The sequence below is a fragment of the Monodelphis domestica genome, chromosome 3, assembly GCF_027887165.1.
Source record: "Monodelphis domestica isolate mMonDom1 chromosome 3, mMonDom1.pri, whole genome shotgun sequence".
In the NCBI taxonomy this organism is placed as follows: Eukaryota; Metazoa; Chordata; class Mammalia; order Didelphimorphia; family Didelphidae; genus Monodelphis; species Monodelphis domestica.
This window is the reverse complement of record NC_077229.1, coordinates 299,504,977-299,649,155: the sequence shown is the minus strand read 5'-3', so window position 1 is coordinate 299,649,155 and position 144,179 is coordinate 299,504,977. Positions and strand designations below refer to the sequence as shown.

At 35.5% G+C, this 144,179-nt stretch overlaps 1 protein-coding gene and 1 long non-coding RNA gene across 6 annotated transcripts; one reads left to right on the top strand and one right to left on the bottom strand.

The window, feature by feature from the left end:
- Positions 1-25,812: 25,812 nt before the first annotated feature.
- LOC130458404 (uncharacterized) lies at positions 25,813-54,353 on the bottom strand. The gene is made up of 2 exons (XR_008917714.1): positions 54,224-54,353; positions 25,813-48,076 (listed from the first exon to the last, which is right to left on the bottom strand). It is a non-coding gene; the product is annotated as an uncharacterized LOC130458404 (long non-coding RNA).
- RB1CC1 (RB1 inducible coiled-coil 1) lies at positions 52,473-140,104 on the top strand. Of its 5 annotated transcripts, XM_056823912.1 has the most exons (26): positions 52,473-58,994; positions 62,253-62,410; positions 73,265-73,323; positions 74,028-74,151; positions 75,364-75,493; positions 77,500-77,626; positions 78,086-78,256; positions 81,094-81,296; positions 82,343-82,772; positions 94,717-94,887; positions 97,891-98,075; positions 99,047-99,233; positions 99,319-99,400; positions 100,586-100,647; positions 101,375-101,478; positions 101,977-102,103; positions 102,734-104,634; positions 112,503-112,668; positions 117,558-117,666; positions 117,786-118,026; positions 120,882-120,936; positions 121,882-121,929; positions 125,783-125,841; positions 134,441-134,577; positions 137,907-137,977; positions 138,655-140,104. In XM_056823912.1, exons 5-26 carry the CDS (start codon positions 75,423-75,425, stop codon positions 138,730-138,732), a joined length of 4,785 nt encoding a protein of 1,594 aa, XP_056679890.1. In that variant the 5' UTR covers positions 52,473-58,994; positions 62,253-62,410; positions 73,265-73,323; positions 74,028-74,151; positions 75,364-75,422; the 3' UTR covers positions 138,733-140,104. The 5 variants fall into 5 exon arrangements, with proteins under 5 accessions (XP_056679890.1, XP_056679889.1, XP_056679888.1 ...); XM_056823911.1 differs by lacking the exon at positions 62,253-62,410; XM_056823910.1 differs by lacking the exon at positions 73,265-73,323.
- Positions 140,105-144,179: the final 4,075 nt, after the last annotated feature.

Sequence of the window (144,179 nt, the reverse complement as noted above, 5' to 3'; positions counted from 1 at the left end):
TGGGGAGCTGTCAGCTGGACTCGGGAAACAAGGCCAACCAAAGATTCAAGGATCAGCTAAAGTCCAACTTGAAGTGAGCTGGCATTACACCAAGGCAACTAGAACTCGCTGCCTCTGACAGAAGCAGCTGGCGAACCCACATTCACCATGCCGCCGCCACCTTTGAAGATGAGCGATGTCGACGTCTTGCCGCTGCGTGTGAATGCCGACACCAGGCCACAACCGCACCTCCCGTAACAACTGGCGTCCCATGCCCCATGTGCCACAAACTGTGCGCCTCAGCCTTTGGACTCCAAAGCCACATGAGGGTACACCGTAGATGAAACTGCACAAAGACAATTGTCATTCTAGGTCACCGAGAGACTACCACTATTTTATTCAATCTGAAATAGCTAAATCTGAAACTTCCCTCAGGGTGAACTCTCATGGGAACTGGGACAAACTTGGGGGCTCCAGCTTTCAAGCTGATTAAACTTGGGGGCCTTTAGATCTCCCCTGGCTACAAACTTGGAGTTTTCAGATTTCAGGTTCACATGTGTGAAATCCAAAGAGGATGAAATGGCCTAGGTACTTTCTAGACTAGCACCTTCTCTCTGATGATTATCTCACTGATTCTGCATATATATTGTTTGAACACAGTTATTTTCATATGACCTCTCTCTGATCTAATGATTGAGAGTTCCTTAAGAGCAGGGATTATCTTTTTGACCTTCTCCGTATCCCCAGTGCTTAACACAGTGCCTGGCACATAGTATATACTTGATAAATGTTTTTTGACTGTCACCTCTCCTTACTCACTCTACACAAGAAACTGCAGAATTCTTGGAAGTATATTAAACCCTTAGCGGAAGACAAAGCTTTTCTATGTATGACCTTGGTAAACTAAATCATTTTCCTAGTGTGGTGCTGCTATTGTGAAAAATAATATATCTACTGATTTAGGTTTTATTTATAGACTACAATAGAGAATTTTTCTTTGTGATTTTTTGAAGCATGAAGTACACATGACAAGAAACAAACTGTAAATCAAATCAACTTATCGCTTGAGAAGTCCCCAAATCTTATATTACCTAAAATAAGTATCACTTTCAGCTGCACTGTTGTAGCTCCAGGAACAAAAGAGTACATACAGTATATAATCTACTAACATTTAAAGCTGAAAAAGAAGTAGGAAACCAAATCAAATAAGATATGTAAACCTCAGGATTTCTCGGACTTGTGAGTGTTGGGGGTTTCCCCCATTGGGGAGTCTTCTACTTGAAGGGATTCCCTAGCGGATGGTGAGAATTCTGCTTGGATGTGGGGGCTCCTTGCCTTGGGAGTGTCCCTGCTCCACCCTGCTTGGGACTGCTTTGGGACAGAGAGCTCCTTGAGAACAATGAAAGGTGCTTTGACTCATGCTTGTGGAGGGGATGGGAAGTTCTTTGAGTCGTGACTGTTTTGGAGTTGATGCAATGGGATACTAGGTGCCTTTGGAGGTGGGGCAACTTGTGGACTACTTGGACCTAGGGGGGTGGTGACTTGTTCAGAGTTTTTTTCTGGTGAGCTTTGTCGACACAGCAGCATTTTTTTCCTGACATACTAGGGGGATTGAAGCTGCTCAGCTGTGGGTTCAAGATGGGCAGTCCTTTGGAAACATCTGCGGTGATTGGTGGATGTGGGGACTTGGGGGAGGTGACAGAGAAGATTTTGCCCTTAAAAATAAGAGCTCAGGGAAGAGCTGGGAAGTGATTCTGAAACATTCAGATTGGAGAGACTCATTCTGAGGAGACTGATTCTGAAACATTCAGATGGAGGAGGGAGCTGGTGAAAGCAGCTGAGATGCTGCTGGCCTGGTGTCATTAGAAATCCTTACTTACACAGATCTTATGGTGAGTTATAAAAAACTGACTGATTTCTCTTTTAAGACTCAGGTCTAGGCCATATTGGCTTTGAGGCCCTTCATACTTATTACTTTTTTACTCTCTCTCTCTTTCTTTGATTACTCATTGTATTGTTAATTAAAAATCTCTATAAAACCCAATTGACTTGGGTATTTGAATAATTGGGAATATTTCCCTGGCGACCACTTTATATTTGATTTTAAACCCAAGACACTGTAGTGAAACATATTTCTGCAGTCAAATTTACTCACCCTCCCTTATATCTATCACAATGTATATCTTCCACTATTTTAATCACTACAGTTTAAGACCTCAACCATTTTAAATCTCACAGATAGCATATGTTTGGGGAGCCTTCCAGGCTGAAGTTACAGAAAACTAAAGATATAGGTACCAAAAAAAAAAAAAGATTGCCTCCAAATATCTGGATGTTTGGTATCAAAAAAACAAATTATGAGTGTTTAGCTAAATTATTTAATTTTCATCCAGACCTGTTGACATGGGCATTGTACCCCCAGAAACTCAGGCAAACTATTATGGACAGAGAGATGCACCTCCAGGCTACACCTCGATCCTATCAGGCTACATCTCAAGATATCTGTTTGTTAAGGAACCTTTATGCCTCCAGGCAGACCCCAGTCAGATGACCACCTCACCCCACCAAATGCCCAAGTGACTAGCACTCTAGGTCAAGTCCACACCATGATATAGCATCTGTTGTAGAGTATAAAATCCCCAGAACTGATGTCATCTGGGGGACAGCTTTTCCATCCATGCCGTCCGAATGGGGAACAGCCTTTCCATTCATGCTGTCCCCCCAGGGAACTGCTCCCCACCTTGCTGTCCCACCTTGCTATCCTCCTGGCCATTCTCAACATTACTTTCTAAATTAATAAATTCCTCTTTTTGATTTTAAGCTAAGTTTTGGAGTCTTGCATTCTTGCAAAAGGTATCCTTCCCAAACCCCAGGGGTACACATCTGTACCCCCATAACACTGTGGCATTGTCTAAACATAGTCATAGAATCATTTTAAAAAGCTATAGATGGAGCCATGAATCCAGAATGATTTTTTGTTAACACAGATGTACTTGGCTTAGTAGGCTGGCATGGAGGCATTATTTTTTAAACATGCTTGCCCTTTTAGTTATGTTTTTAAAATATTTGTTGGAAGGTATACTAGACATTTTATTCTATCTCTGGTTATTTTTAATGAGTTAATATCATGCAGGTTAATTTTTTTAAAAAAACATGGAAGGATCTATATAAAATTGTGGACTGAAACAAGCAGAACTAAGAGAATAGTATATATAGTAACAGAAATATTGTTTAAAGAAAACATGTGTATGTTCACCTCCAGATGAAGAACTGTCAAACTGAAATAAATAAGACATTGTTTTATATATATATTTATCTTTTAGTCCAATGATGTCTTCTCTAATGTGGGGAGGAGAGGGGATCAGGGAGCTACCTGGGAATTTTAAAGTAGCAAGCAAATAAATGAATAAATAAATTTAAAATAAATTATTAGAGATGATTAGAATGTACTTTTTAAAAAATTAAAACCCTTACCCTTCCATCTTAAATCATTACTAAGTACTGTAAGAATGGAGATTTCAATCCTAGACTTCAATCCCCAGAAGTCCTTGGTATTTCCCAGAATTTCCTATAATCTCACCTGAGTCTCCACCTGGGCAAGATCACAATTAGTATTTAAACTAGCAATAACGCCTCCCTTGCCCTCTTTTTTTGCTCTTCTATGCTCTGCTCTCCCATTGCAATGATTTAGTAAGTAAGCTAAGCGCTGGTATTCTGAATTGGCTAATCAACCATGGGCACGTGTTTTCTTATTTTGTATTTTCTTTATTCCTTGATTTATAATAATCCTTAATAAACCTCAATAAAAAATAGAATTTTATTACTAGAGACTAATTTAATTTTTACAGTATTGGTTCCAAGACAAAATAATAGTAAGGCCTTGGCAATTGGAGTTAAGTGACTTGGCCAGGATTACAAAGCTAGGAAGTTTCTAAGGCTAGATTTGAATCCAGTACCTCCCTTCTCTAGTCCTGGCATTCTATCTACTGAGCCTTCTAGCTGCTTCTGACTAATAGCTTTTAAACTAAATGTTTTTACTTTGTGCTTTTGAGGTTTTCATTTACCTCTATAAAAGCAGTCATCCAAATAAAATATTTTCCCATGAAACTGCACAATATAAAAAGTAAATTTCTAATTGCTATTCTTCCAAAGTTATTTCATAAAGGGCAGTTAGGTGGTTCAGTAGATAAGAGTGCCAGAACTGAAGTTGAGAGGACCTGTGTTAAAATCTGGCCTCAAACACTTCCTAGCTGTGTGACCCTGGGCAAGTCACTTAATCCCCATTGCCTAGCCCTTACTACTCTTCTGTCTTGGAACAGATGTACAGATTGATTTTAAGACAGAAGCAAGATTTAAGTTTTTCTTAAAGTTCTTTCATAGGAAATCCTAAGAGAAACATATTTTATTTTTGTATATTTATTTATATCTTTTTTTTCACATATTCATTTCCAAATACATCCCTTTCTTCTCCCAAATAGATCTCACCCTACTTTGGCTCTCTGGATGATGAATGGAGCTGGAGACAATAGACAGACATAATCTTTTCAGGACCAATAGCAGGACTGATAAGATTCAGGTTCAAAAAATAGAAGGGGAAAGAGAAGGGAGGTTGATGGGGGAACTTTCTCTTGAACCAAAGCTTGAACATATCTTCTCCAATGCAACTTTCACGTTTTTTGAACCAGGATGGCTTATGATTAAGCATGAAAGCTCAAAGAACACCCTGATCCTTTCCTGGGAGCTCATGGAACAACTGGTAAGTCATTGACTGTCTTATGTTACCAGTACTTTATTACACTATGAAATTTAAGAGTTGAAAGAGCAGGCATAGTAGCAGTGAATAAAGCCTAGCGTCCAGAAGACCCAATTTTATGACCCTGACAAGCCATTTAAGTCATAAAATTATAAAGAGTGAAATAAGAAGAACCAAAAGAACTTTATGTATAGCAAAAGAAATATTGTTTGAAGCATGACTTGATTATATCCATCTCCAAAGAAAGATGTGATAAACAGAAATAAGCAAGACATAGTTTTATATATACATGTATCTTTTTGTCAGATGATTTTTCTAGTGCTAGGAGGGGGAGGAGAAATATAACAATTAAAGAAGATTTTTAAGACTTCAGTCTCCTTTTCCTGAACTGAAAATAGAGATAATAGCAGCACCTAACTTAGAGGATTATTGTGGGGTTCAACTGAGATAATACAGTTGGCAAACTTAAAAGGTCATTTGATTTGGCAATTAACAGGTTATTTTAATTTATTTTTTAGTTGAATTGGACTCTTCATGACTCCATTTACAGTTTTCTTGGCAAAGGTAATGAAGCAATTTGCCATTTCCTTCTCCAGCTCATTTTACAGATGGGGAACTAAGGCAAACATGGTTAAGTGACTTGCCCAGGGTCACACAGTTAGTGTCTGAGATCAAATTTGAACCCAGGAAGATGAGCCTTCCTGACTCCAAGCCCTATCCACTGAGCCAACGAGGTGTCCTCAGAGATCAGAATTGATGTGAGCTATATTATAGACAAAGAATCTACGATTTAACAATTGATTGTATATTAGGAGTAAGAAAAGTAAAAGTAGATGAGGTTAATGCCATTCTTCAATTTGTCCTGTATATATCTTCTTTATATAAAGTTGTTTGTACATTAAATCTAATTGGACTGCACTCTTTGAGAGTAAGGACATGGTGTTTTGCCTTTCCTTGTATCCCTAGGACTTAGCACACTGTCTGGCAGATAGAAAGAACTTAATAAATGCTTTTTGACTGATTCAGCTTTAATATGAACCCCAGTTTCCTTATCTTCAATTCTCAATAGAGAAGCAGCATAGCATATTGGATTCTCCAATCTATCCTCCATTCAGCAATTAAATTGATTTTCCTAAAGCAAAAGGACCATCATTTTACCCCCTATTCCCCCTTTCTCTCCTCCCACTCCCTTTCCTCCCTCTCCCATCCCCCATTGATGGCAGAAACTATTTTGTTGGTTTTTTTGTTGTTGCTGCTGCTGTTATCTTTTTAATTAAGAGCCTAATGGGTAAGAATAGTCTTTCTCTGCATGTTTATATCCTGTAGTTAGACAACCTGGTCCTAGTACCCACTAGTTTACCACTGGGGATGAACTTCATAACTATTACTCACTCAGACCTTTAAGAACACTCTTTGAAAGGAAGACATGATTCTTTTAGGGAAATGGTCTGAGAAACAGGCTTAAAAGTTTTCCAAAGTAAAAGTAAACAGTATTTGTTGGCATGGGCATTGTACCCCCCCCAAACTATAGAAATGTTTCAGGCAAATTATAAGCAGGAAAATTCCTTTGCTCCCTTCTGTCCTTGTGACTCCTAACCCAAAACATCTGATAACTCCTATAAAACCCTGAGAGGATTATCCTCCTTGGATCATCTTTAGATTTGAGATGGACAGAGAGACATATCTCCTTGATATCATCAAGTTGTATATAATCAAGTCAGACCACCATCTGCCCTCTAAACTATGAAGGTCACCCCCTGTGTCTTCAGGCCGACCTCCCCCCTGCCCATGCCTCAGTGCATACCACTCTAGAGTCTTGTCTTCACAGCTTTTCCATCCATGCTGTTCCCCTAGGAGGCAGTGTTCCACCTATGCTGTCCTCCTGGTCAGATTCAACATTACCTCTCTAAATTAATAAATTTCTCTTTTTATTTTTAAGCTAAGTTTCAGAGTCTTCTACAAAAGGTGCCCTTCCCGAACCCCAGGGGTTCATCTCAAGCCCCCCCACCACATTTGTGACTATTGTTTAGTCTTTCAGGTGAACTAGGAATCCTTTACTTTTCTGGCTGTTTCCTGGGGTTTGCAAAAGATTAAAGAGGAAAATAATTTACTTAGCTGGATTTCAAGCAATTTTAGCAGTTAGAATTTGTTACAACTTTATTTCTAGTCTGCCTCTTAAGGTAAAGTCATTTAATATATTTTATATTATGTAGCCACTTATTTGATCAAATAGCAAGAAAACAAGTTCTGACAAGTCTCTTAGGATAGATTTGTCTTAAATTCATCTTCCTCATAGATTATTCTGCCTGTATTGATGTAGACAAATATCTTTGGAAGAAACTATTTTGAGAGCATTTGAGTCTTAGCAGATCAAACACATTATTTTCCTGAGCTAGAAATATTCATAGGTTTTAATTAACTTCTTCACCCAGAAAATATTTTATTTGGATTCCAGAATACAATGGACTTTCTCCACTGATTTGGGGCTGCTTACTTTCTGTGGGTAGAGTGCCCTCTGGTGAAAATTTAGTAATATATTAATATCCATGTAGTATTTTGTATGATGAAAATGTAAAGGTTTTCTTATAGATAACAGAATTTGAAATTGGAAGTTAATTTAAGATTTAATATAGCCCAGGACTAAGATTAGAGCAGAATATCCAGGACTTGGCCTAAGAGCATCAAAATTTAGAAGTGATAACTACCATAATTTCAGACCCTCAACTACATAGAAACAATAGACCTTGAGCACATACTTAGCAAGAATAATTAGTTAAAGGAGCAGTTAGGTGACTCAGTGGATTGAGAGCCAGGCCCAGAGAAAGGAGGTCCTAGATTCAAAACTGACCTCAGACCCTTCCTGGCTGTGTGACCCTGGGCAAATTACTAAACCCCCATTGCCTGGCCCTCACTGCTTTTCTACTTTGGAACCAATACAAAGTATTGATTCTAAGACAGAAGATAAGAGTTTAAAAAAAGAAAAAGAAGAATTTGGTAATATAGGATATTTTTGGTGAGGTCTTCCTTTTTATCCTCAGTGAAATCCTCATTGGCCTAGCTTAGTTTTGCTATGGGTAGCTTCCACTTCCTCTGCAGCTGGCACCTGTCTGTAGGTCTGTATCACCACTATCTTTGCCATTCCTCACCTTTATTTGAACTGAAGGAATAATTAATGTCTCTGTGCTAGGAAAAACAAAAAAACACAGTAAGTTGTAGTTCTGACCCAATCCAATCCCTGCACTGGCCATTTCTGAAGTAGATCATTCTGGCAGCAGGAGATGGAAGTTTCCATGGGTTGGTTCAATTGGAATTTTATAAGGGGATCCTCCAGGCCTTCGTTCTAGGGACACCAGCAGCAGGAGATGAAAGGTCCTGGGTTGAAGTCAGAGGAGAGTCTAGTTCCTTGCAGATTCTAAGATGAAGTAGTCAGTGACCTTTAAAGTTCCCTTTGGGCAGTTCTTTCTTTGCGAGAAAGAAATGCCCATTTTATTTGAAAGAGAAAATTGTCACTAAGGCAGATCAGAAAAGTATTAGTTGCTCTGTATTTGGCAAAGGGAATTTGAACAGGTGCCATTACGTTGAATTGTCCTGCCATAGCTATAAGAATGCTTCCAGTAATATTGTCTGATAAGAAATTGTAAAGTGGACAGTTTTAGAGGAATTAAGATCTCTGTGACAGGATCAAGATTTTGACCATTTCTGCAACAGCATTTAGTTTTTCCTAAAAGACAATAAAGCCATGCTTTGGACCCGATTTTCTAGTCAAAGGATACTTCAAAGGATACAAAATATCCCACACTTGTGGAGTGGAAGCATATCTGAAGACCACACAAGTCAGCACACTCTAACAAACAGATGCTTTTCCATACACAGGCAAAGAGGGCTGTGCTCCTGTATCCTGTATCCTTGCTGCATATCCTTAGTATGTTAGGGCTAAATACCTTCTTTTCTTAACTGTTCAATGACCCAGTTCCTCATTTCTAAATCAAACCTGAATAAAAAGACACTGATGTCAGGCCTTGTACTACCAACCTTTATGACATCATGAAGGGCAAAGTGAGGAGAATGAGGAGAACAATATTACAAAGAAAATGGAAAACTTGAAAAGATTTTAGAACTCTGATCAATGCAATAACACACAAGTAAGAGGACCTGGGCCCCTGATGCTATATTGTAACCTTGACTAAGTTATCTATCTTCCCTTGGCCTTGCTGTTCTCATTTGAAGGGTTTGAATTAGATGGTCAGTGAGATCCCCCTGTAGTCCTCTCTTTCTTCCTCTAAGAAAAGCAGCTCTTATAACAAAGATTATTTTAAAAGAAATGAGGGGGGGAAATTAGCAAAACTGATCAATACATTGAAAAAATCATATATAGGCCTCTATACCTGTGAACCCTGACTTCTGAAACAAGCTGGGGAAGGTATCTTCTCATAGCCCTTTTTTAGACTAAACTTGCTTTTAAAATATAATTTCACAACATTCAGTTTTGATTGAATTGTGGTAGTTTTTCATTTATGTCATTGAATATATTATTTTCCTGATTGTTTACTTCCCTTTGAATCACCTCGAAGAATATTCCTACCGGTAGGATCTCTGAATCAGAGTTCTCATTGCAAAATTACAAATTGCTTTCCAAAATAATTGTATTGAATCACAGCTCCACCATTAATCTAGTGTTCCATCTTCCCACAACCCTTCCAACATTTACTATTTTCATCTTTTGTCATCTTTGCCAGTTTGCTGGAAGAAAGACAAAATCTCAGCCTATTCTAATTTTCATTTCTGTTATTGATGATTTTTAGCTTTTTTAAAATAGGGTAATTAGTTTACAATTGTTGGAATTCTTCTTTTGGTAACCAATTGTTGATACCTTGTGACCAAACAGAAATTTTTTAAGGTCTCTTCAAAATCGAACATTCTATAGGAAGGAACCTAGCACAGAGGGACCTTTTGGAATATTAAAAGCAGGGACAGGAGTAACAGTTGGAAGGAGCAAGGTGGCTTGTGGGAAATAGAACTTTGCTCCTTCCAACTGTCACTCGTGTCCCTGCTTCCTACATTCCAAAAGGTCCCTCTGTGCCAGGTTCCTTCCTACAATTCTTTGATTCATCTCTACAATTCCTCAAACACAACCTCAAATTTCTAGCCTCTATGATTTTTTTTTAGCATATGTCTCTGCCTCTAATCCCCTCCCCAACTGTTTGTCTAAATCTAGTCTATCCATTTAGACATCTGAAATTTCACTTCCTTCAAGAATTATTTCTGATATTCTCTATCTAGAAGTTCTCTGTTATGGCCCTATGCTATATGAGAACATTGGGACTAATATACTCTTGGTAGAGCTGTGAACTGATATTATCATTTGGGAGGAGAATTTGGAACCATGCCCAAAGAGCTAAAACCCAACAAAGACAGGAGAAAAGGACCTTCTTGTACAAAGATATTTTTAGCAGTTCTTTTTGTGATAGCAAAGAACTAGAAATAAGCAGATGCCTTCAGTTGGGGAATGGCTGAACAAGTTGTAGTATATGAATTATAATGGAATACTAATTGTGCCATAAGAAAAGATAAATAGGTTGATCACAAAAAAAAAAAAAACCCAAACTGGAAAGATTTCTAGGAAGTGATATAAAATAAAGTGAGCAGAGCCAGGAAAACATTGTACATAATAATGGCAAAAATACACATGATCAACTGTGAATGACTTCATTTTCAGCAAGGTAAAGATCCAAGACTACTCATTACAAAAAAAGGCTATCTACTACTATAGAAGAAATGGATGAGGACTGAATATAGAATGAAGCGTACCATTTTTCACTTCATTTCCTTCATTAGCTTTTTTTCTTATAAGTGATATATATCTTTCACAACATGAAGAAGATGGAAATGTATATTTGACAATAGTACATGTATAACCTATATCATATTAACTGTTGTCCTGAAGAAAGTGGGAAGGAGACAACCTGGATCACAAAAAAGTTAGAAAATGATTATTTCAAATCGAACCTATGTGTAATCTGAAAAAAAATATAATAAAAAATTTTAAAGAATGCACAGTATAAGAGGGAGGATGGAACATATGTACCAATATCTAATATACCTCTATGGACTTATGATGTCATAGATTCAGGTATGAGATCCCTGGTAAAAGGATAGCTAAAGTTAGAAATAAGGGTGCTGACTGAGGAAGGATATTTATTAATGAAAGCTATAGTGGTATAATGCAAAGTATGCTGGATTTGGAGCTAGAGGATCTGAGTTTGAATTCTAATTTTGCCCCTTACTATTTTTGTGACTCTTGTGCAAGTCATTTACTGTCTCTAGGTCCCAGTTTCTATATTTCAAAAATGAAGCAGTTGAACCATATGACATTTATGTCCCCTTTCATCTATAAATCTATGATCCTATGGATAAAATAGCTGAATTCGGAGGAAACAATATTTATATGTTTAAGTAAATTTAAAAAATATATAAAGCTTTACAAATATTATCCAATTTTATGCTCCCAGTAATCCTAGGAGGTATGTATTACTATTTCTCCATTTTGTAGATGAAGAAACTGAGACTAAGATAAGTGACTTGGTAATAAGTGCTTAAGACTAGATTTGAATTGAGATCTTTCTGACTCATATCCAGTGCTTTATCTGTTTCCTAGTTGCCTACTAATGGTAGCTGAGGTGGTTTCGAAAAGGTCTGATATAACTTTGAGTTTAGCTCTGAAAGGAACTGGGGATTCTAAGATGCAATATATATAAAGATATATGGGTGTTTGGGTGTGTATACACATATGGAATATATATAAAATAAATATGTAAATACTCAATAGTTTTATAATAGAAGGAAGCAGCAGATAGAGGCCAAAGCCAAGGAGATGGGTGATGGTAGGCTGTGTAAGGAACAGCAAGGAGGCTAGTATATCTGGACTGCAGAGTTAATAAAGGTTGAATGGTAAGTTGGATCCAGGTTGTGAAGGGCCTTCAATGCCAGCCAGAGAAGTTTACTGGAGGGAAGAGACATGCCATGGCTGTGCTATATAGGAAGATGGAGTTGAGAGAGAATGGAGATATGGAGAGAATTAAATTGTTATTGTAAATATCTGGGTGAGAGATAACAAAGGTCTAGACTAGGATGGTGGTTCTGTGCAGGGAGAAAAGGGGATGTGGAGGTAGAGTTTATAAGATTTGGAAGGAGGAAGGAAAGAGTGGAAGATGCCCAGAAGGTTGCAAAGCTGAGTGATTTGGAAGGATGATGCCATCCTCAGAAATAGGCCTATGTGGAGGCAGTTGGGTAGTTCAGCAGATTGAGAGCCAGGTGTAGAGATGGGAGATCCTGGGTTTAAATCTGGTCTCAGATACTTCCTAGCTGTGTGACCCTGGGCAAGTCACTTAACTCCCATTGTCCAGCCCTTACCACTCTTCTGCATTAGAAACAATACACAGCATTGATTCTAAGATAGAAGGTAAGGGTTTTAAAAAAAATAGGTCATTGAGGAAGATTTGGGGGCTTGGGGTAAGAAAAGATGAGTTATCCTTCTGCCCAAAGCTGTTGTAAAGAAACACTTTTAAAAACCTATTAAAGGATTATACAAATAATATTAAATGTGCTTTCAAAATATATAATTTTGTTTATTAACTTGACAGTCAGGAAACCTTAGCTGTGATCATTTGAAAAGCAATCTTGATACATTCTAGTTATTTCTATGCCAGGCAGAAAATTTGTTGAAAAAACAAGATCTTGTTCAAATTAGTTATTTAGTACCAAAAAACCACATTAAAGTGATGACAGAAAAATTTGTTGTTTTGTCGGATGTCTCTATTTGTGTTCTGTTAATCACATTCATGCAAATTAGTTTATTAAGATGCTATTTATGTATTCTAAAGGGAAAAAAATTCTTAACCTATCTCCAGACATATACAATAAGTCTCAGGGATATGTAAAAATTAGTGGGACAATATGCACAGTACCTGATCTCCTCATGCGAATGATTCTGAGTAATTATAGCGATATTTTAAGTATATTCATAATGCTTATGATAATGGTAACAAATTGACAAATACATGAAGTTTAATATCTATTAGCTTAATTGACTGAGATATTTCTACTAAAATATGCCTGAATCATTTGGGGACATTTGTTGAAATTTTCTGTTAATTAAAGAATGCACATATTAGAATACAACTTAATAAAAATATGAATAGACTTGAATAAAATATGAGCCCTGAAAATCCATCATTTTCATTTGTAAATAAGGAAACATAGCTTATTTACATATTTTATAAAATATTATTGCATATACATAAAATATACTACTCTAGATGTAGTAATATAATTAAATGTATTATATATATTGAACTCCTATCTGTGTACAAGGCATAGTTTGCTAGTTATGTGTGACATTTTCCCACTAGTAAGGGTCATTTCTTCATTCCATCTCTCTCTCTCTCTCTCTTTCTCTCCCTCTCACACACACATACGCACACACACACAGCTACTTGATCAATCTAAAAACTTTTCTAAATTTCCTACTATGTTCCAGACACTACGCTAGGCATTGAGGATACAAGAAAGAATCAATAGTAACTTTCCTCAAGAAGCTAATATTCCACAGGGGTACACAACAGGTGTATATATATAAGCATATAAGAGTATATAAAATATATGCCAAACAAATTCAAACTGATTGGGGATGGAGGTTCAAACAGCTGAGTGGTGAAGATGGGTGGGTAACAACAGTTAAAAGGAAGGTTCAAATATGGGTGCAGTCATGCAAGTAGAAGAGAAGGCCTATCTCTAGAATCGGGGTCCACATTCCTGTGTGATTGGAGGGAAGGCCCCCAGAAAGTTCTCCAAAAGAAACAGGACCCTGGTGATCTGTGTTCTGGAGGTATTTAGATAGAGTGGTTGTCAAAGGAAGGAATCACCAGATGAATAGCATACCTTTTTTCTCCATCTTGATATCCTTCTTAGAGTAAATCCCTTTTCAACCCAGGAGAATTCCATTCTTATGTGAAGTGATTAATGGAGATTAAAAACAAGAAAGTCCCTTTAAGTTCAGGTTTAAGTTTAATATTTTAACTGAAAATAATATCAATTCAAATAAAAACATGCAAAATAACTTAAATCTTGGAATCCCACTGATGATAGTTGTTAAAATAATTTTACTGAAATTGTACTATAAATTGCCCATGAATCTGACTGACTTTACAATTATTTTTTTCCTTTTTTTTAAATTTATTCAACTAATTAGTTAATTTAGAATATTTGTCCATGGTTACATGATTCATGTTCTTTCCCTCCCCCCTCCTGGGGACAATGAGCAATTCAACTAAAAAAAAAATTATTGATGGGGGCAATTGGGTGGTTCAGTGGATTGAGAGCCAGGCCTCAAGAGATGGGAGGTCTTGGGTTCAAATGTGACCTCAGACATTTCCTAGCTGTGTGACCCTGGACAAGTCACTTGACCCCCATTGCCTAGCCCTTAGTCTGCCTTAGAACCAATACACAGTATTGATTCTAAGATAGAAGGTAAGGGTTTAAAAATAATTTAAATATCTTTATAAATGTTCTCCTCCTCCTACAGCACACAAAAAAATCTTTTCTTATTTCAGAGAAAAAACACTTAAGCAAAACAAACCAACCCAGTCTATTTCAGTTCCTCATCTCTCCAACTAAAAGGAGGACAATATCTTTCTCCAGCCAAATTATAGTTACACAGGCTTTCATTTCCTTCCTATTCCTTTTTGTTCTTTCTGTTTGAATTGCTCTAATCACCTGTATTCTCAAATTTTACTTACTTTAAATCTGTATAAGTTTATACATTCTCCCCATTTTTCTTCAAATTACTCATTTGATATATTTTATGGCTCATTATGTTCAAATGTCCAAATTTGTTCAGCTATTCCCCTAATCAACTAATGCCCACTTTTCGCAATCATTGCTACCACAAAAAGTGTTGTTATAAATATTTTGTTATCTAAGGTAACTAACTTTTTGTCTGATTTGTTTGGGCTATATGAATAGGAGTGAGATTAACATAATTTTTAATTAATAAATATTTATAAAAGAAATATTTTTAAAAGATGAATGATTTACTTTTAATCATTCTATAATATACTAATCATTTTTGGATAACAAAACCACCAGTCCTTTGGGAGAGGTCCTCATCATCTCATTCCTGGACTATTATAATAATATTTTGGCTGCTTTCCCTGTTGTCCTCTGCTGTTCCTGGAACAAGACATTCCATCTCCCAACTCTACATTTTTAGGGATTGTCTCTCATGCCTTGAATGCTACCCTTATTATAAGCTTTTCTGGCTTCACTACTTTCATTCAAATCTTAGAAAAAATCCCACTTTCTTTAGAGAAGAATCTATTTCCATGCCTCTTAATGCTTATGCTTTCCTTCTGAGATTACCTCCACTTTACACTGGATTTATCTTGTTTGTACATAGTTGTTTGAATGTTATCTCTCCCATTAGAAGATAAGCTACTTAAAAGTAGGGGCTATTTTTGTCTTTCTTTGTATTCTACAAATCTCTGGCCCTATTTGGAGTTTTTCTTTTTAGGGCTTTTTTTTTTTTAAACCCTTACCTTCTGTCTTGGAGTCAATACTGTGTACTGGCTCCAAGGCAGAAGAGTGGTAAGGGCTAGGCAATGGGGGTCAAGTGGCTTGCAACAGGGTCACACAGCTGGTAAGTGTTTGAGGCCAGATTTGAACCTAGGACCTCCCATCTCTAGGCTTGGCTCTCAATTCACTGAGCTACCCAGCTGCCCCCATATTATTCATTTTTGTAAGTGAATAATCTTATAAAACCAAAACCCCAAAACATATAGTCTCAATTTAGAGTTTTCTTGGCAAAGACACTAGTCTCTTTGACTCCAAGAGGGCTAGCACTCTATCCACTGTGCCACCTAGCTGTCCCACAAAATTAAACATGTATCCAACACTTAGTGTAAACACATAAAAGCTAGTTCAGGTTTCCCATCAGAGTATTACTGAAACCTCAAAGGAAATTTTTTAAAAATCTGTACAAAAGAAAAATAGCCATTGCAGACTTGAAATAATATTCTAAAATAGTAATTATTAAAACTGGTTAAAGAATAGAAAAGTTGATTAATAGGGGAGATGAGACAAGCAAGCAAGAATAAAAATAATCAAAATGATTGCTTAATAAAAGCAAAATAATTTACTTAGAGAAGGACTTTTTTTCCTTTAGGAAAGAAGGATTTATTAAATAAAAATTTAAAAAGAACATGTAGGAAAACCAGAAAATAAGTTAGTCAAAAAATAAAATAATGGATTTGGAAAGGACCTTAGAGGCCCTCTAAACATCTCCTTGTTTTATAGATGAGGGAACTGAGGTTCCTAAAGATTAAATGACTTGTTCAAGATCACACCATTTAATAAATGTCTAATAACAGGTTTTGAACTCGGGTTTACCTGACTGCAAATCCAAGTACCTTGTCTACTCTACTACCTTGCCTCTCCAGCATGTTTAGACCAACAAATATACCATATGCCATAATGGTAAGTTCCAAATGGATATATTGCTTAGAAATTAAAATATATGTATATATTCTTTAAATTGTGAATTTCAAAACTATTCAACCCTATTCAGACCATTCTTTAGAAGATGGGATTTAGCTATTTCCTGATCAATAACAATAGAGATACTTGGAATAACAGAATCAGGTCTTGGAAACTACAATCTCCACCCTACTCAAGGTAACAAGATCAGGAAGGGCTGCAGCAAAACTCGATTTAATTATTTGAGCATATGGCCTTCAACAGACATGTGCAAAAAGGACAGACCTCTGGGCGGTCCTGGGTTAAGCTAGAGCCACAATTGACACATGTGAGAGACAGGAAGTGAGGTAGAGGACAGCTCAGGAGTTCTGGAGACTTCCTGTGTGGAGGAAAAAAGGTGGTTGGAGCCTGGTGCTTGGGGTGGAGGAGCCTACAGACTGTTTCTCCATTTTGGTCCCATGAGTAATAGGGACTGATCTCTTTTCTTTGCCTCGGCTATCCAGGGACTTGGGCCTTTGGCTCAGCCTAAGCAGAGTGGGTATTTAAGCCCTATTTCCTTCTCTCCCCTTTCCTCTCTCTCTCTCTGTCTCTGTCTCTCTGTCTCTCTCTGTCTCTCTCTCTCTCTCTCCCTCTAATACTTTTCTTCGTCCTGTTTGTAATTAAAACACCATGAAAAGGTTGACCGCTGACTTGAGTTTTCATTTAGGAATTACATAGCTGAATTCTTTGGCGACCTTAAATTAATATATATCAGTCTTTTAAAGTGATTTCCATATCACAAAAAGAAATACCGAGGTACTAAATACTAAAGTTGGCAAAAGATCATTACTATATATTGTTGCTGACTAAATAGGTACCAAATAAAATATGTTTGTTGCATTTGCAGTTCCAGTTTGGGAAGGACTCAAACTCTTTCAGTTTTGAGATTTTTAAAAATTCACATTTTATTCCATTCAAATATATTTATTAACTGCTTACTATATATGGAAGATTCTGTTCTAGGTGCTAGGAAGAAAACAAAATAAAAATACTCCCTTACATCAGGAAGCATCCATCTACTTAGAAGGGAGAAGCAATATATTTGAAGCTTTGACGCTTCCACTTCCCCACAAGGCAATGGTAAAGGAGAATAGATTGTAGCCCCGGGACAAAGAGGCTATCACTGGTACAAAGACAAAAAGGCTGGAGATGGCACTCTGTATATATGGAAGAGCTAAGAGGGTTCATTAAAAAGTAGTAATATGAAATACGATTGAAAATGTAGGTGGGGATAAGACTGTGAAAGGTTTAAATGCCAGACTAAGGAATTTGTATTTTCGGCTACAAGAAATAGGGAGTCTTTCAAGATTTGTGTTAGAGTTGATGCTGACATTATCAGATCTGTGTTTTATAATGTCAATCTGTTTGTGTGTGAGGGGAATCTTCTATATTTCAGAATATGCAATAGTCTGGAGCAAAGGGTTTTTATTCCCCATTTACTTAAATATATTTTTGGTTACATCATTAAATGTCACTTTTCCAAGTTGATATAGTAATAGTTTCTGTGCCAAGTACCCAACTAAAACTAAAAACATACTATTTCTTGGTATGCTCGCATGCATATTACATAGGCAAAAAAATACCTTATTTGTAAATTTGAGAAATCTATTTTTCACTCAGATAATTATTTTCTAATTAATTAATTCTATTATTCTCCATAAAAGGTTCTACCTTTTTGTTATTTCTGTAATATAAACAAATCTCACTAGTTCTCTTGTGGCCCCAAAGAAAGAAATCTATTTTTTCCCTAAATAAGTCCTTTTCATATTCTGATTATTCTTTACCTGATGGAAGCTTTTCAGAATGGAGAGTATAAAGAACCTTGTGAAGAATATAATGGGATTTGCTACAGTCAAAGCCTTAAGTCCTTTTTATAGTGAGCATCTCCGCCGGGATGAAAAAGTATTCAATATAAATAGGCATGATGAGGAATATTTAGCAACTAGAGCACAATGAAACTTGTCTTAAAAAGAACCACATACCAATTTATGATTTACCAAATTCGTGCATTGTTTTCCTTGTTATTCATTGCTACCTTTATTCATTAACTTTTGGAGGAAACATAGAACCCAAAGGACTAAGGCAGGTGTTAGTGTAGATTAGAGAACTTTCAGTACAGTATGTCTAGCTTTCTTCAATCGGTCAATAAGCATTTATTGAGTTCTTGGAATGTTCCAAGCATTGTGCTGAGCACTGATAATATGAAGAAAAGCTAGAGATATTCCCCTACTCTCCACTAGCTAATATTTTAATCAGGTAGACTATATATGTGAATAACTGTATATAAGAAACATACAGTATAAATGGCAGGTCTTTGTCTTTTGTACTCAAAGAGAACCAAAATGACAATCTTCTTATTCATTTTTTTAGATCATCTCAACATCATCGATACATTTCCATGCCCTCTGTCTATATAAAATTCTTCTAACTACCCTAATAATGATAAAATTCTTAGGAGTTCCATGTATTATCCTTCCATATAGGAATGTAAATGGCTCATCCTTATTGAATTCCTTATGATTTCTCTTTCATGTTTAACTTTTTATGCTTCTGTTGAGTCATGTATTTGAGTTACATTTTCTATTCATCTCTGGTCTTTTTATTTGGAATTCTTAATAGTATTATTCTATTTCATTAAATATCCATTTTCCCCTGAAGGGTTATGTTATTTTAGTGGGTAGATTATCGTGGGTTATTATAATCTTGTCTCCTTTGCCTTCCAGAATATCACATTCCAAGCTCTCTGATGCTTTTATATAGAAGTTGCTAAATCTTTGCTTCTTCCCAGTTACTTGTAATATTTTTACCTTGACATAGGAGCTCTAGAATTTAGCTATGATATTCTAGAGTATTTTCATTTTGGTATCTCTTTTAGGAGATGATTATTGTGTAAAAATTCTCAAGAAGCAATATTTCATTTTTAAAAATTCACTTATTAATTGCCCACTCAAGAAATCTATACCCTTTTCACAATCCAAACTGATACCAAAGAACAAACAGGTGGGCAAGAGCCCAGGGACAGCAGAGAGCTGGGCCAAATGAGAACAGGTGGGCAAGAGAACTGGGCCATAATCTTCAGTCAGAAGAGGGAGCAAAAGAGGCAGAGAACTCTGGTGCTCATCTTATATACCTCTTGTGGCTTTAGGCTGGGTCTTTCAACACATCTTTGATTGGAAAAGTCACTGAGAAAGTGGGCTCAGAGATGTCAGTCCTGTTCTCCTTACTTCATAACAGGGTGAGGTGGGTCTTAAAGATGCTGGTGAACACTTTTCCTCCCCACCATGTGGCTGGGTCAAAAAGGCTGCCTAACATGTGAAATAGAAGTAAACTATGGAAATCTATTACTTTTTGAAACAGAGAAATGTAAACTGAGGGGACTGTTTCTTATTGAAATGACTGCTATTCTCTGGCTTGTGACTAGAGAGGGCTGCTAAAGGAACCTGAGGCTGCTTATTTATAATGGAGGTAGGAATGAGAAATGCTGAGGGATGTCACACAGGGATACTGGTACACAAGGGACTGCTCTGGGGTTTGCTCTGGGGTTCTGCCTATAGATCTCTATTGATGGCTGATGGATCAATCTATTTCCTAACCTCCTTCCTCCCTTAACCAACCCTCTCCTTTTTTAAAATTTAATTTAATTTAACTTTTTTGACCTTTTATTCCCTTTTATTACAAATTACAATATTAAAATTGCTTAAGCTGCTCCTTGATGTATCTCACTTTTTTTTAAAACATTATCTTATTTGGTCATTTTCATACATTATTCATTGGAAACAGATCATTTTCTTCCCCCCCCCCCCCCAACCCCTTCCCTAGCAGATGCACAATTTGTCTGGGTATCACATGTGTTCTTGCTCTGAACCCATTTCCTTGTTGTTGGTATTTGCATTAAGGTGCTCATTTAGCGTCTCTCCTCAATCATGTCCCCTCAACCTCTGTAGTCAAGCAGTTGCTTTTCCTCGGTGTTTTTACTCCCTCAGTTTGTCCTCATGCTTGAGGATAGTTTTTTTTTTTCTCATATATCGCTGCAGATTGTTTAGGGACATTGTAAAGCCATTACTGGAGAAGTCCATTATGTTCTCTTGTACCACAACCCTCTCCTTTTTGCTTCCCTCACCTCCCAATCTTCTTGAAGCCTTTTGCTTCTTCCCTCCCTCCTGAGTGAACTATATACTAGTTTTCTTTCTCAGGTAAAGGGTTTATTGTGATAACAGGATGGGAAACTGAGGTAAGAGGGATGAGGATATCCCTAAACTACGGGGATAATTTTAGGAAGGTTTGAGGAAGTATTCCAGTCACAAACTGTGACTCTAAGACAGTTAGGGAGATGGAGGACAACAGCCCTTTAAATCTTCTTTCTTCATCACAAATTCAGCCTGGCTGGTCTCCTTTCTCAGCTTCAACCCCAGAGAAAAACAAAGTTCAAAGTCTCTCCATTTCTCCTAGCCAGCTCAACTCTCAAATAGACCACCAACTCAAAAGTCGTTTGTTTTTTTTTTTTCTTATTAGCTTCAACTACCCAGAGTCAGAGAGACAGACAAAGCCCAAAAGCCAAGTTGCTCTAAACCCCCAACTGCCACTCCTGGGAACATTCCGTTGGACTCTTTCTTCTCTTGATTGACAACTAGAGCTAGGTCTCCAGCCTTGCATCTTCAGCCTGGGTTCCTGCATCTTGGCTTATAAGTTCTCTCTCTCCCCATGCCTCTATTACAATCCCCCCTTTTATTAGGAAAAAGTGCGACTTGCATTTTTTTCCTTTCTACTTACCTTATTAATAATAATAATCCTATCTATCTTAACTGTTTGTTATCTGAGATATACTCATACCCCCCCTCCCATAACAAAATCCTAAACTCATCTTAGCTGTTCTGTCTATCTAAATACTAAGCCAAGAATGGATCATAGGAAAATGGTTTAGGTAGTGGAATTACATGACACAGTTTCACATCATAAAACAAGTAACAATTTCCAAATCATTTCAACAATGTCACTAACATATTAAACATGCAAATATTCTAATTCCTAATGTCTATAAATTCACTAAGTAAAATTTCCCATCACTAACAAATGCTAACCTACAATTATGATATAATCTAACTTCTTTACTACAGAACTTCTATGTCTCTACTTCCTAAGCCTTAAACCAACTCACTAAGCTATTACTATTGTTAGTAGTTAGATTGTTAAAAACCTTACTCTAAAGTTAGCTTGTTAGTTAATTCAGTAAATACATGTGTACATACACATTTATATACATACATCCTTGTAGATTTCTGTGCAAACTCATGCAGAAAAGAAAATCTTTTTCTGTTTGAATTTCCTACAGAAAAATTTGTCAGTGTGTTCATTTGTTGTTATGTAACTATGCACGTTGTATACTTACCCAATGCATAGAATATCTTACTTTGCTATGTAGGATGTGCATACATAAATATGTGATGTTCACATTTATGATGTTTTCTTACACATCCTCACAATCCAGAGTTCCAAAAAACAAACTCCAAAGTCCTTTCATGTCCATTCATGTTGCTTGTAGAAATTCTCTTCCTTTCCACTCTGGTCCTTCGTCTGATCTGCATGCCATTCACCATTGTCCAGACTTGATTGAAGACTCGTGTTCTTCAAATCACCATCCACCGGCACAATCAGGAACCTGGAAACACGAACAATGCATGTGAGATTTATATGTGTGTGCAAGTAAGAGTGAAAAGTTACTTTTGCATGGAAGTGAGTTGAAATCTTCGTGCATGCAGAATTTATCAATCTTCATGCATGAGGGTAAGCTTTTTGCATTTGTATCTCTTCATGCTTGCAAGTTAGGTCAACTTGTGTTTTTCTTCTTGCATGGGTGTATGCATTAGTTTTCATTTTTCTTTTTTCTTCATCAAAGAGGTCTATCATATGGTTACTGTATGTAGTTTTTGAATGGTTATTGTATGTATTACTTGGAGATAGTTCTTTTTGTTTTGTTACTATTTCAGGCAGAAACTATTTTATATTTAACATTGAGGCTTAGTTTCTTTGTGGCTGCTACTCTTTCAAAGGCAAGGTTTTCCTTTTGTATTCTGTGTTAATGGCTGCATATGTTCAGAGACTGTACTATATACTTCAGCTTTAAAGGTGCTTTTCTATACTTTAATCAATTCATCTTGTTCAGGGCTCTCTTTACTGAATCTAGTGGCAAGTATTCTCCAGTGCTTTCCTTTGTTCTCAGTAGGCTTACATTCACCAGGCTTCTTATTGCTTTCTTCTTAGGCTATTCGTATTGCAGTTCAAGACTAGGACTCTTTTCTCAGATGTCATCAGTAAATGTATCATCACTGAAGACATGATCACATTGTTTTGTCTAGTGAGATACCTTAAACTATGAAATAATATCTTCCTGATATACCCTCTCTCCCTTCCTTCCCCCAGTATAGACTGTTTCAGGATGAAGGTTGAGAGATCTGGATAACCTTTTTTTTTTCCTCAGTTCTCAACTATATCTTGCCGTTAAAGTCATTTTACCACAGATTCAACCAATGTGAATCCATGCTTCTCCAGCATTCTAAATGTTTGTGTCTGTCCTAGTTATGAGTTGGAACTTTGCTACAAGTTTAGGAGTGTTCTTGCTGTTGAATTACTGGTTCTTCTCTTGCTAGAATAACTTATTCTTTATGCTACTCCAAGACTATTCTTTATTCACATAAGGTTTAGTGTAGAATGTTACCCTATGGAACTCCAACTAATCTAGGTTTCACTGTTACAGCTTGAATGGTACTTGTCATATGTTTGAAGTTAGAGACTAGAAGTGAAACTGTGTATCTATGTCCCCTCCTCCATTTCTCAACATGTTCATTGATATGTCCTTCCCATTCAGAATCTATATCAGCATAAGCCATGTAATTCAACTTATCTACAAAATCATTTTCATTGTCAACCCCTAAACTTGCATAAATTTTTTCCAATGGTATACAACTTGTTCTGTGCCCAAAGAATAATTCCTCATCATTGTATTGGCATGAGTTTGTTTGCACTGGTTCCAGGTATTCTATCTTTTCACTTGTGTCTCACACATCCCCTTCTTCATCTACCTCTTCATAAAGCTTATAACATTGATAAGACATTTGTTCTACATCAATTCAGGCATTATTATTACACCCTCTGGTATCCCTTCAGATTCAGTGTCTGAATCTGAGTCACTAAATGCAATCACTATGCTATTTGGATCTTGCTCAATGCCATGTGAACTCTTGTCAGATGTTGGTAACTCTGTCTTTGTGTTTTGATCTAAAGCCTATGTCACCAGCTTCTGTGTTTCTCAAATCAGTTTCATGTAGGTTGTCAGTACTAAGCTTTAGATTTATTTCTTGAATCGGTAAACTTGAGAGTATGGGGTTATGCAGATCTTCTTTACTGTTAATCACAGATCCTACTCTAACACTAGTCTGAGGTTTATGTTTATCTTCTTTCCCACTTGACTGTGTAGAGATAGGAATCTTTCCCTCTAAAGTATTTTGTTCTGGGAATAAAGTTTGTACTTCTTTATTTCCCCCTGCACCATCAGTAATAGGATGTGTGTCTTCATGTTGCCCTCCACAACAACATGTATCTGTTTCTGGTTTAGTAGCCAAGGTGTTCATAACTAATGGCTCATTGACTATGCCTTTGCTACCCTCTTCTAGGTGCATATGTAATCCAGTTAATTCTTCTTGATTTGATTCATTCACATTGAAGTCTACATTAGAGGTTGTATTCTCAACTACAATGGAACATGAACCTAAACCATGGCAGTTGCCTTGGCCAGATACCTCTTTGCCATTTAGAACACTGGCACTAACTGAATCCTTGGTTGTTACTATGCCTGCCATTCCATCCCCAGATTCAAATTTAACTCATATGTCTCCTCCACTACTTTGAATATGATAATTATTTTGTCCAAAAGTAATGTCAGCCCCATTATCAATTAGTTTTTTTCTTATCTATAACACACATTGCTGGATGGTGTAAATCTTTAAATCTCTCAGACTTGTGAATGTTAAAAATTTCCCCATTGGGGAATTCTTATTTGGAACAAATTCCCTACTGAGAAACATTCCCTATTTTGATGTGAGAACTTGCCAGGATCAGAAATGGGAGGACCTCTACTCCAACCGTACTTAAGACTGCTTTAGGGGAGAAAACTCCTTGCTAAACAATGAAAGTACTTGGACCCATGCTTATAATAAGGCAAGGAGTTCTTTGAGCCAGGCCTGTTTTTTAGAATTGATACATTGGGATGCTAGGTACCTAAAAGGCTCGGGCAAGTTTTCTCTTGATGAGATTAGTTGACTCAGCTGTGTTTTCTCTCATTCAGACTTACTGAGGATCTTGGTCAACTTAGCAGGAATTTAGATGGGCAGTCCTTTGGAAAGCGTCTACAATGATTGGTAGATGTAGGGACTTAGGGGAGGTGACATGGGAGAAAAACCCCTATTTAAGAAAAAGCAGAATCTCTTGAGGGGAAATCCTTTTGGAGAAATTCCTTTTGGAGGATCTCTGATGAGGACTGCTTGGGAAGAATCTCTTGAGAGAGGCTCTGGAGAAGGGAAGCTCTTGGAGGACAATCTCTAAGGAGGTCTCGCTGGAGCTCCTAGGGGACTCTGTCCCTCTGGAGGCTCTGAAGAGAGGCTCTTTGGAATAGTCTCTGGCTGGAAGGCTCTCTGGTGAAGTCAGCTGAGATGGAGCTGGCCTGGTGTCACTAGAATCCTTGTTTAGGCAGACCTTGTGGTGAGTGTTAAAAAGACTGACTGATCTCTCTCTCTTAAGACTCAGGTCTAGGCCATGTTGGCTTAAGGCCCTTCATACTTATTTCCTTTTTCTCTCTTTTCTTTAATTCCACATTTGTATTAATTAAAATATCTATAAAACCTAGTTGACTTGGGTATTTGAATAATTGGGAATATTTCCCTGGCGACCACCTTATATTTGATTTAAAACCAAGACACTGTAGTGAAACATATTTTCTGCGGTCAAATTTACTCACCCTCTCTTATATCTATCACAATTTATATCTTCCACCATTTTAACTCACTACAGTTTAAGACATCAACCATTTTAAATCTAACAATGGAAGGTACTAGCTTCTGGATTCAAACCAGATGTATTTACAAAGGGTACCTCTGCCATAAAGCTATTTACAGAATTAACTAAGTTTGGTGGGACTTCATCTGTGAATGTTCCTATAGCCTTGATATCTTTATCAACAGTAACCTTTAGGGAATTGAAATTATAGGTCTTTGTATTAGTCAGAAACTTTCTTGAGTTCTTGTGACTCTTTCCTTCTTTTTCTATTGCATAAATTCAATCCCATTATCCACTCTACACTGGAAAAAGTTTTCTAGGAATTTTTTTATTTCCTTTACAGACTTTTCCTGTGTGGTTACTATATAGGTCTTATCAAATTCTCTCATCTCATTTGTAATTTGAGATGTTATTTAATTAATTTCTTCATTTGATGAATTCTACTTTTTGTTCTTCTGTTTGGTATATTTTTGTGCCTCTTACAAAGCTGTCGACTCTCTTTTCATAAATTTCTTGCATCATTCTCCTTTCTCTTTCTAATTTTTCATCTATCTCTCTGATTTGATTTAAAAAAAATTTTTTTTTGCTCTTCCACAAATTTTTTTTTGTCCTGATCAATGTAATATTTTTTCCTTTGAGGTTTTTCATTAAGCTGCTTTGTTTTATTTTCTTTTAGGTTTATGACAAGTTTCAGGTTTTTTAAGCTACTGTTTTCAGAGTTCTGAGGATCTATAAGTTTTCAGTTCTTCAAAGGGAGTATGACCTAAGGAAAGGTGTGGTCACTGCTCTCTTGTCCTATTTTCTGGTTTGTGAATGACCATTAGCATATTTTTCTGCCCTGGAACTATAACCTGAGTGGTCCCTCTTCCCTTGCTACTAATCAACTTGGGATCGTAACCCAGAATGGCATATGGCCAATGCAAGAGTCTTAAACTCAGTGCCAGAATTTCCTATAATTTCCTTCTAACCAGTTATCTTACTCCTTTACCGCCTGTGGGTTGAGAACCCTAGCAGTAGCTAACTCTCCTGCTGCTCACATCTCCAAGGCTTGCTGCTAGGTTTCTAGGCATGGCTGCACTGTACTCCATTCTAACCCCAGTGAGGGAGACCTTTCTTGCCAATCTTCTAAGTTGTCTCAGGAAGAAAAATTGTTTCAGTCTAACTTTTTGTTGACTCTGCCACTCCAGAATTAATTTTGTTTTGAAATCTTTTGGAGGGGAATTTGGGAGAGCTCTAATGGGTCCTGTTTTTATGTCACCATCTTAATTGCCAAATCCAATGATTTTTTCCCAATCTTCATTCTCTTCAACCTCTCTGTAGTCTGTGATGCTCTTGATCAGTTGCTTCTCCCTGGTACTCACTTCTCCCTAGATTTTCAGGGCATCTCTTTCCTCTTCTCCTATCTCTCTGACCTTTTCTGAGTTTCCTTTGCTAATTTCTCATCCAGATCACAGTATCTTACCTTAAATGTCCAGCAAGGTTATATTCTGAAACTTTTTCTCTTCTCCCTCTATGCTACTTTACTTGATATCATAGACTGCCTTGGATTCAATTACTCTGCCTCCTGGTTTCCCTGGCTTTCCCAAGGAAAATCTCTTCCCATAGGAATCCTTCTCTAAACCTTCTTAATTCTAATGCCTTTCCTCTACTAAGTATTATTTGTCCTGTGTTTAGATTTTATATATTTGTTTGCATTTTTCCTCCCCCATTAGATTGTTAGTTCTTTGAAGACAGTAAATGTCTTCTGTTTCTTTTTGTATTCCCAGCCCTTAGCACAGTACCTGACATATGGTATAGGCACTTAATAAATGTTTATTGATTGAGTGACTTTTTCCCCATGCCCTTCCCTACCTAGAGTATTATTATAGAGGGCAACACCATGCTTATTAAATGCTTTTTTGTACATTCATTTATTAGTTTTAACTCCGTGAACCTCTTGAGGCATAGAAGAATAATGCCGAGGTGCCATTGTCTTCATAGTTCACTCAATTATTATCAGAGAATATGCTATTCTCTGGTTCAGCACTATCAGTTTTAATTGGCTGTTTTGGTTTTTTAATACTTTCTCATCTTATGATATTCTTTTCTAAAAGTGCTAAGGGAGAATTTTATTTTATGTATTCAGGAAATTATAAATAGTACAAATAATTTTATAACAATTTTGTGATGCCCTGTGAAATTACTTGGCACAGTCAAGCCCAGGGCTAAAAGTCTGGTACTTAATAAACTTTTCAGACATAATAAAACTGTTATCAAAATCCCTAACATGTTAAGAATAGTGAGAGAATCTGACTCATAGTGACTCCTAGTGTTATTTTTAAAGAATGCTATTTTCATTTCTCAAAACTTGGACAGAACAGATCTATTTTCAAATTGACCTTTACAATTGGTCTAGAGCATAGGGTAGTTCAGGTAGAATCTCCTGGTAATACTGGTTAAGAGTTCTCAGTGGCACAGGATATCCTGCTGAAATTGTTAGTTTATGATGAAGAAAGCCCTTTGAGATATGTAAAGATTGATAGAAACTACATCACTTTGAGAGACAAGTGGATTTCATTCCTTTAAGCACTTACCATCAAGATTCAATTGAATAATTAAATGATTTTTAAAAAGTATTATTAGTGAACTTTCTTCACTTTAACTTTTTGTGATAGATTGACAAGTCATTCATATGCTTTTTTATGATCCAAAATTTTTTAGTTAATTAATTTAGAATATTTTCCATGGTTAAATAATTCATGTTCTTTCCCTTACCTTCCTCCCACCCCCATCTCATAGCCAATGAGCAATTCCATTGGGCTTTACATGTTTACATTTCATATGCTCTTAAAAAGCAAAATATCAAAGAGTCAAATTTAATGGCTAGAGAGCTAGAAACAGTGAGACCTGGGTTCCAATTTTACCTTAGACATTTATTGGCTACTGATGAAGCATCACTTACTGTTTTAGTACCCTTGACAACTTTCTAAAATTATTAAGAAAAATGGTTAGTCTACATTGGCTAAGAAAATTTCCTCCCTGTAGTTCTCCTACATTTGGGAAATCCCAAATCTTGGACATTATAAAAATTAATTAATTGCTTATATTTCTACAATGCTGTATGGCTGGTAAAATGCTTTCTATTTCATAATTCTAAGGGAACAATGTAAATATTATCTTCATTTTCACAGATTAAAGAACTGAAGCCCAGTGATTTGCCTAAGATCATGCAAGAAGCAACTTATTAGTCTGATTCTTAGGTTCAGTACACACAATAAATATATGGTTTATTTTATTTTTTTAAAAACCCTTACCTTCTGCCACAGAATCAATACTGTGTATTGGTTTCAAAGCAGAAGAGCAGTAAGGGCTGGGCAGTGGGGGTTAAGTGACTTGCCCAGAGTCACATAGCCAGGAAGTGTCTGAGGTCAAATTTGAACCCAGGACCTCCCATCTCTAGGCATGGTTCTCAATCCACTGAGCCACCCAGGTGCCCCCCCTCAGTAAATATATGTTGAATTGATCAGTTAAGGGAAAGAGAATGCCAATAAACACTGAAAAGAAAAAAAAAATTGGTAGGGTAATAATAAAAATACCTAAATCCAAGTCAGTAGTAATATACTGTGAACCAATTTTTAAGAAAATATATTTATTAAAATATCAACTATTATTTCAAAACCATATGAAAAGTAGAAGGTAAAAGAATTCAAAGCTTATCAGTAGCCAAATTAGTTACCAGTTAACGTAAAATGTGCTATATCAGGACTTAACATTTGTGATTCATGAGAAAATGGTGACATAAGAATTAATATCTATTGATGTTGACATCCTACCATAGAAGACAATTTTTAAAAATTGGTAATGTCATGTAATAAGGAATAAACCTGAGCAAAACTCATTTTATACTTTAGGATATTTGATTCTAGACATCTTAGTATCAACACAAATATATGTTTAAAAAATTATAGAGGGTATTGTACCCCCGAGAATCTATATTTAAATCTTTATTTTGCCCAGTAGGGAAAGCTAGCTTACATAGTCGATAGAGTACTGAAGTCAGAAAGACTTATCTTCTTGATTTTAAAGGGGGCCTCAGACACTTAGGAGTTGTATGATCCTGGGCAAGTCAAAAAACCTTTTTTGCCTAAGTTCCTCACCTGTAAAACAAGCTAAAGAGAAATAACAAACCATTTAAGTATCTCTGCCAAGAAAATATTAAATGGGGTCACAAAGAATTGTACACAACTGAAAGATTAAACAATAAAAACCTTGCCAATGTGGGAATAGAATCTAGTAATATGGTTATCTAGCCTTAAGGATTCCTTTCTTAACAGTGATTAGTTTTAATTGGTGCTTTATGATCCAGAAACAGGGAATGGTGACAGGAAGGCTCTGGTGACACCAAACAATCTACCTAGATTGCTCAACTAATGCCTGAATTTATATAAATTATAAACATCAACATACCAAAAAAAAAAAAGATGCACACTCTTTAAGAAGGATCATGATATAATGGAAATCTACCTAAAAATGGCCCTTCCTTTGTACCAGAGAAGTCTGAATTTTCTTTTTTGTGGGATGTCTACAGTACCTTATTGTAAAATTTGGGTTGAGTATTTGGTCATAGGCTCATAACTTTGAGGTCAATGTAAACATTTTTAGCCTTTATATGGCATCTGTTGGCTTTTATATTCTTTTCACAAACTAACTTTTACTTATTTTAACTTTCAAAAAGAAATTGTGTGATATTTATAGTATTAAAAGATTAAGTATGTTGATATTATACAATGCCATACATATATTTTCTGCATTTTGGTGTTTCTAAATTTTTTCTGTATCTTCTGCTGCCCTTAAATGTTTCAACTGCATTTCCCACAAAACTACCCAGAAAATTCTCATTTAATTTTTTCTGAGATGTGAAAGGGATACCTGTACAGGAAAAAAGAAAGTCCCCACTCTCAAGGAACTTATATTCTAATGGAAGAAAATGCAAAAAGAAGCAGAAAGGTAGGAGGCTGAGATGTCCAGAATGTTCTAGGTAGAGCCAGAAGAGGAGCGAATGGGGAGGAATATAACTAGCCCACATCCTTTCTTAAAATAAATGTTCTAGGGGAACTTAACAATCAGGTAGGGGTCACAGGTCTAGAGGCATCTTCCAGGGTGAGAAGGTTGATCTTCAGCATTGTAGGGATGTTTTCTCACACTTTTCTTCTAAGGATGCAATAAAAACAATAAGAAATATGGAAGAAATTACCTTTTAGATCTATAGACAGGGGGAAAGTTCAAAATTAAATAAGCAATAGAAAGAATTGTGAAAGATAAAATAAATTTGATTATAGGCACAAGTAAATACAACATGGTAAAAATTAGAAGGGAAACAACAATTGGGGAAAAATCTTTATATCCAAGTTTTCTCTGATCAGTCTTATATACAAGATAGATTGATAGATATGGATTTATCTTATAAATTTGAATCATTTTATCTATCTATTGTCAATGTGGAATCTAGAAGTCCCCAGACTTGTAGCTTGGAATGATGTGGTGATTCCCCAGTTTTATTTAGCTCAGAGGTGAAAGCCTCAGGGTTGAGCCTATTCCTGTGAGAATCCACAATCCACTTCAGATGGGGGCTAAGCTGAAGCTGAAGTTGAGTGACTCTTTGGTGCAGTAGGCAGCATGTCAGTCTTGCAAGCTGAAGGTCCTCAGTTTGGTCCTTGGAAGTGTGGAAAGGAAACTAAAACAAGTTCTGGACTTTCTGCTACTATGTTGGAACAAACAACAGTGGGAATATTAGAGAGAGAAGAAATTGACAAGGCTGACAGTTGGCGGGGGAAGGGGCAACTGGGAGTGGCAGTTGGTCTTGTGACTAGCACTTCCTTCATGGCATTGGAAGGAAGAGGGGTTTTGGCTTCCCAGGCTCTGGAGTGAAGTGCCTCTATTTTCTTCAGCCCAAAGATAAAGGCCCAACCAGCTCTGAAGTTCAGAACTTTTCTTGTTGCTTACTGTCTACTGCTAATATTTTGAAATTGGAAGATTAGCACAGATATAGCGTAGACAGGAATAAGAGAAAACCTCCACCAGCCTATGAGGCCTGGTCTCAGCTCCAAAGCTGAGAAAGACTGAGACCGTATCTAGAGAAATCCCCCTTCCCTCTTCCCTGATACCTCTCCAATCAGAACTAGTTATTAAAATTTATCTTATTTGAATATCACAGTCAGATAAGTGGACTATCTTTTCAGGGGCATAGAGGGAGCTGAACCTCAGGACAGTCATCCAACTACAAACGGTCCTTATCTGACCCCTGCTGAGTGACCAAAGTGTGGGGAAAGGCTTGTCCATCAGGAGGGTCCATGTTTACCTGCTCTAGGGCATCTTTGGCATCAATCCATAGAGAAGACATCTCCGCAGCCTATCATAAGGGGCCCATTTCTCGGACACCCCCATTTGTTCAAAAATAACCTCTCAACAGGGGGCATCTCTCTCCTTTTGCCTCATCAGCAGCCATATTCCCTCTCTCCCTTCAATTCCTCCATTCCCTGCTACAAACTTTCCATATTGTAGCAAGTAAAATTAGTTTTACTGCTAGAAGTATTATATTTTATGAGGTTTATTAAAGATTAAGAGATTAAGAAAATACAAGAAAGTATGTGCCTAGGAGGGCCAAAAGGCCCATTCAATTTCACTTACATCATGAGAGATGTGTCTGCTTGGAAGTGGAAGTAGGAAGAGAACCCAGTAGGCTTTTACAGCCAGTTAAATAGAAATTTTTGATCCCACCCAGGTGAAAATCTCAGTGAGATTAGAGGGCATCTTGGGAACTAGAGCAAGGACTTCTGGGGATTGAAGTCCAGGGTTCAAATCTCCATTTTTACATTTCTCCATATGATCCTCGTTGGGGAAAAAAAAAATTTCCCTAAAAGGATCATGAAAACATAATCAACCTAAAGATTACAATAATTTGAGGAAAAGAGAAGAAAAAAAATAATTGCTAGACACATTGGCAAAAAGCCAGTTAGGGGGCAGTCCCCTTTGGCATGAAAGTATAGATACAAATAAATGTTCAATCAACCACACCCAAAGTTCATTTTGATCTTCTTGTGCAGCTTGTGGTCTAGAGGCATCTTTGTGTTGTCTTCTCCAAGCGGTTCAGTTTCTGGATTCGGAGAGGTAGCATCTTTCTTTACCTAAAATTCTTCTTAAAAGGAAATTTAAACTTTGCAATTTAAAATAATAATATTTTTTTACATTTCCCCGTTAAAAGGGTGATTGAAAAATACAGGATCACTTAGGGATGCATAGCTGAGTTATGAGGTATATGAATCAATTGGCAAGAGAAATTAAAAAGACATCAGAAAAATCCAAATAAAAAAATTACTGGATGAAAATATAGACTATCAAAGTCTTATGTGTAAAAATTCTAAGTCAAGGAAAAACAAATCTATAACAGATCCTTGAATCAGGGCCCAATAAAATTATCTAAGCAATGATGCATTTACCCCATCAGTATACAGGACTACAGAAAGTTTGCACACTATGAAAGACAGAAAAGGGACCAGATTATTGGAGCCAAGTAGGAGCCAAGTTTGGGGATACTCATCTGTAAGTATTTTCAGTAAGTGTGGACACAAGGAAGGTCTATGTCTTAACAAATGTTAAACATAGCAACCTGTAGTCTTCACACTAGGTTCAAGACCTTTGTATTGGCTTAGAAGTGCATCAATCTGTCCTGGATTGGTTTATCTTTGACCCTATGTAATGGCTCTTTTGTGTATATCTTGTCCTGGAATCAGACAGAATTATTAAGCAAAGTCCCATAATTTTTTTAAAACAATTAGTGGCATCATTTTTATAGTCTCAAATTTTGGGGGCATGCATTAGCAAATGTATTTTAAACATATTACTGCAAAATCAAAAAAGTTAAAAGAAAGGCTTAATACTGGTGGCATGTGCTTCAAAAAGGAGAGAAAAAGGAGAGAAAAATGCAAAACCTGAAATAGTATATTGCACATGCAAGAAAAATATAATAAAGTTTTAAAATTCAAAAATATAGCTTATAATCATTGACACACTGTGTCAGCTAAGAAAATATAGAATACCAGGCTTTCTCACCAAAAACGAGATCCATTTCCTCTTCATATCTGGCCATGATGCACTGTGAGTGCAAGCAAATGAATTGAACAAGGTAACATTTTTCATTTTTAAAGAACAGTAGTACAAATATGTAGGAATCAGTATCCCCCAAATTCCCAATAGCCCAATTAATTACAATAGCAAACAAACATAGTATCATATTTCACATAATTTGCTGTATGGCATTTTTTTTTAAAGCCTATGAACTGATGGATATTTGTCACAATTTTTACAAATGTAGCAAATCTTTCAACCTTGGTATTTAAACAAGGTAAAACTCATTTTGGGTTTAGAACATCATCAAGAAATCTAGAGATCATTCTAGTGGAAGTTAAGTAGTGAGCTGAAGAGTATAAATGAGAGGTGCTCCTTTTTTTGGAGGCTTCTGGGGGTACAAATGCCCTGGGATTAATTGCCCAACTTCCATTCACATGTTTAGAAATGTGGGAAGGTTAGGGGTTATAATTGTATTTTACTTCAGCTACTAGAATGGGCCTTAACTCGTTTTAGGGGCAGGCAAAAATGACCAGAGATTAAGAAAAATTCTAAAAATCATGTCTTAAAAACCCTTAAAATCAATTGAGATATTTAGCACATTAAATTTTCCAAAGGTTGTTATAGCAATTTTTCTGATGGAGTTCATCTATCCTCTATGTGACAATTTACAAAGTCAAAAATAGAAAAGCTGTTTTTTTGTATGTGTTTACTCAATGTTTGTTCATTCAGTATGGTTATAGGGAAAAAGGAACAGAATTTAACAGTAGTTAAAACTCAGTACATTAAAATGATTCAGTATAACACAATAGTATGGAATGCAGTAATATATGAACTTAAAATCACAAAGTTAAACCATAAACAAAGCAATCAGTAAAATACAATAGAGTACAGAGATTTTTATAAAACATTGGAGTCTGAAATGCCTTAAAAATATAACCTCCAGTCTCTTTAAAGTTCCTTCGTTTTTTATCCATTTCGATGCCTATTGTCAGAAGGCAGAAGATTGGTATGGGCTAGGCAATAGGGTTTAAGCAACCTGCTCAGGGCCATACCGCCAGCAAGTGTCTGAGGCCAAATTCCAACCCAGGACCTCCCATCTCTAGGCCTGGCTCTCAGTCCACTGAGCCACCCAGCTGCCCTCCCATAGTGAGTTTTTGGAATATCAACAAATGGCAAAGAGTTGCAGGGAGATGAATTTCTCTCCTGAATCTCAAGTGAGATAAATAAAAGGACCAGTGCACTCAAAAGATATTCTTTGAAAAATGCCATGCTTGTAATCAACTTCCTGTTTGGAAAAGTCTCTTCCTTCTTTCCCTTTCTTTCTCCCCTCCTGTGATTTCCCTGCCCCCAGTCCAAGGGAGGCTAATCATAGCCTAAGAGAAAATTACCTCCCAGTCTTTACCAGCTGATAGAAATGAGTCCGGGGGAAATTGGGTCTGCTACCAGCAGCCTAGGTGATAAGCCATCTGGGTCAGAGGCCAGAGGTGCGGGAATCAGCTGGGCCAGGTGAGCGAGAGAAAGACCAGGAGCAGGAGCCGCCCAGGGTCTGTGTCGCAGAAACAGGCAGGCAGCAGCAGGGAGGGAGGGGAAGTAATAGCCAGGAGCAGGAGCAATTAGAATCAAACAGGTCCAGATTACAGGCAACAGTAGCGAGCCGAGCCGGTGGGAAGGCCGGAACTGATCAAGATTGTTTTCTAAAAAAGCATCTTGGAGAAACGTGGCTTAAAAAACAAACTAGGCACTAGCTATTAAAGGCTGATCTGAAGATTGAGGGTATTTCGTTTTCCCGAAGTGGTTACGCCAAACTGTAGCAGTTAAAAATTTGTTTTCTCTGCTAGAAGTATTATATTTTATGAGATTTATTAAAGATTAAGAGATTAAGAAAATACAAATAAGAAAGCACGTGCCTAAGAGGGCTGAAAGGCCCATTCAATTTCACTTACATCATGAGAGACACATCTGCTTGGAAGCAGAAGTAGGAAGAGAACCCAGTAGGCTTTTACAGCCAGTTAAATAGAATTTTTTTTTTTTAGTTTTTAAAATATTATTTTATTTGGTCATTTTCATACATTGTTCATTGGAAACAGATAATTTTCTTTTCCTCCTCCCCAACCCCCCCCCCCCCCCCACCGCTTCCCTTAGCCAACGTGTGATTCGTCTGGGTTAAATAGAAATTTTTGATCCCATCCCGGTGAAAATCTCAGTGAGATTAGAGGGCATCTTGGGAACTAGAGCAACGACTTCTGGGGATTGAAATCTGGGGTTCAAATCTCCATTTTTACAGTATCTCCTATTTTTTCAGTCCCCCCCATCTTTCCCTATAAATATTATAGTTTTTGGCGAGCTAGCTGGGAGGAGTTTTTTTACTGTCCTGGTAACAAACTTTACCAGATAAGGATTCAAGAAGAATGTCATCCACATAGTGCACGATTTTGGTTTCTTTAAATTGGATGTTTTTTTGGAATTTCAGAAATTGTTTTAGATGGGCTTGGAATGACTGCATGGGACTTTTTTTTACGAAGTTATTTACTGCTCTTAAATTTTGAATCAGTCTCCATTGAACTTTTTCTTCAGAGTCACATTTCGTTTTCTTTATGGGTTTTATTGGTGTATTATATTCTGAAATTGTTGGGATTAAAATTTTCTGATCCAACAAACTTTGGATAATTGGGTTTATTCCATCTATGGCTTTTTTTTACTTAGTTTGTATTGTGGTATCCTTGGTGGTGTCCCTTCTTTAACTTCTACTTTTACTGGTGTTGCTGACTTTAGAATCCCTACATCTGTAGAATGTGTAGCCCAATGTCCTTCTGGTATATCATTTGGTATTTCAAATATTGTACCTTCATTCTGAACTTGTTCATCATCCACTTTCCCCATGAATAGCAATGGATGTTTTAATATGAATTATGCTGCTATCTGGTTGCAGGCTTGTTTGATCTCTTAGTGGCAATATTGGTATTCCACCTTCAACCTCACCTGTATATTCTTGCTTAACTACATTGTTAGTTTTAGGTATGTCATGTTGTGTGTTAATATATTTGCCACTTTGTTTCTCCTCAGTCAGTTGCTTAATCATTTGTTTTAGTTGCATCATCTCCTCCCTCATGGCTAAAATCATCACGGCCATTTCATTGTCTTTTGCTTTTTTCACATCAATTAGATGCACACCTTTTTTAGGGCATAGTATAATTGGACTAAGAAGAATAACACTCCAGCATATGTGGGAATAAATGAAATCAAGTGATTTACATTTATATTCAGCCATTGAAAACTTTCATAGATCTTAAGCAAAAAATATATATAATCTGGAATCTTGACAAAAAAATAAGTTGTAAAACATATAAAAGAAATGTCCAATCCAGCCTAGATAACACGTGGCAAGTAATAGTTTCTTTGCCATCTTATATCTTGAAAAGCCTTTTGCAACAGTAGAAATGTTTTTAAGTCTGGCCCTTTAAGAGTTGCCTCCTCCCTTCAGAAGGAGTGGTTTCTTTTGGCTGTGGTGTTACTAGGCAGATTAGTTGCACTCAACACTGCTCTCAAAATAGCTGCTTTCCACAGTCATACAGGCTTTTGAAATGTATGTAGGCCCAATTTCTCTGAAACTGCTCTGACACCTCCAACTGCCTTCTTTTTCCCAAATTCCTGACAAAATAGGTTGGAAAACCTAGCTGGCTCTGCCAAAAACTGTAATATTTATATGGAAAGATGAGTGGATATGAAGAACAGAGGATATGGAAGGTTTGTAGCAAGAATTGGAGGAATTGAAGGGAGAGAGGGAACATGGCTGCCAGTGAGGCAAAAGGAGAGAGATGTCCCCTGCTGAAAGCATCTCGTCAAGTGTGTCTTGTGCAGTTGACTGATATCATCTGTGCTATTTGTCTGCTTCTTTTCCTGGTCCTGTGTCACATGGCATGATGTGCTTTGTGGGTCTCCAGATGTTTCCACTATCTGTAGAAATACAAACAAACCCTCGACCCAATGTTATCATCCTGTTGGGGTCCCCTATAGTCTTTATCTCCTGGTAACATTCAACAAAATCCAGGGCTACTATACAGTGTAATCCTTATCATTACATTCAAAATGTTATTGCATTTTGGCCTATAGCCCTTCTGGGATGGAGAAGTGATTGATGGTTAGGAGTACCATTACATCCCCTTTACATTTAAAAACTTAAATGCAATTTCCAGCTAAATTGGTTTTAAAATAAGTCTAATTCTAATAAAGATATACTTTTTTTTTTTGCAAATATAAAATGAACCATTTAAGACAATTATCATACATACATTTTGGATAATATAAACAATTTGTGTTGTAATTGAACAGTATCCAATGTGTTGTTATAACATTTCCAATTGTACAATTTGTTTTTTGATCAAATTTGGGTAATATGAAACAATTCCAATAAAATAATTGCAAGTTACATATTGTACAAATACCATTTGAATTCTTCAGGTACATGATAAGCATTGATCTTACAACAAATACCCATATACTTTCTTTATATTTAAAGGTCTGGCAACTTCTTACAGTCCTGGCTGAACATGGGTAAAATATTATATTAATATACCTGTCTTATAGGACTATGAGACTGATCACATTAATTCAGGATGACTAGTGAGTTAAGGTTATTTTTATCATTGGTCTTACATAAATTTTTAAAATTTAACTTAATTTTGCTATGTGATTTAGATTTCATTTTTTTAATTTGTTATTTTGCTATACTCATTGCTATTTTTGTTGTTTTGGTTTAGTTTATAATTTATTTTTAACATCACACACTCTTATTTTATTTTTTTAAACAAAAAGGGGATATGTAGCATACTAGGCATATTAACATCTTGGAAAGTATGATTGACATTGATATTGATATTGTATCTTATGTGTTCATATGCCAGACTCATGGCCATGTTACTTATTGATTATTGTATTGCCAAATCTTCAGTCCAAAGGACAAAAGTATTCCTGAGTAGGACATTATCAGCCACAGAGTCCTAGCTCATGCCTTGTTAGGCCACATTCCTTTCCAAGTCCCATGTTGGACTAGTCTCCTCCTCTTTAATTTCATGATTGTCAATTGAACTAATGTTAAAGTCTATGCCATGCCACATGTTCATTAGTTACCTCCCACTCCTCATTCATAAACTCTCCAATAAAAGTTGGAGGGCACATGTGGAGCTCTCTCTAACTTCTGTCTGGGGAGCACGGCGACATGTAGCCCATATTTTAACTTGCTGTCTCTGAGTCTTTATTCCTTTGTTTCTCCCTCTATCTCTATTATCTCTTCATCCATTTTCCTTCAGTTTCCTTTCTCCTTCTCAGGTCACCACCCATGAGTAAATTGTATAGGAACTGCAGGCAACTCCTACAAATGTTATGGGGGTGCAGATGTGTACCCCTGGGTGAGTTCAGGAAGGATACCTTTTGCAAGAATGCAAGACTCCAAAACTTAGCTTAAAACCAAAAAGAGGAATTTATTAATTTAGAAAGTAATGTTGAGAATGGCCAGGAGGATAGCAAGGTGGAACAGCAAGATGGGGAGCAGTTCCTTAGGAGGACAGCATGAATGGAAAGGCTGTTCCCCCAGACAACATCAGTTCTGGGGATTTATACTTTTTACAATAGAGAGTGTTGGTCACTCAGGCATGAGGTGGGATGATCATACTGGGGTCTGCCTGGGGACATAAAGATTCCTTAGTTTTAGGGAACAAACAGATGTCTGATAGGTTCAAGGTGTGGCCTGGATGTGCTTCTCTCTATCCCTTAATCTTAATCTAGATCTTAAATCTAGAGGATGATCAAAGGAAGATAGTCATCTCAGTACCCTAGAGGGGTCATTGGGTGTTTTTAGGCTCAGAGTCATGAGGATGTAAGAGAGCAAGGGAGTTTCCCTGATAATAGTTTGCCTGGGTTTCTGGGGGTACAGTGCCCATGTCACATATACCAATAATAATGTAATAGAGAACAATGATTTTGAAAGGATTTAGAACTTTAAATAAATCTGATGGAAATTTATTAACTGAGACACAAAAATAAAAGTCTCCAAGCCAAAAAGAAATTGGCTTTATTGTGAGGCCAGCCCTCCCTCAATAAGCCTGACTTGGGTTGGCAACTGAAGGCCTTCCATAATTGGTCATTTTTGTCACAGCTCAATCATACAAAACCCAAACCTCAAAATATAATGATGTGAAAGATAGTATGCTTTAATCTGTGGGACTCCAACAGTTCTTTCTTTGGACACATTTATTTCACAATAATTTATTGCTTTGCATTAGTATTGCTCTGAATTAAAATGCAGGCACTGAAACACTGACAAAGAGGAAAGGTGAAAATACTCTGTATCATTTTGCAACTAAAAAAAAGTATTCCAATACCCTTTTGGGTGGGCCTGCTATTGACAGTATTGTTATTGTAAATGAATCAGGATTATTTATTGGGGGAAAATGTATTAAGTGTAGAGAATTTATAATGGATATTTGTATTTTTGTATTTTTAAATTGTTATATAGCTAAAACTTGTTAAGATGTGTATGCAAAAAGATTTAAGGGAGGAATAAAACCACACACCTAAAAAAAAACAACTTAAAAGAATGCTTTAAAAAGCCAGGACATGTATTTATATATTGTCTTCATGTAGTGTCTCTTCCTGTAAAGCCTAAATTTGTCCTAAATTTTTGGGGACTTTGGGCATGCTGGAAGTTGCCTAGACTTTTCTGTTTGGTCTGAAGAGTTGCTAGTGAGGCTCCCCACAGATGGGTGGAGTTGATGGTGGGATGAGTAAGAAAAGGAGTGCCCTAAAGTGACTTGTCAAGGGAAATTATTACCTTCACCCTATCCCAGGACTTTATAAGCCTTGAAATAAAGGGAGAGGGCCTAAAGGAAGTAGGTTAAAGCTTCAGGACCTTTTTTCCATTCTCAAATTGGAAAAAAAATTTAAATTTTTGGTCCTGTATGGAAACTCCAATGCCCAAAACAATACACCTTATCTGTATGGAGATGTTGGGTATGGAGAGATTGTCTTGCTTATGGGCAAACAGGTAGTATGTGTCTGAAGCAGATCTTGAATTAGGTCTTCTGAAGTCCATTCCATTTTGTTAACTATCTCTCATAATACTCTTTCTTTCTTGAGTTTAATCATTATCTGGAAAAAACACTCACTGTAATGACTATCTGTGTAAATAATGTAAACAATGCTTCATTCATTTTCTGATTCCATCAGCCTGGCCCAGCTGCCTGAAAACTGCCACACCCAAACTTTATTTAGTGGCTGAGTCAAGATTTAATCAGGTCAGTTTGCTTGGTTGTCAACATGACACCCTAGTTATTTATTTTCACATCTGTTTAACCAGTTTACTCTCAATAGTCAATAAATATTTATTAATTACATGCTATGTGCCAGACACTGTGCTAAGCACTGGGGATGCAAAAAGAGGCAAGTCAGAACTTGTCCTTAGAGTTCATAATATAATGGGAAAGACAACAAGCAAACAAAATACAGACAAAAGCTGTTGTTGGCACAATTAGGTGGTGCAGTGGATAGAATGTTGCATATAGAGTCCAGAAGACTCATCTTTCTGGTTCAAGTCTGGCATCAGACACTTAGCTATGTGACCTGAGGCAAGTCACTTAACCCTGTTTTCCTCCCTTTCCTCATCTGTAAAATGAGCTAGAGAAAGAAATGGCAAACCACTTCAGTATCTTTGCCAAGAAAACCCCATATGGGTTCACTAGGAGTCCAGACACAACAGAAAAAAGATTAGTATGAAGTATACAGAATAAAGTATATGATATAATTAAAAGGGAGAAGGCGGCACTAGAAAATGCTCTGAGCTGAGAGAAGGAGAGTTTCAAAAATAGCCTGAGGTCATCAACATAGGGTAGTGGAGCAAATTTCAGGAAGTGAAGTATTAGAAGCCTGGAAAGATAGAAGGGGGCCGAGTTATAAAGGACTTTGAATGCCAAACAGAGCATTTTTTATATGATTCTGGAGGCAATAGTCACTGCTTCTCAGTGCTTAGTACATAGTAGATGCTTAATACAAATCCGTGAATGAGTGTTGTAACACTACTGTGAATGCTGCTCTTCCTGAAGAGCTCCCAAACCCAGACAAACTAGACCTGTGGAAAGAAAGAGATCTGGGTTCTATAACTGACTGCCATTCATCTTGGGCATAATCTCTAAACCCACCTTACATAGGATGCCATTAAAATCCAGGTCTCTTGACTCCTAGACTGTTATTTCTACCACGCCATTAGTAATACCTAATTTTAAATTATTTTTTCTTAATTAAAGACAAGTTAGGTCTGTGAGAAGTTTAACTTAGTGAATATTTTTAAATAATTTTTTTTTATCACATTAGAGTATAGCTGTAAATTCTAACTCTTAACTATTTCTTTGTAGATAGCTTAAAAAAAAACAAACAAAACCCTTCCCTTCCATCTTTTGTAAGGGCTAGGCAATTGGGGTTAAGTGACTTGCCCAGGGTCACAGAGCTGGGAAGTGTATGAGGCCAGATTTGAACCAAAGACTCCCATCTTTTGGCTTGGCTCTCACTCCACTGGGTCACCCAGCTGCCCCTGTAAAGATGGCTTTTAAGGTATTAATAACTAAATAAATATAGTTTGCAATTTGAAGCATTTGCTGTCAGCCTCACACTGAAGTCCTTTTAAATGGTTTCTTTTAAAGTATTCCTTAATATCTTATATTTTAATTTATTTTTCAAACCCTTACCTTCCATCTTAGAATCAATACTATATATTGGTTCCAAGGCAGAAGACTACTAAGGGCCAAGCAATGTGGGTTAAGTGACTTGCCCAGGGTGAGACAGCTTAGGAGGTGTCTGAGGTCACATTTGAACCCAGGACCTCCTTTCTCTAGGCCTGGACCTTAATACACTAAGTCATCGAGCTGCCACTCCCCTAAATTTTTATTGGCATTAAACTTGCTTGGCATGGTACAATGGCTACATCAATGTATTTAGAGCCAAGGAACTCAGGTGCAAATTCTATCATTGCCATTGTGTTACTATAAGCAAATCATTTAAACTCTTTTGGCCTTAATTTCCTTTAAATTAATAAGGTTGTTGTTTATTCAGTCATTTCATTCAGTAATTACTATATAAATGTTAGTTATTAAAATGGTAATAATCATTATTATGATGATTTTCTATCTCCCAGGGTTGTTGAGGTTAAAATGAGATATTTGTAAGTGCTTTGCAAAAGGTGTTATATAAATGCTGCTATTGTTATTATACTACTCTTGCTATCAGTGTGACCATTAACAAATCATTTAATTTTTTTTTCATTTAATCTCTTTAGGCCTCAGTTTCCTCTGTAAATGAGTGGAGATTCCCCTTAACATACTTCTGAATTCTCTTCCAGCTTTAAATTTGTGATCCCATGATCTTATGATTTTGTTCTAGTCCTATCTTCCACTCACTAGCTGTGCATTCTTGATTGTTGTTCAGTTGTTTCTTACTCTTCATGACCCCATTCCAGGTTTTCTTGGCACAGTTACAGCACTGGTTTGCCCTTTTTCTTCTCCAGCTCCTTTTACAGATGAGGCAAAGAGGATTAAGTGCTTTGCCCAGGGTCATATGAACGGTAAGTGCCTGAGGTAAGATCTGCATTCAGATTTTCCTGATTCCAGACCAGGCACTCTGAGGAGGTTGGAACTTTCAACTCTAAATTTTTGACCCAATGAGAAGCCTTCTTCATACAGTTCAAAGATTACTTTATGTAATCATACTTAAATGGTCAGAGACTCTGGGCAAATTAGAATTTGATTTTACCTTGATTCTATCTAGTTCTCTAATTTCCTAATATTTTAATAGATAAAACTGAACTCATAGGGTTTAACAAAGAAAGCTGCTGAGCATTTTTTCTTTGACCTGACTGCTTTTTAAGTAGGCACAATCATTCAGTCAACAGTGGTTTATGGATGTCTTTAGTACTATGTATGACAGAGACAGTATATAATAGGTCTTTAATAAATGTCCAATGAATCAATTAATGATTGCTATAAAATTGCTACCAGAGACAGGTATGCTCTGAAAAGTTTGCTTTCAGAAATTATTCTCAGTTTGCCCGAGACACTATTAGGAGGAATTGCCAGACCTTAAGAATATTTCAAGGTGATTTACAAAGTAGTGTTATCAGATTCAACTGCCTTCTGAGTGTCATTGGTTTCTGACATTTATTAAAACTGTTTTCTTTGGTCTGTGAAAATTATTGCCTTTGAATATGCCTTAGAATTTAAGGTAAAACTGCCCAAGTTGTCCATGCTGTGTTATAACAGGTATGAAAGTGACTCTAGGAACTGGTTTGAAGTTCTAGTGATACTTGTTTCCCCATCTGCAAAATGAATATTTGAATACCTGCTCTATTGATATCACTGGGTTGTGAGGCAAGCACTTGGTCAACTTAAAAAGGTTATATAAACAAATTATGCTTCTGCTAAAATGTACTTCTATTAAAAAATACAAAAATATTATCTCCATTTTAGGGTTGACAGGAATCGAGGACATATTATTCAATTTATGCTACTTACCTACATCAATTTCTGAAATAAAAGTTTAAACTTTTCTTCTTTAGTGCTATAAGTGTAATTCATTATTTTATGGAATATAATAAACTTGTTTGTGACTGACACTTATTTAGTATTTCACAAAGATTGGAAAATGAGTAAAAAGTCAAAAGAGTTAATACTAAACACTTCATTGTACTTGTGGGATGAAAATGTTGAATGAAAAATTTATTTTGTTGTAATTTCACTTCTTTGGAAGACTCATAACTTTATAACTTATACCACACATTTGATTACTTGATTTATGTTGTTTCATTCAAACTGTCCCTTAATAATTAATTGTTATATCTTATGAATACTCTAGCAACTTCCTCAGAAAGCATACTTTTAACATAGTCCTTCTGGAGTCCCTAGTCCTTTCTCTCAGGATCTGACCTTTATTTGATCCCCTTTCACTAAGAAGACTGTCATCTCTCCTGCTGTGTATCTATCCTTATCTCTTACACATTTCTCTTCAGAGGAAGATGTATTCTTGCATTTATTAAATCAACCATTCCAAACATATATCTGAGGAAACTAGCTCCCAAACTAATCTTAAAGTAGAGCTGACAGGGATATTATAGAAGTAATACAGTCCAACTTTTGTAGACTAGTTCCTAAGTGAGGAAACTAAGAGTCAGGGGTAAATACCCTTGTTGAAGGTTTCTGAAAAGATATAATGAGCACAAATTACATATTGTTTTAATACATACACATATGAGTAGATAATAAAAATCCTTGCACAGGCATTCTTCTATAATTAAATAATTATTTAAAACTGATAAAAATATATAATTAAAATACTTAATCTTCATTCTGGATACACTTTTCTCCTCATGACCTTCCATTTTAAAAGTAGCTTATCTCTGCCCTGTCAATTAAAGTTCACACCACCCTCTACTAATTGTTTGACTTTGGGCAAGTTACTCTGGATGGATTTTCCTTCCTTTTTCTATAAAATGAGAGGTTCATACCGGGTAAACTCTAAGCTATGTTAGGAGAATAACCTTGGGATGTACATCTCAGAGTAGGGTCCAAGGCCATATAAAAGTTCCTCTGGCTTTCTCTCTAGGGATTCTAAATATGAAAGCTAATTCAGATTCTATTGGGAAGGAAGAATAAATTTCCAATGCATAAAGAACCCCCAAGGAGGAGAAAGGTCTTCCTTATACATGTATGGATATACATATATATTCTATAGCAAGCAGGATCAATTTGTTTATAGTCCTTAATTTAAGGAAGGATATTGCTTCAATTATAAACTTCTAAGAAGCAAATACATCTTTATATTAAGGGTATAAGAAACCAGAATCAGGACATTATAAAATGACAGCATAGAGGGATGGACCAAAGTTCTGATCATTATCATTTTTTTTAAACCTTAACTTTCTGTCTTATCAGTACTGTGTATTGGTTTCAAACAGAAGACCAGGGTCACAGATTTAGGAAGTGTCTGAAGATAGTGTCTGAACCCAAGACCTCCTGTCTCCAGGCCTGGCTCTCAATCCACTGAACTGATGTCCCAACACAGTTTTAGGGTTTTTGTTTTGTTTTTTTGTATTTTTCCCAGTTTCAAACAGAAACAATTTTTAACATTCACTTTCTGACTTTCCTCTTCCCCCTTCCCAAGGTAACAAGCAATGTAAGTTTTTTTTTTTTAATCCTTACTTTTGGTCTTAGAATCAACACTGTGTATTGTTTCCATGGGAGAAGAGTGGTAAAGGCTAGGCAATGGGGATTAAAGTGACTTGCCCAGGGTCACATAGCTGGGAAGTGTCTGAGGCCAGATTTGAACCTAGGACCTCCTGTCTCTAGTCCTGGCTCTCAATCCACTGAGCCATCCAGCTCCTCCAAGTAATGTAAGTGATACCTCTGCTTTGGATCCTTGCATTGTTGAAAAGTTTTTTTACAATGGATCCTACAATATTGATGTTACACTGTAAAAGTTTTCCTGGTTCTGCTTTCTTCACTTTGCATCATTTCTGAAATTCTGAAAAGTTTTCTGAAATTGTCTCATTTGTTCTTATGGCACCATGGGATTCCATTATAATCATATACCACAACTTGTTCAGTCATTCCCCAATTGATGGATGTCCCATTTCCAATTCTTTGCCTCAACAGAGTCCTTACAAATATTTTTGTACCAGTAGGTCCTTTTCTCCTAACTTTGATTTCTTTGGGATTGTGAAGATTAAATTTAACTCTCCCCTGATTGTAACAATGAAGGTACTTAGTCCTTCCTTGATTGTAAAGATTAAAATTGTAACTCATGTCTATTTTTAGATTTTAATATCCATAAGTATAAACACTCTACTTAAAAGTTAAGTATGGAGACCTGCCCATTTAGATCTAATCACCAAAAGTGCAAATATCCCACTTACTCATGAAGTGGGAGGTCTGTGACCCAAGTGTACCATAGTGGGTAACAAATCAGAATCAACTAACTGCCTTCTGGGCAGTCTTAGAGCAGAGCCTCAATTGTGATTGATAGACCTGGAATTAGGGGAAGTGACACAAGAAAAAAGACAAGGTCCTAAACTCAGTTCTTCTGGGAATTCTACTTGGAACTCTCACAGGGAGTGGAACCTGCTATGACAGATAATTTTTGGAAGTGTAGACTAGAGAAAATCTTCATGCTTTCTAGCTGAGGCTGGTGAAGTGGGGCAGAAGGATCTGCTGACTGGACTGACATGTGGTGAGTGATAACTGCTGGATTTTTCTGAAGAGACTTCCCCAGGTCTTGGCTACAAGGGCTGAGGTCTATCTGGTTGAAGATAAATTAGTGTTCTGTGTCAACCTGGAATCTAGAGGTCCCCAAACTTGTAGCTTGGAAAGATATGGTGATTCCCCAGTTTTTATGTAGCTCCGAGGTGAAAGCCTCAGGTTTGAGCCTGTTCATGTGAGAATCCACAATTCACTTCAGTTCAAGCCAAAGTCTAGTGACTCTTCTAGTCTCCAGAAGCCTCTCTAGGACTGGCTCTCAATCCACTGAGCTACCTATGTGCCCCCTCACTTCTTTTTTAAGATGTTATGTAGACTGTAGGGAAAACTGAAGGTCCTAGATTCAAATATGGCCTCTGACACTTCCTATCTGTGTGACCCAGGGCAAGCCACTTAACCCCTAATTGTCTAGCCCTTACTGCTCTTCTGCCTTTGGAATCAATATACAGTGTCAATGTGGAAACCTAGACATCCCCAGTTTATTTAGTTGAGAGGTAGAAACCCCAGGTTTTGACCTTGTCACAGGAGAGGCTTCCTCTTGAGGGAAGGTTCCACTTCACCAGACAATAGACATCCTCTTCAGGTGGGAGGTAGACCCCACCCAAAGTCAAATAACTTTTGTCTCCAGAAGCCTTTCCCAGTATATCACACCCTCCTTCCAAGGAGGATTGAACTAGACCTTCAGCCCAGACTGAGACTGATGTGCTACCTACTGCGCCAAAGTGGATGTCTATTTACAGAATTGAAAAAGAATGAAAATCTAATCACCAAAAGTGCAACTATCCCACTTACTCATGAAGTGGGAGGTGTGTGACCCAAGTGTACCATAGTGGGTAACAAATCAGAATCAACTAACTGTGTTCTGGGAAGTCCTAGAGCAGAACCTCAATTGTGATTGGTAGACCTAGAATTAGGGGAAGTGACACAAGAAAAAAGACAAGGGCCTAAAACTCAGTTCTTTTGGGAATTCAGAATGAAAATTAAAAAAGCAGAATGAAAAAATAACAACAATGCACAATAACTGATAATAGATGAAACAGAACACTGTAGACTCAGAAGAGTTGAAAATATGCATCTCCTACACTCTACTGCAGAGTGTATGGAGAAAAGGTTTGAGGATAGTAAAGGGAACTGGATCTAGGAGAGGACAGCAGATGTTTAGGGTTGGCCCAGAGAGAGGAGAGGGGGTTTGAAGATTTCCCCCTTCTGCCTTCCCTCCTTAGCTATGGCTCCTCCCAGATTTGCTCTCCTTCCTCTTGTCTTCTCTCCACTACTAGAGACCAAAGAATTTCTTAAGATGTCTCTCCTTGAAGCTGTTCATTCATACTTGATTCAAAGCCTGGGGAAAAGATAACTACTTTAATGTCAATTAACTCAATCAGGGTAATGTAGAGAATAACTAGCAGGGAAAGAATGGGAAAGAAAGGTGGGAAAAGGGGGTCCCCTATCTATCTAAAACCCTTTCCCCTCCCTCCTCGAGTTTGGGGGAAACTCAGGCTTTGGCAGGCTGAACCCCCCCTGAGAGAAAGTCAGGTTGAATGACCTTGGGTTTGGCCCCTTAGCTACAGTTCAGACCCAGGGCAGCAGGAGCTGAGCTAAAGTCTGACAGATTCAAAATGCCTTTTCTCAGGTTTCTCTTCACTGAGTCTCAATTGGGAAGATTTCCAGTCACAAGCAGGAAAAAGTGGGTAACCCTCAGGAGAAAGTCTAATTCAACCTTCTCTCTCCAGCTTCTCCAAAATGAGAGACCAACTGCTCATCACAGGGAACTTTCTGCTCCTTAAGATTCCAACCTCCTGGGGCCCCACCCCACTGAGGTGATCAGATCCACACACTTTTCAGCCTGCCAGCCTCTGTCACATCTCCATTTCCAAGTGGTGCCACCTTGGCTCATGTGTTACCTTCTATGTCTATTCTATGTTACTTATTGTTCTCATCTAACTCCCCCCCCCCCAAATATTAAATCTTATCCTAATCTGTCTATTGCAGTGCCTATCCTCCATGTTTAGAATGCTTTCCTTCCTCATCTACATGTTCATTCCATCTTCAACAGGAAATTTTCTTGAACCTATCTGGCCTCTTGAGCCTTCGCCTTTCAGCTTACCCTCCTTCTGCTCATGTATATTGTGTATAGATTTTATCATCTATCCTGTGGAACCTGTACTGATTACTGTATTTAGACTAAATTTAGCTGTCTTAATGGACACTACATTTTTTTTTAAACCCTTACCTTCTGTCTTGGAGTAAGGGCGAGGCAATGGGGGTCAAGTGACTTGCCCAGGGTCACACAGCTGGGAAGTGTCTGAGGTCAGATTTGAACCCAGGACCTCCCATCTCTAGGCCTGGCTCTCAATCCACTGAGCTACCCAGCTGCCCCCTGGACATTACATTTTAGGAAGAACCCTAAGCTGAAGAATGTCCAGAAGAGGGTGCTTAGGATGTTTAAGGACCTCATATTCTATACGAGGATGGAATGAAAGAACTGGTGATATTTATCATGGAGAATGATTTTTTTCTGCCTCAGTGCAGAACTAGAAACAATAGGCATTGTGAAAAGACTTTCTAACAATTAGAACTATCCAAAAGTAGTAGTATGTGCTACTTCAGGAGACAGACATTTACTCTCACTAGATCTCTTAAAAAAAGCACTTGCCCTCCATCTTGTAGAGATATTTATTTGGTTTCTTGTTGGACTAGATGGCCACTGATGCCCCTGTCAACTCTGAGATGCTGTGGCTTCATTTATGAGCTATCATTTTTAATACATTTTATGTAGAAATAAACATGATGGGAAGAATTATTCAGGAAAAATTTTGCTCTTGCTACAAAGTATCAATGCCACTGTGAAAATATCAACTTTGGGGGGGGGGCAGCTGGGTAGCTCAGTGGATTGAGAGCCAGGCCTAGAGATGGGAGGTCCTAGGTTCAAATCTGACCTCAGACACTTCCCAGCTGTGTGACCCTGGGCAAGTCACTTGACCCCCATTGCCTAGCCCTTACCACTCTTCTGCCGCTCCAAGACAGAAGGTAAGGGTTAAAAAAAAAAAGAAAATATCAACTTTGGCTAAAAAATCAATTTCAATTAATTACTTTCAATCATTTAAGTGGATTTATTGAAAACTACATTGCTTAGCATTTTTTCCAGGGCAGGTAATTGTTTCCATAAAAGACAAATGAATTTCTGTTAGAAAATGATAAAAAACATATTTACCCATCCAGACTAACAATTTAAAAAATAAAAACCTTGACTTAAATTTTAAAAAATTCAGCCTCTTCAGTGATTATTCCCTGGCAGGTAGCTCATGGATGATGATTTGTGGTGCCTATGACCAAGTGAAAAATCAAAGCACAGCAGACTGGATTAATATTGGAGATTACCCATCAGAATAAGCATTATGAAAGCATTTATATAAATGCTGTGGCTTCCTATTGCTTCCAGGAACAAATGAAAATATTTTATTTGGCATATTTTATTCTAGTCTTTCATAACCTAGCCCCATCCTCCCTTCCCAGTCTTTACACTCTATTCCCTCAAAGATACTCTTCAGTCCAATGATCCTGGCCTCCTAGCCATTATTCCATGAATAAGATACTCCATATCTCATGGCTCTGGGAATTTTCTCTGTCTCACATATCTGAAACTTTCCCTCTTCTGCTCTACTACTGACTTCCCTGGCTTCCTCCTTATATATAGCATGTTTTGCTTGTATTTGTTTGCATGCTGTCTGCCTAATGAGACTTCAATCTCCTGTCTTTGTAATCTTTTGAACCTCAGCACTTAGGACAGTGCCTAGCACATAGTAGGCACTTGAAAAATGTTACCTAAAAACATGAATGCTTTGTTGTTAAATTTCACCATGTTAAGGGCAAAAATGACTGGGACCCAGAGTTCTAAGGACAGATTAAGGAGTTGATCAAAATGGGGCATAAGGTTACAGTAGAATATCACTGAGGCCTAGAAGGGGAAAAATTGTTTTGCACTGCCACAAATATAAGTGGATTAAAAAGAATGACTAGTACCAGAAATCAAGCTAGCTTGGTATACTGAAAAGAATTCTGAATTTGGAGTCCAGAGACTTAGGTTTAATGCTAAACTATTATCTAAATTGGGATTTGAACTCTTATTTCTAAGGAATATCTCCAATTTATCTTGTGACAAATCTTAAATCACCTATCAGTAGTAGTAATCTTTTTGACCCCATTTCCTCATCTCTGAAAACTACCTCAATAGTTTGTGTGATAAGGTAATATATGTATTATGTAAAGCCTAAAGTGCTTAATTGAAGTAAGCTGTCATTATTATGATTAGCTACCATTGAACATAAAAGCAGTAACTAATAAAGGCCACCATAAAATAACAACTGCTAAGTCTGAAGGTAGTGCTTTAAAACTAAAACTACCAGGGTACAGAAGGAAGTTTTACATGATCTGATATTAAACAGACTCTTAGATATAAAGGAATAAAATACCATTTCCTAATGTGGAAAAGTGTTAGATAAAGGAATGGGCATTTGTATAGTACTTAGTATGTGCCAGGCACAACAACCTTGAGAGGTAGGTGCTATTATCTCCATTTTACAAGTAAGAAGAAAACAGGTTAAATAAATTGTCTAGTTACTATTAACTTAGCTAATGTATGAGGCAGTACCTCAATTCTCTATCTACTGTACCACAAACTATTACATATTAGTGAGAAAAGTGTGAAATAGGGTTTATTACTATTGGTACTGATGGTTTACCAGACACTACCAGTATTTTGTTCAATAATCTAAAATTATATCTACAGGTTGAATATTTTTCAGGACTTGGCTTATTCTCACTTAATTTATGAATCACCTTTCTTAAGTCTATCAAGTTATCTGGATAGGTATTAAAGATGTTTTTCTTTAAAAATCATATATATGTTAACTCTATATTAATTAGTTATGATATGCCCTAAGTATATTAGTTCTAAATGTTATGTAGGGCATTTAAAAGAGGACAAACTTCTTGCTTTTGTGACTTTATAATTTAATTATAAGAATTCTTTAATAGCTACCCATAATTATGCTACTATAAAATTAATTTTTGAACCTGACAATTCTTCATGAGTAAATATCTATTTTTTAAAAATTGTAGTCCTCCCCTCCCCCTTTTCAAGTAATTGTAACCTAGGTAACAGAGTGTTAAAAATATCAAACTTAAAACATGTATATTTGTTCTGTCTTTAGTTTTGGCATTTACAAAATTAATCCTACCTGCTCTGTTCAGATGTAGTCTTCTGTTTTTCAAGGGGGGGAAACTGAATTAGGAACTATTTAACAATAAACTGGGGGTTTGAATTCATTGGCTACTATGACTCTAGGAAATGAACACATAATTGTCTTAAGACATTTTAAAACCTCATTTCTTTTACATGTCTCCCCTATATTTCTCCTTCAACTATTTAGAAAGCCATCTCATATAATAAGTATGCAAAAAAATGTGTAGGGGTAATCTGCAAAATTCCACTCAGTTCTTCTACCTCTGCAAAGGAGTGGGAAGGAGGTATCTTTTCTTATTTCTTTGAAGCCATACTTTTGTTTACTTTTGATTGTTTTATGGTACTTTTCATTTATATTGATATAATTGCTGTTTATGTTGTTTTCTTGGCTTTGCTTAATTTTAACATCAATCCATTGGATTGTGGAGGGTTCCAGTGGCAGGATAATGCATTTATATTTGATCCTCTAGGCCAGTGATGGCAAACCTTTTGTTTTATTTTTTAATTTTTTTTGGCAAATCCTAAATTTGTGCCATGTCCCACCCCTCCACTAAGGGGGAGGGTGGTGCATGTGCCTACAGAAAGAACTCTTCATCCCAAAGGTTCTCTGACATGGGTGAGGTCCAGCCTCACTCTCCACTCCAGGATTTACTGAAGGGTGGTGAACGATCAGTCCAAAAAATAACAAATCGAAGACAGCTTAATCATTACAGCCACGGGATTGCTTTGCATCTGATAGCTGCTCTGCCATCCCCAGGCTTGCTGTTTATTTTTATACCCATTTTCTTGGCACACAGATACATTACCCAATACACATGTCCAAAGAGATAACTGGACAAGTGATACATTAACTTTTAACAAATCACTTGATTAACATTCGATATTCTTATATTGTGATTACAGACAGCATACAAAATAAATGATTTCCTCACAAGTGGCTTAACTTTCTCATTACCCTGTGAGAAGTTTTGAGCTTACAATCAAAGAAAATTACTTATTGCTTTTAATAAAATGGAATAATTAATCAGAAGTTCTTAAAAGACAATTCAACAATCATACCATTGAGGTTGAGGGGTACTGGGAACACAATTCAAATTTAATATTAGATTGGTCATTTCTCAGGGTTTACTAGAGTTTCCCACTGGTGAGTTACTGGTTTGTGAAGTCGAGTCACTGAGGCATATTGAAGCTTGATGTACCTGTACGTTTTATATGGGCCTTTATAATTGATTTGTGTGCTGGCTTCATGAGAATAAGTTTCTGTGAGTGGGAACATTTTGAGCTTGGCCTGTAGCTGTAGTTTCACTGAGGATTATGTACCTAAGTAAAAGTTAACCCATGATAGTCTTTTGGTGTTGGATTTGAGGGTCTGACCTTTTGGTGATGTTTTAGAGAATTAGGGTACAGGTATTTTGCTCTTGCATTATTCCTTTTGAGACTAGGGGGAATAATAATCATGTCAATTCCATAGATAAGGGGCATTGATGAGAGGTCATGTAAGGGGGACTGAGTGGGAAATCATATCTTGCGAAGGGCCACTCTGTGGCCTCCTTAGCTACTGTGTGACTCTGTTAAGGCGTCGTGGCCTGATGGCTCCCAGCAGTTCTGCCATCACTGTTCTAGGCAAATATGAGTCACCTCTATGAAGGTTTCTGAACAAGCAGGGTCATGGTCGAGAAAGTAAAAAAAAAGTAAATAAAGTCTGAAATAGAGTGGCTTTAAGTGGGTAAAATGAGACAAATATAAGGGATATTGAATGCAGATTCAACAAGACCTGACAACCATAATGAATGAAATTCTCTGGAGGCTGTATTTTTAGTTTTAAAATACTATTATTATACTATTATTAATTGGTTGCTCAAGAAAATCTAACTAGTCAATGGACTCCCTCACGGTCTGAATAAATGCCACAGAACTCAAGTGGGGCAGAAAAAGAGAAAGAGCTGCCAGGCAGCTAGGTTAGGCCAGAGTAGAGGCTCAAGTGAAAGCAACTAAGCAGATATGCTTGGTGAGAAGAGAGACATCTAGGAAGGTAGGAAGGAGATCGTGGTGAGCCAAAAACACTGACTTCCTGTCATGAAAGTATCCCTCTTTATATGTATAAAATCTCCCTTCTGATATCATCACTCAGTCCCTTCCTAGGCCATTTCTAGTTGGAGAATAGTCCCTCAGATCTAAATCACAGTAAGAGACAGGTCTTCAGGACCCTTCCTAACATGGTAGCTGCCTAGCTGAAGTCATTACCATAGAGTTCTTGTTTACAAATCTTCACTGGTCTTCACTCTGCCTGTAAAAGACCTAGATAAAATAAGGGAAAACCCAATTCAGTTTCATAGCCTGGGGGACTGTTTGAGCTCTAAAATTCTTTTGGGGGGGGAGGTGGAGGGACAAAAGGGGAATAATTTCTCAAAATATCACAATTCAATTTTATTTTCCAAAACTAAGTGGATAAGGGAAGAAGGAATCATTGACCGAGGTATAAGGGCTACTAGGTAATATGGACAGAGTGTGCCAGGCCTGGAGCTGGAGTTCAAATCTAACCTCAAGACACTTGCTAGTTGTATGACCCTAGGCAACTTAGCTGCAACTGCCTAGTCCTTTCAGCTCTTATGTCCTGGAACCAATAGTTAACATTGGTTCAAAGACAGTAAGTAAAACTTAAAGTTTGGGCTGCTATGGTACCTTTGATAGAAAAAAGGACGTCTGAAAGAGGAAGCAGACTTAACTACTTTCCATTTTTTTATGTTTAGATTTGTTACTCATTCAAAACATCTATTCAGTTTTCTTTTTCCTCTTTGTGATCTGCCCCAAAATTCCATACTCATTCCTCCAAATTGTACTGAACTTGGCCTATGGGAGAATATAGTCCAGCAGCCTTTAGTTTTATTTAAGTCAACAAAAGATCAGACAATCTCAAGGCAGCTGAAAAAGTTCCCAGGTTCTATTAACTATTAAAATGTTTAGAGAGATAAAGAACATGTTGTATGAACTTAATGTGGAAAAAAGAGTAACAATACACATTGTTTTTATACTTGGTGAAAACTACTAATACTTTTCCTACTACTTGGTGAAAACATCAAGAAAGGATACATCTGGTATCCCAGTGTAGTGTTAGATCTTTGGGAGGTATAGTCAGCTGAATAAGTATTTTTGGCTGTTGTGACGCTGGAAAAATGTTGCTTCTCATTTAACCAGATTATTTAACACTTTTAATGAGCTTTGAAAATTGCCATTTGTAAGTTATCATTAATCACAGCTATATGTTGCATATTCTACAACAACAAAGAATGGTAGTTGGAAGCTCTGAAATTATTAGCATAATGATTTCATTAATGCTATAAAACATCCTCTAAATGGCACATGACTATATTTAACAGCTTGAAATAGTTGTGAATCTTAAAATAGTGACAACATACCTTTTCTTTCGTGGTAAAATGTAAGGATTTTTTTTTTTGAAGGCACATGATCTATGCTGTTTAAGGATTAGAAATGGGATTACTAAGAAAACTGGGATTGAATGCACACATTTAAGAAAAGTTCATACCCATTATTGCAATTATGAATTGTTTTTGAGCTTCTTGGATTCTCTGTTCTGGGTTTGAAAAGGCAAATCTGGTACAAGCATTGTATTGCAATGGTTATTTGGTTTACATGAAGATTAATTATCATTAAATACTATTTAGATTCTAGTAGCTAAACTTATTTTCTTTAAAAACTACTCTTTACACATGCTTAATATTTACTGATAATGATACACAAAGGTAGAGTATTAGCAAAATTTCAAGTTTATAAAAATTTCTCAGCATTCAGTTTTAATTGTTTTGCTATTGTTTGGAAGTACAATATTGTTACAAGCCACTTTCAGGAAAACTTTAGTATGGGGTGGTTAACTGGGTCATAATAATTGCAACATATATTTTAGAGTTTGAACATTGCACATATTACTTGAACCTATTTTATAGATGTGCAAATGGAAACTGAGGAGTCAGATGACTTAGCCATGAGTAAATAATTAAAAAGTATTAAAGATAAGATTTGAGCCCAAGTCTTCTTTACTACAAGTCCAATGTTCTATCTCTTAAAGGAAAACTGCCTGCCTCTCACTGCTGAATGGGCTAAATTCAGTTCCACTGAATAAATGTTACTCCATAAATTTTTTTGCTTGTCATTACAATTTCTACCCAAACAAAACTCAGTCCGTCATCTATTAAAAAAATCTTTTTCTTCACTTTCTTTTTCTTCTGTTTCTGTCAAAGCCTTTTTAATTCTTCATTCATTAATCTTAATTTCCTGGCACAACCTTTTTGTAATCTTTTCAATCTTTTCAGCTGTGCTCTTTAGAAATTTTTGAGAACACCTCAAGCATTTAGAGGGCATTGTGGAAAGAGTACTGAATCTCAAGTGAGACAGTTCAAATCTCTGCTTGACATGTGTGACTCTTGGCAAATCACTTAATCTCCCTAAACAAGGGGAATAATAGCACCTACTTTAGAGGGTTGTTGCTTTACCCAAAACAAACTAACTAAATAAATATAGTTAGCAAGTGCTGTCTATTTTATATAGCCTTATTTATTCACTAGATTCAATCAGTTTGAACATTCTCCCATTTATGTCCTTAGATTTTTTTACTTTTGTCCCCCAAACCCTCTTCCATGTGACTTGATGAGGATTTGAACAAAATCTTAATTAACCAAAATCTTAATTTACTGGGCTTCTCCCTCTTCCAAATATGATTTCTGCAAAATTAAATGCTAAAATTGCCCTTCCTAATAATGTACATTTACCTTTCATCCAATGTCCTTTCAAGACACTTGTTTTCTTTTTGAGTATCCCTATTCTGCAAAGTAAGCAAATCTGGATTATTTTCAACGCTTTATCACTGTAATTATAGGTATAAGAAAATCTCAAATTTGAGGCAGATCTTATCCAGTTTCTATATACCTTCCAGGGAGAATATAATCACCAATTTCCAAATGCCTTGAGATGAAGATTATGTACAAAAGATTTTATGAATCATATTTGGTGAGGTTTCATAAGTTGACACTAGTAAGAGTTGGAGACCAGCTTTTTAATCTATCAATTTATCAGTTAATAGTAGCAGTTTTAAGTAGTTGTACTGGCTCCGAAAAAGTGTAAAAAGCTTAAAAAACACAAAGCCAAAAAAATAGCTAGCTCAAATATCTTACTTTTTTTTTTTAATCCTTACCTTGATTGATCCCAAGACAGAAGAACTGTAAAGGCTAGGCAAATGGAATTATGTGAATTGCCCTGGGTCACACAGCTAGGAAGTGTTTGAAGCCAGATTTAAATTCAGGACCTCCTCTCTCCAGGCTTGACTCATCTTGCTACCCTGAAAAATCTTACTTTAAAAGCTGACCTACTCAAAAGTACTCAAAGTTTTGAACTCCAACTTGGACAATCTTAACACCCCAGTAGGAAATAAGATGTAGCTTATGGAAGCATAAATATGTCTTCTTTCCCTTAATAATCCTGGTTACATTAAATACTGTTTTCTACACATTTATCAAATCTATATGCCCTGTAATTTAATACAATGGCTGCTAGATCAGAGAATCACAAACTTAAATATAGTAGAACCCTACCATCTTAACAGCTGACAAAATTGTGTGGCAAAGTTAAGAGATTGGGTACTAAATGGCAAGAACTTGGATTTGAATTTAGGCCAACTGACTTCAAATACAGTCCCCCTCCCCCCCTCCCCCCCATATTAATACCTATATTCTTTTATGAGCTCACCAAACCTGACTGGGGTCTCTGAAAATTGACTCCCTTTGTTGCCAAGTGAAAGTCTCCTCCTACCCTCTTTCAAAAAGCCTTCTTCATTTAGTGCTTCGCATAATAACATTTAATAAATGAACTCATTTGCAACTGCAAATGAATTTGGCCAAATCTGACTACTTCCCAAGTTTGGTGAAATAGCCTACATTTGGTGAAATAAAATAACTTTATAATGCCAAACAGATTCGCCAATTTGTTCATTTAAAGCATTGAGAACACACTCTTTCACTCTGTCTTGGTAAAGAATTGATCTCCTTTACTTCTAAATCTCAGATAGGGCCATACCTAAATAGCAGTTTTCTCCTTCCCTCTCTTCCTCAGGACTGGGGCCTTCCTCTCCCCCCGGGTGACTATGATTAGAGGTTTTCCAGTCTAAAAGGTCTCAGTCCCGGGGTCATGGAGATCAGGGAAATGGGCTGCAGGCTTGCAGAGAGGCCTAGCGCTCTGAAGTCAGGAGAGTGAAGGGCGAGTCGGGCGGCGGAAATCCAGGAACTAGGATCTCTCCCTCACCTAGGGCTGATCCCAAAGCGGGAGGGAAAAGGCCCAGTCGACTGTCCTCATCGTGAAGGTCAAATGCACCTGGTAGAAGAACGACCCTGCCATAGGCGTGGCTCAGGCCCGAGCCGCGAGTCCCAATGGCAGCGCCCAGGAGGTGGGGGTAGGTTGGAAACCAGCCACGGCCCGAGGTCCTACGGCGGCCGAGAGGCGGAGTCACTTAGTTTTGCGTCAGCTCCGTCGGTTTCCGACCATGCGCGGTGACACCTCTAACCTCTCTGGGTTTCCGATGTCCGTCTCTATGGTATTACACACTACCCCCTCCCCCCGTAGCCCGATCAGCCCTTTCCCAGCTTGCACCGCGGCGGAAGAGACAGAATCGACAATAACAAACCGAACCCCGGTGGTGTCGGCGACTAGGGCCCAGCAGTGTCCCCGACCCGCGGAGTCGCCTCAGCCGCGGGGCTCAACCGTGTTGTCTCTTAGTCCCACTTGTTACTGACAAAGAACTAAGGAGCCTGGCAGCGCACCGAGAGCCTTGCTCAGTGGCCTGAACCTCTCCCCGCCCGGAGCCCGGCGGGGCCGGGGGGGAGCCGCCGCTCGTGTCGGTTAGCAGTGCCGAATGGGCGGTTTGGAGCCGCCGCCGAGAGAGTAGGCGGCGGCGGAAGATGGTTCCGGGGGCCGCCGGGGCTGCCCGCGGAGGAGGAGGCGCTGCCGCCGGGTAAGAGGGTGCCTCTGCTGCTGAACGCCTTCCTCTCAGCGGGGCAGCTGCCGCCGCCGCCGCCGAGGCTGCGCGTCCCTGAATCAGAGCACGCCCGGGGGAGGGTCGAGCACTGGGGCCCAAGGGTACCGGCCTTGGAGCCCCACCTCCTCGTGGGGGTCAGGATCTGTGGGGTAAGGGGTGGGAGTGCTGCTTGGACCCCCTTCTGGCTGATGGGCTTGGGAGCACCCCTGACCGAGCGCCGGCCACCCTGGAGACAAAAGCGTCCAAGTCTTGGATCTTGGGAGGAGCCGGGGTTGTCTGTTGCCATATGGGGCAGAGCTGACATTGGGTTTCTTTAAAGCTTCCTGGGCTTTATGTTTCCTGACTCTGCTGCCCTGTAGGAGGCAGGCAAAGTTGTGAGGAAAACACAAATCAATGACAGGGGAGACCCTTCCCTGTAGAAGACCTCCCTCCCCCCTGGAAGGGGGAACTAAAGGAATGGTTTTTTTCATCTTGTAGGAAATGCAAAGTCTATCAGGTCTAGGCTGAATGAAGCCCTGCTTGGGTTGTTGGGAGAGACAGGCCCTGTCTTTGTCCCCTTGGAGTGAGAGGGTCAGTATAAAGTTACTTCTGGGAATGACTCAGCCACTATGCACAATTTCCACCTGCCCCCACTAATAATTTTTTTAAGGGATGGTTGGAGTGAGTTTGGGGAGTTCTACAACTCAATTGATGAGTACAAACCATTAAACATGAGAAATGACAGGCCTGACAGGGTTTTTGGGTGCCTATGCAATGTTTGTAGTTTGCAATTTCGTAATCTGTTATTTCCCATCATGACCCTTATAAGTGTAGTTATATCATATGAAGTCGGCTAGGCCTACTTATCAGAGCAGTAATGTGCCTACCCTTGATAGTCATGCTGCCCCTTGATAATTTTGCTAGTTGGAATGGTTTCCCAACTGGATCCTCTAGTGTACAGGTTTCATATTGAAAAAATGGCTGGCTGTCAATAAGTGCTTGCTCCTGTCTCCTCTTTTTTTAGGTTTTCACCTGTAGCTGACCTTCACATTGTTTTCATAAGTAGCTATAGAAGCCTGATTAATAATGAGATTTTGAAAGTTTTTTAAATGTGATTTACCCTCAGCAACTTAGAAATTGTTAAATAGGGATGTTGATGCACCAATACAATTAATAAACCATTGCCTAAGGTTTAGAGATTGTTTTTTTTCACAAATTGTAATGGAATAAACATGTATAAGCAAGTTCTCTTTGTGCCATTCCTATTCTATATTCCTATTCTGGTTTTTAATGGATTTTTTTGCTTTTGTGTATAATGGTTTAGCAATATAGATACTCAATAAATTCTTGGTTAGTTGATTGCATTAAACATTTTGTACTTGTATTTTAGAGATGTTTGAGACAGTGTTTGGAGTATTGACTTGAAGACTCCATTTTTGGTAGTTTTGGCTAATAATACATTTTAAAATCTATGATAGAATTCATTATGTTTGACCCTCCAACTGTATACTGGTAGCATGTTTAAGCAATATTTTTTTAAAAGGTAGAATGAAGAAAGCCATGAACTACTTTCTGAGTTTTCAAGGGGGGGGATTATTTAAGGCCTTTGCTTACAAGAGGCCGGAACAACATTTTGAACTTTTGAATCTGACTTTCCAAAAGGGCAAGGAAAACAAAACCTTTTTTCCTGAATCCCTGCTCCATGTATGCAAAAGAGCTGGATAAGGATATTGAGTCCCAACCCCAGCCATTACCAAGTGCAAATCACTTAACCTCTTTGGCCCTCAGTTTCCTCATCTATAAAATGAGATGGCTCTTATGGTTCTTAGAAATCTAGCCATAAAGGTTTAGTTCTCTGATCCTACGAACTTGAAACTGTTTTAAAGTAATGCTTTCTTCTTCAGTCCTTTCAGTAATGTCTGACTCTTCTTGATCCCATTTGGGATTTTCTTGGCTGAGGTACAGGAGTGTTTTGCCATTTCCTTCTCCAGCCCATTTTACCAAAGAGGAAACTGAGGCAAGCAGGATTAAGGGGCTTGCATAGTGTCACAGCTAGTAAACGTCTGAGGCCAAATTCGAACTCATGTCTACCTGGCCCTGGCCCTCTATCCACAATGCCCCTTTGCACACATTTGCTACAGGCATATACTAATACTAAAAACTAGCTTTTATATAGGGCTTTAAGGTTTGAAAACACTTTTTAAATTAACTCATTCTCTCCTTTTAACAACCTTAGAAGCTAGGTGCTATTTCCCTCACTTAACAGATAGGGAAACCCTGGGCAAGTCACTTAAATAAGAGCTAATAAGTGTATGAGGCATGAATTTTAATTTTTAGATTGTAATTTTTTAAAAAAGTTTTTAAGTGAGGAGTAAAAAAGTGTTGCGCATCCCCAATTAGAAGTTTTGTTGGTTTATTGCAACAAAATTACTAATGTGAAAATAAATTGGTGAATAAATATATTAAAAGCTTACTCCATTCTAGGCACTTTACTAAATGCTAAGTAGATTGATAAAAGCAGTCCCTACTTCAAGGAAGTTTGGGCATTTAGCATTGGGGGGGGGGGGGCGGGAATTGGGAGATGGGAGACAATAAGACAAAGGCTTCCTCTAAAGTGGGATTTGAGCTCTGAAGAAAGTTAGGAAAACCAAGCCAAAGGAGTACTTTAGGCATAGGGTACAAATGAAATGCCCAGAGATAGCATATCTGGGAGAGTCAATGTAGATGGATAATAGAATTCATGGAGAGGAGTGGGGAGTAGAGTGTAAGAAGACTTCAAAGGAAAGAATGGTCCATTTTGTGAAAATTTTATAAAAATTATCATTGAGGTAATAGGGAACAATTAAGTGCTAACATTTTACAATAATCACATTTGGCAGCAGAATGAGGGATTGGATTGAGGTGAAGAGACTTGAGACAGGGAGACTGATTCATCTGAAGGCTCTTTTTAGTCCAGCTGTGAAAGTTGGCCTGGGCTAGGGTGATAGCTATATGAGTTGAGAGTATAGGAGACCTTGATTGTTTTTGTTTTCCTATGTGATTTTTTTTTTTTTAGAATATTTTTCCAGGGTTACATGACTTTCCCCTCTTCTCCAGAAACTGACAAGCAATTCCACTGGGTTATACATATATCATTGTTCAAAACCTATTTCCATGTTACTTATATTTGTAGTATAGTGATCTTTTAACATCAAAACCTTAATTATATGGAACTAAGTAATTGATCATGTTTTTCTTCTGCATTTGTTCCCACAGTTCTTTCTCTGGATGTGGATAGTGTTCTTTCTCAAAAGTTCCTCTGGACTGGGGGACCTTGATTCTGTGAAAGTAGAAATAACTGACAGTATTGGGTGAATGAGATGTGCCTTGGAGAATGGTGATGCCCTGGGTAGTAATAGGAAAGTTAAAAAGAGGTATGAGTTTTTTTGGGGGGGGATTCTGTTTTAGATTTGGAGATGTTTTACAAATTCTATTGATTCAGAACTGGAGGTTAGGTGAAAGATGTGATCAAGATATTCTAGATATACTTTTTATAAAAATATATACTTTTGACTTGTACTGAAGGGATTGCAGACTTGAACCATCAGTATTAAAGATTTGCTATGTGGAAGGCAGTTTTAAGATTTTCAGAGTTAAGACTAGCTCCCTGCCATTAAATAGCTTATAGTCTAGTAGAGGAATCAACATAATAAACCTGTTACACTACTAGGAATGATAAGAGAAGCCCCCACTTTGAAGGAACTGACAAGTTTAGTTGGAGAGAAAAGAAATACATAAAGGCTTCAATTAACCAAGAATGGTGTTGTCTAAAATACAAAAGGAGCTCATTATCTATTGGAGGAGACAACAAATATATACAAACAAAATCTGTACAGGATAAATAGGAAGAGAGTAGGCACTAAATTAAGGGGTTGGGAAATACTTTCTGTAAAAGATGGGATTTCAGGTGAGACATAAAAGAAGGCAGGGAAAACCAGTAGATAGTTTGGCCAGAGAAAATGCCTAGCAGGGAGATTAATTGTTTAGTCTTTCCAATCCTGCATTACTCTTTCTGACCTCATTTGAGGTTTTCTTGGCAAAGATACTGGAGTGAGTGGGTCACCATTTCCTCTCCAGCTCATTTTACAGATGAGAAAACTGAGGCAAATAGGGTTATGTGACTTGCTGTGGGTCACACAGCCAGTAAATTCTGAGGTCTGATTTGCACTCTCATGAGTCTTCCTGACTCCAGGTCTGGCATATTAACCATCACTGTGCCACCTACCTTGCCTAGCAAAGAGGTCACTGTAGCTCTATTGACAAATACTTGATAAGGGAGTAAGGTGTGAGAAGACTAGAAATGTAGGAGAGGGCTAGGTTATGAAAAGTTTTGGATTTTTTTATATGTGGGATAGAGGGCCATTTCCTGAAAATTTTGATTAATAACCTCACATGACCAAAATTTGTTTTGACTAGGTTTGTTTCCTTAGGAAAGTATTTTAAGTTGGTTCAGCTCTTATGACACTAAAAGAAGTATGGGATTATAGGATTTATGATCTAAGAAGAATGCAAGATCAAAGTATGTAAATTATTTTTCTGTCACTGTGATATAATTTTGCCTTTAAGAAACCTTATTAGAATCCTAATCATTGGGGGCAACTGGAGAGCCAGACTTCCTAAGCTGGAAGTCCTGAGTTCAAATATGGTCTCAGACAATTCCTAGCTATGAGATCCTGGGCAAGTTGCTTAACCCCAATTGCCTAGCCCTTATCTCTCTTCTGCCTTGGATCCCATATGTATGAATTCTAAGTCAGAAGGTTAGGTTAAAAAAAGAAAGAATCCTAATGATCAGGTTTTCTGTTGAGGCCTGAAACTAATACTTGAGCAAAGTAATAAAACCTTCATAGTTTTTGTGATGTGGTAAAAATATACATATTTGGCAGCAATTGCCTAACCATAAATTCAGAAAGGAGATTCTCATGTATAAAGAATGCTAACCTAAAGATTTTACATTTGGTCCTAGAGGCAATAGGAAACCACTGGAGTTTAATGAGTAGAGTGGTGCCCTGATTGGACCTGCTCTCTAGGAAAATCAGTTTAGTGGCTTGACTAGAGTACGGATTAAAGTGAGAAGAAACATGAGGGAGGCAGATAACACCTGCAAACATTTGAAACAGAATGTGAGGTAATGACGGCTTGCACTAGTGATAGCACAGTGTCAGGAGAATATGATGCTACAGGCATTGGCAACAACTTGGATATAGGAGGTGGGGTGAGAGATGGTGAAGATTTGAGCCTCACACTGATTCTAAGGGATGGGGAGGATGTTGCCTTTTACAGCTATAGGGAAGGCAGGAGAGGGAAAGAGTTTTTTTTTTGGGGGGGGGGTGGGAATGATCAGTTTTGGATATGTGGAGTTTAATATATCTACTGAATATCCAGTTTCAGATATCTGAAAGGTAGTTGGAGATGGGATAGTGGAAGTCAGGGCAGGGCCTTGAGTTATGATATAAGGGGTGAACAGAATTTTTATTGAGAAGGTTTGGAAGGACATTGTGGATGAAGGGAATACAATTTTTAAAGCCTCATAAGGCTCCTGTGGGCAAAACAGTGCAAGTGAGATAAAGGCAAATTTAAAATATCTGTCATTTAGGAGGCATATTTACAGATTAGTAAGTAATCTAGCCTACTTAGAGCATCAAGTATGTATTGTTGGAAAGGTAGATTGGGGTCCTGTTGCAAGAAGGCCTTGAATATTTGGTTGAGCTCTTATATTTCATCCATTGTTCACTCTGAATCTTTCTGTATTAGGAAGTGAGTAGTATGTTACATACATATGCCAAAATTTCAGTTATTCCCCTGTTGATGGGTACCTTCCTATTCCTTTCTACATTTGTTTGCATTTTTTCCCCCTTAATTTTCCTTTGGTGATCAGGAAATCATTATGCTCTGGACTCTTCCCTTCCACTGTCTTTGCTCTAAAATCCCTTTCTCTCTACCCCCCCCCCCCCTTCCCTGCTGATACCGATGTATTTCTGTATTAAATCTTCATTAGAAAAAACCAAAAACTTAATTTTCTTAGTAACAACTCTTAAGACAGAAGGGCCAAGGGCAAGGCAGTTAAGTGACTTGCCCAGAGTCACACAGTGTTTGAGGCCACATTTTATTCCAGGTCCTCCTGACTCCAAGGCTAAGGCTCTATCAATTGTGCTCTATCAACTGTGCTACCTAGTTATCCCAAATGCTTTGCTTTTTTGTCTGTGTTTGCTTGTGTCTGCTCTTTTATTTGGTTCAAAGTATAGTGTGGTCCATCAGATGCTTCCTCTGACTCTTCTCTACAAGTATATTCTTTATGTCAGCCCTGAATGACTCTTCTTAAGAATGATACTAGAGTTTGCCATTTTCTTGCAAACCGTTCAAGTGACTTGACAAGTCAAGGGTGGATTTGAATTCAGGTCTTCTTGACTCCAGGCCCAACAACACTCTATCCACTGAACAACCTAGCTGTCTCCAAGGCAGACAGAGGTTATATGATTTACCCAGTCCTGTCAGTCATGTCAGACTTGCCTAGCTAGTAAGTGTCTAACACTGTATTTGAACTCAGTTCTGTCTGGTTCCTGGTCCAGAACTCTGACCCTTATGTTCCTTGACCATTCCTTGTTTTGAAGATATATTGCATGTATCTTCATGACAAACTCTTCTGTTTTTCTTATTTTATTTCTACAATGCCTGTTGAAGACACTACACAGAGAAGGATTGCAGGGTCTGGGATCATTTAAATAGTTTCTGACAGTTCATTAGTCAGCAAAACACATTTCTAATTGGTGGGTATCCAATAAGGAAGTAGACTAATATTTTCTAGCTCCACTGCAATTACTTCAATAGTGATGATGGTGGGGAGTCATGAGCAATGCCTGGCCATCTGATTTAAAAAAACACCAAAAACTTATCTTCCATCTTGGAAGGTTCCAAGATAGTGTGATGTAAGGACAAGGCAATTGGGGTTAGCTAGATGTGAACACAAGACTCCAGGCCTGGTTCTCTATTCTTTGAGCCACCAGCTGCCCTTGGTCATAAGATTCTATTAGCCATCATTGATCTAGATGGAAAGATCCATCTGGTTCTGGTTCCTCTGAACCAAATGCTGTACACTTCAGTGGGGAGCCCAAGGACACAAGTGTCCTCTGCCCTGGAATATATCTGGCTCAATCAGTTCTTGTTGACAGAAACAGCAGAATTCAATTTCTCAAACCCAGTTATCCCAGTTTTAGAAGGTTCTCTGGGGCAAGGAATGCAAGGACATTTCTAGGATTGTCTGGATTAAGGAGTTGGGGAAGGTTTGGACACAAAAGTCAGTGTTACCGATTAACATTAAAAATACTTTTCCTCACTATGAAAGGGACATTTGTTTTTACTCCTCATAGAATGTCAACCCCTTGGTTATCATACAGTTCCTTCCAAAATGCACAAATAAATTTCCCTTTGTGAGTTCCTCAGTAATCTTCTGAGTTTCTTACTCAGACTGATCTTTTCATCAAGAATACCTGAAATTCCACTGTTGCCTTAAAGGTTTATTTTCCACTTTACCCCTCATGTAGGATTATAAATTTTGCATTTATTTTAGATTGTGAGTTTTCCCCCTTTCCATAATTTGGGATATTCCAAGATTACCTTTCCTTTCTAATAGAAGTAACCAGGTCTTCTGTGGTACTGATTGTGGATCTTTGGTACCAGAACTCTTTCTGGTTGCTTATAATTTTTTTCCATTGACATGGAAATTCAATGGTCGTGAGATTTCTGATATTCTATTTTTGCCCCAAATACAAAAGTGTTTTTTGAAAAATTTATTTAGTTAATTAATTTAGAATATTTTCATGGTTACATGATTCATGTTCTTTCCCTCCCCTCCTATATGCTGACTTCCACTGGGTTTTACATGTGTCATTGACCAAGACCTATTTCCATATTATTTTTTAAGAGAAAGGAGTAGAGGAAGAATTTAAAATTCAGATTTTATGCTAAATATGTGATTTCTAAAGTAATGTGGTTGCAGATTTAAAAATATTACAGCTTAAGTCCAAATGACTTTTAGCAGCTTTATTTACAGAGGTGGAAATAGTGAAAGTGGAAAAATGTAAATAAAGAGACAGTACTACCTAGCTACCAATACCCTGAATTTAATCCTAATATCTCCAGCCCCAAATGCAAATTCTAAGGGAAATCTTACTAGAATCTTACCAGAAAAAACAAGTCCTAATTAGGAAGCTGATATTCGAAGAGCCAGGGGGAGAGAGAAATGAGAGAAAAGAGGAAGAGAGAGTGAGAGAATAGTGCTTTTGATTCTTTTTCATTTTTTGGCTCCTTCAGTCATCATGGAAAAATTGGCATCTGGATTCCTTTAAGAATTTAGAATAATTGTTTTGACACCACTTTAGATTTCTTCTTTTGAGTTCTTAATTAGTATAGCCTTTCTTGATTTCCTCATCTTAAGTGTCATGTCCATTTTCTGTTTTTATAAAAATTGGGCAATGTGATAATAATAGGATTGAATGTGGTTCTGCTCTTATTAGTGTTGGTGAAAATCACTATTTCTTAAATATATATTATGCATAGAAATGCATTATCGAATCCATTTATTAATTCTCTACTATGTGAATAGCACTGCTAGTTTTAAAAAAGTGAAAAATAGTTCTTTCCCCTAAAGTAGTTTTTACTGAGGGATAGGGGAGAGGATGTTGTATGTAAATTTGTATATATGAATTAATTTGGGGAAGCAGGAGAGAGGGTTAACATGTAGTGGGTTTAGGAGGTAACTTGTGAACTGAACATTGAAGGGGGAGGGAGTTAATTCTAAAATTGGGATGAGAAAGTAGTTCATTCTAGCTAGTTTAATATGGGGTAGATATGAAAGATAACCTGTGCAGTGATCTGAAGGGTATGGTGCTTAAAACCCTTTGGGGAAGCTATCTTTGCTATCACTTCTCTCTTCTCCATAATTTGCTGATTTCATCATTCAGTTGAAACTGCTCTCTCAAGTTATCAATTATCTTTCAATTGCCATATCTATTGGACTTTTCCTAATTCTCTTTCTGCAACCTCTGGACTTTCCCCCTTGACAATTGCTAATTTCCCCCAAATCTTGTGTCAGATTTACAAATTCCTATTGTATCTTATGAATGTTAACTCATTTTCTTAAAGAAATGATTGCTTTCTTTTACACATGGTATTGGTTCCTGTTACATTAGAAATCTTTCACTCTTTCATCTATATTAAGGTCAGCATTGTAGGGATTAAATTTATGGTTGAACTTAATATAAGAGAATGTGGTCACCAATTAAAAAAATTAATACAGCTAAGTTAAAATGACTTTTAGCAGCTTTATTTACAAAAAAGAGGGAAAGAGTGAAAATGTGAAAGGAGGTAGAGAAAGAAAGAAGTCTATCCTATCACCCTAAATGTTGTTCTGGTCTTCCGACTCAGCAGGGCTCATTAGCTTGAAGGCTTGGTGTTGAAATAAGCAAAGATTTCACCTATGCTGGCCTCCTGCCAGGAAAGGAGGGTCAGCTTTTTTCACTCAGGCAATCTATAATCCAAAGGGAGAAGGTTCAGGAGTAGTCTTACCAGTAGTAGTCCCAAGAGTCAGAATCCCAGTCCAAGCTGAAGCTCCTCCTAGGAAAATCCAAAGGAAAAAGTGTGTTTGGACAGGAAATTAAGAGTTTCTATAACCCTTTTCCTATGTTACTTCCTGTCCCTTTTTTATGGGAATCAATTGCAGTTTTTATTTTTAATTCTTTATTTTAATTTTTAAAATTTACTTTAAAAAATTTCCATGGTTACACAGTTCTCCTTCCCCCCTCCCATAGCCAATGCTCAATTCTACTGGCTTTTACATGTGTCAATGATCAAGACCTATTTCCACATTATTGATATTTGCACCAGGGTGATCATTTGGAGTCTACATCCTCAATGACATCCCCATTGACTCATGTGATTAGGCAGTTGTTTTTCTCCCACAGTTCTTTCTCTGAATATGGATAGCATTCCTTCTCATAAGTCCCTCAGAATTGTCCTAGATCATTTAATTGCAGTTTTTAAAATTTACTTACCACTGCCCAGGGGGAAGACATAAAACATATCCTTTTGCCAGAATTGTAAAAGGTAAATTCCAAGAAAGAGGCCAATTTGTTTGTCATTTTATTTCTTTAGAAATAGTAGTGTTGCTTATTTGAACTTTGAATTGAATAAATTATAGTAAGGGCAAAAAAATCGGTCCAAGTAAAAGCCAGTACATACAGACCTGTCATGTAGCAAGAATGTATAGCTTTGATACTACAGTGGTACTCAGAAAATGTTTAAAACATTTTTTCACACCCTCTGCCTAGTAGCCCAATGATAGCACAGAGGGGGGTAAGGTGGGTGATTCACAAGCAGTAGAGCTGGAGGGGAGCAGAGTGCTCAGGCCACTCCTCTCCACCTCTCTACACTGCCAGTGCCATTCAGCTGAAGAGATCAACCAAAGCTCAGATTTAGACTCTAGCCTAAGTACTGTGGGGAATGAAATGACCAAACCAAGAAAAACTTTGATACCATGAGGAAATACTTTGATTTGAGAGAAACCCAGGCTAAACCTGTAGGATAGTGACCACAAGTTCAGGTAAAATCTGGTAAAAATAATGCTCTGGCTTATATAAAGCTAAAGAGAAAAGAATGGAAAGGAAAATTGTTATCTCAAAACAAACAAAGCCTTACCCAAGAACTGAATGACCCCAAAATAAGAATGAACCACACAGAAAGGATCTACTTGAAAGCCATGGACAAATAAGAAATCATGAAAGAAAGTTACCCAGAAATATTAGAACAATAGAGCAATTCCTGAACATATCCTAAAACCCCAACAATTAGGAACTTAAAAATAGCCAAATATAGAACTTTCATGTTGAGAAGATTAAAATTGATCCTGAATCATTTTTTTTTATTAATTGTTATCCTTAACTGCTTTTGTCCTATAATTACTTGGGTCTCTGTCTTCAGAGTTTGGCTGACCTGTAATAGGTTTAGAAATTCAGTTGTCTTGCTTATCACTGTTGTATTCGCGTCTTCAGGAATTCAGCTTAAACCTTGGGATAAATGAACACAAGAGTTGGTCTTGTGTATCTTCTATCCTATGGTATCTTCTATCTTAACTATGTCTACTTTGGTGTCTAAAAGGGCTGTGCTGGTGTCTTGGTTTTGTACTGTAATATTGTATGGAGCACTTCAGGAGGAGAGGATCTAGTCTTTGCTAGCCTCTCATTACAAGGAATCAACCATATTGCTGTTTGCTCCTCAACCCCCTCATTACCATTCTGTTCTTGGTTCTATACTCCCCAAAATCTATAAAATGGGAGCTGTCCTTTTGTTTGGAAAACCAATGACCCATTTATTGACAACTATGTGTCACTTTTTTTTTTTTAAACCCTTACCTTCCGTCTTGGAGTCAATACTGTGTATTGGCTCCAAGGCAGAAGAGTGGTAAGGGCTAGGCAATGGGGGTCAAGTGACTTGCCCAGGGTCACACAGCTAGGAAGTGGCTGAGGCCGGATTTGAACCTAGGACCTCCCATCTCTAGGCCTGGTTCTCAATCCACTGAGCTACCCAGCTGCCCCCAACTCTATTATCTCTTAAGACTCAGAAAAAGCTAAAATAACAGCCTCAGGATGACTTTTGCAGTGTTTTAATGGTTTTAGGAGACAAATGGGGGAGGAGAGAATAAATTGTTGAAGGAAGAGTTCAGAAATCAATAATAATATGGGGTCATACAATGAAGAATATAAAATCATTAAGGGAAAGGGAGATGTTCCTTGGAATTCAAACCAAGGAGAGCTAGCAGTGGGTTCCTCCACCCCCCCGCCCCCCACCCCACCAACATTTTACAACACAACTGTGTGTGAATGGCATGAATTCATACATTAGAATGTATTAAAAGGAAAAATCCAATCTGTTTATCAAAAAGGAAACATTTGCATAAAGATAAAATTATAGACTGGAGCAAAATCTAAATTAAACTTTCAAGTGAATTAAAGTAGAAATAACAATCATTATTTCAAATAAAGCAACAACAAATAGAAATAAAAAGATAAGCAAAGAAATGTATATGCTTAAAGATACCACAGATAAAGAATCAGCATAAATACTTCTATAATAGCATAGTGTCATAATACAATATTAGCATTAATATTGTATAGTATCCTAATGTAATACATTATTAAATGCAAGTTAATTTATAGAAGACAGGGAGACCTTAGTTCAAATACCATAGATACTCAACAGCTATGGTCCCCTGGATTTAACCTCAGCCCTAGGTTCCTCAACTGATAATGGATATAATATTAACACTTGTGTCACAAAGTTGTTAAGAACCAAGAGATAATATTTGTCAAGTGTTCTGCAAAATAATGAGCAAAATAATCTGATTTTCCAAAAAGAAGGAAATAAAGGAAATTATCAGAAATTATATGAATATGTATAAATATATTAATGTCTATATAAAATATAAAATGGGGATAATTACACCTACCTCCCAGGGTTGTTGTGAAGCTCAAATGATAATATTTATAATGTGATACATCTAGGCTCTATGTAAATGCTATCTATTGTTTTTGTTATTAGTGATGTGATCAGACCAGATAACTTTGGCAGTTGAGTGATGGATGGATGGATGGACTGGAGTGGGGAGAGACTTGTGGCAGGGAGATCAACTAGCAAGCTTTTCTAGGAGTCCCAAGTGTGAGGTGATGATCTAAAGCAGGGGTCCCCAAACTATGGCCCATGGGCCACATGCCCCTGAGGCCATTTATCCGGTCCCCACCGCACTTCCGGAAGGTCCCTGTACTTTGGTCAGTGAGACAAGCACTGTATGTGGTGGCGCCTCAAAGTGCTGAGCTCACATGTACTGGGTACTACAGTACTACTTCCAGTGACATGATACTTTGCATGGCACCTTGTTTTGAGAGTAACTAAACAAGAATGAGAATCCACACAAAGGATTATGTGGCTGCACAATGGAAGACATGGGGAGCATCTATCTGGGGAAGGGGATTCTGCACTGTGTATACTGCTGCCCTGTATAGTAGTGGCAATGATGTGCAAGGTGTGGCGATCTCATCACAGCCAGTGCTGCAGCCTCTGCTATCCCAGACAGTGGTATACAGGTTTATAGGCCCTCCACTGTCTGAGAAACAATGAATTGGCCCCCTGTGTAAAAAGTTTGGGGACCCCTGATAAAGAGATGTGGCAAAATTGAAGGAGAGAAGGGAGAATTATGTTAGAATGTTAGGAAGGTAAAATTAGTAAAACCTTTATGCAGGTTAGATAAATCAAGGGTGGTGATTGGGCTGATAGGATGAATATAGAGGGAGGTAAAGTCATTAAGTGATGACTTACAGGATTAAGGGAGAATCTAGAGCTGACCATTGGAATCAAGCAATATTCTGATTCCACCATGACCACTGGGTCAGGGGTATGAATAAAATTACAATCAGTTCTACAATGGGTGATCAGACTTATATTTTCATGTGGAGCCATGTGTCACTGAAATCTGAAGATTTTTTCTACCACAAGACCTTTATTTTTTTAATTATCTAATATAACCTATCTTCAAGATTCATATGTATTCTCACAAAAAGATCATATCTTTTTGCTTCTTCAGTATTGTCCCTTATTTTTGTATATTTGCATTCCAATCATTTATTCTTTTTTTTGTTTTGTCTTGTTTTGTTTTTTGGAGAGATTTGCAAGTGTGGATGCAAGTTTTTCTCTTTTCTGCTCTACAGGTCATAAATTCTGTTTTTCACAATTCTTATTTCTCTCCTGCTATGTTCTCTTGGGAATCTAAAGGTTTTCTGCATCATCAGGTATAGACTTATTTTTGAAATATTCAGATGTTTAGTTGGTTTGGAGTTTATTCCTTTTTATTATTATTGTTCGCCCTATTGGTTTATGGACAGCTAGATGGCACAGGATAGAGTGCTGTTGTCAAGAATACTCATCTTCCTGAGTTCAAATCTGGTCTCAGGTACTTACTGTTACATGATCCTGGGCAAGTCACTTAACTGACTTCCTCAGTTTCTTCATCTGTAAAATGAGATGGAGATTGAAATGACAAATCACTCCAATATTTTTGCCAAGAAAACTCCAAAGAAGATCAATAAAGAGTTGATGTGACTGAACAGCTGTTGTTTACCTGCTTTTCTCCTACTGAGATTTTTGGCAGTTAACCTCCCCCCTTTTTTCCTTCTCATTCCTTCTAGGGGATTGACTTCTAGGGGACAGAACTGGTCTGTTGGATTTCCAGTCCCCTTCCCTTCAGGTTTGGTGGAGCTACAATATACATATTGGGACCTTACCCCAATTCCTGATATCTTTGATAGAGCACACCTGCTGACTCCAGAGAGAGCATACTTCTTTTGTTTTCCTGTACCTATACTTCCTTTTCAAAAAAGGGGTTGAACAGAGTTGAGTTCTTTCTAGCCACATAATAGTGCAGTGAGAGCAAGGGTTGAGGAAATCTAACTATAATGCTAGACTATAGCAGTAGCAAGGAAATTGCTAAGTGGATCCCAGAATTTGTCCTACTCTGCTAGTGTGGCAACTTGTTGGTGATGGGGTACTAAGTGAGTACATTAGGGCTTATAGAGCTGTTGCTGAGTTGTTACCTCATTAAAGTTCTTGGAGTCTTAGACTTGATGTAGTTTTATTTAAGTCTTGCTCCTAGAGATGTTTGACAGGTCCTGAGGAAATATTCAGTCTTCTTTCTTGTTTGTCACATGACCTGGAAGTCTCTATTGACTTACATGTATTACAAATGTCTTTCCCTAAAGTAGTAACTGGAAAATCACTAGGCCTAGAGATGGGAAATCTGGCCTCAGTTGTATAACCCTGGGGAATTTAACCCCCATTGCCTGGTACTTTAAAATAAATGAACCCTGTGTGTATGTGTGTGTGTGTGTGTGTGTGTGTGTGTGTATGTATGTATGTATGTATGTATGTATATATAATTTTTTTTTTTTTTAGGTCACCAGATTTCATTTTGAACAGTAATGCCCTTCTGTTGCCAATATCAAGCAAAGGAAATATACACCAGTTTTTAGTCTCTTACAGTTAAGAAAAGTGGTAACCCTTTTAACAGTGCCTAAAGGTAAGCTTAAGTCTCACTTTTACCTGTAGTAATTGGTTGGCATATAAATAATTTTTTTTATTATCTTTAACTTTGAAGATTTTATGATAGAACTATTTTTTCCCTTTTCATCCCTAGATCCTAGCAAAGTACTTTACAATTGTAGATATTTAGTAATTTAAAAAGTAGTTAAATATTTTGCATGATATAATAGAAATGTTATTAGTATGGTACTTAGAAGAACTGGATTAAAGTTTTTTAACAGCTGCGGGGAAACTTAAAATATATATAAATATTTGCGGAACCCTTTAAATTATATCTAACATTTCCTACTTCTTTACTCCTTTTTGAGAGTCAAGGGGGATGACTGATTTATACTTAAGAGGAATTATTAATTCTTCTATAGTCTGGAGCTATATTGGTGAATCTATGGCACACATACTTGAGCCTGCTGGAGGCATGAGGGTTGCAATTTGGACACTTGGTCTCTAAAAGGTTCACTATCACTGGTCATTTTTTTAAGTTAGGAGAATATAAAGAAGACCAGTCAACATGCATTTCCTAAACACTTACTACATTCCAGGGATAATAAATACTAATTTCTGGAAATAATTATGCATAATCCCTCCCCTCAGGGAGCTTATTTTGAAATAGGGGACACCACATGTAAATAAGATTTAAACAGTGTAGATAGTAATCTCTGAGAAGGTACTGACAGTGGAGGTGAGAATTTAGTCTCCTGTAAGTTGTGGGATGTAAGCTACAAATTAAGGAAAATCAGGAGACGGAAGTAAGGAAATTACATTTCATAGGAATGGAAAAATAATGTACATTGATACAGGAACTTCAGGAAGACTAACAAGATCATAGAATGTTTGGAGGAAACATAGGAAGGGTCAAGGATATATGAGGAGCTTTAAATACCAAATGAGTGTTCCTGGAGGTTAATGGAACTGACTGAATAGGAATGTATGATATAGGGAATGGGGTGAAGTAAATATAGTAACTTTTGTCTTCATTAAAGTGAAAATTATGATTATCATATTACTTTCACTATTAAAGTTTGCCACTCTGGCTATATCACTTATGTATTCTAAACATTTTTGTTACATAGTTCAATATTAATCATCTTATATGAAAGCTGACTTACTGTGTGTGTATATGCTCCAAAATGAGATGATTTTTCTGAGTAAATGTGCTCTGTTAAAAATTGGCCTCTGTTTCTCTTTTTAGTTCTTAAATGACCATATCAGAGTGAGAGACATAAACTCCTAGAATCCAGAGAAATCATCATGAAGTTATATGTATTTTTGGTCAACACTGGAACTACCCTAACATTTGACACTGAACTTACAGTTCAAACGTGAGAATATTTTATTCACATAACTCTGCATGCATGTGGGTGTGAATATGTATAATAAGTAAAGAAAATACATCTTACTACAGTGGGCAATATAATATACAAATGCTTATTCCCTTTTCTTTCCCACCCCTCAATCCTGTCCGTACCCCATTGTTGAACAAGAATGATTTTTTTTTCATTTTTTTTCCCCAAAAATAAGTGCCTAAATTTTGGTGCCTAAATTTTTCAAATCACATTTTGGTTAGGTTATGATTTTGCTTACGGTTTGTTAATGCTTTATTTAAATGCTTCTAAAAATCTGGGATTTCATTATAACCCCTTAAAATTTAGAGGAAAATTTCATGAGTTGCTGCTGTGGCGGTTTTTAACAACTGCTTGCCAGTGGTATGTTCATGAATATACTTGTATTTAGCTAATCATGTCCTTGTAAAGTTGATATTCAGTTTATTGTTGGGCCCATGTACTTGGAAAGATGAGTAAGTCTTGAAGAACTTATTCCCATGTTTAGTACCAAAAAAAAAATCAATGAAAGGAAAGATAACATCCAGTAGCTAAAAATTCCAAAGAGAAAGTTAGTGTAGGAGGAATGTGAGGCTTACCAGAAGGAACTCTTTTTTTTTTTTTTATAAACCCTTACCTTTCGTCTTGGAGTCAATACTGTGTATTGGCTCCAAGGCAGAAGAGTGGTAAGGGCTAGGCAATGGGGGTCAAGTGACTTGCCCAGGGTCACACAGCTGGGAAGTGTCTGAGGCCAGATTTGAACCTAGGACCTCCCATCAGAAGGAACTCTTAACATTAGAAAACTTTTCTGAAAAAGGGAAAGGAGAACATTTTGTGAGTACACAAAACTAACCAACTTAAATTTTAAAAGAGTTATACAGAATGTGGAAACAGATGAACTAGGATATTGGAAAAAATTCTTAGAGATGACTGCTAAGCCATTGACAAAGAACTTTGAAAAATATAAAGAATTTGAAAGATTTAATAGTCTTAGAAAAGGGCAGAGCTAGAAGATTTGGGGCAGATGCTGTCAAGTTAGGATGTAAAGGACTGAGACTGAGAGACAGACAAAACTATTTGAAAATAATGATTCTGTAGTTTTAGGGGAAAATAATACAACAGGATAGAACAGTGGAATAAGTACTTGCTCATGCAGGCTTCAGAGAATCTTGGAGAAATGAATGAATCATTAGACTATATAATAACCATCTTTTAGGTAGTCCAAGATTAAATGAAAACTTCTCAACTCTACAGAAGCTTCAAGGCAAAAAGAAACAGAATGGAATAGAGTTCACCAGTCATATCTTTAAAGAAAGCCCAAAGTGAAAACATCATAGTTAAAATGCAGAACTTCAAGATTAATAAAAAATATTATAAGCAATCATAAAGGAGTTTTCAGGTAACAAGGAATCATAGTCAGAATGATACAAGGCTTGTTTATAATTGTTTACTGACAAATGGAAGAATGAATATAAAAGTATTCCATCTCTGGTCCTGAAATAAAGTTTTTCATATTGAAAATATATATTATAGGATGTATATATTTATAGAATGTAGTCACTTAGTTTATAGAATCTAGTTAAAATAAGATTGGTTACATCTTAATTATGAGATTGTTCTTTTTTTTCTTCTCCAGTTAAAAACCTTTTTTTGAGTTGTATTACAGAGGACATTCAGTAGGACAGTGTTTATTTTCTTAATTCCTCAAACTTAGAGCTGACTGAATCATCATGTCTTTCATTTTGTGATCTGCCTCAAATTAGTAGATAATTATTTTTTGGGATTTTTAATGAAGATAAAATTTTGTTTTTCATTTTTATATATTAGCTTATAATTGCGACAAAATGTTTTGTACATTTTTGAGATTTAATATTTAAATAAATTTTAGTTAAAACATGAAAATTTGAATTCTGGCATTAACAACTTTAAATTTTATTTACTACTTTGTAAAATGTAAATCTTTTATTGAGGCAACTATGGAATAACTTGGTTATCTTTTCTTTTAGTGTGGCAGACCTTAAGCATGCAATCCAAAACAAATATAAGATTGCAATTCACCAGCAGGTACTGGTAGTTAATGGAGGAGAATGTATGGCCTCAGATCGAAGAGTATGCACTTACAGTGCTGGGACAGTAAGTATACCACAATGTTCTATATATTTCCCTTGAAGAGGGAAAAACTTAGAATCCAAAGATTTTTAGGCTTGCATCCTAGATTATTGAGAATGAAAAGCTTTTGGTGGCAGTATAGTGAGTTTGGAATAAATAAAGCCCAAAGAGACCAGGTGCCATGCCTTCCCCCCCCCCCCCCCCCCCCACACACACACACACCTGGGAGGGAGAAAGTACTCACTCCATTGGGCTGCTGAGTAGACATGTGATGGATGATGTGGGAAAAAATTTCATGCGTGGTGGATAGGGGGAAGGGAGCAGCTCTGCCTGAGTCCCTCTGCCTTTCTAGTAATAATAGGTTCACCATCACTGTTCTAGAGGAAACCATTTTACCATTAGTAATACAGTCATAATTTTAAATTTAGAAAGGTTTGTGAATTATGTTATATAACTTGAAAATTATATTTTTTTAAAATATAGGACACAAATCCAATTTTTCTGTTTAACAAAGAAATGATTTTATGTGATCGTCCGCCTGCTATTCCCAAAACAACATTTTCAGCAGAAAATGATATGGAATTAAAAGTTGAAGAATCTCTTATGATGCCTGCAGTTTTCCATACAGTAGCTTCAAGGACACAGCTTGCTGTGGTAAGTTATAAATAAATACTAAATATATAGTTCTTCAGGATTGTCCTGGATCATTGCATTGCTTTTTGTAGCAATATGATCGTCCCATGAAACAGTTTCTGCGTATAAATGTTCTGTTTCTGCTCATTTTGTTTCACATCAGTTTGTGGAGATCTTTCTGGCTTATGTGTATCAAGCAGTGTATGATCCCTTATTGCACAATAGTATTCCATCACCATCATTTACCACAGTTTGTTCAGCCATTCCCCAACTGAGAAATAGCCCTTCAGTTTCCAATTTTTGCCACAACAAAGAGAGCTGCTATGAATATTTTTCCTTATTATCTCTTTGGGCTACAAACTTAGTAGTGGTATTGCTATGCATTCTTTTATAGCCCTTTGGTTGGTTCAATTTCACAACTCCACCAGCAGTGTAGTGTCCCAATTTTGCCACATCCCCTCCAACATATATTATTTCCCTTTACTGTTATATTGGCCAATCTGTTAGGTGTGAGGTGAGTTATTTTGATTTCCATTTCTCTAATTAGGAGGGATTTAGAACACTTTTTCATGTGATTATTAAGTTTTGATTTCATCATCCTATTCAAATCCTTTGACCATTTGTCAGTTGGGGAATGGCTTGTTTTGTATAAGTATACATTTGACTTAGTTCCTTATATATCTGGGAAATTAGACCTTTGTCAGAGATTTGTTATAAAATTTTTTCCCCAGTTAATTGCTTTCCTTCTAATTTTGGTCACTCAGATTTCTCAGTGTAACTTTTCATCCTCTTAGAGAGCCATTGCATTTAAAACATTTTTTTTGTTTAAAGAAAGGGAAAAGAATATATATATATATATATAATATATATAAATTTTTCCAAATTCTTGTACTTTTCACCTCTGCAGAGAAGTAGACTGAGTTGCCTTTTATCTTTGGGGCCATACATATTCATTGCAGTTTTTAAAAATTCACTTGGATATGGGTACTTTCTTTTTATCCTAGTCACTTTTGGACCGACTTGTTATAGAGAGATTTAAGATTTTCTTTTCTGATAATGATTTCTGCTGTTCAGAACGTAAATTCTAGTGTTTCCTTTCAAGATTTTGATTTCTGTCTTCACTTTGGAAAATTTGCTGTTATTCAGTTCTCTCTTGAGAATCCAAATCATCAGGAGTTAGTTTAGTTTCTTTTGTATCGATGTTTTAGAGGTGTTTTCAGTCATTTAGTTGTCTTCAGAGCCATTTCCCCATATGTTTTAAAATTTTCCCTTAAAATTAAATGTTAAAATTCTTTTTAACTGAACTGTCTTCTTGATGTCTTGTGTTTAGTATTTTCCCCTTATATTCCCCTGTTCATTTTCATTTTCTGTCTCTTGTCTTTGATGGAGGGTCCCCCCCTCCCCCAAAGTTAAAATAGTCATATGTCTCATCCTCCCACATTGTATATATGCCTTACACCAGCTTCAGTTTCAGTCTCAGGTATTTTGTGAGGAAATGGGACTGTGTCCATCTTAATCCTAGACAGGTTTTCTAGCCAGTCATGTTTAGTACATAGTGGTATCATTCTAATTCTCTCATTCCTTAATTTTTTGGCTAAGCACTGCTGCCCCAAAGTAGAGCATGCTTTTGCCTTCCTCTGTCTCTTCCTCTTCTGAAAATGGGTAGCAGAATTCAGCTCTACTATATTTTGTCAGGGGAAGGGACAGGGTGTTCTGGCAGAGACTATATAGCAACAACAGAGAAATTGGTTGACTATATCCCCAGATCAGGTTATGCATTTTGCTAGAGCATATGGTCCACTGGCATTATTGCTGTAGGCTTTTTGGTATTTTGTCCTGAGAATTATTTCTAAATTGTATGGTCTTTCTTTCTTTCTTTCTTTCTTTCTTTCTTTCCTTCTTTCTTTTTTTCTTTTTCTTTCCTTCTTTCTTTTTTCTTTCCTTCCTTCCTTCCTTTCTTCCTTTCTTCCTTCCTTCCTTCCTTCCTTTCTTCCTTCCTTCCTTCCTTCCTTCCTTCCTTCCTTCCTTCTTTCCTTCCTTCCTTCCTTCCTTCCTTCCTTCCTTCCTTCCTTCCTTCCTTCCTTCCTTCCTTCCTTCCTTCCTTCCTTCCTTCCTTCCTTCCTTCCTTCCTTCCTTCCTTCCTTCCTTCCTTCCTTCCTTCCTTCCTTCCTTCCTTCCTTCCTTCCTTCCTTCCTTCCTTCCTTCCTTCCTTCCTTCCTTCCTTCCTTCCTTTCCGTCCTTTCCTTCCTTTCCTTTCTTTCCTTTCCTTCCTTTCCTTCCCTTCCTTTCCTTTCCTTTCTTTTCTTTCCTTTCTTTCCATAGGTTCACAAAAATTATGAAGGTTTTTGTTGCAACTCAAGTCTCTTGGTCCTTAGGGTGTACTGGTGAAGCAAATATTGATGCCATATCAGGCAGTTTGTGATATTGAACCATTTGACAATGCCAAGAACTTTGATACCAAGAACTTTACTTTCTGGATCTTCATTAGCTGTGGCTAATCTGTAGGATTTGCTTCCTAGGGTGACAGTTGAGGTCACTGGGTTAGAAGCTTTGCTATTCTCAAAACTCTTGTTGTTTGGAGTCCTGGTCTCTCTTACATATCTAGAGCAGGAAAGAATGTCAGAGGCCATAGAGACTTAACACCATCCTTTTATAGATGAGGAAACCTACTTACTGAAGGTGAAATTTGAATTATCTTTAATACTAATGCTCTTTTCCATAAGGGAAATGACTTCTTTTGACCCTTGCCTCCTAAGAACTCTTTATTATCTCCCTATTTACTTTGGGAGTATTAGGTCATTTCTAAAACTGATTTGATAGAATATTTTTGTGTTTTGTTGGTTTTTCTTTTTACATAGGAAATGCATGAGGTTGCCAAGAAACTCTGTTCCTTTTGTGAAGGTCTAGTCCATGATGAACATTTACAACATCAAGGCTGGGCTGCAATAATGGCCAATTTAGAGGATTGTACATTTTCCTACCAAAAACTGCTTTTCACGTTTGAAAGTGCTTATTCAAATTATCTACAGTCCATAGAAGATATCAAGCTGAAACTTACACAGTATGTTTGCTATTAATACTTATAATAATAATACTGTTAACCATCCAGTTTTTATTTTAATTATTTAATTTATTTTAATTTTATTTTGTAATTTTAATTTGTAATTTTAAGTTTTTATAAGTAAATTTAATTATTTGAATGTTTCTTGTTGTTAGTTATCCTGCCAAATTAGTTCCTTGGGTGACTAAATGTCTGGATAGTCTATTTTCAGAATTGAACCTACAGAAATAAAATATGGTAATTAAATAATATATACATTTTAAAAGTTGATGACTACTTATGTATCTGTCCCACACTTCTTTTCCTTATTATTTTTTTCTCTCTCACTTGAAAGGAAGAAACCATTCAAAAAGTAACCATTAAGTAACCCATTACATTTTTTAAAAGTAATTCTTTCCCACCAGTTCTTCAATATGTAGAAATATAATGCTAGTTAAATTATTAATTTAATTTAATTAATTAAAGCATTTGTTTTTCTCGTTAAATAATACTTTCACAAGAAAATTCTATAGTGATATAAAGTTATTCTTAGGCCGGTTTCTTCCATAATTTGCATTTTATAAGATTTTAAAAGATAAAAAGAAAAGAGATTGGCCAATGAAATGAACTGAGATTGGAAAATGAAAAGAATTGGCTAATAAATCTAGTGTCATTTCTATTTTACCAAACTGATGATTATTTTTCTGTTTACCAAAACAACAAATATAACTTTAAAATTTAAAAATAAAATTACATCTGTAATATATTTTTTAGTAATTTCACTTAAAAATTCTCTCCAGAGGGCAGCTAGGTGGCTCAGTGAATTGAGAGCCAGAATAGAAGCCCTGGGTTCAAATCTTGTCTCAGACACTTATTAGCTCTCTGACCCTGGGCAAGTCACTTAACTCCCATTACTTAGCCCTTACCACTCTTCTGCCTTGGAACCAATACACAGTATTGATTCTAAGACAGAAGGTGAGAGTTAAAAAAAAAATTCTCTCCAGTTAGTTTGACTTAGTACATTTTGGTATATTTTTTTGTTAATAACAGATCACTTATATTTTAAGTTTAGGAAGTGCGGTTTCAGTAATGGCCAAGATTCCACTTTTGGAGTGCCTCACAAGACATAGCTACAGGGAATGTTTGGGAAGACTTGATTCTTCTCCTGAACATGAAGGAAAAGAAGCAGAGAGTAATGTGACTGAAAAATCATCAGAATTGGTGCTTTATCCTGATATGCCTCCGACTAACAAATCATTGTTAGCCTCATGTTGCAAGTCAGTGGAACATTCTGCCCTGGACAACACAGATCCTGAAAATGGCAAAGAAATTAGGGAATCTTGTCAGAGCACTATCCAGGAGGAAGAAATTTCAGTAGAACCTAAAGAAAGTGACTTGCCTTCTTTCAACGTTTCTTTATTAGACTGGATAAATGTTCAAGATAGACCTAATGATGTGGAATCTTTGGTCAGAAAGTGCTTTGATTCTATGAATAGGGTAAGTAATCATTTTGTTATTTGAATATAAGTTAATAATTGCAGTATTATTATTGCATGACTCCAAGTATATACTTTTTCTTTTCTTCCTCATAGCTTTAGGTTAACTCTTTATTCATTAAATAATTTTCATGAAGGGGGAATGGGTTTAAGTTACATAATGAAATGATAAGGTAAGATTAAAATGGTATCTTATTTTTGTGATACTGGTTTACATTCATGTAATTGTTTGACATTTGGTTTTTGCTTCATTGAAATGTTAAAGGACTGTTCAAGCTGTTATGTTATTCATAAAATTCAAAGTTATAACCATAAAAATAATATAATAATAAATTCACTTAATACTAAGAGGAGTATATTTCATCAAAATATCCTGACAATTTAGTATGTTTAATCTCTGTAGGCAGGAATAATAATTAGAAAACATTTATGTGAAAAAAAGTCACATAAATATGATTGTATCATTTTGAGGAAAGCTTATTTGAAAAAGCCAGGCCCAGTTTTTTGTTGTTTGTTTTTACTATGTGATTGGTGCCAGTGTGAATTAGTAGTTTGGATCAGCTAGACCACATAGACGTCATTTACTTTTTTTCTTTTTTTTTTGGTCTAGAATGCTGAACCTGTAGTCAGAACTAATTTGAAGCCTTGGTCTGACATTTTTGGCCTTTTTGAACTTATTTATTTGTTTTCTTATTTGTAAAAATTGGCCATCTTAATGTTAATTTCAAAGCACCAGGTGCTTGGCTATTCTCAACAACCTCTATTTTATGAGAGAAGCTATAGAATCTGATACCACTGCTCCCATAATGATGTCATAGTCTGTCTTCAAAGGACTTTGGAGTCTAATCAAATGGTTCTTTCCATATCTTTTTTTTCCCCATTTGAATTAGTTTATTTAGTCAATTTAGAACATTCCTTGGTTACAATAATCACATTATTTCCCTCCCTCCCCTCCTCACCCACCCTTCCTTCAGCCCATGCACAATTTCATTGGGTATTACTTGTGTTCTTGATCAGAACCTATTTCCATGTTGTTGGTGTTTGCACTAGGATGTTCATTTAGAGTCTATATCCCCAACCATATCCCTTCAATCCATGTATTCAAGCAGTTGTTTTCCTTTGGCGTTTTTACTCCCACAGTGTTTCCTCTGAATATGGATAGTGGTTTTTCTCATAGATTCCTCCTAGTTGTTCAGGATCACTGCATTGCCACTAATGGAGAAGTCCATTACATTTGATTGTACCACAGTGTACAGTCTCTGTGTATAATATTTTCTTGGTTCTGCTCCTCTCACTCTGCCTCACTTCCTGGAGGTTGTTCCAGTCCCCATGGAATTCCTCCACTTTATTATTCCTTTTTGCACAATAGTATTCCATCACCAAGGTATACCACAATTTGTTCAGCCATCCCCCAATTGATGGGCATCCCCTCATTTTCCAAATTTTTTGCCACCACAAAAAGCGCAGCTATGAATATTTTTGTACAAGGCTTTTTCCTTATTATCTCTTTGGGGTACAAACCCAGCAGTGCTATGGCTGGATCAAGGGGCAGACAGTCTTTTAGTGCCCTTTGGGCATAGTTCCAAATTGCCCTCCAGAATGGTTGGATCAATTCACAACTCCACCAGCAATGCATTAATGTCCCAAATCCTTTCCCTATCTTGTGACTGGTAAATTCTCATTTTCTGCTTTGTTTAATCCCTGTGACTCATAGTTGCTTGAGGAAAAACTCCCTCTTGCTATCTTCCCATATTTATTCTTATTCTTAGTCCTTCTCCATAGTATATATTTTAAAATCTTTATCCAGTCTGTTTTCTAGATTTTCTTCCTCTTCAATCTTTGCCTTTTATCCTTTCTATCTTCTGGCACTCTTTTGTGAACTGATCTCTTTTGAAGATATCTTAAAGAAGGTGTGATCACCTTGAGGCACACTGAGACAAGAAGAGGATTTGGTTAGCCTTTATGTGCTGTCAGAAACCAACCTCTCCTATCTTCACTACCTACATTCATATCTTTTTATATTACCTTTTCCAATAATATACTTGTCTCTCAGTTATCTTTCTTGCTTTCTCAAGTAGTTAAGTAACTAGCTCACAGTTTCCCTCTCTATCTCTTCTTTATTTCCCTTATACTAAAGACTTTAATATAACATGCCTCATTTTCCTCCCTTCATAATCTTTATGCTGCCTCATCTTCCCTTTCTCCTGCTCAGTCACATACTGTCCATTTCTGAACCTTGGTTCATTCCCCCATTTTACTTCCTTGCTTCTATTCTTTTGTTGTGGAATACCACTTATGGGAATTTCTCAATTAGGCCTCTGTTGCATGATTTTACCACATTCCCCAAAAGAAGCATTCCAAAATTCTTTATGTCTACCAGGCTTCCTTTGCCTTGTTACTCTATCCCTTTATTGATATTTTTTATAATCCTTACCTTCCACCTTAGAATCAATACTATGAAGAGGGGTAAGGGCTAGGCAATGGGGGCCCAGGGTCACACAGCTATGAAGTGTCTGAGGCCAGCCTTGAACCTAGGAGCTCCCATTTCTAGGCCTGAGCCATCCAGCTGACCCCTACCTCCTATTTTATCCAAGGAAGATGTATCCCAAAGTAAATTTCTCCCTTTGATCTCATTCTGTCCTCTATCTTTTAGGAACTTATGCCTTTGATTATTGCCTCAATCTCTTTTAAGTTCTCTACAGGCTCTTTCTTTGTTTTTTCCTTTATCCTTTGGAAATTGCTATTCCTTCATGATTTTATACTATGTTTCCCATTCAACCCCAAGGAAGAATTCTTCACCACTTACTCACTTCCTTTATACTGTTAGGCTTCCAGTTCCATTGCTCTCCAGAAACTACTTTCTCCAAGATTACCCAAGATGTTATAATTGCAAAATGTAATGTATTTTTCTCTGGCCTCATCCTTTTTGACCTCTTTGTAGCTGTTGAAACTATTAAACATCCCTATACCTTCCTTTTTTTTTCCTTTTACATCAATGACACTGCAACCTACCCTTTGTATTTGTATCATTCAGAGCTTTGTCTGAGACCCTTTCATTTATATTATACTCATATATGACAACAAAATCAATCTGCAGCTCTTTCTTCCAAATGTCAGTCCCCTACTGATGTACAGTATTAAACTTGACATTACAAATGTAATACAGTCTTTCTTTTCCCACACTATCTGATGAAAACATTAACTTCCTAGGTTTCAAGTTCCTAGGGTCTTGCCTTGAGAAATTGAGTTTATTCTGGTTCTTATTCTGAATTGTAAATAATGAGAACTTTTGCATGGAAATAGCTTTTACCTCAAGTTTCAGGGGAAAAAAATATATAGAAAGATCTCATGGGGTTCAGAAGGGAAGGCAAACCCAAGAAAGATAGGAAACTTTAAACAATAAAAACTGAAGATATAACTGGGAACAATTAAAATGAAAAGTGAAATCTGGAAGCACAGTATGCACCAACTACTTAGATACAGAAATACATGAATAAAGAAATGGATATAAACAAAGATGTAAGGAAAAGCAGATTACTGAAAATTTATAAAGTATGTTTCAGTCTTGGGATATTGTGGTATAAATGTAGCTCAGAAAACACCGCAGGTTAGGCCATTCACCCCTGATCTCTTAATGTTCACCTGACAATTTCTTTGGGAACATTTAGTTAGCTTTTAGAATTCTTGCCTTGGTTACTCTGATTGTAGAGTGCCCCTCATGTTCTCCTGTCTTTAGAACATTATTCCTTGGTTACAAGAATCATTCCTTCCCTCTCCTCCCCTCATCCTTCCTATAGCTGACACACAATTTTACTGGGTATTACATGTGTCCTTGATCAAAACCTATTTCCATGTTGTTAGTGTTTGCATTAGGATATTCATTTAGAGTCTACATCCCCAACCATATCTCCCTCGACCCATGTAATGAAGCAGTTATTTTTCTTCAGTGTTTCTACTCCCACAGTTTTTCCTCTGAATGTGGACAGTGTTCTTTCTTGTAGATCCCTCGAAGTTGTTCAGGATCACTGCATTGGCAAGATCACTGCATTGGCACCAATGGAGAAGTCTATTACATTTGATTGTACCATAGTGTATCGGTCTTTGTGTACAATGTTCTCCTGGTTCTGGGAGGTGATACCTCAGAGTTCTTTTGATTTGCATCTCTCCCATTAATAAGAGATTTAGAACACTTTTCATTAACTGAAAATTGGCTATTCATGTCCCTTCCCATTTATCAATTGGAGAATGACTTGATTTTTTTTTTTGTACAATTGATTTAGCTCTTTCCAGTTCACATGGAATTCCTCCAGTTCATTATTTCTTTGAGCACAATACTATTCCATCATCAACATATACCACAATTTGTTCAGCCATTCCCCAATTGAAGGGCATTCCCTCATTTTCTAATTTTTTGCTACCACAAAGGGCACAGCTGTGAATATTCTTATACAAGTCTTTTTCCTTATTATCTCTTTGGGGTACAAACCCAGCAGTGCTATAGCTGGATCAAAGGGCAGACAGCCTTATATTGCCCTTTGGGCATAGTTCCAAATTGCTCTCCATAATGGTTGGATCAGTTCACAACTCCACCAACAGTGCATTAATGTCCCAAGTTTGCCACATCCCCTCCAGCATTCATTAATGTTCCTTTGCTATTAGCCAATCTGCTAGGTGTGATGTAATACCTCAGAGTTGTTTTGATTATGAGATTATAAGATATATATCTCTGAATATAAGAGATGTAGAACACTTCCATGTGCTTATTAATAGTTTGATTTCTTTAACTGAATTGCCTATTCATGTCCCTTGCCCATTTATCAATTGGAGAATGGCTTGATTTTTTTTTTGTACAACTGATTTAGCTCTTTATAAATTTGAATAATTAGACCTATGTCAGAGGTTTTTGTAATGAAGATTGTTTCCCAATTTGTTGCTTCCTTTCTAATGTTGGATGCATTAGTTTTGTTTGTACAAAACCTTTTTAATTTGATGTAATCAAAATTATTGATTTTTACATTTTGTGATTTTTTTTTCCCTAGCCCTTGCTTGGTTTTATTGTTTTTTTTTTTTAAATATATTTTATTTGATCATTTCCAAGCATTATTCGTTAAAGACATAGATCATTTTCTTTTCCTCCCCCCCCCCCCCCCCCCCCCCCATAGCCGACGCGTAAGTCCACTGGGCATTAGATATTTTCTTGATTTGAACCCATTGCTTTGTTGATAGTATTTGCATTAGAGTGTTCATTCAGAGTCTATCCTCTGTCATGTCCCCTCAACCTCTGTATTCAGGCAGTTGCTTTTTCTCGGTGTTTCCACTCCCATAGTTTATCCTTTGCTTATGAATGGTGTTTTTTTCTCCTGGATCCCTGCAAGTTGTTCAGGGACATTACACCGCCACTAATGGAGAAGTCCATTACGTTCGATTATACCACAGTGTATTAGTCTCTGTGTACAATGTTCTCCTGGTTCTGCTCCTCTCGCTCTGCATCACTTCCTGGAGGTTGTTCCAGTCTCCATGGAACTTCTCCACTTTATTATTCCTTTTAGCACAATAGTACTCCATCACCAACATATACCACAGTTTGTTCAGCCATTCCCCAATTGATGGGCATCCCCTCATTTTCCAGTTTTGGGCCACCACGAAGCCTTGCTTGGTTTTAAAGTTTTTCCTTTCCCAAAGATCTGTCATGTATACTATTCTGTGTTCCCTTAAAGTTTCCTTCTTTATATTCAAGTCATTCACCCATTCTGAGTTTATCTTGGTCTAGGGTGTGAGATGTTGATCCAACCCCAATCTCTCCCATACTGCCTTCCATTTTTCCCAGCAGTTTTTATCAAATAGTGGAATTTGGTCCCAAAAGCTGGGACCTTTGGGCTTATCATAGGGTGATTTTAAATGGAATTTCTCTTTCTAATTCTTGCTGCTGAGATGTGTTGGAGATATATAGAAATGCTGATGACTTATGTGGGTTTATTTTTGTATCCTGTGACTTTGCTAAAGTTTTTGATTATTTTGACTAGCTTTTTGGTTGATTCTCTGGGGTTCTTTTCAATTCATTTCAATCATTCAGCTCCACTTGACAAGTTTTTTTAAGTTACTGTGAACAAAAAGAGGATCAAAAAGAGATCAGATCACTAAATATGGTGACTTGATGATAGCAGAGAATTGAGAAGAAATAGAATTGCTTCTTCCACCCTTGAAAGGCCTGAGGCATTCACCTCCTGAGGTTCTCTTTAAGAGGGGCCAGCTCCACTGATAATCACTGAAACTAGGCCTGACATTTAATACCTTTCTGACCATTGCTGCTGTTACTTTGGCCACTGCCCACTTTCTGCTTGGACCTGCACATTGCATACTGTGCTAATCATTTTCCCAATCCCCATGTCCCAAGGAGAGAGTTAGTGCTTTATTGAATGCTGCTAATGATCCACTCTGTTAGGGTAAAATAATAAAAATTAGTATTAGGGCTTGGGCTCTACTCTGTTAGACTGGGCCAAGCATTTACTGTCCTGTGCTTTGTCTAGACTCTGCCCTCTTGTGCTGGGAGGCAAGATGCTGCAGTCCATAAAGTCATTGCCTCTGCCTGGTCCACATAGATAGGTTAAAGAAGTCAAGAACTGCCTTGTGATATAGTTCATGTCAGAGCTTTAATTCTCATCTCTATCAGTGATTATCTTCAATGCAAGATATTTTTCTTACTCTTAGTTGACACCTTTTTAGGGACCCAGGAAGTCATGGCCTCTCAAAAAATAGAGGCCACCAAAACTAGAAATGTTTGAATTTGCAATTCTCCTTCACTTTCAAATTATTTTTGTTTTTACATCAAAAATTTCTTCTCCCTCTGCCCAATAGTGTATATATATTTGCAGAGGTAGGAGGAGGTCCATGCTTATAGAATATGGTATATTGATTTTTTTCTCTTTTTTTAAAGCCATCTGCCCATATCCATTTAGTCAGTTGTCATCTCCACCTTATCTTCTTAATTATTTCTACTTATCTTGCTTACACCTAATCTATAAATTTATGCTTCCAGTATCCTAATTAAGACCATAATTTGGCCTTTATATTTAGACTCCCTGCCTAAATTCTTTCTATAGTCTGTTCCCCATAGAACTCTGAATACCTTAATCTTAAAAAAAAATTTTATATCATCCTCCTTTTTTAATAAAACGAACTTTTCATTTAAGAGCATGTGCTATTCACATGGGACATAAATGTTTAGGGTCATTTCACCTTGTATGGATTCTGCATTTCTCCATATGTATCTTTTGTTTTCCCTAAAAAGAGTAAGTTCCTTGGCAACAGGAGTGGATATCATATAGGTTCTACAAACTCTAAACCAATGAGCTGACTTAGAAAATTTTTTAAATTATTAAAGAAATCATTAGTGAACATGTAGAAAAGGAAGAATGTTCACAAAAAACCCAACATATCTTTATTGACAATTAATTCATCACACCACACTAAACTTATTATCCTCTTTGACAATCATTTGACAAACTAGTATTTGATAAATTCTGTCGATTAGGTTTTTAGGACTTTGAAGTATTATTTTATTTTATTTTATTTTATTTTATTTTATTTTATTTTATTTTATTTTTAGTGGAAGAAAAATGAACACATTAGCCAGAAAATAATCATTTGAACCTGGATGAATGGCTGTGTCTGGATTTTGTTTTAACATTTATATAAGGCACTGGTTGCATGCTTATTAAATTTGTAGATAACAGCTAGTTAAAAAGGTGAATTAACATAGTGACTAAATGAGTAAGCATTCAGCAAGTTTCATTCTGTTCAGTCTAACAGTGGAATTGAACAGGGTTAGATTTGAAGTCTTAATCTGCTTTCATTTATAAGATAGCAGAGATGGTTATCTAAAAGATTTAATAATCTTAGTTTCATTCAATCTCAATATAGCAATCAAAAAGGTTAATGTCATCTTGGGCAAGATTAAAAGAGGCAAAGGAATTTGCTTAAGAAGCAAATGTTCTTGTCTAACATCTGAAGTATTGTTTGGCTCTTAAGCAAGGATATTGACAGGCTTCCTGGTTATGTTAGAAGCTGCTCATTGGTTGCCTTTGTGGTCCACCAGTCTTCTTGCAGTATCTGGACCAGGGAAAAGAGCTCTCCCTCACCATTCTCCAACTTCACAACTTCTACTTATATTGTGAGAGGACATTGCATGAAGAGGTTGTGTTTCTTTGGAGGTAATCACTTCTCTCTGAAGTTGAGTAAGGAAAACTTTATAATCCAGGTTACTATCATCCATTCATTGATATAGATTTACAACATCTTCATCTACTTACTATCCATCCCACAAAGCCAATTAGTGGCTAGATTTTGTAGATTCTGCTAAGATCTAGCTGCATCTTGGTGACTCAGTGAATAGATCATCATATGTGGACTCAGGGAGACCAGATTTCAGACACTTAAGTGACCCTGGGAAAGTCACAGCTTCTCTCTGGCCCAGTTTTCTCATCTATATTTGACATTTGTAAATATTAATAGCACATTTCTCAGGATATTTGTAAAGTGTCTTGCAAACATTGAAGTGCTAATAATGTCTTTATCATCATTGAACCATTTCTGCTCAAGACTACAACCTTTCTTCAAGCCTTTATCACTTCTCACTATATACATTGGTTTTCCTGCCATAAATTTCTCCTCTCCACTCCATTCATTCCCCACAAAGCTAAGTGTTTTGACAAGCACAATTCACCTCTCTACTCAATATGTTCTAGTGCTTCCCTAATAATACCTTTAGGATCAAATATACTTTCAGATTGATATTTTAAACATTTATTTCATCAACATTTATGTTAACATTTGAAAATGTTAAACTAACTTTCTTCCTCTCTCTAATTAAGAAACAGACTCGTGTAACAAATACTCCTAATCAAGCAAAACATTCTCATGGGTCATACCAAAAATATATCCCTCATTTTAAAGATTGAGTACATCTACCTTTCTTTTATACAATGGGCAGCATTTTTCATCAGTTCACTGGAATAGGTTGATTCATTGTGGATAATGAATATTAATATTAAAAATATAATATAATATAAATATGAACATTATTAATATATTTGAAAACTCATGATGTGAAGATTTCAAAGAATAAGATTTTTATGAACTTGTGCAGAGTCATGTTTGGAGAGCAGTTTATAACATATCAAAAACTTGGAAATAAACTTTTGGAAAGTTTAAAATCTGTTTATAATCCACCTTTTCATTCTTATTTAAAATTATTCCCCTTCATACTTTGGTGCAGCCAAACTGGTCCTTTTGCTCTTCCTCATTCAAGGAATTTATCTAGTACCTTCTACCTACCTTCTTTCTTGGACTTGAATTTTCCTTCTTGAGGCCTTTTATATTTTCCCTAACTCCTTCCCATGACAAAATTATCTTGAATAAATCTATATACTTAATTTGTATATGCTAATATATATCTCCATATTCCCAGTAGAAATAAGCTTAAGGGAAAGATTATTTCATTTTAATGTTTCTGTTTCCCCAGTGGCTATTACTCTCCTGTAACATAATAGATAGTTATTACTAAATAATGCTTGTTAATTTCTGTGTTTGTATAGACTGAATAGTAAAGAGATGTTTAAACTATAAAACTTTATTTTGGGATAAAGTTTTTTTCCCCTTTAGCTTTGCATACATAATTTATAAAGTTTTAAGATAGCATTGCTACTGATTTGAAGGTTCTTAAGAATAATAATTTTGACATTATGTATTTTTCCAGATTTCAATTCTAAATCCAATTGCCACTTATCTCTTAAAATGTTTTCTTATGCGAGTGTATATTAAACCTGTTGTGTGACAACATGCAAACATACAAACTATATAGAAAGTAAATAGGTATTTTTCTATATCCTTCATTTATAGAAGGAAGGCATTAGAGTTAGAGGTAGGGAGAGTGAGAAAGGCATCTTGTTAAAGATGGAATTTTAGTCTGGACTTAGAGAAAGCATTCTAGGCTTTGGGGGAAAGCCAGAGAAAATGCATAGAGCGAAGAGATATAGTGTCTTGTCAGTGGAACAGCAAGTAAATCTGTCCCTTGATTGGAGTGTATGTGGCAGGAGTAATGTGTAAGAAGACTGGAAAGGTAGGAGGAGGGTAGGTTATTATGAAGGACAGTACTTTTTGTATTTTGATTGGGAGTCACTGAAGTTTGGTTAGAGTGACATATTTGGACTTGTGCTTTAAGAAATCTCTTTAGTGACTGAATGGAAGATAGATTGGAGTGAGTTAGGCATCACCAGCAGGATGAAATAGTAGTAGTCCAGGTATAAAGTGGTGAGGGCTGCACTAGAATGGTGGTGGTGTGAGAGGAGAGGAGAGGAGGAGCTGTAGTTTGAGAGATTATCCACTGTGTTCTGCCACATATTCATAAGGGACCTTGCAGCTAGAAGATTTAGGAAGGGTTCCAGATAGGTAACTGTGGCTTGTTCCTAAGTTGTGTTTTTGAAGGAAACTGATATTTTAAGAACTGATGAGGAAAAAATGAATTATAGGCACTTGGGATAGGCTACTCAAAGATACCAAGATGAGAGGTAATATTCTATTTGTGAGGAATAGCAAAAAGTTCTGTTTGAATGAGCTGAAGTCCCAGAAGCAGAATAATGTATTAGAGTGGAATGGTAGTTTGGATCCATTTTGGAAAGGGGTGTAAATCAACAGGCCATGACAATAGATTGGATATTGTGGATTGTTAAATGGTGAGGTATTGTCCTGTGTATAATTTTCTTGGATCTTCATTTTGCATCAGTTTATATAAGTCTTCCCAATACTTTTCTATATTCTTCATATTTATTTTTTTATAATGCATTAATATTTCATTTCATTTATGGATCATAATTCAATTAGTCACTCCCTAGTTAATGGCATCATTTAATCGAATTGTTTGCTTATGTTTATAAACATACTGATATAAATATTTTTAATATATTGTACTTTCTATTTTTGATCCTGAATTATAATCCCAACAATGCATACTCTCTAAGTCAAAATACATAATTTGTTTTGAATTAATAACTTATAGTTAAATAATCGTTTAAAAATAAATTAAAAGTAATTTAGTCATTCTATTTTATATCTATTTTAATGAGCTTCAAAATTCTCTGGAAAACATTGCAATTCTGTTAAAGTCTTTGTAACTATATATCACTTTTATTTGAAAATAAAACATTTTCATTCTTGTGATAACAAACTTAGATATCAGCTTTCAAATAGTGTGACTTATAGAGCAATTAGCCTTAGAAGAGGCTTACATTTTAGTAGCCTTAGCTTTTTGTATTATACCCCCAAATTTTGTTATTAGGACACAAATTGATTTCTCCTTTATAATCATTTCTGATATATTTTAAAATTCATTTGATGTGCTGATGAATGGTTAGATTCTGAAATCATTTCTTTATGACCTAATACTTAATTTTTGAAACTGAGTTTTAATTATTCACTTTTCTTGGACATTACATTTCAATTTCTCAGCAAAAGTTGTAATGGTCTTAATAATCCATATTTTTGCTTTAGACCTTTCTAGTTTGTTTATTGAAGCCTTTTACTTTTTCTTCAAGATACACAGAAATTAGATCACCTATTGTGCTTTTTGTAATAAGTATTTTCTGTAGGACATTTTGTTTACTGTTATGGCCTTTTCCTTTATTGGTAATGATGTAACATTGATAGTGTAGGTACATTGATTCCCTGCTTTTTTTGCTATTTGTCCCAGATGCTTTTTTTGGGAAAATTATTCACCATATTCATCTTTTAGAAGTCCTATTTAGCATAGTTTACTATCTTGTCTAACACCTTTTTAAAATTTAGCTTCAAAAGTAATTTTAAAAATTGCACAAATATTGTTTGGGGGTGCATGGGAATTTTTAAAATCCTTGCAAAAGTCATTGAAGTATTTCTTTGCTCTTGTCTTTTAGCTTGATCCAAGGTTCATTCAGCCCTTTTTGGCAGATTGTCAACAAACTGTTGCCAAACTGGATAATCAGAACATGAAAGCCATTAAAGGACTTGAAGACAGGCTTTATGCACTGGACCAGATGATAGCTAGCTGCGGCCGACTGGTAAATGAACAAAAAGAACTTGCTCAGGTAATTATGTCCCTCATACTAAAAAAAAAAAAAAGCCTTGTAATTGTTCTGTATAGTATCCATTCACCAAAAGAGTCTATATCAATATGTGGTTCCTTTTAATTGTGGATTAGACTTGTAACAACTTTTATAACTGATTTAAGACTAAAATAAAAATGAGATGATTTAAAAACTAATTGTAGGTAAATGGGTAGCTCAGTGGATTGAGAGCCAGGCCTAGAGATGGGAGGTCCTAGGTTCAAACCTCACCTCAGATATTTCCCAGCTGTGTGACCCTAGGCAAGTTACTTAACCTCCATTGCCTAGCCTTTACCACTCTTCTGCCTTGGAACCAATGCACAGTATTGATTCCAAGACAGAAGGTAAGGATTTTAAAAAGGTTCATTAAAAAACATTATAAAAGTGGGTATTTCCACTGCAGATATTTGTTAAGGAAGGCCAGGTTAGGTTATGTTGATTTAAAAATGGCTTAAATATTATTTATTGTTGTTTCATGGAAATTTACTTTGACTTTAAGATAATCAAGTAGTAATTTTTTTGCAATGCTGGCAGCTGTTTGAAATTAGTCAATTCTGATGTGGAAAAATGGGGACTCTAATACATATATATGGCCATGTGTGCACATGTATTTACACAAATACACAAAATTTATCAGTAAAATAATGTTTTGAAAACTTTTTTTAAAATGATGTTATTTCTTAAGCCTTTAGAAAATTTTTAAAAGCTAAAAAAATCCCTTAAGGTGTTATATAGTTCAACATAATTTCTTTGTAGTTTTCAAAAATTTTCTATACCCAACAACTTAAGAACTACAACATTATATAGATGGTTGTTCTTTTTGGGGGGGAGAAAAATGGAAGCACTCACCTACTTTGTGGCACTATGCTAGGCAATTTACAGTTCTCATTTAATCCTCATGACTGAGAGATAGAAGCTATTTTTATTTCCATTTTAAATTTGAAGAAATTAAAGCAGACCCAGGAAAAATGGTCCCACAGATAGTAAAAGTGTGGGACAGGGTTTGAATTAAAAGTCTTTTTGACTCTAGGCCTGATTATTTAATGTGTTCTGCCACGTATCTAAGAAGTGATGAGGAAAAAATGAATTATAGGGACTTGGGATAGGCTACTCAAAGATACCAGAATCTCATTCTGGTATAATTCTATTTAATATTCTTTTTGTTTGAATGATCTGAAGTCCCTGAAGGAAAATGATGTATTAGAGTGGAAGGGTAGGTTAGATCCAAATTGGAAAGGGGTCTAAATACAAGACAGAGGAGTTTACATTTGATCCTGGAGTCCTAGATTTGAATTGTGTAATGCCATGTGCAGTATTATGTTTTAAGTAATTGTTACAGCATTAGTTCTGGTGAAGGATGATGAGGTTCTGAACTACAGTATTGGCTTTGTGAATGCAGATAAGGAAATAGGTGTAAGATATGTTTTGTTCCCCCAAAGTTAGTTACTATGGAGATTATAAAGAATAAAAATAACTAGAAATTCATAGTAAACAAAATATAAGAAAAAAGCTGGTAGAGATTTAACACATGGGGCAAATGATCTTACTTTAAGACTTGGTAGAATAAAACCTATCCACTGGACTTTACTTCTGGATAAGATATACCTTATTCAAAAGAAACAGAAGAGGTAAAGAGAGCTGGAGGAATGTATCCTGCCTATCCCTGTGCTAAATTTTTTAGTTTATTGCTTTTTTCTGATCTTTTCTGTATAGATCAACAAAATGCCAAGATTTGGTAATAATGAATTTTCTGTATATAAAAGGAAACTGATGATCAGCCACATTTCAGATATAATTTGATAAATATGACATTTATTTTCTGAGAATTAACTTTATTTCAGCTGTCTCAGTGTATTGAATAAAAAAATTATCCTTGAAGTTGACAATTATTCTATATCATTGATCATAGGATCATAGATCTTAGTGGTTTCTTTCTTGAGATGAAAAAAGATCTAAAGGGGTCTAAGTAAAATTTAGAAAATGTCAAGCTGAGAGAAGTTAATGCCTTGCCCAAGATACTAGGTCCTCTGACAATTTAGCACTCTTTCAACTGATACAGGTAGAAGATATAGTTCTTAGGTATAGGGGAATTTGTCTAAAACTATAAAAAAAATTAAATTAGAACAGCAAACTATCACTAGGTGGCACTGCTGAAGAGCAGTGCATACTAATATTCAACTTTTTTTTTAATGTTATCTATAATAAGAAGTTTGGTAAATTCAGTTATGAGCGTTTACATCTGAAATTGTTATTTATCTGTAATTTGATTTTTAAAAAAAGCATTACTTTAATGAATCAGATCATTTAACATTTTAAAAGAATTAGATTAATTTTCAGATTATTGTTATTTTTCTGCAAAATATATAATTGTGCTTCCATATATTCCTTATCATGGAGGTGATCTGGTTCTTGGAAGTTTTCAACAAGAATTCAAATTCTGACATAGCTCCTATTGATATTGATAGAGTGTGTCCAAATTGAAATTGATAGGCATTGATATTGATATTGATAGGGGTTTATCCAAATTTGGGGAGCAGATTGGCCACTAGGTGATTTAACTTCTGTAGTTCCAACTACTCAGTGGGAGTAGTGGCATATTCAATTTATGAATATGAATTTATATAAACAGGGCTTCAAAAATTCTTATACTTATATAAATTGTATGTTTATAGATTATTACATATATACATATGAACTATATGTTTATAGTTAAGCTACTCACCCATTTTTGACCTTTCATTGATTTTCTATAAAATGAAGAAGTAAAGTTTGAACTAGAAAATACTGATTAAAAAACTGATTAAATGTTTTTGTTAAAATGTATGTTATTTTATCCTTAAGATTTCAATACTTTAAGTTTTAGGAAAAGACTTAATTTTGAAATTTACTTAATATTTTGAGTGTTCTTGTTCATAAGTATTTGTGCTAAATTTTAATCTATATATAATATATACATATAAAAAAAGAAACATTTTATTTTTAAAGGGATTTTTAGCTAATCAGAAGAGAGCTGAAAATTTGAAAGATACTTCTGTGCTTCCTGATTTGTGCCTGAGTCATGCAAATCAGTTGATGATTATGTTGAATAATCATAGAAAACTGTTGGACATTAAACAGAAATGTACCACTGCCAAACAAGAACTTGCAAATAATCTACAAGTCAGATTGAAGTAAGTGATTTCTAGTGTATTTCTTTTTTTTTTGTCAATCAATAAATATTTATTGAACCATGATCTAAACTTCTCATATCTTCATTCATCCCTATAACATTCATCTCTTATCTAAGTTATTAGAAGAAAACTACCTTTAATTCTATCATACTGTTTGTGCTAACATATGCTCATGCTTAGCAAAATTACAAAGAAATTAGGTGGATTTGAAGTGAGGAAATTCCGCTCACCATCCACTCTACCTTCATCCCTTCTCCACCATTGCTTTTCATTCATCACTGAAATCATTGGTTTCCCACTGAGGGTCTTTGCCCTTCTTTTCCCCAGTAATAAAATCACTAAGCAACAAGATGGCATAGTGGACAGAGTATGGGTCTGGGAGTCAGAAAGACTCATCTTCTTGAGTTCAAATTTGGCTTTATTTCTTCATGATCCCATTTTGGGGTTTTCTTGGCCAAGATTTTGGAGTTTTCCTTCTCCAGCTCATTTTCCAGATAAGGAAATAAAGGCAAACAGGATTAAATGACTTGCCTAGGTTCACCTAACTAATCAGAGTTGGAAGCCAGATTTGAATTCAGGAAAATGAGTCTTCCTTGACTCTAGACCTGGTGCTCTATCCACTGTGCCATCTACTTGCCCCCAGAAGACTATTATCAGAGAGTAAAAGAAGCTTCTAGTGTATTTCTAATTATAACATTTTATTTTATGCAACTGGAGTTTGACCTAAAACTTAAAACTTACTGATAAAAGAGTTTAAAAATAAATTTTTGTCAATCATATATTGACATACAAGTTGTATTTTTGATCCTAAGGTTGGGAGAATAAGGAATTGGGTTTTCTCAGGTACTGATCTAGCTGAGGTATGTCTATAGTTCTACATCTGTTCCTCAATTTAATTGCAAGTATCTTTGGGTAGTAGAGGTTTTGTGCCTTTAATTTGTTGTATGCTCACATTTACCATTCATCTGCAGGTGGTGTTGCTTTGTTATGCTTCATGCTGACAAAGAAGGAGAAAAACTACAAGCTTTACTCCGCCTTGTAACAGAGCTGCTAGAACGAGTCAAGATTGTAGAAGCTCTTAGTACAGTACCACAGATGTACTGCTTAGCTGTTGTTGAAGTTGTAAGAAGAAAAATGTTCATAAAACACTACAGGGAGGTAAGCAGGTTAAATTTTACAGACACTCACATATGACTTGAAGAATTGATGGACTACATTAATGTGTGTATATCACTTTTTATAGTGGGCTGGTGCTTTAATCAATGATGGAAAACATTTATATGAAGCTGAAAAGTCAAAAAGGGAATCTTTTGGAAAATTGTTTAGTAAGTATTCTTCATTAGTAGCTTTAATGTTTTGTTTAAATATTACTTTTAATATTTAATTTAATATTAATTTAATATTATGTTCAACCCATAAGGCTTACTAAATAAGATGCTAATATTTTGATGTTTGGTTTCCTATAGAATAGTTGGAATTACTGTCACTGGAAATGTCACAAAATGCACATTTATAAAATTCATTCATTTCTGCATATAATTATCTACAAATTATTCAAAGAAAAGTAGGAATTCTTCTATAACACTATTTTTGGGTCCTAGAACTAATGTTCTATAGAATCATAATTAAAAGGAAAGATATATAGTTAATAACCTTCATCTGCACTTAAATTAACATTGCAAAAAGCGATCATAATCCTCTGGATATATACTTCTAGAACTGCATCATTTATGCAGTTCTTTTTTTTTTTTTCAGTACTATATTACAATCATGTACATAGCTGTTCCCAATTGATGAGTATCTATTTTGTTTCTAATTCTCTTATTAGTTGCTAAATCTAACTTTTGGTATCATGGACAAACAAACTAATATAAAAAAAATGCTTCTTAATACTGCTAATGCTGTTCTATTGGTACTAAATATCTAAATATTAATGGTAATGTGGAAATTTCAAATTTTCATCTACCAGCTTATTGCTTCTAGAGCCCACCTTAGTAGAATGTTTAATTTTGGGAGGGAAGACTGCAGAGTAGGAGTATTAAACTCAACCACATACAAGGCTCTGTGGATCTGAGGAAACAAAGACAAAATATAAAATCCCTACCTAGATAGATTTAACATTGGAGAGGACAGTATTAACAGAGATAATAAATACAATAGAAATTGCACATAGTCAAATCACTGAGGCTTCCTAAATTAAATAGCACTTGTATGAAGCTATTCAATAAACTAAGGATTCAACAAGGTAGAAGTGAGAGAAAAGTGTATTCCTGGCATGTAGGATGGCCTGTTCAAAAGTACACAGGCAGGAGCCTGAATGTTTAATCATTTTTGTCAGTGTTTTTTCTTAAATAACTTTCAGTGAAATCTATGGAAGCATGCTTTTTGAAGTCTTAAGAACTGAATCTTTCTAGGGAAGAATTATTAAAATATGCTTTAATTATTCATAAGATACCAACATTTGCTTATCCTTTTTATTCCTTCTGTGTAATCATATTCTCTTCTTACAGGGAAATCTTTTTTAAGAAATCGTCTGTTTAGGGGTCTTGACTCCTGGCCTCCTTCCTTTTGTGTATGTATGCATTTTCTTAAACATTATTAAATTATACATGTTTTGATTCAACTACACTTTTTAAAATACTAGGCATTAGGGAAGAACTTGATGGGGAACCTGTCAGTAAATTTGTGTGGGAGTTTTAAAAATAATTGTAAGCATAATGAGCTTTGTGCCCAGAAGCATTTTTATTTAGTATTTAAAAGATCTCTCTTTTAAGAATCAATTGATACAAAATCTGAACTTTTTTCCATAATCTTTTTTTTTTGTATTAGAGATTGTGGATATTATAAGATTGTGGTATTATAGGATACCTATATTGAGTCTTTAATGAAAATGAAGGAAACCGAAAACCCTGAAAAATGCTGAATGTGTATATACAACATATAAAGTGTAGGAGTATATATGAGTTATAAATTTAGGAGAAACAAGACAAGTTGATTGTCATAATTTACCAAAACATAGGTAACTGATAAATAATCATAATAGCATCGATTTTGGCTAGTACTTCAGAATTCTTTGCTGTAGATCACTGAAATGAAAATATGTTGTAAGGTCAAAATTAGCTAACTGAGCCTTTTGAATTATATGAATTTCTACATAGAAGTGCTAACTGAAATTGAATCCTTTGGAAAAATTTCATTTTCAACAACGTAATTTGATCACATCGAAACCCATTATGCGTATTGGCTTTTGCCTTTTAAGTCTTGTTTTTATCATGTTTCTGTGCCCATGTTACATTCAGACTCGAAAGCCTCGGAAATTTGATGGTGAACTTCCAGATATTTCCTTAACTGATTTGAAGTTTCTGCAGTCTTTCTGTCCTTCAGAAGTACAACCATTACTCAGGTAAATGGTCTTACTATGCTTGATTATAGCTATGATCATTATTTGTTTTCATTATAATACTAATTTGCGGGGTTATAGTTAGTATGTAAGACAATCAAGACAAAATAGAAATATAACACAGTATAGAAGAATAAAAGCAACTATGGAATTGGTGGTCTTCGGGTCAAAGTATGTCTTTCTTACTCATTTATAATTTTTAAATTAAATTCTTTTTTTTTTTAACCCTTACCTTCCGTCTTGAAGTCAATACTGTATATTGGCTCCAAGGCAGAAGAGTGATAAGGGCTAGGCAATAGGGGTCAAGTGACTTTCCTAGGGTCACACAGCTTGCAAGTGTCTGAGGCCAGATTTGAACCTAGGACCTCCCGTCTCTAGGTCTGGCTCTCAATCCACTGAGCTACCCAGTTGCCCCCGTTTATAAAATTTATTCTTGATAAATTTTTAAAAGGTAATCATACTAGCATCAGAAATAAAAATAAAAACTCTTCTTTCGCTCAGGGTTCCATTACTTTGTGACTTTGAACCTCTACACCAGCATGTACTTGCACTACATAATTTAGTGAAAGCAGCACAAAGTTTGGATGAAATGTCACAGACCATTACAGACCTACTGAGTGAACAAAAGGTAGGCTTTTTAAATTTGCAATTATGTATGGTTAAACATTAAGAATATAGTTTTTTTAGAAGGACTTACATGAACTGATATAAAATGAAATGAGCAGAACCAGAAGAACATTGTATTCATTATCAGCAATCATTTTTTTCATGAACAACTATGAGTGACCTTGTTATTTTCAGCAATATAATAATCCAAGACAGTCCCAGAAACTCATTATGAAAAATGCCTTCTGCCTCCAGAGGAAAAACTGATAGGATCTAAATGTCAAAACATAATCTCAGTATCTCTCTATATATCTATATATATTCTTCCAACCCTTAACTGTTGTCTTAGAATTAATATTGTTTATTGGTTCCAAGGCAGAAGAGCAGTAAAGGCTAGGCAGAGGAAATTAAGTGACTTGCCCAGAGTCACATAGTTGGGGAATGTCTGAGGTCAGATTTGAACCCAGCACCTCCTGGCTCTCTAGGCCTGTCTTCCACTGAGCTGCCTAGCTTTCCTCTACTATCTGTAAAATTTATATCACATTGCTTATTGTCTCAGGGAGAGGAGAGGTTAGGAAAATGAAAACAAGGAAGAGAATTTTTTACATAGTTTTTAATTCATCTGTTTTTTTGTGTTCTTTTTTTCTTCTAGGCTTCCATGAGTCAAACATCCCCACAATCTGCTACTACACCAAGGATGGAAAGTACAACAGGAATTACAACTACTACCTCACCTAGAACTCCTCCTCCACTCACTATTCAGGATCCTTTGTGTCCTCCAGTGTGTCCATTAGAAGAATTGTCTCCAGATAGCATTGATGCTCATACATTTGATTTTGAAACAATTCCTCACCCAAATATAGAACAAAACCTTCACCAAGAATCTTTAGATTTAGACTCCTTAGCTGAAAGCCCTGAATCTGATTTTATGTCAGCAGTGAATGAATTTGTAATAGAAGAAAATCTAACATCTCCTAATCCTATAAGTGATCCACAAAGTCCAGAAATGATGGTGGAATCACTGTATTCTTCAGTTATTAATGCAATTGACAGCAGACGCATGCAGGATACAAATATCTGTAGTAAAGATGATTCAGGAGACCATGCTTCTCTAAATGTTCAAATAGAAAAATGCAGAGCTGTTGCCCAGGAATCACAGTTCAATTTACAAAACATTAAAGAAGATCTCTGTCACTTCAGAACTCTTGTGCAAAAAGAACAGTGTGATTTCTCTAATTCTTTAAAATGTACAGCTGTAGAAATCCGAAATATCATTGAAAAAGTAAAATATTCCCTGGAAATAACACTAAAAGAAAAACATCAGAAAGAACAGCAGTCATTAAAAAATGAGTATGAAGCTAAACTCAATGCATTAATAAAAGATAGTGAAGAAAATGAAAAAAAGATTAATAAATTAAAAGGAGATTTAGTAGGTCTTGAAGAGGTTTTACAAAATAAAGATAATGAGTTTGCTTTGGTTAAAAATGAAAAAGAAGCTGTCCTCTGCCTACAAAATGAAAAAGATCAAAAGCTGATAGAGTTAGAGCATGCTATGAAGAACCAAAATTTTGAAATTAAAGAACTGAAGCAGTCACGAGAAGTTGTGTTGGAAGATTTGAAAAAGCTTCATGTTGAGAATGAAGAAAAATTACATCTTCTTAGGGCAGAGCTTCAAAGTTTGGAGCAGAGTCACCTGAAGGAACTAGAAGATACTCTTCAAGACAGGCATTCTCAGGAATTTGAAAAAGTTTTGAGTGACCACAAGGTTTCTTTAGATAATTTAAAAAAGGAAAATCAACAAAAACTCGATCAGATACAAGAATCCCATATAATAGTTGTCCAAGAAAAAGAACAGCAGTTACAGGAGTTAAAATTTAAAGTTTCTGATTTGTCTGACCTGAGGTGCAAGTTAGAGGTTGAACTTGCTTTGAAAGAAGCAGAAACTGATGAAATGAAAATATTGTTAGAAGAAAGCAAAGCCCAACAGCAAGAAACCTTAAAGATTCTCATTGAAAAAGAAACAGAAAACTTGAGATCAGAGATAAGCATGTTAAATCAGAAGATTATAGATAATAATGAGAACTACCAAATAGGCTTAGCAGAGCTGAAAACGCTAATGACCATTGAAAAAGATCAGTGCATTTCAGAGTTGGTCAGTAGACATGAAGAAGAATCAAATTTATTGAGAGCTGAACTAAACAAGGTAACATCTTTACATCAACAAGCTTTTGAAATTGAAACTAAATTGAGAGAACAAATAGTGGAATTGCAGAGTAAGTTGGAGTTGGAATTGAGTGCTCTTGAAAAACAAAGTAATGAAAGATTGGTCCAACAAGAAGAAAAATATGAAGCTATTATCCACAAGCTTGAAGAAGACAAAGAAAAAATAGTTATGAATCAAGGACAAGACAGGGAACAACTTGTTCAGAAGCTTAATTGTGAAAAAGAAGAAGCTGTTCAAGTTGCCCTTAAAGAATTTGAGTTACAGAGAGAAGCTGTTGAAAAAGAACTGTTGGAAAAAATTAAACATCTTGAAAGTCAAATAACCAAAAGGTAAGAATTCAGTGTTTATGATTGAAACTAATGTTTGTCTCTCATATTCTTGTTATAATTATCGTTTCCAAGTGATCATGTGTCCTTTATATATATATATAAATCTTACGAAGTCAAATGTATGAACTCTAACTATGTTAAGTAATCAGTTATATCTATTATCATATAGCTGATGTATCATATTATGTGTAATGATATCCTTTTAAAAAGTAAAAAAAATAGGCAAATGAAATAACATTTTGTGTGTTCACATATGTGTATGATTGAAATAACAAACTTTTAAATATTCTAATTTTTCATTGAGGTAAATGTTGGGGAAGAGTCATGTGATTGTATAAGTCAAAATTGGTATTTCAGTTATATACATAATTACTATTGTCTAGTCATTAAAGGAGTTAATTATTTTGAGCAATAATGCAGTGGCCATTTAGGAAATACCAGTAGTAGTATTAGAGTAAGTTTTTAAGCTTCCTTATAACAGAAACAACAGTATAATACTTTTAGGGTTTTCAAAGGGTTTTAATTTGATCTTTTGAATCTTTGACATGCAGCTTACTGTCGTGTGGCTCTTTTTATTCAGTATAATTTAAGTTATGAACCCAGTGTTTTACAGCTGTGTGTTCCCCTGAATTAAGAGTACTCAATGTGTTATTTTACAGTTTTAGGACTCCTCTTAAATATAGTATAAAGTTTTATAGAGATAATATATCAGGATTTCTCCTGTACAAGTTAAAAATGCCCAAAAAACCCAGGTCTCCTATTTCCAAAGATTGGAAGACTATGGATTTTCCTTTTTTGTTTTTTTTTTCCTGTCTCACATGTGTAGCAAATGGTTATTTCTGAACCATCAATATACTTTACTTCATATTGCCTTGACTAATGTCATTTTCCAGTAAAGTAATACATTTAATTATACCCCTTTATAATTTATAGTCCTGTAGCCACTTAAAATCCTATTTCCATAGACTCAACTATGTCTTGTAATGTTGTTTTGGTTAATGTCATATTTTTATGCAGCCATTTTAATGATGTTTGGTAAGGCATCATGCCCTTACTTTGGAACTTTACTTTGAAATATTATCACATGATAGCCATGATATGATTAGTATTATCAAAATCATAGCTGTAAGAAATGAAAAATTTATAGCACATTACTTTACGGTACAATTTTATAGATATTTAAGAAATCATCTATATATAGATCTGTCTGTAATATACAGTAGCAGATTAGAAACTTCCCATGCCTTCAAAAGCCTTATGTTTAAGGAATGTGTTTCTTCTTTTGCCAGTGTGTATGGCTAATATTGTTTCATGTTCACTTATTGCCACATTTTCTTTCATCCTGCCATATCAACTATGTTCAACTTGTTTTTAAACACAAAAAAACTTTCTTTCTGGTCCTACAAAATGTATCTAAACAATCAAGGAAAATAACATGATCCCATTTTTAAATACCGAGTAAGTGGTTTGAGAAAAAGATACTTTTCAGTCTAGTAGTATGTTCTTGTTTATGAGTATAATATTTTAAAAATTTGTAACTAAGATTTTAAAAGTTACTTTTTCTGTTTTCAGTATTAATAAAACTTAAAAATTCATTTTCCATTATAAACTTGTGAATTTTTTATTATAAAAAGCTGATCAAATTCTCAATTGTGATTTTATTGCAAGCTTATACCTAATTATTTGCCAAAGGAAATATACGATTTATTTATTAAAAATTAGTGGGGAAAATGGATTTGATTTTACTGAAATTTCATTCCTTAAAAAAGTTTTTTTCCCCAAAGTTGAAGTACCCATATGTAGAGACTTGATTCCAAGTTTATAGTGAGGATTCACTATGTCACCATCTTTCTTGTATTTTAGATACCATATTTAGAGAATTGTTGTTGTTTTTTTAAACATCTGTTGAAAATTAAACATCTGGATTCAGAAGATCTTGATATGCAGTTTGACTTGCCAACATTTTTTTCCCAATGTATAATCTTGTTTGAGGAGGTCTCAAAAAAAGAATTTTTCGAACTAGATGCCTTTGGAAGTTTCTTCCAGTTATAATTTAGTGATCTCAGGCAGGTTGAATTTTGAGAAAAGATATTGAGGTTTTTTAAGAGTTAGTGAGAGAGCAAGAACTGAACTAAACTTGTTCCTTTAGAGATACTCTTAAAAAAAATCTGCCCTTTGCTCTTTCTCTTTTATACTTATTCCCTCAACCACAGTTGCCTCCTCTGTGACTCTAGCCAGATTCTTTCCATGAAGTTGAACACAAATGTAATTTCTGTCTACTCTCCTTCCCAGGTAGATATGACTGACTTTACTAGATGTACCCATTTTAAAAAATATATTCATTTATGTCTGTCATCTATTGGGAAAAGGGTCTGTGTTTAATCACTGCATAGATGGGATACTTGAACAAATTAATCCTGAGAATAACTAGAAATAATAGAAATAGAAATGAAATAAGAATACTGAACAAGTCGAGAATATAATTGTTTTGCCTCATATCTATTAGTTTTGTCCTTGAGCTCATCATCTGTAAATGAGAGATTAGACTGAGGTACTTCTAAAGTCCTTTGCATTACTAGATACATGATGATGACTAAGAACAATTAAAAATTCTATATGAAGTTCAATACAGAATTAAGATAGTAACACCTCGGTTATTCCTCACATTAATTGAACCAATATTTCCTCTGGTACAGTAGAAACTCATTTTTTTTTGTTTGTTTGCTTTTGAAAGAATGAAAATCCATTAAGTGAAATTTTGGTGGAGATTTCCATTACAAATTCCTTCTCATTCTTTTAAAACTTATACCACTCAATAATCAAAATAAAAACTTTTCATTAGTTTTAATTCTTCATAGTTTAAAAAGACCTTTCCTATACATTATTTTCATGATCCTTGACCTAAAAGATTATATAAAGATATAATTAAAAATGAAATTGTATTTGCGATCTCTCAGTATGATCTGAAATAACATGTAGTTATGGTTCCATGTCAGGTTCAGTCCAAGAGTTTATTTAAGGTACTGGATATATGAGAAGGTAGCTCATTTTCCTTCGGAAATACCAGAAGTATACTCAACAGGCTAATTTCAGTGTAGCACTTATGACAGTACACTGAAAGCTAATATATGAGTTGAAATTTCTGGGTTTTATTTGCTATTGGCCTAAAAGATTATACAAATTTCCATATGATCTTTAATATCTTTTAAAAAAGATTTGTGTAAACTTTTTTACTAAAATAAATGAAAACGACTAGGATAATCAACATGGTTATAGCTATCAATTTTTCTTAAATAGGAAGCCTCCTTTATGTTGCACTTGAGATTTACCCTTTTTTCTATTAAACAATTGAAAATTGATACTAGGAGTTGTTGACTAGGCATTAGAATAAGAATTATTCCCCCCCAAAAGTATCATCTTCCTAATTTTCAAGGTGTTATCCTGGTGTTATCCTTGACTCTGTTTTTAATTAATGTTTCTGCTGCATTCCTGTCTCAATTCTCAAATCAACTCCAGACTGTGAGAGGGCCCAACATCACGTACACCAGTGAAACTTATGCAGCAACAGCTAAAGACAGGCAAGCCTTGAGAGCTACAGGCATGGATAAGAGAGCACCAGCACCCAGCAGCCCCTGCCCCCAAGCTAGAACTTAGACCAACAAGAAAGGGTGTGTACAATGACACCCCAGCACCTCCCAGAGGGAGGCTACAAACTCCTCCATTCTGGGCTGCCTCCCCATCCAAGAAAGAGAAAAGTTAAAAAAAAAACAAAAACAACAAAACAAAACACGTAATTGAAACCTAAAAGCACATAACAAAACCTTTTCAGGACATAAGAGGAACACTAGGTGAGGAAGAGGAAAGGGTCTTCTACTGGTATTGTTGCCTAAACTTCCTGGATACACACCTGAGGTACCTAAATCCTGAGGTAACTAAATCCACATCCAACCTGCTGCCAGGTCTTTTTCATTTTACCAGGCCTCCATCCTGGACATCTTAAACTAGATATACTGTAGACATTTTAAATTTAATCTGACCAAAACTGGATTCCAACCTGTTGTAAGGCTTGTTGATTTTACCATTGTAGCATTACTTTCTCTGACATTGCCATTCCATAGTATAGGACTTCACCTATTGCCATTCTATACTGGTTGATCTACCTTCTATAAGTTTTTTATCACTCCAGGCTATTCTCCATTCACAGCTGTCAAAAAGTTCTTCCTAAAGCATAGGTCTGACCATGCCACCCATGACTACTCCAGTGGTTCCCAGTTACCTCTAGGATCAAATACAAAATCTTTTGACATTCAAATCCTTTTACAGGCTGATCCCCTCCAACCTTTCCAGTCTTCTTACACCTTATCTCTATCCTCTCTACAGTCCAGCCGCATACCTCCTCAAACAAGATCGTCTTTCAACTCTCATTCCTACAGCACTCTCCATCTCTGCTTCTTGGCTTCCTTTATACTCAGCAAAAATCTTGTCTTTACAGGACAGTGCTGTCACTTCCCTCTGTTGAGTATCTATAATTTATCCTTGTGTATGTCTTGTTTGTACATAGTTGTTTGCATGTTGTCTCTCCCATTAGACCAAATAAGAATATTCTTTTTTTTTGTATCCTGTGTTTAGTTGGTAACACAAATAAAATGGTATTAAAAGTATTCATGGTATTAAAAGTGAAAGCACTCAGAATTCCAGTTAGATTATGACACAGTTCCTCAACCAGTAGGCTTTTATTATTACTTAAGATCTCAAAATCTTACCTGACTGTCTCAAAATGATACCCATTATATATATACATACATATATACATACATACATATATAAAATTTCCTCACAACAGCCATAGGTATGAATATTATTCCAAATTTACATAGGGCTAAATGAATCTAAAACTTACACTTTAACCGTATTGCTGCTTTAATCTCCAAGCAAATGCTATTTTCCTATCTTATTTTCCTATCTATTCCTATATATTTCTTGGATTGCCCATATGGAGGGGGGAGCATAGGTAGTAGCAACAGTATTAGTAGAAACTAATACTAACTTTTAAGCATTGTCAGGAAGATAAAATGTTCAAGAAAATAAGCAAGTTTTACATAAGTGTTTTGTATACATTGTTTCTTAGCTCTAATTAGGTTTATGTGTTGACTAAAAAAATAGCCAAGAACAAGTGGTATTTTTTGTTTCTTAGGACAACAGATTAAAAAAAAACTTTAGTCTTTAAAGGCATTTCGAAAGCCATTTGTACATACTTCATTCATGAACTCTGGATCCATTTTCACTTGAGATTTTTGTTGCAGACTTAGACAAAACCATAGTAGCATCTATTTATTTTTAAAGAACTATTACTTTCTCTTTTAGAATCAATACCAGGCAGAAGAGCAGTAAGGGCTAGGCAATGGAGGTTTAGTGATTTGGCTCAGGGTCACATAAGTAGGAAGTGTCTCAGGCCAGATTTGAACCCAGGGATCTCCTGGTCCCTGGGTCTGGCTCTTAATCCACTGAGCAACCTAACTTCCCTAGTAGCATCAAGTCATCTTCTGAGTTTTGAGAGAGCTAAGTGGCATTTAGATAAAAACTAAATATAACCAGAAGCTAAATAAAATTAATGGCTTAAAATCATGTAACAACCATCTTATTTTATAGAGGAGCTAAAGGTTTGAAAGATCGAAAAGAAATTTTCCTAAGGAATGGAAGTAAACCAGTGAAGGTGGTTGTGAAAGTACACAACATAGGTTTATGTGCCATTTTAGTCTTAATACAAACTAAACTTAAATTATATAACATGTTTTTCACTTTTTGGATTTCACATGAAGCTATAATCCCTTTCAGTTCCAATTCTTTATTAATAAAGAATTATTTTCCTACCTAGCTTTATTGGTTTGAGGGGAATTTTTCCTGTTCTTTCCCTTAGAGGAAAACATTTGAAGTGTTCAAAGAGGTGTTTGATAGAATAAGAGTTTTCAATCTGGAATCTGTAAAATTGTTCATGAATTTTTTTTTACTGTTTCAATATAACTAATTACCTGACTTCATATCCATAACACAAAAAGGTTGAAAACTTTTTGTTTGTGTAAGCAAGATGTGTTTGATGACTGACTTTTTTTTTTCCTGGAAAGAGCAAATGACTATGTTCAGGGCAGCACCTTGATACAAAGAATATATTATTTGAAGAGCCAAATGTCCTTCATTCCTTTTACGTCTTAGATTCTAACTGCATTGTTAGGGAGTACAATTTGAGAGATAGCAGGAACCTCAGTACCATTTAGTCTAGTCCATACAAGATATTTCACTACTCTCTCTAGCTTTTGCTTAAAATACTTCCAAAGAAGTGATCTACCCCATCTTGAAGCAAGCAATTCCACTTGGAGACAGCTGTAATTGTTAGGAAGTTATTTTGTTTTTACTTTTTTCCTGGCATAAAGACTGAACTGGAGTTAGGAAGAACTGATTTCAAAACTGGCCTCAGACCTCTGCATGACCGCAATACACAAACCACTTGCCTCTACCTTGGTTTATTCATCTGTAAAATGAGGATAATAATGGTACCTATTCCCAAAGTTTTTGTGAGGATAAAAAGAAATATTTGTAAAGGACTTGACAATTATTTTCTTTCTCTATTAAAATATTAATAGTTTTTTGAAAATTGCATAAATGGGAAGTTTTTTCTCTTGTGTCTGAAAGATATAATGGAATTTGATCATGGGGTCATCACTTGCTGGTGAAAGCATTTTTTTAAATTCAAAGAGATTTTATTTTCTCAATTATGTGTAATAATAATATTCAGCATATGTCTTACAAAATTATAAGATCCAAACTGTCTCCTCCCTCTGCTCTCTTAGAAATGGTAAGCAATTTGATCTGGGCCATACATGTATTGTCATGCAAAACACACTTCTATATTGGCTTGGTCATTATTGTAAGAGCACCATCATGCCCAACCAAAACCACAAATAAAACCATAAATACACTGAGTGAAAGTTTGTATTCCTTGATCTTGCTCCTCAGTCAATTCTCTGGAGGTAAAACAGTCTTCCTTTACATCATAAAATATTATTATATTTATCATCATACAATATTGCTATTTCTGTATACAGTGTTCTCCTGGTATTTTGCTTTATATTAATTCATGCAGATCTTTCCAGCTTTTCCTGAAATCCTTTCCTTATCATTTTTTATAGCAAAATAGTATTCTATCACCATGTATACCACAATTTGTTCAGCTATTCCCCAATTAAAGGATATCCCCTCAATTTCCAATTCTTTGGAAGGCATTTTTTCTTAATAATTAATAATTATTAATATTATGCATTAGGGAGATGACAGTTTTTCCATTTAACTTAAGCTATAGCAGCACTAGGTAGAAATGACCTGAGGAGCAAATATTTTGGCCAAAAACATGAGTTCTTATAATTAGAGCTCTTTAAAACTGGAATGACTATCTTGTCAGGTATAGTATGTTTAGTTTCATAGGAAATCTTAAGGCATAGCCTAGCTGACCATATTCTAGAAAATATGTTAAAGAATGGAGGATAACTTTTAAAAGTTTTTTAATCCTTTTTTGGGTAACATAAGAATGACACAAAGTATAAGCTCTTAGCTACAGTGATATTGCTATATTATCATACCATGTCCTTTCAGTTGCTTTTTCCAAATCATAGGAAGCCAGAATTCATGTAGATATGTTCTCAGTATTATTTAAGCATTACTATGTTTGAAGGGAAAAAAATTCTCTTATAATATATCACAATTCTTTTTATAAACCTATTAATTGCTAAGGTACGGTAACATCATTGAAGTATTTAAGAAGGCATTTATTTCATTAATTTAATAGCTTGTTCTCAATATTATATTCGCTTTTCAAGTCCTCCCATTGAGCATACCAGTGAAGATTCATCAAGTTTAGTTGCTGAACTTCAGGAAAAACTTCAGGAAGAGAAGGCCAAGTTTTTAGAACAACTTGAAGAACAAGAAAAAAGAAAGAATGAAGAAATGCAAAATGTTCGAACATCCTTGATTGCAGAGCAACAGGTAAGTTTGTCTTTCTTTTCCTGGGGATTTGCAGGGAATTAACAGCATTAGGACTAATATTTGCCTGTGTAGTCTATCTAATCAGCCTTGTTCCCCATAAGACCTAAAAATGATAATGGAAATCTACTATTCAAGAGGCCTAACTAAGGAAATCTTTTAGGAGTAGGACAGTAAGATAGAAAGTTCCCTGAAAGATCTATAAACAAAAAAATTTGTTTTCAAATTAGGAAGTGATGAGACAGATCAGAAATCATAATACTTAATTTATCTGGTAAATGATTTTTGGCTATAGTTTTCATTTAAAATGAACCTATTACAGTGTAGTTAATCAAGATTAACTTAGAGTTCCCTCATGTTATATGATTTGATCACTATCCTGGTTGCAGTGAAACTTCTTACGATTTTCCTGGAGAAATGGGTCACATTTTGAGTAGGGATTATTTCATTCTTTGTACTGTACACCCAATTTCCAGTTCCCATTTTAATGAATAGTTGACACCTAATTAAATTAGCATTAGACAGGAGTTATACAATTCAGCAACTTATCTCTCTGACTTTATGACTTGATAAAATAAGGGTTTACAAGAGAGCATTGTACACTGATACATTGTGGCACAATTGAATGTAATAGACTTTTCTACTGAGAAAGATATCCACGTCCAAAAAATTAACTGTGGAAGCAGAAGAAAAACATGATCAATCATGTAGTTTGATAGGGATGTGATTAGGGGTTTGATATTAAAAGTTTATTGCAAATATGAATAACATGGAAATAGGTTTTGAACAATAATACATTTATAACCCAGTGGAACTACTTGTCAGTTCTAGGAGTGGAGAGGAAAAAGTAGGTGGGTATCATGAATCATGTAACCATGGAAAAATATTCTAAATTTTAAAAATACAGGTTTAGACTAAGCGATTTAAGGACCCAACCTATTCAGAAATTCAAAATTAGTCTGCAACCTAAAAAAAACCCCAAATTACCAGTACTTTTTGTAAGTGTTTTGAGGAGAGGTAAGGGGGAAAGAAAAGTGAAGTAAGCTTCACTCATAACTACTATACTGTAGTAGAAAGTTCTGAACTTGCAACTAGCATATATGGTTTTGTGGCCTTCTAATTTTTCAGTCTTTTCTGAGGAAAATAGTAAACATTTACATTTATAGTAAATAGTAAACATGTACATTTAAACTTATTGACTAATGTCCTTATCCATATAAATACAGTGGCCATTACTATAAATAATAATTAACATATTTGTAGTACTTACTATCTGCCAAACACTATGCTAAAGCTTTACAATTATTAACTTTTTTGATCTTCTCACCAGCCTTGGGAGACAGGTACTGTTGCTATTGCCATTTTATAGATAAGCTGAGGCTGAGATTAGTTAAGTAACTAGCTCAAGTTCACCATTTAAATAAAATGTCTGAAACCCGATTTTAACTCTGGTGTGCTTGGTGTCATTTTCCATAGCACTTTCCTTGCATCCTAATTCTACATAACTTCTTCCCCACCACCACCTCCCACCCCCCCAAAAAAATTCTAGGCAGTACCAGGATTCCTTTTTTCATAAGGCTTTTTTTCATAAGGTTTGAGTGGCCAAGAGAAAAAGAAAAAAGTGGAGAAATAAAGGATACTCTGCTACATTCTTAAACAGAAATTCTCCAACTTCATTTCTATTATTTAAAATTCCTGCAAGGAGAGACATTTCCTGTTGGAAAAAATATCTGATTGTTATAATTTAAATAGGACACATTTATATTATTATTTTCACAACTTTAGCAATCAGTTTCAAAAGGAAATAGATAATTTTATTTGATGTTAAATTAACATCAAATTAATTAATTCTCAAATACGCAAATGGATCAGTTTGGTTGATTCCTCAGAGATGTACCTTAAAACCACTCCATGCCTGCTTCATTTTTTGTGCCTCTTGTCCCTGTCCTCCCATGAGTTCATCAGAAGGGATGGACACTAAAATTGCTGGAGGCCTTCTTTGCTTTCTCTTGACACTGAGGATACCACTGGAACACTTGAAACTTCACTTACTTTGTGAATAGCCCATCTTCTCTTGCTAGCATTTATTTCCCTGGTAACATCTTTTACTTTTTGTTCTTTGCAGTTTTTATTATAATGTGCTTATAACTATAGTGTTCATTTCCATTGCCCTTTGTAATACTCATTTCTTATCCTTTGAAGAATGGTGTTCTATCTTTCAACTGTGCATCAGTAGAATACTGTTATTAAAGTGAAGAGAGGCTTGTAACTTCCTGATGACTAGGATGTTCTGCAATATTCCAGGGCATCATATAACCATTATCCTGCTATCTGCAAACAGGATTATCTAGAGTCATTTTTCTCATAGAGAATCCCTTTCCAGTTTTGACTCTGCCTTCGTTCCTTATCAGCACAAGGGTGGAAAGATTTGGGAAAGCATTCTCTTCCTCTTTTATGTTTTACTTTAATATTTATGAATAGAGTGCTGTTAATTAAAGTGTCATTTCTATTGTCCTATCTTTTGAGGGTTCATGATTGATTTTGATATGTAAATGAACTTTCATTTTTCATAATTATAAACAGTCATCTTGTAGCCTTTACATTTTTCATTGCATAATGGCAGATATGTTCTGTGTTAGCTTACTACTTGTGAGAATCAAATTTGTTCTCTATTAATATCATTATTCAGAATTTCTTATGCTGATAGGTCTTAATGATTTTGTATACATGTAAAAATAAGGCACATAGCTTAGTGTAGTTATTGATATCTTAGTTGTTTTTTTCTTAGTGTTAATGAAGTATGACCTTTTTTTAATTTTAAACTCTTACCTTTTTTCTTGGATTCAATACTGTATATTGGCTCCAAGGAGGAAAAGTGGTAAGGGCTAGGCAATGAGGGTTAAGTGACTTGCCCAGGGTCACACAGCTGGAGGCCAGATTTGAACCCAGGACCTCCTTTCTCTAGGTCTGACTCTGAGCCACCCAGCTGCCCCATGTATGAACTTTTTTATAATGCTCTATGATACCTTCCTCCTTGTGAATTGATCCCTTAAAACCCTTACAGTTTTGTCACCTCCATGGATTTTATCTGTGTAAACTTTGTCCAATTCCACTGATTTTTTTATTCACCATTTTTACATGCTATGATGATAGTGAAAACAAAAGAAACCTTTGTTGAAGATCATTCCCTTTTTTCCTTCTGTTTCTTATCCTTCCATTGCCATTCTTAAATGCCCTACAGATAATTTTGCTTACCCTTTCCAGGTTTTCTTTAATCTGCTTCTATGCTTCACAGTTTTAAGATGAATGAGCTGATGCATGAAAAGCATTTATAAAGTATTATGTACTAATTGCTGTGTTAGGCACAAGGGATACTATTTTTCCCTTCAAGGAGCTTACATTCTGATAGGAGAGACAACATAATGGTAGCCAGAGAAGGAAATTAAAGTCTTGAGAAGTCACAGAACCAAATGGGTTTTTCCTGTCAAGATAGGCAATGTAAGTGTTATGAATTCAGTTTAGAGCAAGAGTTGAAAGGGCAGAGGACATATTGTTATGACAGAGCAAAATATGGCCAGTGAAGAGGAGGAAACTTGGTCCTAGGGAGTGCCTTTGGAGAGTAAGCTACAATGTAGATAATCATCCATTAACCTACTTTGTAAGATTTTACAAATGAGTTTATATTTTGAATTAGTATTTTCTTTAGCCACCTTTCTCTGTGTTTTGCAAGTTAAGCCAAATGTTTGCCAACTAAGGTACTTATTAGTTTTAGTTTACTCATTTAAAGATTAAAGATTAAAAGATAATTTCAAGAATTAAAGATGAAGGAGCTTAGATAAATTGTCAGTGTAATATCCGTTGTCTTTTGCTGATTTTTCATTATTAACCTCTTTTTCAAATATTTCAATATACTGTTTCAATTATCACTTTTTTCCCCTTGTTATAGCATTTTATTAATTGACAGGTCAGAGACCTAATTGTATATAAAGCTGATTTAGGGATATCTTCTATATTAGTGACAATTTTCCTTTTTGCTAAAATATAATCAGTTTTAAGTTTGAGATATTATATGGTGCTCACCATGTCCAGTGCTCTCTCACCATCCTCAGCTATTCCCACTTTTGCATGAAGTCACTGAGTATCAATATATGTTGATTTATTTTGGACTTTTCATTAGAATTTTCCTACGTTTTCATCTTCTGCAATCAATGCTGGTGAATAAGCTGCATTAATTTTTATAATCTTTTATTTGAAAGTATTCATAGGTACTACACTATGAGATGACAAATGTCATGCATGTAAAGTTAGGTGATTTTTGTTGCCTTTGGTTATCCTCTTCCTTACCTCTTCAAACAATTCCTGTTAGTTGTCCTTCCAGTCTTCTCATTTTGTTTCTATCAAGTCATAAGGCAACTGATACATTCCAGCTCCTATATTTCTGTACATTTTGCTTGTTATTGAACAAGGATCTCACATATAAAGTACTAGAAACTAAACTAAAAACTATTGGCAGTCTTAAATGCATTATGATACTTAATATTCTTTGCTTTTTCACAATGTCCTATTCTTATGTCTTAACTTGATTCTTGAAAGGTTGGTAATCATTTAAGAAACCCATTTCTACTTCTTGATAGAAGCTTCTATCAAGACGATAGTGTCTTTGATGATAATAGAAAAGAGGACAGAAGATGACAGGAATTCGCAAATATTTTGATGTATAATTAACAGCAAATTTAATTGCCAAGACATCTTTGGATTGAGTTTTTTCCATTTATTTTTCTTGGCACTTTTAAAAAAAAGATAATCAGCAACTTTTTAAAACTTTGTTAGTCATTTTCTATTTTAATGTCTAGACTATTAATTTTAAATCATTTTCATTTTTCTAATCCTAGACTAATTTTAACACTGTTCTAACAAGAGAAAAAATGAAGAAAGAAAATATAATAAATGATCTTAGTGACAAATTGAAAAATACAATGCAACAACAGGAACGAGATAAAGGTTAGTTCCATTTATTCTAATACAATATTTTAATCTTTTGTTTAAAATTTACAGCTCATCAAAAATATCTTAAATGTTATTTTGTTCATTGATTTTGTTTTATTCTTTATGTTGTTCAGATTTAATTGAATCACTTTCTGAAGATCGAGCACGTTTACTTGAGGAAAAGAAAAAACTTGAAGAAGAAGTAAATAAATTGCGCAGTAGCAGTTTTGTTCCTCCACCATATTTAGCTACAGCTCCTGAACTTTGTGGTGCTTGTGCACCTGAACTCCCTGGTGAAACAGACAGATTAGCTTCAGAAATAGCAGATGAAGGAAGAACAGATTCAGCAATGGAAACAAGCATGATGTCTGTACAGTAAGTGTTCATTTATGTGCATGTATCCTCAGACATTGCTAGCCAGGCCTTTCCAGAGAATTATCTTAGTGCACAGTGTGTAACAAGGAGAGAATGTTATAAGCTCTAAATAATGGAAGGCCATATTTTTGCTAATGATACTGACACAATACAAAAAGGGTTGCAAAAATAATTATAAGTCTAGTGTAGTTAAATGGTTTAATGCCTTACTTTCAATCAAAGAAACACAAAAGAATTAACATTAACACAATAAGAAACACATTTGAGTTACCTAGGGATATTAATTAACTATCATTTTATTCTTTCTTGTTTCTGGTAGAGTCAGTAATCTATAATCAGTATATATGCTATTCATAAAGTTTTAAGCTTTAAAGAAAACTAAAGGACATAATTGTGTAAAGCAAAGGGCCTTTTGTCATGTGAACAATAATTTTATGTAGTACTTGAAAGATTACAAAGCCCTTTCTTTAAAATAGGACTGAGATAATAATCCAGATATTATCATGCCCATTTTAAAGACAAGAAATCAAAAGCTCAAAGAATTTTAGAGACTAGCCTTTCTTTAGATATCTGGCAGCAGTGTCTTTGGCATCTCTATTAGTGTTTTTTCTTATATGATATCTATTTTTTTATTCTATCTGTCTTGGTATATATTTGTCCCCTTGCATTTCAGTTTAAATCACATTTGGTTAAATTTGCAAGAATATAGGCAAAACTGTTCTTGCCTCCTCTAATGTGGTATGGTCTATCCCTGACCAAAAGCCCTTTTTCAACTACTATTGAATTGACAGTTCAGAAATGTAAATCCCGTTCTCTTAATCAATTGTTTGCTTCTGAAATCTTTATCTTTCAAAGCACCTCATTCTCATCTGTAGCATTTATGGCATACAGAAGTGATTAAAAATTTCCCCTTTAGAATAATAAAGTGGAGGAATTCCATGGGGACTGGAACAACCTCCAGGAAGTGATGCAGAGCGAAAGGAGCAGAACCAGGAAAACAATGTACACAGAGACTGATACACTGTGGTACAATCGAATGTAATGGACTCCTCCATTGGTGGTAACGCATTGATCCTGAAAACCCAGAGGGTTATAGGAGAAAAAACACTATCCACATTCAGAGTAAAAACACTAAAGAAAAACAACTGCTTAATGACTTGGGTTGAAGGGGATATGATTGGGGATATAGACTCTAAATGAACATCTTAGTGCAAATACCAACAGCATGGAAATGGATTCTGATCAAGAATACATGCGATACCCAGTGGAACTGCGCGCCGGCTATGGGAGTGGAGGAAGGAATAGAAAATGATTTTTGTAACCAACTAATAATGTTTGAAATTGACCAAATTAAAAAAAATTCTAATGATAAAAAAATAATAAAACAAATAAAAAAAACTTCCCCTTTATCCCTACTGTCTTCATTTTCATGATTAGGTCTTTTATTTACAAGTAATGCTAGGGTTACAAATGAAAGCACAAGTCAAACCCTGCTTAAAATCTAAGAGGGGAGGCAAATATTAACAATTATAGAAAGTGAATTGAGGGTGATCTTAGAAGGAAGACAATAAGCTTAAGAGTCAGAAAAACTTCTAGTAGTAGATATAACTTTTATCTGAGACTTGAAGGAAGCAAAGGAAGCCCAGAGGTAGTGACAAAAAGAGAAAAAATGCCAGGCATATATCCTCTGGTATTCAGAGTGCTTCATAAACTAGTATCCCACCATTGTCCTCTTTCCTCTATTTGGTCTGGAAATACTGGCCTTCTGACTGAATTCTTATCTTTTTACAGGAATGTTTTCTTGATTTCCCCCTTACTTCTACTACCTTTCCTTTGTTATTTCCAATTCCAATATAAAGGCAGTTTCCTTCAAAAAAACAAGGAACTCTCTTTAGCCTTCCCTTGTTTCTTCAGTGCTGACCTAGTAGGCACTTAGTAAATGTTTATTGACTGACTAATTCATATTCCTATTTCTTAGCACCCATTAGGAGCTTCACAGATATTTATTATTTGATATATTTTATCAAATTCTTTGTTTAAAAGTTATAGATTTTGAATAGGAAAAGATTTTACAGGTCTCCTACAATTTCCTTGTTTTTGCAGGAGAATTGAAACCTCAAAAGGTTAAATGACATCCCCAGTGAGCAGATTTTAATCCAAAAATACATTTAGTATTGCATCAACTGATAGGACCATTTAATTTTCCAGAAATTCATCAACCATTTATTTTTTGAGCTCTTCATTTGTTTCTTTTCATGGGAGGTTCAGAGGACATAAATCACCCAATCACTATCATGCAGCTTTCACTAAATGGCCACGCTTAAATGTGTGTATTGATCACTGGAATACTATAGTTGTTACAACTTGGGGAAGAAAAAAACTGAATTCATACTTGTACTTAATATACTAGAAGATATTATATTGGTCATTCAAAAGGAACAAAAGGAAAATTAAAATGAAACAAGTAGTAAGATTTAGTCCCAGAAATTTAAGGGGGAAATAATTTTTATTTTACATTCACTAAATTTTAAGTTATAGATAGCATATTCTCATGAGATGAGAAAAAGTGAAGATAGACTTTCCAAATATAATAACAAATTCATGATTCATTGAAGTGTTGTAAATAATAAAGCTAGTCAAGATTTTTGGAAAGCATTTGATATCCTTTTTTTCCACTTTTAATTTTCTTAAGCTTGTGTCAAATCTTAAAATCTTCCAAAGTTCTTAATTTTAACAAACCTTTTGAAAGCTGACTTATTAATAAACTAAAATAATTTTAGATTGCAGTTAAAGATAGGATTTAACTTTTTTTGAGATGATTATTTCTTCATAAATTCCCTTTTTGTTCTCTGTAGTGAAAATATTCACATGTTGTCCGAAGAGAAACAAAGGATAATGTTGTTAGAAAGAGTAAGTAACTTTTAAAAATTCTTCACTTTGGGATACTCTGGGGTATTCATTAATAAGTTTTAGCTGACAAGTATATTTTCTTTTTCTTCTTTGAATTTAGAATTTAATTCTTAATTATTATGGTTTTTTAAAGGGTATAGTTAACATTCTTAAGGAATTCTGTCTCTATTAAAAATAACTTAGCAACTCAGATAATCTTTATAATTTTTTAATACCAGTTAAGGTACTTATTAGAGATAATTATTAGAGAAAAAAACTAGAATCTTTTCACATTTCCTACTTTTAGTAGCAGTCCTATATTAATTTTAGGAATGGAAACATATGTTGGGAAGTTTGGGAAAATGAGAAGTTGTATTTATCTTGGTTGGGTTAAAAATATGAAATGAGAAGAGCAATAATCTTTTTTTAACCCTTACCTTTTATCTTAGAATCAATACTATGTATTGGTTCCAAGGCAGAGGAGTGGTAAGGTCTAGGCAATGGAGGTTAACTCTGACTTTTGCCAGGGTCATACAGCTAGGAAATGCCTGAGGTCAGATTTGAACCTAGGACCTCCTGTCTCTAGGTCTGGCTCTGCTACTGAACTAACCAGTGGCCCCCTAGCAATAATTCTGATAACATAAGTATAATTGATGCACCTCAAATGGGTAAAAGTCTGAATGACAAATAGGATCTTGAGAATTGGCAATTCTTTTTCATGTAAATATTGTAAATTAGTGCTTAAATAGATATGTTTATAATTGCTTTGTTTCAAGCTTTCAGGGTATTTTGAATTGGTTCATATTAGAAAATGTCACCAGATACATAAAGCTCTTTTAAAGAAGTTTTCAGAGTTTCATTTTTCTTTAGATTTAATTTAGCTTTCTCAAAGAAGTACTATTTGGCTTCAAGTATTTTATCATTCAGATTGATTGTACAGAAAATAAACTATAATTTGTTCTCTAGACTTTGCAGTTAAAAGAAGAAGAAAACAAGCGGTTAAATCAGAGACTAGTAAGTATTATTTAGCATACTGATATTTCTTAGTGTTATTTTTGTACCCTTTTCATACATAGGATCACCATCAGTAGTTCATCTGCTTTTGAATGCTTTGTTTGTATTAGTTCTAAATATTCTGAAATGAACCATAATCTCCAATTTTCTTTGCAACAAGTACTTTTCAAATCAGCATATACATATATATATATATATATATGTATGTATGTATGTATGTATGTATGTATGTATATATATAAAGGACCTATTTGTTAAATAGTTCCTATTTATGTATTAAAATTTTTTAAGAATTCATTTAAATTACAAATTCCCTCTTTTTCCTACCCCTTCCTCCTTAATAAGACAATATGATATCAGTTTAAGGGCAGCTAGGTGGCTCAGTGGATAAAGAGCCAGTCTGAATATAGGAGGTCCTGGGTTCAAATCTGGCCTAACAGTTCCTACCTGTGGAACCGTGGACAAGTCACTTAGTTCCCATTGCCTAGTCTTTATCATTCTTTTGCCTTGACCAATACTTTGTACTGATTCTAAGAAATAAGGTAAGGGATAAATAAAAGTAATATCAATTATAAATGTGAAGTCATGCAAAACATTTCCATATTAGTCATATTGCAAAAGAAAACATTAACATACAAAAAATCACTAAGGAAAATGAAGTTTAAATCTTCTTCGGTTTGTATTTAAAGTTTTATTAGTTCTCTCTCTGGAGGTGTGGATACCATTTATCATTATGGGGCCTTTGGAATTTTCTTGGATCATTGTCTTGATGAAAATAGTTATGCCTTTCACAGTTCATCCTTATATCATTACATGGTTATCCCTACAGTATTGCTGTTATTGAATTCAATGTTCTCCTGGTTCTGTTTACTTCACTTTACATTAGTTCATAAATCTTCCTAGGAATGTTTTCTGAAACATTCATGCTCATCATTTCTTACAGCATAATGATATTCAATCACAATAATATACCACAACTTGTTTAGTCTTCTCCAGTTGATGGTCATCTTCTCAATGTTCAGTTCTTTGACAGCACAAAAATATGCTGGGTTGGAAGATATGTACAGTTTTATAGCCTGTAGCCCTTGGGTATAATTCCCGATTGTTCTCCAGAATGGTTAGACTAGAAGAAGCTTCTATCAGAGACAAGCAAACATAGTAGAATTGTGGCCAGGGCTAATTTTTTTTTTTTTTTGAAAAGTCAGAGATAGTGAGTCAGTGTTTAATAGAGTAGATTTATACATTCTTTCCAGTAGCAATGTTAGGCAATTCGATTACAGTTTCAGACCTAGAAAAGTAGAGAGGCTTGAAGGTATATGGCAGCAAGCAGGAATTAAATGTGTGAATGAGTGTGGGTAGAGGCAGAAATAAAGAAAATGTCCTACTGGGGCAACCACTAACCAGGATAATGAGCCCCCGAAAAGATATGGTAAGATAAAGTCTTTGTGGGAAGTGTTTGTTGTCTAGGAAGCATGATAAGGAGATGACTGGTGAGTAATTTAATATAAAGTATATAATCAGTGTCAGAAGAAGAGAACTTGTACCTGGAGTAATTGCTAGCTAGATTTTGAAAGAAAATATTTCAAGCAAAGTTGTAGAGAACATTGAGGATAGCTTATTTGTGTAGTTAGTAGTTCAGTTTTCTTTTAAGTTTTAAAAGGATTCTGATATCATTGGTAGAGTAAGATCTATTCACTCCAGTGAATCACAGACCATTAATAGTATTACTACATGTACACTCTCTTGGACAGGATGATACCATGCAACCATTAATATTAAGTTAAATAATATAGCATATATAATCTTCAGCAAACCTACAATTTGTTTTACCTAAGCACTGTACCCTTCACAGGTGGTTGTAGGCCATATACTCAAACATATAAATACACATTTGTCTATGATCAATATTAATACCTTATAGAGAAATTCACATTCTTCTCATTTCCCTCATACTTTTTCTTCATTTACTCATTTAATTCTTTGTGTGTATATGTATATAATTTCAAAACCATTTAAAATGTATAATTTCCAGTGGAATTGCTTCTGACTCAGTAGAGAAACATGTAAGACTTATGACAGTCACTGTGCTGAGCACTGAAAATTTAAACAAAATATAATCAAATGATCAATTTTAAGTCAAATTGGTTATATACAGTTGAGAAAACTGAGACCCAGGAAGGTTAAGTGATCCACATAGGTGAGGTAACCAAATATTTACAGGTAGAAAGAACCACAGAATCAGAGATGAAAGGGGTCTCACCAGCATCTAGTCTAATCCAGGAAATATCAGCTCCTTAAAGCTCCTTAAGAGTAGATTCTTGGGGGGCAGCTGGGTAGCTCAGTGGATTGAGAGCCAGGCCTAGAGATGGGAGGTCCTAGGTTCAAATCTGACCTCAGACACTTCCCAGCTGTGTGACCCTGGGCAAGTCACTTGACCCCCATTGCCTAGCCCTTACCACTCTTTCTGCCTTGGAGCCAATACACAGTATTGACTCCAAGACGGAAGGTAAGGGTTTAAAAAAAAAAAAAAAAAGAGTAGATTCTTGGCCCAATATTTGGCATGTAGTAGAACCCCTCCCCCCTCTTTCCCATTTATTCATCATAGAAAAGGTACTGTGAATAAAAAATGTGAATTGCAGAATTGTCTCTAAATGACAGTTTTATTCCTTGAATGTGCAAACAAATATGCTACTTTTTATTGTTGCCAAGTATAAGTTCCTTTGTTATTTGCTTTAATAATTGGAAAGAAGACTTCATAGGATTGTAGAAATTCTCTACTCTAATTCCATAATTTAGTAGATGAGGAAACTGAAGACCACACTTGCATTTCTCCCTAATAATTTATTTGTGTTATCTCTTTTTTACCCTAACAGTCCTGTGACATAGGTACTATTCCAAGAGAAGTTAAATGACTTGCCCAGGATCACACAGCTAAGAAGTGTCTGAGGCAACATTTAAAGTCAGATTTTCCTGACTCCATGTGCAGTGCTACCTTTGAGTTTACTATACTTTTAATGACAAGCTGAAATTATTGATGTTTTAAAGCCCCTAATCTTGTAAGTTTATTTGCAAAGGATATCAGTGAGGGCCATTAAGGATCATTTTATCCTCTTCTTTTCATAGATAAAGAAGTTGATATCCAGATAAATTGATTTCCCCACTGCCACAAAGCATTTCTTACTGTGTCAACACTAAGAAAAAAAACTAATACCCATATTTGATAAAGGTGGGGAGCATAGTAGCATTAACTCATGAGCTTTATAAATCTACACTACAATGTCACCAGAATATATATTCTTAAAACATATGTATCTTTTTGCTTTTATATTGCATGTACAGTGTATGTTTTGATTAAATTAATAGATTAGAGGAAGTAGAATATTTTCAGCTTTCAAGCATTTCTTACCTAAAATATAATTTCTATATGTTTCCTCCTTATTGCCACTTTGCAAAATTTGGAATTCCATCCTTTGTGCAGCCTAACCCCCCACTCCATGTTTCCATAAAATTACATGTATTTAATGTAAGTTAGAGAGCCAACTAAATACAATATATGTTCACTTTTCAATCCAGCTATATTTTTAATAAAAATAACTTTAACATCAGAGAAAACTTCGGAAAATTGTTCAATGTAATTATATTCAGATACTCAGTGATCAAGGAAAATAATTTGAGTATTTAACCAAATTTGAATTCATTCTTTTAGATAAATGTAATTTTTAAATTTTTTTGAGTATTTTAGGTTTCTAAGTGTCTAAAATCCTGTTTGGCTAAATAATAAATTATTTGAGGACAATAAGCTATTTCAGTATATCATATCCTTTTTACTGCTTCTCTTTTTTTTCTCTTTCAGATGTCTCAAAGCATGTCCTCAGTTTCTTCAAGGCATTCAGAAAAAATAGCTATTAGAGAGTAAGTATTTATTTTGGGGAGATTATTTATGTAACCAATGTAATAGGGGATTATTTAAGTAGGAATGATAATTCAAGATCAAATCTGCCAATCTGCTTCCTTTCTCCCTTCTTTCTCCCTTTCTTCTTCCCTTTACCCTCCCTGGATACCTCCTTCATTCCTCCAACCTTCCTCCCTATGTGTCTCTCTAAAATCAACTCAGAGTATTATGATGTATCAAATAAATCACTCTTTTCTCTAAGATTAAGTAAGGGGTTTATTTGGGAGGAAGAAAAAGATAAGAAGATGGAGTGAAAGAGGGCTTGGCGTTTCCCTAACACTAGAATAATTCCTATGTGGAATGGTGGAATATAGTTCAGATTTGGGAAAATTGGTTAACGGGTCTTGAAATTCAGTCACTATAATATGGCAGAGAGAGAGCTGATCTTAACCCTACACTATATACTAATCCTTTAATATTCCTTTAGCCTCCCAAAACAACAAATCCTAATCTATCTTAACTATTCTGTCTACCTAACTCTATGCTAAGTTTGGATATAGGAAAATGGCTTAGGTAAATAGGAATTTTATATGAATATAGTATTTGAACATAATAACAAACCATGTAACAATTTTAAACAATTTCAACAGTATTTGGAATATGTAACTGTCTATTACTAACAATTCTTAAATCATAATGTAATCTAACTTCTATTCTTAAGTTTTATATCTGTCCCTACATTCCCTAAACTTTTAACAAATTTTTAAGCTGTTGCTATTGTTAGTCATTAGAATATTAATAAATTATTCTAATATAGTTTGTTAGTACATTAGTATTTACATATGTACATAGGTTATGTCTACAGATTTATATATATACAAATATAATACATTGTTTTGATTTCTGTGCAAGGTCATGCAGATAAGAAATTTCTTTGTTTGAATTTTCCACAGAAATTTATATATCAGTATGAATTTTGTGTGTTGCAATTATGCATGTGTTATATACTTACCCAGTCCATGAGATTTCTTTCCACGTTGTATTTATGTGTAGCACATGTATGTATATATGGAAGTTAACATGCGTGTCACATTCTTACATGATCACAAGTCCAAAATTTCAAAGTCCTTCCATGTTTTTTGTTGTTGATTATAGAAAACTATGTCTTGGTTTTTCATCTGTGTTGTCTATTGTCAACTCTTGATTGGAGTCCTGTGTTATATTTAGCATTCAGGAGCATACAGGAACATGCATGCATGTAAGGTTTTCATGTGCATGTAAGAGCGAAATTTTTCATTGTCCATGGAAGTAAGGTATGAATTCTTCATGAGTGCTCATCAGTATTCATGAGTTCTTCATGCTTGCAAGTAAGCTTTTCACATGATCATCTTCATGAGTGGGTATATGTAGTATGTTGTATAAGTTATTAGATGTATGCATTTTTTATGAATATGATGTTTTCTTCTTGATGTTTGAATTTTCACAAGGGGATTTATTGTTTGCTCTTTGATGTTAAGATATGTTGACTTTTTGAGTTCTCTTGGAGATAGAAATTTGATATATTTCATTTGATCATAAAGTTATGTTTTCATGTGAAATAACTTTGTTACTCTATTTGTTACAATTAATGTTACAATTGTTGGCAGAGACTTTGTATAGACTTTTAGAGATTTTTCTTTGGAGCTAGTTTTTAAGATGTCTTTTTCTTTCTGTCTATTTTACTGCATATATTTCTATCTGGATCTGTTTCATTTGCTTTAGCAGTGCTTCTCTGTTTTCATTTCTACTCTCCTGTGCTTTCCTTTATTTTAACATGTGCAATGCTCTCTTGTCTGTTCTTTCTGTTTTGTCTTTCATAGCTTTCCATTGTTTCCATTCATAGGTTTCCATTTATATGGACTGTTGTTGATTATTGCTAGGGCTATTTGTGTTGTTGATTTTGACTAGGTCTATTTGTTTCAGATGTCATATTTATGTATCTTCATTGATGTTACTGTTACGGGTGTGATACAATTTTACATGTGAGGCATGGAACCATGGATCTCTTTGATCAACCTTTATAGATGTTGGGATTGTTATTACAACTGTTGTTGGACCGATCCATCTTGGTTCTGTAGGAGATTCTCTATTAAAGTTCTTGACATATACTTTGTCTCCTGTTTTATCTTATTATGCAGTGAAAAATCTACTGGTATTCTTTGCACAAACCCATTTTCTCAGTTTGTCTAATCTACTTTGTATCAGTTTTAAATATTCATGAAGTACACATTCCCCTTTTAACATGGACAAATATGATGGCTTTACTGTCCTACCATGCCAAAATGGTTGACTATATAGCAGTTTAAATGGTGATATTCTTTAATTTCTTTGTCAAGTCAGTTAAACATTTGGAAATATGGGAATATCCTGCTATGTATTGTCTCGAGAAACCAGCAACCCTTAGAAATGCTGTAAGTTCTTTCTTGGTCCTAGGGATGCCTAGCTTCTGTAGGTCTGCTATTCTTTTATTCGAGATTTTCCTGGTGCCCCTATCTAGGACAAATCCTAAATATTCGACTGTTGGAAGGACCCACTGGATTTTCTTTTTTGAAACTTTATGTTCTCTCTTATGAAACTATTAATAACTTCTTTGGATCCTCCAAACATGTTTTTGGGTCAGGTGATGCTAGCAGTAAGTCATCCACATAATGTATTAATCACAGCCACATAATGTATTAATCTGCTATGTTTGAAAGTTATAGTGGCTAAGTCTTTCTGCAAAAATTGACAAAATATTGAAGCAGACTCACAACATCCTTGCACTAATTTGGTGTAAACAGCTGAGTTTGTCCCCATTGTGAAGCAAAAATAAAATATCAGGGTGTAATGGTATTGTAAAGTAGGTGTTGCTCAAATCTAACATAGTATATATCACCTAGCTTCTGAAGGTATTTGAGTTATTATAGCATTCAGAGAAGGTGTGACAGTGTGTTTCTTAAAAAATTATACCCGTTTATATCCTTTAGAGCCATTACAAATCTCTAAGCTGAAGTGACATCTTTAATAGCTAGAATTGGATTATTTAATTCAGACACAGTAGGTCTTAATATGCCTTTTCTTGCAAACTCTTTGATTGGTGTTATTCTTTCTTTTGCTTCTTTAAGTAATTTGTATTGTATCTTAGGCAGTATTCCTTCCCTGACCTCAGTTTTGACTGGTGTCACTGACTTGATCCTACCCACATCATTTTGATGTTTTGCAATCTTTTGGTATTTCATACATTGATGTTAAAATTTGGATTTTCTCAGGTTCTTCTAGTTCCAGGTATAGCAATGGGTAATGCTTTAGTGAATTTTTGGGTAAATGCAAGTAGATTTTCCCAGATCTTTTACATTGCAAAGTTGCTTGGTTCTTATACAAAAAAATCTCATCCTAATAGGTTATCTAGACATGAGGGAATGAATAATGTACTCTATGGTGAGAGGACCCAATTTGACCATAGTGCTTTTGAGCTCAGGGACTTGTATTTGTTTTCATGCCTGTCATTTGAATCCTTGGCTCTTCTATCACTTGCTAAGTTTTGTACTCTATTCATCTTTTCAAATTTAACTGCTATTCCACCTATATTACTTTGAATATGATTATTATTTTCTGTTTTCTCTTTAGTTTTATAGAAGCTTGTCTTTTACTATTCTTCATTTCTCTATGTCAATGCACCAAACTAAATACACCATAATTTTGGCTTCATAATTCTCTCCTAACAATTTATGCATATTTGGTCTTAGTCCCTGCATTTATAGCTTTTGTAATTTCCTGAAGATTTGCTGCTTGCTGACCTATATTTTCCTTGTGTGTTCTTGTTGTTAACCTCTTATATCTTTTTGAGAAAACAGTCTTTGATTAGGTGTCCAGTTTTATGCCAAAAAAAGCATTGCCTGGTCTCTCTCTGTACTTTTCTTTGTTGAGAAACTGGTTTTGAACCATGTTCAAATTTTTGATTTCCTGAATCTCCTTTTCTTTTAGATTTTGTTCTGATTCATGCAATTTCTGTTTTAATTCAGATAACTGTATATTCTGATCTGTGTGAATGTCAAATATGCGTGATGCAGAGTCCCTTAGTTCTTTCAAATTCACTGAATCATATTTTGGAAAGTAGTGTTTGAAGAAATTCCTAAGGTGTGGCCTCAATACCCATGATAGCCTCTGCTGTCTCAGAAAGTTGGTCTTTAAATGTAGCTGGATGTTCTCCCTTCTCATCTTATCAAATTTACCCCAAGCATTTGGTTTGGAGCAACACATCTTAATAACTTGGAGCAAGTCCTCTCTGATAGGTCATGCTAATTGGATTAGAGAAGTCAAAACCCTCTCTTTGCTCCTCAGTTGGCCATCTCCTCAGGGCACTTTCTGATCTTGTTCTATCAATAAATTGGTAATGTTCTTGGGGGGAGGAGGGGACTAAAATGTTCTGACAAAAGGAATTCCATATCTTTAAGACTGGGTTCAAAAATATGGAAAGCCCCTTTTAATTCTCTATGGGATCTATGGGGCTCAGATATAAACTTTGGAAATCTTTTCTTTATAGAATCCAATTCTTGCATTGTGAATTGACTTTGGAGTACAACACTCCAGCTGTATCAGAGATCATAGTAATGTCTTTTAGTGGAAGAATTTTTTTAGCCTCTTTGTTTTCAATAGTGTCATTGTCATTTCCCTATACACCCAACTTGGTTTTCTTGGCCTTCTTTTCTTTATCCTTTGGTACATTATATGCCTGACCATTTCCCTTATCCTTGATCTGATCTAACCCCTTTGCCTTTAAAAATTCCTCTTCAGCAGTACTTCCAAATTGGTATCAACTACCATGATTTGTGCTGTTCTGTTTGGAACTACAAATTTATAAATGCTCTTCAGATAGGTAAGAGTTTGTATTGCAGTCATTTTAATAATGTAAACCTGTGTCAGTACTTGCTGTAGTATAGTGTCTTTTTGAAATGGCATGTTTAGTATGAACATTGTGGTATTTGTTATACCCCATAGAATCTACAATTATAGTTGTCATGGTACTATACAGGATATTGTATATCCAATATCTTGCAATTATTGCCAACACTACCATCCCACAGATTATTTGCTTAAACATTTTGTCAGCTTTTTTTTTCTTACTCTATATTAGATGTGAATAGGGGATTATTTAAGTAGGAATGATAATTCAAGATCAGATCTGCCAATCTCCTCCCTCCCTTCACCCTCCCTTGTGTTATGATTGCATTTGGGGTGAGGAAAGAACAGTTTTTGCAAACCTTTCATCCTTTATCACACTGGTTATCTCCCTTATCTCTCCTCCCTTCCTCCCTCCCCTTCCAGTTGATTCTTCTGTTGGTCTCTCTAAAATAAACTCTTGAGTATTATGGGGTATCAAATAAATCACTCTTCTAAGATTAAATAAGGGGTTTATTTGGGAGAAAGGGAAAAATAAGATGAAGGAAAAGAGGTTTGGGGTTTCCCTAATACTAAAATAATTCCTAGGTTGGAGGAGGGTGGAATATAGTTCAAATTTGGGAAAATTGGTTAACAGGTCTTGAAATTCAGTCACTGCAATACAGTAGAGAGAATCAGAGAGCTGGACTTTTATCCTTCTTCCTTTCTGTCTCCCAAGCAAAGAGACTTAGTTTTTCAGTCAGATCCTTCTCAACAGTCTTTCTTGATCACCATTCCAATTAGAATGTTCTCATTGAATGACAGCTCAGCAGTCCCAGCCTCTCCAGCTCTGCTACAGACTTTTCCTATTTACTATCTTCCACACCAGTTAGCAAGTAAAATATTTTAGAAAGGCTAGCTTTAGCTTGTTAGAGAATAGATTTTCAGACTAAAGGAAAATTGGAAAAACTATTTAGATGATCTCCTAAGAATTCCATTGAGATTAGTTTTTCGGTTCATTAGCATCTCTAGAAGTTTTACATATATATATATATATATATATATATAAGAAGCCAGTTGCCTATAATGAAGGGCAATTCAAAATGTTGAGGATGTATACTAAAACTTCCATAGATTACCTCAGTAGTATTTCTTAAATATTTTCAAAATCCTTCATGAATCTTGGTATAAATATAGCTAATATTGTATGCCTTAATCTTAGTGCATGTTGTTTAAAGTTGTCATCAATTTATTTTGAGAAGTTGTATTCTGATTTCCAATTTTCATTTGGACTAGAATCCCAAATATTAGTTTTTATTATTATCTTTAAAAAATCCTTACCTTCCCTCTTCCCACCAAAATTGTTAAATTTTTATAGTTGGACCTGAGTAATTTTTAATTGGTGGTTGCCAGGGATTTAATTTCTAAATCCCAAAATGAATTACTCAAGTAATGGAATTTAGTAGTGGTTTGAGGAAAGATATTAAGGATGAGAGAAAAGGGGAGAGAGAGAGCTCTGGCTTTCTCAGAGCCAGGTAGAAATTCTAAGCCCCAACCAGGGACTTTGACCTCTAGAGAGGCAAAGAAACTAAGTCAGCCTTTCACTTACCAAGGTGACCATCTAAAAGGAAAACAGTCTGAGGTCTCCTGCATGAGCTCCTCCTGGGGTCCAGTTCCACAGCCAAGTGTCTTTACTCCAAGTCTGAGTGTCTTCCAGTCTCTCCTCCGAGTGACTCTTCTTCACTCCAAGCCTAAGTGACTCTTAAGCCTGAGGGACTTCTATCTCCATTAATCCTTGTGTGCGTGTTTCCTCTATTTAAAGACCTTTTTCTCTTGTGTCACCTCCCCTAAATTTTATGTCTTCCAATCACAGCAGATGCTCCTTTCCAGAACTGCCCACTCAATGTATGAAATGGGTGTTCACACCTTTTTTGGTTAGTTAACACTTTTTTTTGTAGTTTAAAATGTGTAGATCTACTTTAAACACTGAATGAACACCAATACTGAGTATTGGTTACAAGGCAAAAGAGCACTAAGGGCTAGGCAGTGGTGGTTAAATGACTTGCCCCAGGTCACACAGATAGGAAGTTTCTGAGACCAGATTTGAACTTAGAACCTCTTGTCTGGAGGCCTGGCTTTCAATTCACTGAGTTTACATAGCTCAGTGTCATTACCCCACCTCCAATGTTATTAAAAAAATTTTTTTAGCCATCTGTATATAGTTTTTATTTTGGAGTATCATTAATATGAAAGTATAATCCTTTCCAGTTTTTCATTTCTTAATCTCTATTTCTGTCTGATTTCAGTTGTAAAAGGAAAATAAAAGAGCTCAAAATGATTAGTTAGTATATATACTAGAAAGTTCTGACTGAAAACAAAATGGATAATACTGCTTTTGTCATTTTCAAACATGAAATTCTATTTTATGTTTTGTTAGTTCTCTTATAGCATTTAGCCCTCAGTGCTTTCTGTTTTAGGGAGAAAGGAGATAAGTTTTTTGAAACAGGGATTCTCTGATGTTATTCTAATCAGTTCCAGATGGTCTAAGAAGGTTAACAATTCCTTTAATCAGCTTAATTTTATAAAAAAAAAAAACAACCAGGCCATATAGCACATTTAGCATGTTAAGTGATAACAATAAATGCTGATTCTTGAAGCTTGCATTCATAAATAAGCCTCCTTTTTAGACATTGAACAAGATAGTATGTGTGTGGTTTATTGGTTTTAAGATAGTGTGATTTATAAATCAATGTATTATACAAGTTATCTAGCATCTTTTACTTTTTTCCTAAGCAAAATTTTTTATACTTAGGATATTTCAGTTTGAAAAACAAATGTGCCATTTATAATTTCTTTCCTTTCTTAGCATTTGCAAATACCTAGGATAAAAAGGAGAAAGGAGTTTTACTGGCACTTTGTTTAATATAAAAGTCAAATGAATATAAAAATCAAATTATAATGTATTCCTAATGACACCATAACAATTACTAAAAACTGCCAAGCTTTTTTTTTACTAAATAGTTAGGAATAAAATGTCAGAAAAAGATTTACATAATCATATTAGTTTATTTTCTCATAATCAGGTATTTTTTGAATACATTAAAGGTGCCTGGTTTTAGGCTAATCTACTTAGATTAAAAAAACCTGTTGAGGCACTTGGAAATATATATTTAAATAGAATTTTTAAGGTATATTTAATCATTTAATTAGGTAACATGATATAGTGGAAAGAATATTAAATATGGAGTCAGAGCATCGAGACTCAAATCTCACTTTTACTCTTTACTACCTTATATATAGCATTAGAGAAGTCATTTCACCCCTGTATTGCTCACCTCTTAAATGTAGGGGTTAAATGAGATGATCTCAGGGGCACTTTTACGTTTATAGGCTGTAATTTTATCTCAGGTCAGCTAGCCAGCTTGGACTGGGAGTCAGGAAAACCCAATTTCAAATCAGGCCTCAGACACTAGCTATGTGACCATGGGCAGTTTATTGAATCTCTGTTTGCTTTTAATCCACTGGCAAAAGAAATAACGAACCACTGCATATCCTTGCCGTGAAAATCCTATGGACCGTATTGTCCACAGGGTCACAGAGAATCCAATATGACTGAACAACTCAATAACAATAAAACTTTTATCTTAAAATCCAAAAAATACTTACATTTTCCAAATGTGATGGTAATAATACCACCAATACAACTCTACTACTTTTATTTAGTTTTCAGGTTGGAGACTTGGTTCTCATTATCTTGGATGAACGTCATGACAATTATGTATTATTTACTGTTAGCCCAACTTTATATTTCCTGCATTCAGAGTCTCTTGCTGCATTGGACCTCAAACCAGGTGAGTGTGGTAAGTGTCTTTTTCTTAATTAAAATATAATGCTCTAGTGTTATCAGTTTTAATTTAAATGATAGATCTCCCTTTTTCGGAATTGTTTTGAGTTCTAAAAGTCCCAGAATTTCGCATACTAATTCACTTCATAACAAATAATTAAAAAATAAAGAAAATATCTTGCTCAGTAATCTGTTTTCAGAGTGACAGTTAACAAATATTTCTTGACTATACAGTATACACTATCTCCAGGGCACTGTTAAACATTGAAATATTATTTTTTTTAAGCAACTACCAGATCTGTGTAAATATTTTTAAGTCATTTAAGAAATATATGAAATAGAAAAAGCAAAAAAAAATTTAGGAATCATAAATAATGAATTCTAATCCTGGTTTGGAATCAGTGTGACCCTGAATATATTTTTAACTTTTCTAGGCATTAGTTTCCTCAGCTATAAGATGAGAAAATAATCTGGGATTTTATTTGACTATCTATCTATCTATCTATCTAAACTCAATAAGCAATAAATGTTTATATATGTATATATGTGATAGAACAGAAAAGACTTCATGAAGCTGCAAATCTCTCTTAGTACAACTTGCTTTTAAATAGATAAACATATAAAATAACTCCAGCCTGCAATTTTCAGGGTTATCCTAGTTGTTTTCTCCAGTCTTTTTTGTTTGTTCTGTGTATTGGTTCCAAGTCAGAAGAGGAGTAAAGGCTAGGAAGTATCTGAGGCCAAATTTCAACCCAGGACTTCCTGTTTTTAGATCTGGTTTGCAACCCATTGAGCCACCTAGATGCCCACAGAGAAAAATGTAATATTTGTTTGTAAAATCATGTAACCTTTGACTTTTCTCTGACTAAAATAGAGTAGTCATAAGTTCCTCATTCATAGCTTTCTATCTAAGTACCCCAAAAGCCCTGTCTTCCTGCATTCAGAGACTTTGTTTTTAAAATGAACAATGAACAAATATTCCTCAACTACATATGATGTCCAGGGCAATGCCAAATGTGGAAATTTTTTTAAGGGAACTATGAGATGTGGAAATGTTTTTTAAGTCACCTAAGGAAAATTAGGAACCAGAAATGAATTCTAATCCTAGCTTGGATTCTTTGTGACCCTGAGCATATTCTTAACTTTTCTGGGTATAGTTTCCTCCGCTATAAAATGAGAAAATGATCTGGCATCCTATCTAGTAACTAGTAACATATGAACAAATATTACAGCTGATCAGGTCAGTTTTTATGATTTGTAATTCTTTTAAAACTCCTAGTTTCTTCCCTAGGACTACTTTTGGAAAGTTTCCCAGGATGTTGGGATTGAGAATTTGTAGGACCATGGATAGAGAGATCAGGATTTCACTTGTAGTCTAGTGCATCTACTGGAAAAGATGATTTGTCTTCAGATCCCCTGATATATATTGCTGTTCTAAAAAAGTTAAAATCTGTTCTAAAAGCTCAGTGTGCTCAGATACTGCCTATTTTCCTCCTTACCTGTAATTTCTCAACTCTACTTGGGAGAACAGCTCAGTAAGTATAAGTAGGCTTCTTGGATCTGCAGTTTGTCCACTTGAGTTACACTACAGCCACTTGCTGTCTGAGCAAGGCAAGCTGTCTTGCATTAGTTGAGTTAGTCTCTTCATGCCTATTCTTTTCACTGCTTATGCCAATGAAATCACAGTACTCTTTAGCCCTATGCCAGAACATAACTCTCAGCTCCCCAGTAATGCAAGTCAAGGTGGTAAACAGCCATAAAGATAGATCCAAAGAACCTGCATATAATGAAGCATCCTCCCACTGAACAGATAGTAGAGCAAATAGGTTTAGAGGACTGACAGTACTTCTGAATAGATTGGACTTTTTTAGCCTTGATTTTAACCTTTTCAGTAGAACTTCCAAGGCATGAAATGAGGGAGAATTGAGGTAATAATAACAAGGGGAAATCTAACTACTAACCAGCTGTGGGCAACTAATTTCACTTCGTGGGGCCTCTGTGCTTTCATATTAGACTAGATTATCCCCAAGACCTTTTCTTGCTCTAGAATTCTATAGCCGGAATTCTGTCTAAAATTTTTTGGGAGATGTATAATTTTCTTTTCCCAATCAATAGAATTGAAGCTGTTTAATTGGTGCTACCCTAACCTTGTCTACATTTCCCATATAAATATCAAGAGATAAATTCAAAATTTCAAATATCTCTTCTCTTGGTTAATGGATTATCTGGTGAATTATATCATGGGATTCATTGTTGTCCTGAGGTCACTAATGGTTTAAAGAAAGCTTATCTTAGATTTATAATGTGATAATATCTATTCTTTTATCTTTTCTTCTCAGTTACATGAAAAAAACAAAATTTTAACCTTCATTTTCTTTAAGTTTGAGCCAAATTCTCCTTCCCCAAGACAGCAAGCAATCTGATAGTTTCTTGTACTTTAAAGATGGTGGGGAAAGGCAATCCACTTACAGGTAGGATTGGGTGGGGTTAGTAATCACTGGAACTTTTGAACTTGCAGAACCACAAAATTTCCCTGAATTTGAGAGTTGAAGGAAACTTAGGTAGCCTCCTCTACTCTAACTTATACGTGAAAAGCAAAATATCTACTATAACATAGTCAACAAGTGTTAAATGCCTACATGAAGACTTCCATGGAGGGAGATCTTACCATCTAAGGAACTCATTTTATTTTGATAAGAGCTTTAATTGCCAACTTCCTGACATCATGCTGGCTTCTTAGTAGCTTCCAACCATTGTTCCTTGTTTTTTCTCTCTAGGACAAAACAAAACAAAACAAAATCTAATTATTCTTCCATCATATTGGTCCTCCATGCCCCCTAAAGTTGTTTATTCATTTTAAAAGCTTGAGAACAACATCTTCACCTATTAGGTTATTATCACTGTCACTACAGTTCACAATTTATGTAAGAAAATTGCAGCTTTGAGAGTTGAAGACTTTTCTGTTTCCTAGCAAACACATGCCCTTCTCCACTTACTTTGGATTCTTCTACTTTGAAAATCCCTTTTAATTGCTGCCCTTGTAATCTGGATCCTGTCTACTTTTTTGTTTCTTCATAGATAAAATCTCAGTTAGCACAGTAGGTGGCACTCCTGAGCCATAGTGGAGTCTTTCCACATGGTCTTGAATTTGTTCCATAATCCATGCAAGCTATGCCATACTAGTTAACTAAACAGGGGAGAGATGGCAGTGATAAAAGCATTGTCCACAGATATTTAAATGTTTCCTTGTTTCATGCTATAAATCAATAAAAGTAAGGACTTTTTTCTTCTTAGAGTACTAATGTGCTTTATTTTCAAAATGAAACTAATGCTATAACTCCTTAGCTTCAGGTACATCTAGAAGACCCTGGGTACTTGGAAAAGTAATGGAAAAGGAATATTGTCAAGCCAAAAAGGTAAAATATAGGCTGTACTATACAAAGCATAGAATTGGTAAAGAAAACTTGTAATGCTTTATATGGAAATAAGTAACAGTTACTTCTTATCAAGTTAGAGCATGGTTCCAGTAATACACTTCTCCTTGGAGAATAGTCCCAATTAATCCTAGCAAATAATCTTAATTAGGTGTGTACTATTTGCAATAAGTGAGATAAGACTGATAAGCAGATCTGCTGCCAATTTGCCAAATTGAAAGATTAATTCTTGTACTGAGTCAGTCTTGTATGAGGGATAGCTCCATAAATTAATGTAATTAGAAAGGAGCTCTGTCTTGACATCAACATTTTCCTGTTTTTCCCGCAGAAACCCCCAAGTGCAGAATTCTAGACTGGTTTAAAAATAACAGGTTTATTATCAATCTTATGTTTATAAATAGTAAGCATATACATATCTCATTTTTAATAGCATCATTCATTGTATTGAGTCATCACTGAAGACTCAAACTCTAATCCTCTAATTACTGTAGAACTAGTTTTAAGTCAGGTAGTATTATGAAGGCCTTTAGTTACAGTAATAATTCTCTTAGATAATGTCTTACCTTAGCTTGAATTTCACATGCAATGAGTGGAAAGGTAAGAGTATTTTGTGCATTGGTTTTGGTTATTTAAAGAAATATATTTTCTCTTTCTCTTAGGCACAAAACAGATTTAAAGTTCCTCTGGGTACCAAATTTTACCGAGTTAAAGCTGTGCCGTGGAACAAGAAAGTATAACCCTCACAGGAAATTGAGTTCATTCTATCATATTTTTTCTGCCTTGTCCGACAGTGTTCATCCATCACTCCAAAAATAGAAGGCCATCTTTTTTTATACGGAAGTCAATATGACAGTATACTTCATTGATGTGTACAACATTTACTTTTTAACAAATTACATTTTAGAAACAAGAAATTCATCAACTCCCTTGGCTGAATTACAGTTTTTTACCCAGATGACTCTAGAAATGCGGACCAAATTAGTTCATTTTCTCAAAGGGCATACCCTATACATTGTGGCTTATAAATTAGCCATGTTAATTGCCTGTTAAATATACATTAGCTCGAACTTAGATGTTAAATGTTAGTTACCATTATTACCAGCATTTGTCCTTTTGTGAAATCGTTATCAGGATACTTGCTCTCTTTAACACATTCTTTATAATATGTATAAATTCTTCAAAACTATTTAAAGAGGAGTGTCATTGCATGCAGATAATCATATAATTTTCTTAAACATGAGTTTGCCTCTGTAGATAGCTACCACCACTTGTTTCATTATTTTTAAAAATGCCCTTTGATGTTTCAAGGAAGAAAAAAAGTAACCCTACAGTTGGATTGACTGATTTTAAGATCAGCCACAGGTAATCAGCAATCTTCAAAGCACTTTCGATGGATTGATCATATAGATTCTGAAGGGAAGAGTCTGTGCCATTGACAGTTTTAAATGTAAGCACATGAATCTTCCCTAAAACACAGAAGTCTTGTATTAATCTATTTAGAAAAATCATATTGATGAAATTGTAATTCATGGTTGAGTTTCAGGAAAAAAAACACTCATTGTACATTAACCATATAAAAGTCATTTAAGTAACAAATTATTGTATTGTAAAAGACATGTAGAATTTTAAAACAATAAAGATTTGAACCTGTAAATGTGTGTGCCTTTTAAAGAAAACAGTAAGTTTTTTAATAAATTTGAGTGAATGCAGGAGAGGGTGACAAGATTATTCTGTTTAATTACAGCACAGAGAAAGATCTGTATTACAGAAATGGTATTCTTTAATTTATAGTACAGGGTAAAGCAGTGTTTCCTAAAAGTTCAAAATGAATCGTGACAAACTCTCTTTGCTCAGACAAGCAATTGTTAAGCAAAGGTATTTCAAAGAGTTATTGGGCTAGAGAAGATAGTGTTTCAGTTATCTTGCTACAGACAATAATGAAATTATTCATTTGCATAAAATAACAATATTTCTTCATGAAAGAGTTAAATGTTTTTTTAAAAGATGTATATCTAATAGAACAGAAAGCAAAATGGAATAAATTACAGCAGTGTAAAAAATTCCTGAGTTTGACAACATATTAATAAAGAATGAATGATTTAAAATGTTTCTATTCAATCTGTCCATGACTTCTTGGTACAAAAGAGATGTCCAACATATTACTTTGTATTGCATCTGTCTTCATTCGAGAATCAAAATTTTGGTGAAGAATCCTCTTCTATAGCCCTTATCCCCCATACACACACTTAAGCCAATGGAAAGCACAAAATTTTTTATTGTATTTGTGAAAAGTTACCAGACATCCAGATGTTAGTGTCATGTAGACACATCCTGAAAGAATGAGTTATTCATAGACTTTGTGGTGCCAAAGTGAGCTAGTATGATACCAGATCTATCCTTTTAATTTGACTTTTTAATGTGTAAAATTTAAAGTTAACTCCAGGTTCTTATTTTTCATAGAGTTTTATTAATAATCACTAAAAGTGGAGAAAGTAGATTCTAGCCAAATCTAACCTAACTGCCTAGCTCTCAGCCCTGGTCCCACACAGCCCTCTCCAAGGGAATAGAGAAAGTGGGTATGTCTCGCTCCACATCTTTATCCTTTCTCTTGAACCAGGACCTGGAACTTCAGTTCCAGGTCATGTTCTTAGGGCTTTTCACCTGTGACCTATGTTTAGAGCATTCATGTGACATCCAGCCACACAGGGAGGTGGGATGAGCTGGGGGGAGGGGAGCAGATTCTATCTACACAAATTTTTTCCCAATTAACAACAGAATTGTTATCTGATTTTAACAGTTTTGCTAATGTCACATTGAATTGAAAATCTAGATTTTCTTTGTATAAAAGAAAGAATATTTTAGTATTTCAGTGTGTAGATTGCAGTGCACTCACACATTTTCATCCTGTGTAACTCTAGATTGTGCCTATTCCATAGAAGATCTACACAGCATGCTAGTTCAACACTCAGATTCTCTACCTATCATTTTAGGATGACGTGCCTACCTCTTTAGTCAGAAAATCTTACCTCAGTTGTTTTACACAAACCACGTTTGGTAATATTCAATCACAATTTTAAGTCCTGAGAAATTTTTATTTCATAACAAATAATTTAAGATTATAAAGTAAATTTTGTATTTAAACTTAAAGGAACCTAACCATGCTAGATGTATTGACTTAATTTCTGAAAATATATTACTATTCTAAGAGATTAGCAAAGAATGCAGAATATTGTTCAATTCTGTCTGCAAATAAGTATTTGCATCATTCACTTCCGATGTGCAGGTCAAATTTTGTTAGCCTAGGAGGTACTTTGTGGTCATTATTATATGAAGGAAAAAAATTGGTCAATTGGACTCATGTTTCATAATCAAAATGTGCAGAGAAATCCTCTTCCAGGCCTTCACTCCTCTCTTCCTCCACTTCCCCCAATATTTTACAAATGAAGAAAATATCTTAGATGGGGTATCTCACCCGAGGTCAAACATATCAGGCTGCCTCTGAACTGCTTCTGAGTGAAACTAAATGACTAGTTTAAATTTAAGTTATAGGCAAAAGAGAGAGGAAAGGGGAAATAGTAAGAAAATAGGCTGAAAAATAGTTATTGCCATCAATTGCAACATACATCCCTTGAAGGTCTTCAAATTAGCCTGTAATGATGAGTCATAAATTACTTTTTATTGCCGTTTTTGTGTGAGAAAAATATGTAGCATTCTTTGAATGTGATGGATTTGTTGAGGCTGAAAGGATCTGTGGTTTTGGTAACATAGGCAAAAGTCCATAAGACAATCCAAAAGGATTTAACAGAGAAGATGGAGATGCCAGCATTACATAAAGATGAAGTGACTTGTTCAGTGTCACACAGTGGTTTTCATATGACACTTAAAGCCAAGTTACCCAGACTTCTAGGCCAGCATTCAGATTGCCACTGGCAAAAAGATCTATATACTTCTATAGATACAAGGTACTTATTTTTGAAACAAGTTCAATCAGTGGACTCCAAAAGACTTGGAATGAGATTACCATTTATATAGGACTCATTGCAAGACACTGTGGTACATATATATGTATATGCAAATATCTCATTTGATCCTCACAATACCTCTGAGGCAGAGAATAAAGGACTTGCCCAGGGTCACACAACCAGTGTCTGGGGCCAGATTTGAGCTTGGCTTTTGCTACTGGTCCAGCTCTATTTTTCACTGTGCCACCTTTTCTTCTGACAATTAAAGGGACTGACTGAGTGAGGAAAGAAATAATTTTAGTTTTAGATTTGGAGGCAAAATGATGAATTTTCAGTATTACAGGGAGGAATGTTGTGACAATAGAGATGGTAATGTTAGAGTTACTACATATGGTACTATTATTACTCCATAACAGCAATTTAGGGGCAGAGAGTGGAAGGAAATTCTTCATAATATGCTTTTGTATGCTAAATGCAAGAAATACCAAACCTTTGTTATTGTGCTGGAGATACAATAAAACTTGTGAATTCTATGATCCCTCCCTTTAGAAAACCTCAAAATGAGAAAAGTTCCCTTTATAAATTATAGCTAATTTTCATAAAACAGGTGGAGATTTTTCTTCTGCTGACCTATATTTAAAAGTTAGCATAAAAAAAGTTCAACTTGCCTCAGTAAGTTACTTCACAGAGCCCCTGGGCCTTTGTATTTTCTTAAAATGGAGGTAGTTGTGCTGGATTTGGAGTTAAATCCATGCATTCTCCAATTTATATCTGTGAAGCTGATTTTTTGGACTCAAAAAGTATATGACTTTTACATCTATTCCTATTAAGTTTTGTCTTAGTAGATTCAGCCCAGTGTTTTAGCCTTGAAAGATCCCTTTGGATCCTAATTTTGTCAACCTTTCCATCCCAGCTTTGTGCCATTTGCAAATTAATGAACATTCGTACCATCTTTGCCTTTATTCAATACCCTTATGAAAATGCTAATTTGCACAGGGCCAAGTTCAGACCTGTGGGGCACTCCACTGGAGATCTGCCAAGATGATGCTAAACTAACAACTCTTGAGTCCAACTCTGGTTGTATCCGAGTCTAATTCATACCTTTCCTGTCACCACAATATTATGAAATATTTTCTCATGACATTGCTGGCCTTCGTTAAAAATCTAGGGAAATTAGATCCATTATCATTTTCTTCATCTAGGAATTTTGTAAACAAAGGAAATGATAGTTGGGTGTGACTTGATCTTGATGAAACCATGCTTGCTCACTGTAATTGCTACTTTTTAGATATTGAACAGTCGTCTTCTAAGTAATCTGTTCTAGAATTCCTCCAGTAACTGAAGCCTAGCTCTCTGACCCATTATACTGCTCTCTTCCCCTTTTTGACAAACAAGACATTTGTCCTTTTCCAGTAATAGCATACCTTCTCTTTTCCATGATCTTTCAATTATCAGTGAAAGTTGTGCCAGTGCTTTCAGGATTTGAGGATGTGGTTGATCTGGGCCAAGTAACTTGAATAGATCAAGGACAGATAAGTGCCCTCATTTGAGTATCAAGTCTCTGTTAATCTCTCCTCTTTTTAAATGTAAAGATCATTATTACAGAGGTAACAGAACAGGGATTGTATGTCTTTGCCTTCTCTTGTCAGTTTCCATTGCCCCACTACTCTAAACAAGGTTCTATCCCTTTTTTGATTCTTTTTCCTAATGTAATGAAAAAGCAAAACAAAGCAGAAAGAAAAAAGGTCTTATTTTTCTTGGCTTCCTTCTTCAGCTTCAGCTTATGAACATTTCTAGAACTATTTTTTTAAAGCCTTTTTTAAGCCTTTACCTTTCATCTTAGAATTACTACCGTGGTTGTAGGTGACAGGCAGTTAACATTAAGGGCTAGGTAATGGGGATTAAGTGACTTGCCCAGGGATCACAGCTAGGAATCATCTGAGGCCACATTTGAACCCAGGACCTCCCATCTCCAGCCTTGGCCCTCTATCCACTGAGCCTCTTAGGTGCCCAAAAGCACCACATTCATTTTCTTTGACCTGACCTTGCCTCCAATTTCTATATATTTCTTTTAAAAATTATATTGGTGAGGAGTTTCCTAGGTATCCACATTCATTTTCCTTCCTCATTGGGATTTTTTTTCTTCTCTTTGTATCCCTTGAATTTCATTCTTAACCATTTCTTCTTTCCCTGATAGCTTTGAAAATTACTTTCCTACTTTT

Coding starts and splice junctions, on each gene's coding strand:
- RB1CC1 (XM_056823909.1), top strand. CDS start 75,423: ATGAAGTTATATGTATTTTTGGTCAACACTGGAACTACCCTAACATTT. Junction 112,669..117,557: donor CCTTGATTGCAGAGCAACAG/GTAAGTTTGTCT, acceptor TTCTAATCCTAG/ACTAATTTTAACACTGTTCT. Junction 134,578..137,906: donor CCTCAAACCAGGTGAGTGTG/GTAAGTGTCTTT, acceptor ATAACTCCTTAG/CTTCAGGTACATCTAGAAGA.